The sequence below is a fragment of the Coccinella septempunctata genome, chromosome 6 (genome assembly GCF_907165205.1).
Source record: "Coccinella septempunctata chromosome 6, icCocSept1.1, whole genome shotgun sequence".
Lineage (NCBI taxonomy): Eukaryota > Metazoa > Arthropoda > Insecta > Coleoptera > Coccinellidae > Coccinella > Coccinella septempunctata.
Genome location: NC_058194.1, coordinates 9,804,246 through 9,944,556, shown reverse-complemented (window position 1 = coordinate 9,944,556; position 140,311 = coordinate 9,804,246). Strand labels below are relative to the sequence as shown.

The 140,311-nt window shown below is 37.5% G+C and overlaps 2 protein-coding genes and 2 long non-coding RNA genes across 5 annotated transcripts; 3 read left to right on the top strand and 1 right to left on the bottom strand.

The window, feature by feature from the left end:
* Nucleotides 1-17,226: 17,226 nt before the first annotated feature.
* LOC123315751 (V-type proton ATPase subunit e 2-like) lies at nucleotides 17,227-21,412 on the top strand. The gene is made up of 4 exons (XM_044901587.1): nucleotides 17,227-17,378; nucleotides 17,438-17,485; nucleotides 17,545-17,632; nucleotides 21,241-21,412. Exons 1-4 carry the CDS (start codon nucleotides 17,281-17,283, stop codon nucleotides 21,262-21,264), a joined length of 258 nt encoding a protein of 85 aa, XP_044757522.1. The 5' UTR covers nucleotides 17,227-17,280; the 3' UTR covers nucleotides 21,265-21,412.
* A 27,465-nt stretch (nucleotides 21,413-48,877) lies between these two features.
* On the top strand, nucleotides 48,878-50,053 carry LOC123315088. Its single transcript, XR_006537911.1, has 3 exons — nucleotides 48,878-49,084; nucleotides 49,147-49,470; nucleotides 49,569-50,053. It is a non-coding gene; the product is annotated as an uncharacterized LOC123315088 (long non-coding RNA).
* Nucleotides 50,054-53,108: 3,055 nt separating this feature from the next.
* On the bottom strand, nucleotides 53,109-140,044 carry LOC123315085 (ADAM 17-like protease). Of its 2 annotated transcripts, XM_044900650.1 has the most exons (11): nucleotides 139,966-140,044; nucleotides 139,609-139,848; nucleotides 139,420-139,547; nucleotides 139,010-139,321; nucleotides 138,763-138,957; nucleotides 103,079-103,217; nucleotides 97,211-97,446; nucleotides 86,306-86,508; nucleotides 86,011-86,249; nucleotides 53,885-54,000; nucleotides 53,109-53,823 (listed from the first exon to the last, which is right to left on the bottom strand). In XM_044900650.1, exons 1-11 carry the CDS (start codon nucleotides 140,030-140,032, stop codon nucleotides 53,545-53,547), a joined length of 2,154 nt encoding a protein of 717 aa, XP_044756585.1. In that variant the 5' UTR covers nucleotides 140,033-140,044; the 3' UTR covers nucleotides 53,109-53,544. The 2 variants fall into 2 exon arrangements, with proteins under 2 accessions (XP_044756585.1, XP_044756586.1); XM_044900651.1 differs by lacking the exons at nucleotides 97,211-97,446; nucleotides 103,079-103,217.
* On the top strand, nucleotides 55,560-56,527 carry LOC123315090. Its single transcript, XR_006537913.1, has 2 exons — nucleotides 55,560-55,669; nucleotides 56,080-56,527. It is a non-coding gene; the product is annotated as an uncharacterized LOC123315090 (long non-coding RNA).
* Nucleotides 140,045-140,311: the final 267 nt, after the last annotated feature.

The window sequence follows — 140,311 nt, the reverse complement described above, 5'->3', positions numbered from 1 at the left end:
CATTATTCGTTGAATAAAATTTATTCGAAGGTGAAAGTACCGGGCCTTAATCAACTACCAATTTTCTTTCAGTGAAAACAAAGAATATGCCCATTTCATTGAAATTTCGATAACAAATTGAGAAGTGGCCGACGTTATTCCCAGACAATAAGCAAGATTGAAGGTTTTGATCCACCTGCACCATTCAAGAAACAGATATAAATTACAGTCAGTCACGATGGAATATGGTGATATTGTGGTTTTTCTATTATAGTTTCTACAAACATCTTTCTCACTCAATCAGCAAATGAAAGCATTCAAGAATTTAGCAACCTACAAATACAAAAGCTTGCTCTTTATCTAGGTTACGCTATAAAATATTTAGAACAAAATGTTTGGGGAAAGTATTTCACCAAAGGGTCGGATGAATTGGTGCACATGTAGAAAACGGAATTATGACCAACCTGTCATAAAATGCTGCTATGAGGATTGTGAAATACTGAAATTCTTTGGATCCACATGAAATTTGTCGGGTAGACCATTGTTCCTGGCCTTTGCTCTGCAGCGTTTGTACAGGTGGTATATAGATGGAATGAATATTTTTTCAAAATGTTTACATAATAAGTAAAATATCGCAGGAATTTTGATCGTTTGAAAAACAATCACTTATGAATTCGCCAACGGAACTATTTTGGTCCTTTCTCAAGGCTAAAAAAAGACATTCATCAATCATAAACAAAACAAATTATACCTCATCATACATTTAATAAAAGTCGTTGGTTGTTCAAATCATTAAGCCAGCCCAGACACAGAGAGAAGACGGCGTGCAACAGGCAAAGGATGACAACCATCAACTTTCGCACTTATTGCCCACACACATAAGAGAAAAGAACGCGGAATAATGAGCAAAGAACACTTATAATAGTAATAGTGCGAGAATTCGTCAGTTCGAAAATGTCATTAGAGAGATATGGAAGAAGCGTATAACGCGAACGTACGTTAATAACGTCAGGCGGTAATGGAATAACGTCTTGCGCTATCTGGCTCAGATTTTAGTCGTATGGAAGATACGAATTCACGTTATTAGCGTAAGCAACAGATGATCGGTAAATGTCAAAAGGCGATTTCGAATGATATTGGTTCTTGGCTGGTTCATAGCTTGGTTCGTCATATTTGGACCAACCGCATTCGAATGACAAATTGATGACGTCATTAATCGTTTGGTTCGTAGTTGGTTAACCAAAACTTGAACCGTGCTCTCGAGCACGGTCCGCTGTCTGGTTATTAGTTCTGTCTCCTTCTATCCTCCGATTCTGCATTACTATATACTACATTACATATATTTTGTTTGGGTTTTGTTCACATTTTTAGGCGGTTTTAGTTTTTAAGTTAATATTTTTGAAAATGGCCGAATCTCTCAGTGCAGTGGGCTTTGAAGTGAATGGAAAAATCATTTATTTTATTGGCACTGGCACTCATTAAAAATATTTTTTCAATATTCGATGAATCAGAATCACCCAATTCATCCACTAATATGATGGCTGCAACTGCTTTGCGTTTAAGCATTTTATGAATAGCTATTTGATACAAAAACAAATACTTGTAAACAAGTGAAATAACATTTCAGCTGACAACCGTTTAACCAACCGTTTCGTTCACGAAGAATTCGAATGGGACGGAACCAACCGAGGGAACGACGTCATCGTCTATGAACCGACCGGTTAACCATTAACCAACCAAAAAAGCCATTCGAAATCGCCTTTTTGTCGATAGGTTATGCATTTTGGGTTGATTTTATGCTGTTTTTGTGAATAATGTGCGTTTATATGGATGCATATCTACAGGAATTTTTGTTTGTGGAGGTGGATTAAATACATTAAAGTGTATTGAAAAATACCTGTTCACAGTGATGCTTTCATGATTTTAAAATAGACATGGACCTTTAAGTGGCCACTATAGTTTAGTTACCAAGAAAAAATTGGAATATCATCTGGAGGATATGTAGAGATAACGTAGAATTATTTGTGTACTGCTTTACTGCCATTAACCTATAAGCCAATGTCCAATCTAGATGTTTCTTCTTTTATGAAGCTGCATTCACAATCAATTCGCGGGCCGAAGTGCACTTCGGCACGAAATTTACCATTCGCAATAATCTTGGAACCAAATACTCAAATGAATCAAAAATGTGACTGATCAAAATATAAGCATCAGCATCATCCACAGCCGGCACGAAATTCCTTGCCGAAGTGATAGTTTGCAACTTGCAAGAAATTTTGTCCTGAATTTCATTGTGAATGGTAACAGAGATCGCCATCTGTTAAGCTTCCGTGCCGAAGTGCAATTCGGCCCGTGAATTGATTGTGAATGTAGCTTGAGTCTTAATAAAAAAATCTCGAATTGAACCCTTTTATTTCCTATTGAAAACAAGTTACATAGTTCACAATCAACAATATGGGATTGAAATAGGTACTCAGAATTAAACACTAGGATGAAAATTTCTATTTTCATTCGACTCTTCCCATTAATTGAAGATATACACTTTTACCTTTGGTTATTAGATTATTCTTGAGGAACTCATTTAGTCTCTTCTGCTACTATTCTCTTGAAAAAAATTCAGCTCAATGTCAATTAAGAGGCCCCTGTTTCAAAACATAACCTATTTCTGTCAAAACAAACGGAAAAATAGTAATGCGCAAGGCAAGAAAACAACGTAAATTACGATAACGTTATCCACCCGTAAATAGAGAGTTGAAGTGTGCACAATACGCATAGACCTAATAATCTCTACTACTCTGTAATCTGTGCCTAATAATACATGGACAGGCCTTCACGTGGTTTTCCCGTTCACCGCATCGAGGAATACCCACGATAGAGAGGGGGGTGGTAGAAAAGAGAGATAACAGCAGTCCCTGGTAGTAAACGTCAAGCTGGTAGCTGGTCATAGACCTAATAACAAAGAGGAACCTCTTTGCTAATAATACATGGACAGGCCTTCACGTGGTTTTCCCGTTCACCGCATCGAGGAATACCAACGAGAGAGAGGGGGGTGGTAGAAAAGAGAGATAACAGTAGTCCCTGGTAGTAAACGTCAAGCTGGGAGCTGGTAGAGAATAAATCAACGTTGCCGCTTCAACCAAGTTATCGAGTAAACTCGGGAATTCTACCAGCCCGCTGAACCTCCATGTTGCATTTTTGGGTGGTTGTCGGTAGATTTATAGACTTTCTATTAATTTGAAGCAATTTTTGTACTGAAAGAGGAGACAACAACAGAGGTTGTCTCTGACTGAAATCAACTTCGAAAATGTTATCAAATCAACTATATTTTTCTCGTACTTGAAACTTCCAAGTGTTGATAAAATAATAGATTCCGTATAAAAAAATACTACCTGAAAATTTTTTTTCTGATTTTAATTAATGTAAAAAACTTGAGAGTTGTGTAAAACAACACTATTATCTCATTCGCCAGAGTCTGATTTTATATACACTGAAATTACTCGTGATTTGGGAAGATAAAAGGACCCCTGCTTTGCGTTCTGGCTGCACAGAGAAAAATAAATCGTTAAAGTGAATTTTTTAAACATTTCACCTTCCTTGAGCAAGAACATGTGTGGTATAGAGAAAAGGGCAATACTTTTGAGTATGTTTATTGATACTTTCACAAATAATATGAAATTTACTGCCGGGGAAATATTTATATGATGATTAATCATTCACAATTTTTTTTTCAATTATTTTGATAGGTTCTCCATCAGGTGGTTTAGTTGCTCTTCTCTGGCACTCCTGGCAATAATATTTTACTGCTCCTGTTTCTTTATCGTGTGGCTTTCCAGTGTTAGATTTCTGTGACACTGATCAACATAAAATATTGAGTTTTTAGTTTGCCAATGTCACAGGGCTTACTGAATGATTTACATCTTTTCTCTTCCTAATATTGAATCCAGATTAGAGTTAAGTATTTTCTTCGGACATACCTTGAAATAGAATGTGATGGTACATATGTAACTTCTTCGTTTAGAACAACATTCCTTATAATATTCAATAATATATCTACTATCTCGAAATTCAAGTCACCTCTACAAATTCTTGCTGTGGCCTTATGAAATATAGAAAGTAGACTAGGTATATTCCTTGTAAATCTTTGTAAATCATGTCCTATATGTACATACATGAAATAACAAAGAAACTCCTTTATTGGTCTATTATTTCCAAAAATAAATCACTTTCGCTTTATTAGCATGTAGCAGTCGATTCTAAAAACCTAGATTTCTGCTAAATTGTTTGTGACGAGAATGAAATATCGATTGAAAACACAGTAGCTGAACAGTAAACAATAAACATATGATTTTGACATTTTCTACCATATGTCCATCTCTTTCTAACGTACTACTCGTGACCTCTCTCTCTCAGGGCCTGTCCATATTTTATTAGGTCTATGGTCAGACCAGAGATATAGTATATCTATATCTCTGGGTCTGTTGAACTCTATGGGAACCCATAGAGTTCAATGGGTCAGACGCATTGAACTCTATGGGAACTGGAATGGCATCGCGATACAGGCAAAATGAGGAAGAGTGAAAGGGAAGAAGTAGAGCAACCTTTCTCTCTCGCACGCCGTTGCTATTAGCAACGTAAACATTTCAATGTGCGGGAATGAAAGAATATACTGAAAATATTTAAAGGTTTGATACTGATTGGAAAAATTCACTTCTTTCTCTATTCCCAAATTGTTCAAATCTTTCAACGAGTCGGTTCGTACTAAAAATAATTAATCATTAGTTTGTCATTCTAATCGAAATTTCTAAAAATTTTGCACTTTTTTTAGTGATTTATGATGTTAATCATAATTTCTTGAATTTCGGGAACGAAATTTTTAATAATCAACCTTGCAGCCTTGATGAATTAATAAAATAGAAGCTTTAGAGTAATTTGAATATAAATATTAATTATAATCTTGAGGCAAGAATATAAGAAATGATCTTCTGAAAAGCCTCGGATAAAGCTTTGGAATCATATGAAAAGCAGTGTCAGCAAAGACAGAGTTGTCTCTGGAGCAGAGACAGTCGTCTCTGGTGTCAGTGCGAGAGATTTTAAATATTCCAAATAGTTCAATATATAAAAGGAATCATATCAAAAAGTAAAGAACAAAATTGCTGAAATATTTTTATTTAACATAATTGGGACAAAAATGTTACATTTGCTTAACAATTATTAAATAAAATTAATTTAGTCATTTTCTGACGAATAGTAGAAGATCTCCATGAAGTTCATCATTCATTAATTTTGATTGATGGAACATTCTACACTAGCCCTAGTGCACTCTTCATGTTCGAAATAAATCCTAAAGCGAATGTCTTTCGATAGTGAAAAAGAATGTTGGTATCATCAATTTCCAATGATTCTAAATATTCTATAGTTTCACTGAAAATTTCCTGAACATACCTCAGGGAAAAAGATCTAATTGGAGCTTTAAACCCTCTCCGGAACAGATTTCTAGAATTAAGAATGTCAAACACTCTATCAATTTTTCTAATGAATTCAACGGTAGCGGCACTATCTTCGAATTGTAAGTTCTTACATTTGTTATCAAGAAATTCCATAGCATCTGCTACCCCATTACTCATTGTTTGAGTAGCTAATCTGACATTCATAATTCTATTTTTATAATTGATAATGATATGCTGAGATGAGAGGGAATTAGCCAACCTTAGACCTTCCTCCATTTGAACTTTTTCTAATTCCTTGACAGACTGCCAAGAAATGTTTCCTGTGGGGGACTGCAAATTTTTTTCTGCAAATGTATTTCTACGGATACCAATTTTTCCTTCCTGTAGCTTTGGTCCAAAGTTGTAAAGTAAAAGGTTTTCGGAGAGGGAACCTAAAAAAATGAAAAACATAAGGCATAATTCCTAATTATTTACTGCTTCTCTCCTTTTGTGGATTCTCACTTCTGTAAAACTGTTCAGGATGGATTGGTTTATGTGATACCAACACTTCACAGAAAAAATATTATATTATATTTATGTCCCCTGCATTATGGCATCTGTTTCCAACACAATACTGGACCATTGTTGTTATGAAATTCTTCTTATTCAAAATGTTTTTTGTTACTGCAAAAACCACTTTTGTCACTCTGGGACTGGGAAACACATAGACTTAAAAAACACTCATCAAAAAACTATATTTAAGCTTTGAAAAAGCACAAGAAATTCTGTTCAACAGCTAACTTGACTTGATATATAGACATTTTTCGAGTTTCTTAGGAATGTAAATCGGAAGTATATGGCTTCTAAACAATTTTTCACCATGATTTTTACTAAAATACTGACAAAAAGACATTAAACAATGTGATTTAAAATTTATCTACGAAAATGACATTTAAATTTAGGTTATAATAGTGTAAACAAAAACACGCTAGAGAGAGAAAGGTTGCTCTACTTCTTCCCTCTCTCTCGGTCACAATTTTCGACGAATTTTGCTACCTACGAAGCCATTCCAGTTCCCATAGAGTTCAATGGTCAGACGTTAAACATAACCTATCAATTTGATTTTGCTTTCGTTTCGCGTGAACTCTCTTTTATCTAATATTGAGCTTCGACAGCTAGAATAACATTTGGAATATTGATGTTCCAATGATTTATATGCCTAATAAAGAGAATTTTCAGCTTGGAAGTATTTTATTATCAATGAAATGTTCAAGTGTTAGAGACATGAGAATTGCAGTGTAGTTTCAGCCATTTCCTTATGTACTGAATGTAATCTGATAACACAGTAATTTAACTTAATCCTTTTGATAACTTTCAAATCACTGCCGATTTCCTATAATTTTCGTTCATTATGAGAAAATACACAGGAAATGTAAACAATGACAGTTTGAGGTTATCGAGAATTGCATTTAAAAATCAAAATTCGGCCATTCGCAAGTCATCGGTGCTACTCGTTTAACGTTCGGTTAACGTACGTCGATGTTTAAGGTATACGTGGGAGACCGCTAGTTTACGTAGGCCGTAAAGCTGACGCTAACGTTAACGTTAAAAACTGACGAATGAGCATGCGTAGATGTCAATTATAACGTTAACGTTTACGTTCATGGCCGCACTTCAACTCTCAATTACTGCCAATTCACAATGATGTTAATGGTTATGGTAATGTTAACGGTGAACTACATGTAAACGCTTAAATAATAATAAATAATAGAGCTTCTACGATACTGTTCACATCAATGTTAATGTCAAGCGTAATGTTAATGATAATGATAAATATTTCTTGAATTTATTATTATTTAAGCGTTAACATCGTAGCTCACTTTTAACATTACCATTACCATTAACATCATTGTGAATTGGCAGTTAGAGAGTTGACGTCGTAGATAGAGGAAGGAGAAGATACCGCATTGCGCAGCTACGAAGGAGAGCTCTCTGTGTCCAACATCAACTTGTTTTTGTTTACGTTTACCCCAATCCGAATCTATCGTTTTCGGCATATTTTCCACAAATTACACAATTTCCTGGCATATCAACACCGAAATTCTTGATATTCAAGTCTTAAAACGCACGAAACACTATTACATCGAACACAAATACGATAATAAACATTCAAATATTGGGGTAAACGTAAACAAACATGTAGTAGATGCACAGTAAATGTCAACAAAAACATAGAGATGTTGGACACACTTTTCTTGTTGTTTACGTTATCTTCCCCTTCCTCTATCTACGGTTGACGTAAACGTTAACGTTATAATTGACATCTACGCATGCTCATTCGTCAGTTTTTAACGTTAACGTTAGCGTCAGCTTTACGGCCTACGTAAACTAGAGGTCTCCCACGTATACCTTAAACATCGACGTACGTTAACCGAACGTTAAACGAGTAGCACCGATGACTTGCGAATGGCCGAATTTTGATTGTTAAATGATAACCTCAAACTGTCATTGTTTACATTTCCTGTGTATTTTCTCATAATGAAAGAAAATTATAGGAAATCGGCAGTGATTTGAAAGTTATCAAAAGGATTAAGTTAAATTACTGTGTTATCAGATTACATTCAGTACATAAGGAAATGGCTGAAACTACACTGCAATTCTCATGTCTCTAACACTTGAACATTTCATTGATAATAAAATACTTCCAAGCTGAAAATTCTCTTTATTAGGCATATAAATCATTGGAACATCAATATTCCAAATGTTATTCTAGCTGTCAAAGCTCAATATTAGATAAAAGAGAGTTCACGCGAAACGGAAGCAAAATCAAATTGATAGGTTATGTTTAACGTCTGACGTTTCATGATGGCAGCACTTCAACTCAAATTTCATCACAACACGTAAACGTTATATCTGACGCTATTTCTCACGTTAACGTTTACGTTCAGGCTAACGTTCTGTGCGCACTTCAACTCTCTAATTAGAGACTTGAAGTGCAGCCATGAACGTAAACGTTAACGTTATAATTGACATCTACGCATGCTCATTCGTCCGTTTTTAACGTTAACGTTAGCGTCAGCTTTACGGCCTACGTAAACTAGCGGTCTCCCACGTATACCTTAAACATCGACGTACGTTAACCGAACGTTAAACGAGTAGCACCGATGACTTGCGAATGGCCGAATTTTGATTGTTAAATGCAATTCTCGATAACCTCAAACTGTCATTGTTTACATTTCCTGTGTATTTTCTCATAATGAACGAAAATTATAGGAAATCAGCAGTGATTTGAAAGTTATCAAAAGGATTAAGTTAAATTACTGTGTTATCAGATTAAATTCAGTACATAAGGAAATAGCTGAAACTACACTGCAATTCTGATGTCTCTAACACTTGAACATTTCATTGATAATAAAATACTTTCAAGCTAAAAATTCTCTTTATTAGGCATATAAATCATTAGAACATCAATATTCCAAATGTTATTTCAGCTGTCGGAGCTCAATATTAGATAAAAGAGAGTTCACGCGAAACGAAAGCAAAATCAAATTGATAGGTTATGTTTAACGTCTGACGTTTCATGATGACAGCACTTCAACTCAAATTTCATTACAACACGTAAACGTTATATCTGACGTTATTTCTCACGTTAACGTTTACGTTGAGGCTAACGTTCTGTGCGCACTTCAACTCTCTATTAGAGAGTTGAAGTGCGCACAGAACGTTAGCCTGAACGTAAACGTTAACGGGACAAATAACGTGAAATATAACGTTTACGCGTTGTAATGAAATTTGAGTTGAAGTGCTGCCATCATGAAACGTCAGACGTAAAACATAACCTATCAATTTGATTTTGCTTTCGTTTCGCGTGAACTCTCTTTTATCTAATATTGAGCTCCGACAGCTGGAATAACATTTGGAATATTGATGTTCTAATGATTTATATGCCTAATAAAGAGAATTTTCAGCTTGGAAGTATTTTATTATCAATGAAATGCTCAAGTGTTAGACATCAGAATTGCAGTGTAGTTTCAGCCATTTCCTTATGTTCTGAATGTAATCTGATAACACAGTAATTTAACTTAATCCTTTTGATAACTTTCAAATCACTGCTGATTTCCTATAATTTTCGTTCATTATGAGAAAATACACAGGAAATGTAAACAATGACAGTTTGAGGTTATCGAGAATTGCATTTAACAATCAAAATTCGGCCATTCGCAAGACATCGGTGCTACTCGTTTAACGTTCGGTTAACGTACGTTGATGTTTAAGGTATACGTGGGAGACCGCTAGTTTACGTAGGCCGTAAAGCTGACGCTAACGTTAACGTTAAAATCTGACGAAGGAGCATGCGTAGATGTCAATTATAACGTTAACGTTTACGTTCATGGCGGCACTTCAACTCTCTAACACGGCATGCGGTAACGTTAATACCGCCCGCTATTCTGAAAATGGAAATACGCATGCGTCGTAACGTTATTAGCGCTTGACGTTATTACCGCATGACGTTAAGGATGCTTCCATATCTCTCTATTAATGGGAGATGAGGGATATTGTCTTCTGGCATTGGCGTATGGTCCGTGGTAACCGAAAGCAAAGATCAGTTTTTTCCTTTTCTAAATTCTAACGTTGACACTCCCCTTTGTCTTCAACAACAGCAATCAACCGTGTTTAAGTCCTGAAGTGCCTGCAAATGTACTCGCCGACTCTTTTGCCTCATCTTTCACCTCAGGAAGTCTCAACTCCCCTATGATGACAGGTCTATTCAGTTCCCCAGAAATTTCAAACATAAGTTTTACTCCTTTTATCGTTGAAGCTCATCTCTCTACTCTCAATATTAAATCTTCCCCAGAAATTGATGGTTTCTCTGCAAAATTGCCGAAAGAGTGTGCTAGGCCGCTTTCCTATCCACTTTCTCTTATATATGAGCGTTAATTCGAGACTTCTTGTCTACCGTCTACTTGGCATAGTGCAATGGTGACACCAATCTACAAGAAGGGAGACAAGCGTGATGCTGCCAACTATCGGCCTATCAGTTTGATTCCGATTGTGGCAAAGATATGAGAGAAAATTATTTTTGACAAAGTTCTCCATTTTGCACCTGCTAATTCTCTTATATCGGACTGTCAGCATGGTTTCCTGCCTGGGCGTTCTGTGATCACCAACCTTCTTGAAGCCCTCAATTCCTGGTCAAAGTCACTGGACAGGTCCCACCCAGTTGACGTGGTCTATCTGGACTTTTCACGCGCATTTGACCGTGTGTCTCCATAGACTTCTCCTTCGCAAGCTTAGACATTTTGGAATTCGTGGCAGTCTACTCTGTTGGATTGAGGCATTTCTCATCGATAGATCTTTTCGGGTTCGTGTTGGATGGGCCTTCTCATCGTCAAGACCTGTTTTGAGTAGAGTTCTCCAGGGTTCCGTATTGGGACCTCTTCTCTTCATCCTCTACATCTCCGATTTGCCGAAAATTCTCTAGTCCAACTGTTCTCAATTTACCGACGACACCAAATTGTTCGGAAATCCTAACGACTCAGCTCACGACTTTCAGCAGGAGCTAGAAAAATTGAGTCTTTGGTGTCGAGATTGGCTGTTGCCACTGAATCAGGAAAAATGTGCCGTGTTACACCTGGGCACCAACAACCCCCGTTGTCAGTACACTTTAAATAATGTTCCGATCGCTATCTGCAGTAGCCACTGTGACCTCGGTGTGGTTGTATCTGAGAATCTGAGCTGGTCTGATCATATTCTCACTGCAGTCAACAAGGCTAAGCGTTCTCTTTTTCTGATTCTGAAAGCTTTCGAAAGATGTGATCCATCTACATGCGCAGCCTTGTACAAGCTTCATATCCGCCCCATCTTTGAGTTTTCTGGCCCTGTGTGTGGTGTCCTGTACTAAAAAAGGTCATTCCTTCAAGCTGGCGAAGGAGAATTTCAAAACTGCGCAGAGACAGAACTTCCTGACAAATCGCGTGTTTGGTGTTTGGAATGGCTTGCCTTCATGTGTGGTGAAATCTCTGTCGGTGAAAACTTTCAAGAGCAGCTTCGATAGCTGGTGCTGTTCAATAGTGTAACTCGTGACTGTATTCATTTCAATTCAATTTTCAATTTCAAGCCAAGCATTATACATTGCTCATTAGAGCTACAATACAATGACCCTGAAGAGCAAGGCATTTTTTATTTTTTTTCTATATCTCTCTTGTGCACTTTTGACTACTTTATGCTTATATAATTTACTTTATTCTTTTGTAATGATTTTTTTATATTTGAGTTTTTTTATTTTTTTTCTATATCTCTCTTGTGCACTTTTGACTACTTTATGCTTATATAGTTTACCTTGTTCTTTTGTAATGATTTTTTTTATATTTGAGTTTATATAGGCCCTGCCTAAAACTCTTTATCAGGTTATAATAATAATAATAAGAAGAAAGAAGAAGAAACTTTCTACCGGACACTCACATCGTCTGATGGAGAAAATGGAAAGTTACCACCAAAGGAAGCCATTGCACAATTCTGGACCGAACAATTATTTATCAACGATGAAACCTCAGTTCAATGGAGATACCGGATGGATTAAAGATGAAAAGTCTGAAGCTATAAAATATGAGCCGATGCAACATGACATGATCACAATTGAAGAAGTAAAATCAGCTATCAGAGGACTACACAACTGGAAAACACCTGGGCCTGATGGATTACAGAACTTCTGGATCAAGAAACTATGGATCATGCATGACAAATTGACCTCCACAATAAATGATGTCAATGAAAATCCTGAAAGAATGCCAATATTCCTTACACATGGCACAACGTACATGTTACCTAAAGACCAAAGGAATACAAATGTACGATGTACAAATTAATCACATCGTGCATTTCAAACCGAATTCACAACCATTGCGAAAGGAAAACATCATCGCCATGCAACAGAAAGGATGCACCAAAGACAGCCGAGGGTGCAAATAACAGCTAATAATTGATTCAGTCATCTGCACTCAAGCGAAAGAATCTTTACGCTGCGTACATAAATTACAAGAAAGCATTCGATTCCATACCTCACGAATAGCTCTTGACTATCTTGAACATTTACAAGGTGGATCCCAATATTGTTAAGTTCCTGAAAAACGCCGTGTCAACCTGGCGTACTAGTCTTCAAATGAAAGCAGCAGATGGCTCCATTACAACAGGACCTATTCCAATCAAACGCGGAATTTTCCAAGGAGATTCGCTGAGCCCTCTGTGGTTCTGCATGGCCCTGAATCCCTTGTCTCATAGATTGAATTCTACGGTCTACGGATTTGCCATAAAAAGCGGCAGTAGAACTATGATGAAACTGAATCATCTCGCCGGTCGAAGTTCCTGATCGACTCTGACTACAGTAATTATAAGGACTCAGTGGAATCTTCAGTCATTTCCAATCCGAAAACCTTGTGGCAGTTCGCAAAAAATGAAGCTTATAACATAGTCCCCTTTATAATAGGTCCTTTCGTTTGCATAAAAAGTGTAGCACTTTTCTACACTCGATTTTAGTTTTCGTTTGCTGATTGCATTTAAACCAGTTTAGAGGAGGTGTAATTTATCTACATCTCCTTTTGACTATGTGTAGATAAACTACACTTCCCCTACACTGGTGTAAATCAAATCGAGTGTAGAAAAGTGCTACACTTTTATGCAAACGAAAGGACCTATAATGACTTGTATTTTATTGCATATAATTCAAAGAACTCATATTCAATATAATCAATATAGATTTGAAAAAAGGTATTTGAAAAATCATCAGAAAAACCACGATGACATAACCTAAAATAATAATAAATTAATAATAGTAATAAACGTCTTTTATTCACATTTTCAATATAACACAGGCGAAGTTAAGCCTACGGCTATTCTTACACTTAACCTGTGTCATACAAACATACTAAACTAATATTACAGCGCTCTACAATCTACATTCAAGAATCCTGATTATACATTTTCTGAGTGTACAGAATACCCAATAGGTTACGGAGGAAAACTCCACAAATATTCACACCATGAGAGGGAAAAAAGCATCAGGACAATAAAAAGTTATTCCGACATTAACACAATAAGTCGAAAAGTCTGACCTCCAGTACACGTTTCAACCGAAACTCAGAAACATGCAAGTAATCAATGAGAAATGAATTGTACACTTTGACGGCCTGAAAACTGAAAGATTTCTGAAACACAGCACTGGAGTGTCGATGAATGCTAAGATGATTTCTTCCCCTCACTACAACTGAATGAACAGCCTATCTAGGAACAAGTTTATTATAGAGTTCAACGGGAATTTTATATTTGACTATTTTATAAAAGAAAACACAAAAATTATATTTTCTTCGAACAAACATTGGAAGCCAACCCAGTTCTCTGATTTTATGAGAGACAGGATCATATATCCTCAGTGGAAACACGAAACCACAACAATTATGTACCTTCTGAATGCGGTTCTGCTCGAACTTCGTCATAAAGTCATAGATGTATAATACTATTGTTGGTATTATAGGTCCATGCATAAAGTAAGTCGAGTCTGTTGTGGGTCTGTTCTGTGAACTTCGTCAAATAATGTCCATAGACAACATCTCCATAATAGAATCTGGACAGAACTAAGGATTCACTGAGAATTTTAAGAATAGAACGGTCAAAACAATGTCTATGAGAATACATTACTTTCAAGATGCACTTGAAAGTAACTGCCAATTCACAATGATGTTAATGGTAATGGTAATGTTAAAAGTGAGCTACGATGTTAATGCTTAAATAATAATAAATTCAAGAAATATTTATCATTATCATTAACATTACGCTTGACATTAACATTGATGTGAACAGTATCGTAGAAGCTCTATTATTTATTATTATTTAAGCGTTTACATGTAGTTCACCGTTAACATTACCATAACCATTAACATCATTGTGAATTGGCAGTAATGTATGGTGTCTTGAGCAGGTTGTTTACGTGAAAAGTGAACTTGAGTTCAGAATCGAACGTTATCCCCAGGTTCCTGACGGTGTCAACAATGGGCAAGACTAAATCATTAATTCGCACCTGAAACATATCTAGGACAGACTCACCCTCAATCTCCTATTCCCGAACAACATTACCAAAGAGTAACCAACTGGTTACTCTTTGACATTACTTTATATTTACCCCCATTCAACTTCAGATTGTGTCTCCCAGCCAAATTACTCACCGTTTCAAGGTCACTGTTAACCCTTTCATGGGTAGTGGGAAGCAAAATTCCCACCATCAAATATCTGTATTGTGGGCAACGGAAATTATTTTTACCACTCGGAATTGATGCTGCCATATGGCCATAACATTAATGAATACCATATAATAGTTTCAATAAGTATGGAGGAAGAATTCTGCATAGTATTTTCGAAGTTTATCGTGCACTGTTGGATTTCTAGTCGTTTGAAAGTTGATTTTCCGCGTTTTTGTAATAAATCGACCATAATTCTCAGAACAAGCTGAGTAATAAGCTTTTTGTTTTGAATTTCTGATATTCTGGTTCATATCATACGGTTTCCTTCCATACACTGGGTTATATCTTCTCTTGGTCGAGCAGTAATTTGATTTGGATAAGTGGGAAATATCCTTCCCACCGCCTATATTCGAATATTTTTTTTCCAAGGAAATGTTTCTCTACGATTCATTGCCACTTATTTATTCGTTATTCTCGCGCCTCCAGATATGTGGTCCCTGAATAATAATCCGCGTCACATGCAGGCTGCAATGGAATATCTTTACAGTCTGCCAGAAAACGAATTCGGATCAATTTGGCGAGACAGCTGATAGGTGGTTTTTCGTCCAGAAAACGTAGAAATAAGCCGGTATTATTTCTAGCCAACAAACGAGTAGTCCCAGATAAAGTGCGACTATCGAATGTGGGAAATCATATGCCTCTTCAGCAGGCTACCTACAAAAAAGTCGACTTTGTAGTACTAAAGCTGCAGAAAAGAGAACACGTTTCATATGTTCCTCATGTACAATACTTCTGTGTTTTCAACCTTGTTTTAATAAATTTCATGGAAAATGAAGTTGATTTGGAATAATACTTGTGCCATAATAGCAAATAATTACATATAAGGTTATTTTGAATTCTATGTAGCTCACTCGATAGACATAAAGATTTTTTTAATACCATTAATTTGGGCAGTGGGAAGAATACTTCCCACATGCGCTACAAAGAAAAAGACATAAAAATTTGAAGAAATTATGTTATGCGTAATTGTTAGGAATGCTACTGAAATTGATGCTTTCAATTAAACATCTTTTTTGAAAGCATTTCGGTCGTGCCCATGAAAGGGTTAAAGTGTTGCCAATCGGCGGATTTTTATCCGAATTGCGGATTTTTTTAGCTCTCGAGGATTTTTTTCGGATTCAAAAATATTTCGGATTTTTTTTATGTTATACAGTTTCGAAGAATTTCTGAAGGAATTGAATTATTCAAATCAATTATCGAGGCTCTTGCCACTAGATGATTGAATAATTCAAATCAATATTAGAGGCTTCGTGAAATATTCCTATTGGGAACTGGAGAAACCACGTTAAAAAAAACTACTTAAGGAATGGAGCGAAAATGTGTGCATGTAATTTGAAATACGACTTTCTCACGAATAGAATATTTTTTTGCAAAGAATTGTACGATCTGCAAAGTTTCTTGAGGTTTACGAAAATGTGCGAGCTTTGACCTTAAATAATAGTAATAATACAAGCGAAAAAGTATTTGTTTATGTTTAGGTAAAGGAATAAATAAAGCATTCGGTATTCTAGACCTGGTACAAATTTCAGCTACCACTAGGAAGCATCATATTCGCAGCTCAAAAAAGCTAGTGAAGATTTTTCACATTGAAAAAATAATTGGAATATTAAGAATAGAAAATTGTGTTATCTGTTTTCTTAATTATTTAATTGTTCGATGAACTAGCGGATTTTTTTCGGATTAAGTTACGGAAGCATCGGATTTTTTCGGATTTTTTGTCAGATATTTCGGATTATTCCGTAAATTACCATTGGCAACATTGCTGTTAATATTATCTTGAACTTGAACAAAGTTGTCCGCATTCAAGTCACAATAAATCTGGGTATCATCAGCAAAGGCTTGATATCTACAATATTTAATAGAAGTAGGGATATCACTCGTATAAATAACAAAAAGCAGCGGTCCTAAAAAGCACCCCGGCGGCACTCCAGAAGCGACTTTACTTGAAGTATATAAAACCAAAGATTCCCTCTTTGATAAAACATTATCTATTAGAACCCTGTTGATGATGAAGGCATTGAACTGAAGAAAGAAGAAAGAAAGAAGTTCTTTAGTTCAATGGATGAAGGTTGTTAATTTAAAATTGAAGCTTAAATCCCCACCCCCTTATCGATAAACGTAGCGATCGCAGCGACTCCTAGCCTACGTACCCCGTTTTCGGGGACATATTTTCAGTACGGCGATCATTCTCCTTCTCTCACTCTCCATAGTGCAATCCGATCGATCCGAGGTGATTGCCGAACGCGGTAGCGGTCAACACAGAACATTGAACTTTCTTTAGTTCAATGACACAGAAGAATGATGAAGAGAACCTCTTTGACAGAACTGCCTTTGATTCGAATCAGAGACATCCCTTTCTCTATGATTCGAATCCGTAGATATCTACGTTCGATATGTAATTATATATGTATATGTATATGTATATTAGTGTTCTGTGGTTCGAATCATATCTATCTGTGGAAGTAGTAAGTAAGTCAAGGCTGTGTTCTGTGATCATATCATATGACTTGAAGGATTTTCTGTGATTGAACAGATTGGGATTGGCGTGAAGCCGTGAAATTCTGGAATTAACATTTCTATTAATAATGGGGGCTGCAGCGTTGCCTTTTATCGTATTTACCGTTTTATGGGGTGCCGTTGGAGGCGTTGCCCCATTTTTTGTTCCCAAGGGTCCTAATAAAGGGTAATTTTTTATGAGTAAGTACCACCCATCATCAAGATGTATAATATATTGCCTTTCAGAATCATACAAGTATTACTCGTTTTAACTGGAGTTTGCTGTTGGTTATTGTAAGTATCCTTATTAGAAGTTTTCTGGCAACACAATGCAGGTGTTCACTCATTTCCAGTTGGCTTTGCTGTTATGTCGTTCAAATGAATCCACTCATTGGACCTAGACTGGAGAGAGAAACAGTGCTCATTATTGCTAAGCAATGGGTGAGTTTTTTATAAATATTTGAAGTGAGTGTTTCATTGCTCAATTGCGATCAATTTATGGTGTGAAGGTATTGATAATTCAGAACACGTTTATTGTATTCCAACATTCAACCATTAGCAGAACTAGGGAAGCAATTCGATCTTTTTTATGTCATATATACTACTTCTTTTTGACTGTTCGAGCAGCTTCTGGGTTGCTCCAGTGCTTCTTGCTCGAGCACCAATGCATTCGTTTTGGTTAGAGCTTGTAGCACCTGAGCAGCTCACTTTGTTTGCTCCTTCCCCTCTTGCACCAACCCAAAGGCGAGTGCTTGAAATAACCATTTTATTTGGGAAGAGTAAAGGTGCGAGAACCCCAAAGCTGAATAGGTGCATGAAGCACCTGATAGATAGTGTGTGAGTCTTTGATTCTTACGAATATTTTAGCAATAACAAAATAATACTCGATTCAAGTTCAGCAATGAATTTAGTAATGTCCAACAAAATAAAAGAATTATGCTCTCTAGTTAGTCCATATTGTTAATAATGTTGCATATAAATGTTGAGCTACATAATAATTGTTATATGTTTTTATAGAGCCAGTATTAAGTTTTCAATCAATTAATAGAACATTTAAATTTTGAGGAAGATGAATTAACTATTTTGGGAATTGTCTAATACCGGCGGTCTCATTTAATTTTGTGACCTCCTTATTGACCTATTCATGTAATCCAATTGTAATGTTTCTCTCGATGGAGTTATTACATATTAAAATTTTTTCAATAGGAGTTCGTTCATTTCTTCTCTAGGAATATTTCTTATATTCCTGTTCGACTACAGGGTTGTGTTTGGAATCAACGTCGAATCATCGCCCAGTGTGCGTCCGACGTCTGAAACGGTTGTTCTATTGGTTGTCGGATCGTTAAGTCCCGTTAAAGAGCGCGTTGTGCAACGTTCGACGTTGATTCCGAACACAACCCAAAAGCAAAGTATAAAAAATAATTAATTTATTTTCAGATAAAATGTAGAAAACAAAAATTTAAGTCTATATTACGTAATATGTACAACTTAAGTATTAGCTTTAAACATAATTGGTTTTGTATTGAAAATTTTGAATACTCAACAATCTTGTATGAATATTTCGTTTTGACAGTCGGAAAATCTTCGTGCCTCAGATTGGTAACCCCAATTGATATCCCAGGGTTGAATAGAGGCGGTCTGCAATGAAAGAAATTTTTTTACGAAATATCACAACCATTTATGCGAAATAGTTATTTTCCTATCAAGTGCGGAAAGTGATACTTGCCCGCACGAAACTGCCGTTGCCCGAACGATGCGAAGCAGAGTTCGGGTAAGCAGTTGAGTGCGGGCAAGACACTTTACGCAAGAGTTAGGAACAATATTTTTTCTACAAGCGCTTGAAATATATAAATATATCCATTTCACGAAACAGATCATATCTCATTTGATTAATTCATATATAATGACAGACGTAATTCTGCATGTCATTACTATGGGTTTCAAATCGTTGACGTTCTATTCATAGAAACATGATAGAATTTAATTTACTCTATAATATTTGCGTGCGGGAAAAACCCCTGCTAATCCATTCCCGCACGCAAATGCGTGCGGGAAAGAAATAGCAGGCGTTTTTCCCGCACGTTTTGGGAAAGTGACTCTTTGCAACTTGGAATGCGTGCGGGAAAAAGGTTGAACGCGCACGCTAGTAGAAAAATTTCTTTTTGACAGTCGTAAAACTTCGGAGTTATATCGGAGAATATTCGTGCCTCAGGACATTTCAGTTCAATTTATCGAGAAATTATATCAAACAATTTTATTTTTCAAACGAATTGATGGAATTATCAAATTCATATATACCCATCATCAATATTCTTCACACCGCTTTGATCGAAGATATTACAAAAAATTATTTACAACTATGGTACTGGTTTCTGTTTAGTATTGACGCGTTTGTTTGTAAACATCCAGTGTTTATTATCAGGACACAACATTCTATGCATCCAGTAAAGGGATGCTCCATCTTTGCTAATATCTTTGGCCAAATCAAATATAAAACGGTCCAGTTGAATATTGAATAAGTCATCACTAGTAATAAAACTTTTCTCGCACTGGGTGATTGCATTTTTACAGTCCTCTCCTATCTCATGGTATTCCCTATGTTCGTCGTTCAATTTTCAGAATCTGTATATGAGTTGATAGGGCGTTTTAAAACAATTATTCTTTCTCGGAACAACATTCAAGTTTATTTTAAATGCCAAAATATTAAGGTTTAGGTTGTCCGCATCGCACTTTTCTATTACCCAAAAGAATAACACAGGAAAAAATTCTTCTGATTTTCATAACTAATGAACAATAAATTGCGCTTCAATATCCTTGCTGTATTTTGTAGAGAATTTAACGATATACAGAAAAGGTTTGATGTAATTTTCCGATAAATGAACTGAGTCGAAAATTATTCAAGGTCAAAGTTTAATTTACCCTCAATTCAGCCGTTTTTCTGAATAATTTGCTTTGATTTGATTATGTTTTAGAAAAAACGAGATCAAAACATTTCACAAAATATAAATTAGACCTCTGAAGACTATTAACCATTATATATCTTATAAAGTAAAAAGACGAGGTACTTAAAACGAATTATCAGGGACAATTAACTCTTTTGAAAAATTATGGATTTTGAAAATTGGCATCCATTGTTCAATTGGAATCATTGTTTTCAACTCTGAGAATTTAGAAATAAATTTTCAGTTTGTTTCAAAACCTGTAAACTTATAAATTTGAGAATATTATAAATAAAACGGCTAATTTGGGGGCAAATTGTACTTTGACCTTGAATAACTTTCGACTGACTCCATTTATCGAAAAATGTCATCAGATCTTTTTTGTAGAGCTTTCAATTCTCTACAAAATAAAGGAAGGATATTGCAATGCAATTTATCATTCAGTAGTTATAAGAATCAGAAGAAAAAAGTTTTTTTCTGTGTTATTCTTATGGGAAATCGAAAAGTGCGATGCACACAACGTAAACATTAATATAAAGGACTGATATTTTCAGAGGCATATTTTGGCATTTAAACGGATCTTTTGAGCGTGGTTTCGAGAAAGAATGTAGTATATATTTTTTTGAAACGACCCAATGAGTTAATCAAATCAAATTTGATCTGTTTCGAAAAATTGATATATTCATATATTTCAAGCGCTGGTAGAAATATTGTTTAACTCTCGCGGAAAGTGTCTTGCCCGAACGATGCGAAGCAGGCACGTACCACTTTCCGCATTTGTTAAGAAAAGAACTACTGTATTTTGTCGATTTTTTTCGTACATCTTAATACTTCAGGAATATGCCAAGATATGGCAAGAGTTTGGAAACTCCTCTGTATGAAATGTAAAATTTACAAAACTTCGAGAAGTATAACAATAGAGAATCAAATGAATAAAAATTTCCCAAAATCTACTAGTTGATACCGGTTGAATATCAAAAAGTTAACTGAAAAAACACAAATATGGATGGAATAACGATGTGAATCATGATCCCAATTTTCCATTGTGATTTACTCTCAGAAGTACATATAATGATATTTCACAAAATCAACATTTTGTCTTTTTTTCAGGGACAACCAATACTTGATGGGTAAAAAAAGCATTTTTTTTGTTTCATTGAAAAAATAACGAAAGTGGTATGTATGTAAATGTAGTAACAACCTAATAATGTATTAATATATGTATATTGTGTAAAGGTATTTTATTAAAATATATAACTCTTATTCTGATGTTATCTAGCAATCTGTACTTGTCATTGCCGAATCAAAGTATCCCTTCACAAACTGTAACTTCCTTTACATTCTCCAAATACCTTTTAGTCATGTGTGTGAAGTTGGCCCAGCACTTTTCGATTTTCGGAAAAAATAATTGTGCTAGGTTTGTGCTGCTTCATGCCGTTGAAATTTTTTTTCCACACGGTTCTCAAAATATTCAACTAAAATACTTATAAGTTTTTCGAAAAATTGAGGTGTTGGAAAAAGTCAGCCTAGCACTCTCGTGTTTTTGCAGTTTAATTTTTTTCATTTAGTTTTGCTACATTTGTGCTGATATGAGGCGTTGAAATTTTCAGAAAAAACTTTCAATTTTCCCTTCAATTGGTGGATATCAGAAAAATCAGTAGATTGTCAGAAAATCAGTGTACATAATATAGCAACAGGCCTAATATTCATACCGTTGAGGTTGGCAACACTACATGCACAACTAACTGATCAACTCATAAATCATAAGAAGTTTATCATGATAACAATGTTGGCAGAATTTAGTTTTCAGAAGAGAAATCCCGTATATTGATCTTCATGAACTCCAGCGTGGATAGCTAATGACTAAAGATTACTATACACTATTGTTATCGTGATACACTTCTGATGATTTATGACGCTATGCAAATCTTGATGAGTCGTAAGTTGTGCATGGAGAGTGTGCTGGGATGGGGGTTTCCGAATAATTGTTGTAGGATTCAGTCAAAATAGTTACTGACAGAAATCCTCAATTTATTGAGCGTTCAATGCGATTAATCGCTCCAGAACAAGCATGTTTGTTTTTGGTCGCGCTATCGAACGTTGGACAGGATGGACTTCGAGGAAAATCGCATTAATAAAGTGCTGCTTTCAGATAAATTATGAAGACGCAACTGCTATCGATGAGGATACCCTTTTCTTAAAATAGTTGGCTTCATATTTCAAGGGAATTGAAGCTGTCCAAAAATTGAGGTTGAGGAGCAAAATCGAAAACCTCATCGCAGATGGAATATCCCATTCTTCTTGTAGCACAGTAGTGATCCTTGAAACCTTTCATAAATATTGTTGTTATTATATTTGAATATACAAACAAGCTAAATATAATATATTCATTTTTGTCAAAATATTCCAATTTGTATAAGTAAGGCACCATCATCAGTATGATTTCTTTGCATGAAAAAGGTTCAATAAATTTCAAGAAATTTTTTACAGAAACTATGCTCATTGGATTGAAATTTTAGAAGTGAGTTGAAAAATTAATGCATACGTGTAACTGACGACGAACAAAATTTCATTTTGGTATTTTAAAATTAGTTACTTTATGACGGCACTGTAGCTCAATTTCCTTGCAAATGTAGTCACAGGTTGAAGTGGCATTCTCGTGTAATGAAAAAACAAATCTTTATGACTTCTCAGCTCGCGGTGAAGATGATGAAATTCATCTAAATTGGATCGGGTTCTAACTAATTTCATTAGTTGTTTTTTTTCCTCCTATTTGGAAGAGCCGATTCTGCGATTCGCCCGAATCATTCTACTCTGTAATCTGTGGCCCGAATAGGCGTTCCGAATTATAGGACACCCATTTTTCATCGCGCGATCAAGACGCGATGCGACCGACCAACGCCATCGCCTGCTTGCGAGATCATTTACCAATTAGGCATAGCCTTAGACTATACGTCGTCGTCGCTTTCGATTGCCTAATTTATAAATTGAGTTTAATTTTGTGCCTTCAGTCGCATCTCATTGATTTTTGCCCAAGTCGGCATCGTTCGCTTTGAACCTCAAAAACAATAAAAGTTTTAGAACATTGAAGTGCGGGTTAGCGCAAACTAAAGCCATAGCCTACTAGAAGTTCTAGTAGGCTATGGCTCAGCACATCCAGAATCCGTCGAAAGGACCGGCGTGAAGCTAGCAGTCAAAATTTAGCAGCCAGTTTCCGAATATACCCGAACGACCAGTGGCGTCGTAAAAATATATTCCCGTGTCGTTATTTTCGAGAAGAAATATTTTCTCTCAATAGTTTTGAACTGAGAGAACCAAGAGTCCTTCTGTTACACGATATATAGAAATTCTTGTAAACTAAGAAATGGATCACGCCTTCATATTAAGGCAGGTAATTAATTTGATTGAAATTCTTGTATATAGATACTTACTTAAGGAAGTGATTTGGTATTCGTTGGCATCTGGAAACGCATAAAGGATATAATCGTACTTCAATGAAATAAAATATATTTATATTAAATATAGAAGCCGGCATCAAAATTACCTGATGAATTACTCAAAAAACAAGGAATATATGGTGCCGTCGAAGAGGGTGAAACTATATACCCCCGAAAATACTAAAAGGGCCCTTTTCTCCAGGGACGGAAGACCCGCCGATACAGGAAGAAGATGATTTCTCCGTAAGATTAATTTCAAGTGATCTATTATTTTGAAATCTGACTTTCTACTAAAATTTACGCCAAGAACAGATACAGTCCATTCTCTCACCAAACATTCCATCGAAATCGATCAACAAAATTATCATCTCACCTGAAAACGTTGACCAAGCTCCTGCTTCTCAGACAACCCATCATACATGCACAGTACAGAGTGCTCTTGTACAAGGGTTGCCAACCTCAACTGATTTTTCTGATATTCACCATTTGAAAGAAAAGTTGAAAGCTTTTTCTGAAAATCTTTACGGCATAAATCAGCACAAATGTAGCACAACTATAAAAAAAATAAACTACAAGAACACGAAAGTGCTAGGCTGACTTTTTTCCAAAATCTCAATTTTTCGGAAAACGATTAGGATTTTTGTGAAAATTACAACGGCACAAGTTAGCACACAATTATTCGAACGACACAACACTGTACATGCATAACACAACCAGTTTCGCCAAAACTCATTTTTTCGATAAGTGCTGGGCTGGTCCATTCGATACATTTTGTGAAATATTTTGAGAACCGTGTGGAACGAAAAAAAAATTTCAACGGCACAAACCTAGCATAATTCAGCACAAATTTTTTTTTCGAAGGTCGAAAAGTGCTGGCCAACTTCACACACATCTTTTAGTCTGCATATGTTGGCTCCCTCCTGAAAGTGTTTACAGGTTTGAAGACAATTCGTACGTATTCGGTGCCGGAGTTGAGTCTTTTTTACAGGAAGCAACATTTCGTTTTTTTAGATACTTTTTTATCTAGTGGATTCAGGAGTGTAGATGGAAAGGGCTGAAAGTACCAGATGAATGATTTCAAAAAAATCTTATGAAGGACCGCTTCATATTTTATTTACAGGACTTTCACTTTCAGATAGGTAAATAGGAACGTTAGCGTTGATATTAGAGCTACGTCATATTTCTTTTTTAGGGTGGTAATGGGGAAATATGTTGCTAGTCAAATAATGTAGAAGAGCTAGATTTCTTATTTTCCAAATCATGGAAGGAAGGGTAGTGGTGATCAATTGTGAAAGAAAAATCATTCATTTTAATTCACAATAACATAACATAACCATCATATTTTGTTTGATTATAAGAGAGTAATTGGGTGATCTATGTAATTCTATGTGATCAGAATCGGGCGCTCAGAGTGGGATCGATATTATAAATTTATATGAGTTTTTTATTATATTTTTTCGTTATATTCCCATTGATATTGTCTGAAATTTTATCACAAAATATTTTATTTGATTTTATTTACTAACTACCCGTTCTTTAATGGTTGTTCGAAAAACCAAAAGTTGGTTTTCAATAGTAGGACAGACTGTCCCTGTGCAATGATGCAGCATAAAACTTTGCATCACGAAAAAAATACTTTCGGAATTGATATGTTTGGACTGAATGATTTGTATGGATAAGTGTAATCGATGAAAAGTATCGAGTTTTTATATTTGCATATTAAACGGTTCGTGAATTTTTTGCGTTTTTTAATTTTCAAATTAAAATTCAATTATTTTCGCCGTGTAGTTCCACCGGACGACCATAAATTAGTCATGAAATCTAAATATCGATGGCGTAGTTAGATACTTGAAAACAAGCTGAAATTTTCGACAATAAGATAAACCTAGTTACCATTTTGATTATACAAACCTCTCATTGTCAATGGGTAGAGTACTGTTTTAGAGTTTGGGTGTGGCTTTATTGTCTCTCTACCGGACAACTGCTGCAAATACGTGAGTACCTACTTAACATATTAGAATAACCCCGTAAGGGTTGAATAAAACCCAAAAAATCTTTAATATTTATTATACGGCTTAAAGTTTTTAATAATCCCTTGGACAATCGAAATGGTTATCCATAGGAAATTTTTGTTGTCCCTTCAATAAAAACTATGTAATAAGATTTTTACTTGGGAAATATGAACATACTAATTCTTGACACCCTAATTCCAACCACTGAACCAGGGTTGCCAGTTCAATTTTTACTTCATCAGTATATTTCTTGTCAAAAATTCAGTAGATTTCAGTAGATTTATTCTACGCTCTACAAATTTCAGGAAAGGGTAATGAAATAAACCTATGACGTCAGAAAATATATATTTATATTAAACAAAATATACGTAACCTATCCAGAAAAATAGTAACAAGCAAAATATTTTTATTTATTTATTTATTTATTTAAATGGAGTACATGACAGGACAAACCCAAAAATATGTACTCACTAATAGTTACAGTGGTGCTAAAAGACTAAAAATACAAATAGGGTGAAGAAATCTAACAATGCATCTCAATATACATCGAAACATAACAGAAAACAATACCACTATATAAGACAAATTTTATCAATAAAGAAACGCCTCAAAGTGAGGGAAAAACTCCCAAATGAGTGTGAAAAAGGATCCACATTTACATGACTGGATATCGAATTGAATGACCTGAGGCATCTAATCAGAGGCAATTCAGGTGATAAAATTGGTGGAACTTTGACCTATATGAAATAAATATTTATTTCGCGTGTTATATGATGGGACGTTGAAGGTGAACATATTAACAATTTCGCTGCAGTTAGAGACATTTAAAATTTTGTATTGGGAATTCAAATGTAGATTGCAGCGACATAGTGGTGACAGTTCGAAGTAAAAAGTTAATGCCTTTACGTCATTGTTCTACGTTCCTCGATGTAAACCATAGACCTAATAATACATTTTATTTTATTAGGTCTATGATGTAAACAAATAAATGACAAAAGTGCCTTAACTTTTTATTTACAAAAACAGCCACCAGAGGGCGTATCGCTTGTTTTGAATTCCCAATATAAACTTCACATCATTCGCAGATCAGCAAGTCTTAACAATTTCAAATTTTTCATGATTCGTCACCTGTGAATGCTATTTAGATGAAATTTCTTATTCACATACCCAATGAGCTTATTCTGAACATTCTCCAACCGATTGATATAAACATTATAGCATGGATTCCAAATAACAGATCCAAAGGTTTTAGAATACTCTGCACATATGCTATATATAGAGCTCGGATAGACTGGTATTGACGGAAATTTTTACTTACTCTTATTTTGCATGAAGCCTAGCTTCTTATGAGCCTTTTTGGAAATATAATTAATGTGGCGATCGAAAATAAGCTTAGAGTCATATAAAATGCCCAAATCTTTCATTACAAAGACTCTATTCAACATATTGTAGTTTATTTGATATTGGGCACTGATAATATTTTTACTGCGTGAAAATGTCATGAAATGGCACTTACTGAAATTGAGAAAAAGAAAGATTTCTTGGCAATATTTGAAGAGTCTGTTCAAGTCTTCCTGAAGCTTGGCCGAATCTAATAAACTAGATATGGCACAAAAAATCTTCAGGTCATCAGCATACATTAGAAACCTAGCAAATCTGAAGGACCGCGCAATGTTGTTGACATATATATTGAAGAGCAAAGGTCCCAAATGAGACCCTTGTGGTACTCAAGAAGTAAGATTCTTGTAAGAGGAACAACAATCACGGATAACTACTGATTGACGTCTGTTATTGACATAAGAAGTGATCCATTTCAGCAAACTACCATGAACACCAACCTCAGCAAGCCTCCGAATTAAGATACTATGATCAATTTTGTCAAAAGCCCTGCTGAAATCAGCATAGATAGTATCCACCTGAAAACCGGCGTTCATCTGCTCGAGAAGAAAATTTGAATAAAAAAATAAGTTGGTTTCTACAGAACGTCCCCTCATAAACCCATAAGTAAGATTCTTGTAAGAGGAACAACAATCACGGATAACTACTGATTGACGTCTGTTATTGACATAAGAAGTGATCCATTTCAGCAAACTACCATGAACACCAACCTCAGCAAGCCTCCGAATTAAGATACTATGATCAATTTTGTCAAAAGCCCTGCTGAAATCAGCATAGATAGTATCCACCTGAAAACCGGCGTTCATCTGCTCGAGAAGAAAATTTGAATAAAAAAATAAGTTGGTTTCTACAGAACGTCCCCTCATAAACCCATATGCTGCTCAACGTTAATGATGTTCTTAACTTAGCTATATAAATGGTCGTATATAAGTAATTCAAAAACTTTAGCTATGATGCACAATTTAGATATTGGCCTATAATTCTCTAAAAGTTGTTTATTTCCCGATTTATGAATTGGCACAATTAAGGCTGTCTTCCAGATTGTCGGAAAGCAACCTTCACTCAGAGACTTATTGAACAGCCTGTGAAGAGGAGTAACGAAAGCAGTAGCGCAATTCTTCAGTAAGCATGTTGGCAGATTATCCGGTCCTGCAGGTTTATTTGGTAAATCTCAATTTTTTTTTTAAATAGCTTCAGGCGGTATGCTACAGGATTCTACATTTTGACATTTCTGAGCGCATTTGGGAGGATTAATTACATTAGATGGATTAAAAACGGAATCAAAATGATCAGAAAACTCCTCTGCGATGTTCTGATGATCAGTAATTACTTTTCCCGTGTTCTTTTCTCTTATTGCGGTAATCTGAACTGAAGCTCCTCTTTTATTTTTTGCGAATTGCCACAAAGATTTTGGATTGGAACTGACCGAGGCCTCAACAGAGTTCAAGTATTCTCTGTAGTCAGAATCTATCAGATATTTTGAACGACTCCTCAAAATTTTGAATTCTTGATAGTCGAGAACATTTTTAAATCGTTTCCACTTTCTATGAGCTCTCTTTTTCTCTTTCACCACTTGAATAGTTGAGAAACTGAACCAACTTGAAAAACTTGAAGAGTAAAATGACGTTTTCGGCACGTGAAGTTAAGATGTCTAAAACACTGGTGTGTGCACTTGTCACTTTTTGCAAGCATCAACATTTCAGAAAATCGGGGATATGGGATCAGTTTCGTGGCGGCGCCACCATGTCATTTGCTTCGTTTTATCCTTGTTCTATCAAAGGAAGTCCAAGATACTCTCTCATTTTATTTTGTTTTGCGTTAATATCGAATATCGATCAACGAGTGCAAAATATGAACTGGCCCATTTTGTCAGCTGTTAAGGAATATTTTTGATTTATAGTTCAATTTTCGTTGTGAAAACAAATTTGTCAACATTTCAACACTACCGAATAAGGGCTCAAAGGAGTATTTACTGTTCTTCTTCAACTTCAAGATAATTTCCGTTTGACAACTTGAATTCGTGAGGGGAGTAATTCAATATGATTTTAATAAAACACAATTGATTGGTCAAATATCCAATATATTCAGTTGATAGAAAGGTAATTTTCACTATATCTATTCAGGAAGAATATTTGAAGAACAAACTCGAATAGATTTATCAATTTCTGATTCTCAATACATGCTCACAATTCACATTACGTATTTCCAATACAGTTTCTTTGAAATATTGCTGAAGTTGCCATAAAACTTAGCTGAATGTTCGTTCATCTGAATTTTTCTGCCTCGAATTCCAACAACACCGAATTATTAGCTGTAGTTCTTGATTGTCCATACAGAAAACTGAACTTACTGAACGACATGTTGAATAAATGAATGTTCTACACCCCTTTCTCGAAACTAATACATTTTCACACACCAATAATCGCTTATAAATACAACATATTCATTAGTCGTAGGAAAGTATTCAAATTATTTTCAAATATCAATTGACAATGCTCTGTCAAATTCTAAACAGCGCTACCTTCAGTGGGAAAAACGAAACTGATCCGATATCCCCACGAAATTAAAAACAAAATCGAATCAGTGAATACACCAGAGTTTTAGACATCTTACGTGAAGTTCAATTAATTTATTAATCTCACCATAGAACAAATCAACACACCGCTCAGTATCCAGATTCCCAAATTTTTCATCCCATTCAATTTCGTTCAAACCGTTGGAAATTTGCATATAATTTGCCCTTGAATAATTCAAACCAGTCCTGAGTAGCCTTTTCCCACTAGAAGCGATCCCTCTTCCACCAACATATTCAAACCGCAAAGTACTGTGAAATTTATCCTCATTCACCAAAGGTTCATTAGAAATCTTAACCTCTCGAATAGAATAATCATTGTTCAAGATCAAATCTAACGTATTGCGTGATCTCAAAATAGCACATAACTTTTTGTTGACTGCTATCAAAACATCGCCAGAGGAGAAATGAACATATATATACCTAATCATTAATTTACTCACAAATATCACAAAATGACGTTACATAGGTACTTAATTGTACTTATCAGATTAGACTGAATGAAAAACAGGAATGAATAAACAACAAAAAAAAAATATATATATATATATTTTTTTGCCAATCACCTTTACAGGGGAGTACGAGAAACCACCATATATATATATATATATATATATATATATATATATATATATATATATATATATATATATATATATATATATATATATATATATATATATATATATATATATATATATATATATATATATATATATATATATATATATATATTTGTCCAATAGACGTTTCCAGTCCCGATACGTTTCTAAGGCGACCTGAGACCCACATGATCCGAATGTTTTCTTTGAGTATATATGATGAAATAACGTTAATGAGAATTATAACTCCTTAGGCACACTTAGAGGGGAAAAGAATTCCCTCATTTAAAAAAGTAGCATAATCGATAATATTTTACAAACCCGAGACATTGCACCAACTTTACAATCCCACATATACTCCAGCGGTCAATATGACCAACGTTCACGATCCCGGCGCTGTTGCCAGTTTGACGGGACTGGAGCCGACAATTTCGATGTATACAATGACGCGAAAAAGTAGGTGTGACGGTAGAAATTCATATATGTGTGAGTTTGTTGAGAAAGAAGTATTGTCCCCATATTCTCATGAAGCAAGTTCCTATTTAACAGATTCTCCCCAAATTTTGATCCATTAATAACATAACTTCAAGAGGTCAAATGATTGTAATAAAATATGAAAAATTAATCTAAAGGGCGAAATATGAATTATTTTAATATTCCAGAGCTAGACTCATCACACCTCATTCATCATGTTCAGGTTCATCATATTATCTTGTATGTATGTCGAATTGAAAATGATTGTTTCACTTCCCAAGAAGTTCGTGTCAAGCCCAGAATTCCTCCTCTAATGTATTTTCCAAATTGAAATAAAAAACAGAAAAATCTAATTCATTCCTATAAATATCACGTCAGTGAATAGGTATGAGATGTGAAATATTTCATAAGAAACTTTAAAACGACCAGAATAATCGTAATAGCATTCTTCGATAGATACAATCATTCATTAATGCGAAACACTGAAATGAAATAACACAAACAAAAATGAAAACATTGATTACTGACGTTCAAATTCCGTCAATATTATTTTGAAAGTTTTACGAAATGAGAACCGTTTGTGGGATATAGCCTTCCGAACCATTGTGCCATTGTTTCCTAATAGATCACAAAAATTCATCAACCAATTGAATGCATTCAATTGGTTCCTCGTCGCCTGGATATCCTCCTCATAAACCTCCTTCAATTTCACCCACAAGGAATTGTATAGTAGGTTCAGATCTGGTGATCTATAAGGTCATGGTGTTCCCAGTTGGGCCTCCTCGACCAATTCATTTAATTGGATAGGTATTGTCCAGGCGATTCCTTACTTTGAAAATGTGTTTCTCTGATTTTTTTGCCCTGTGGCAAGTTGACCTCGACCAATTCATTTAATTGGATAGGTATTGTCCAGGCGATTCCTTACTTTGAAAATGTGTTTCTCTGATTTTTTTGCCCTGTGGCAAGTTGAAATTATACAGGGTGCCTGTAAACAAATGCGAAGGACTGAGGGATATGGTTCCTCGATGACAATAAGCAGGGGTAGTTCCTATGAAGTTTTTTCGAAATGGACCTCCCATCCAAGATACAGCCTTTGGAAGGCGATGATGAGCTTATAGTTTTTGATTTTTTTACGAGTTCTACAAAACACTGAGTCATAAAACTATACATAATATGAAGCACTAAGTATATATTACTCACACAATTTTTTTAGATCGCATTACTTCATTATTGAGGGTTGAAGATAACATTTTCCGTCAAAAATTGTTTTCGTGGGATAAATAAAAACTTACAGCGGTTCTGATCACTGTTCATTCCATTTCGTCGTAAAAGTGTTTCATAGAATGAATATTCTGAGATATTGTATGTCTCTGACAGGAGATATGAATCTTTCTGTAGGATCACTAATTTCCGGAAGAAAATTATATCCGTAATATTTCAATTTCATGAATCGAAATTTCTTTCGACTAGTAAGCATAATTGACAACAGTACTTTTCATTTTATTCCAGATACAATAACGCAAAACTATGATGAATGTTCAAAATGACTACCTCCCGCTAAAATACATGCATCAACTCTGCCTCGTATTTTTTCGAATATCCCGGTAGTATTTCTAATGGATTCACATGATGATACTATTCCATCTCTGGAGTATTAAACACATGATCTTTAGTGAACTGAGCATCATCATCACTGCAGATTCTCATATACAAAGAAAGTATGTGATTGGCCATACAAATTGAAAAATTCAAAATTAAATATTATCTCCAAGTTCTAAACTGCATGTGGAAAAGAAACTCTTGTATATTACGCTTTACAATTGAATGCCGTTGAAAAATTAGTTTAGGTTGAAAACATCATTTTTTATGTAGAATTGTGTACGATTGTTTTTTCGTAACAAACAAGTAGATAATAACCATTTTTTTGGAATATGTGGTAATTCATGAGCGGAGGAACATAAGAAGGGGATGAGTATCACGATTCTGAAGTGAACAATATCAATCCTATTATGGTTTTATCGATGAAAATTTATTAATTACGGATATGCTTTCTCTTCAGCAAAAAAATACCTCATTTAGTGTGCTTTCGAATGACATACCAACTATTTTTCTTGCTGAATTTCTACTGCCATATTATCATGGCTAACAAGATAACAACGAGAAATTCCAAACATTAATTTGATCTATTTTGAAGCTCTTCATGATTGAATATTATAGTTATTCTCATGGAAATCGTGAATTCATCTGCGGAATCAAATAATCGAAATAACTCAAATGAATAAACTAAATTCTAATGATATAGATTTTAGGAAAACATGTGAAGAAAATAATACTACTACTTAAAATAATTGCTCGAAATGTCCACCGCCTTGTTCTATACATTTTACATATCGTTATCGTAGATCGTACGTACACGTTTTATGTTATGAAAATAAAATTTTTCAAGAATATAAGGACATAATGAAAAAAACTTTTGAAGACTGTGGTGGGGGTAAAAAATCTCCATTGCTCTTGTATATTGATCTTCTGAAAAATTTCTGGAAAAGAGCTCCTGTCAAGTCAACCAAATATAACTACAATGATGTTCTGGAAATTCTAAAATTCGTAAACACGGCAGAGGATCAAATAGGGGGTGGTGAAAATACAATTTTTGTGCCTAGGATCCTTAACGTGCCAGTGCTCCAGAAATTAGGTCGCCTCACTTAATCGGGCTTGTATAAGTTTCCATACGTGTGCTATTATAGTTTGTATACGAAAAGAATCCAATAACACCACTTCAATTCAATTCAAAATATTGTCATGGAATATTTCTCATGACGACTGTTCTTCATACCGGGATCGTATAAGTTTTCAAATAGTACACTTGAGGTGTATAAATCGAAAAGATGACAAAATAAATTCTCAAGCTGTTCCACTGCAGCGTTGCCAAATTTTCGGACTAGATGCGTCGGTCAACTATGCGGATTATATACATCAAGTTCATGTCGCTCGAAGCGCCCTCGCACTGGCCAAACCATGAAGTTTTCTGTATATAATAACGAGTATAACCGACTTTTCAGACCCACCTGAAAATTCACCCCCAGCATCCCCTGACTCCCCTTATAACGATTCTATGGTCGAACGTTACCAGACCCGGAGCCGGGTCTGACAACGTCACTTTTGGACTGAAAAGTCGGTCGAGTATACCGTTTTGGGTCTGTATATGCGGTCGAACAAATCTATATATATATATATATATATATATATATATATATATATATATATATATATGTTATATATCGGGTTAAAACGTTCTTCGCCGTCTTCCGATTTCTAATCGCCACTCGGTCCGGTTTCTCCATAGTTCTTCTCCGATCCCTGTATCTCTCATTTCCTTATCGACTCCTTCCCTCCAACTTCTCCTAGGTCTTCCCCTTCTTCTTCGTCCTTGTGGGGTCCATTTGAAGATTTTCTTCGGAATTCTACTGTCGGGCATCCTCTGTACATGCCCGAACCATATCAGTTGTTTTGTTCGGATGTCATTTACGATGTTACCTTTGACACCCATTATTTCTCTTATTCTGTCGTTCCGTACTCTCTCCATTCTTGATTTTCCAGCTGATCTCCGCCGGAAGTCCATCTCTGTTGCCATGAGCATTTTTTCAGTATTTGCTTTTATCGACCATACTTCTGTTATGTGCTGTATGTTATCACGCTCACTATTGTGTTGTATATCCTTGTTTTGTTCTCCTTGGATATATTTTTATCCCATAAAACACTATTGAGCATCGAAATCGCCCTACTTCCAAGAGTATTTCTCTCCCGTATTGCCCCATCGAGAGATCCATCTTTCGATATCCTCAGTCCCAGGTACTGGGACTCTCTGATTAATTTGTTTTGCTGCCTCTACATAAAATTCAAGGCATCTTTTTCTGAAAGTTAATTTGTCAGTATCACAATGACTCTATTGAGACTGCGACCTTCGCTCCTAAATACAATTCTTCTAAAGGAAGAAAATTATGAGGATCTTTGAAATCTATTTGATAGAGTGGAGAATTCAGGAGTAATTCCCTTTTTATAAAACATTCCAGAAAAGATTTATACACACAACTTACAGATTTGTATAAATCTTGGATAGCCGGTTTTTCACATTGCATCTGTCTTTTGAGAGTGTTGAAGTAGGATAAAGAGAATTCCTAAAATTGAAAATATAACTTCTCCTCATTCCTCTTTCCGATGACTTTCTTGGCGATACAAGAGCATTTAGTTCTACTGGATTTAATTTTCTTCGCAATTTCTGAGTCAGGTACCAGTTTGGTTAATAATGCAGGTAAATGCTCCATCACATATTATATGACAAATAATGCTCAGTAACAAAAGCTGCAATATGTAAGTCTGCAGTTTTCAATGCGGTTTGCTGATTTGGGACCCCTTTGAAAACCGCCATGTCTGTCAAAGTACCTTGCCTTTTTTGAGACTTGCGTAGCCTAATGTGCGTCGCACTATCATGATGCCGAACTTATGCTAATCTGCCCGTATTTTTTATTGAAATATCTTATTGGTCAAAGAGAAAAAAAATGAATACTTTGCTATGTGCCGAGTTTGTAATTATAATTACAAACTCTTTGTAACGGGTTTGGTTCGAAAAAAGGGTTTAATCTCGAGCGCCAGCTATTCTTTCAATAGGGAGAAATAGCAAACCCACCCAGGTACCAACTAGTCGGAGACAGAGTTCGGGTTTATCTAAGGTGGTAGCGATAACAAGTACTTTAAAACCGAATTTATTACAACAATCTAAATTACAGTGAACCATACAGTTATTTCCAAGTCAAGAAATATATACAGCTGATGACCAAGTTCAAAAATGAGGAAAACAGAAATGCAATAATTAACTTGTCACGGTAATCAGAAATTCAAACTCAACACAGTGAAATTAATGAATCAAAAAATATTCAAATAAATTATGTTCAGTCAAACTATCAGGTATTAAAGAAAGAAAATAATCAATAGCGGTCACTGTGATTCCTTCTGAGACAATAAAGAATGTACGGGGTTTATACAAAATTTACAGTAACCGGGTGCCTCAGAAAGATCCAAGTATCTGCAATCGGTTAATTTAGCAATGGGTTTGATCCCGAGCACTTTCAGTGATTTTCAGTGTACAGTGTACAGGCCAATCAGAATTGAAACTATTCAATAAACGGGACGGGGTTGATGCAGGTGACATACAGTGCAACAATTTACAGGATAACGGGGTAGTTTATCGTGGTCTCTCCGTGGCAACCTTGGGTGTACACGCCAAGCATTACCATCAGAAAAAACTTCGAGACTTCTGCCGATTGGTTTCTGTCACCAGATAGCCAGGCGACACAAGTCTGCGGTAAACGGGAAGTCTAAACAGAACACCAATGGGGTAGGACGGGATAGGTTACTGTTGTCTTTCTGTGACAACCTTGGGTGTCACACGCCAAGCATTACCAGTAGAAAAACTTCGAGATTTCCGTCGACTGGTCTTGGGTAACCAGAGAACAAGGGACAGAATTCTGCGTTAAACAGGGGGATTAACAACAAGGATAAACACAATTAAACAAATAAAAGAATGCAATTTCGAATCACGAAGTATGCGGTATCAAGAAAAGACTTACGGTTTTTTTTCCGGTACGGTCACACCACCACTTAGAGAAATGAAAAGGAAAAGCAAAAAAAACTCTAATAGGAAGAATATCAAAATTGAAGCAGAAATGAATTAATCGCCGAACAATGAATAGAATGAAGCAATAAAGAACAAAGAATCACGAATGAATGAAGGATCAAGAATTAATACAGAATGAATAATGAATACAGAATGAATGCTGAATCCAGAATGACTAAAAAACGAATGACATTCGTCTGGTGGTGCGGCCCTATTTATCAACTTTTCAGCATGTGGACGGTCATGTGATCAAAATTGCACTCAAAATTCGGAATTCTCGAATATTCTCCCCAGAAGAAATATTCTCGGTGGCGGTTATCTCTTTATCGGTAAAAGAAACTGTCGTTATCTGCAATCCACGTTGTTTTATGCTGAATTCGAAAGACACTTTTTCTTTGTTTTGGATTCTTACGGCGGATTAATGATGGAAATTTCAATTTTGCGGAATTTGAATTCATTCATCAGGATTCTGAAAAATATTTCCAAAATGAAACGAAGTGTTACCCACATGTCTCGCATCGAATAGACGTATAATTTTTCACTCCTGAATTAATTATTCCTGAGGTAAAATAAAAGCACCATATCGACTAGTAAAATATACCATTCGATTCGTCGTTAAATTGTCTACAGATAAGTGTGAAGATTCAGTTGAAGCAACATTAATAAAGCTGAAAATATGCCGATTACAAAAAATCAGAAAGAGGAAATCAAGCAATGCATAATGGAATGTTTATCCAATAAGGAGTTTATATCTTTGTTGTCTATTAGAATGGCAGATGTCGTTGGAGATATGATTAATAAGCGGCTGGATGAAACAGATAAGAAATTAACATCTTTACACGAACAATGTGACGAACAAATAACGCAGATGAATATTGAATAATATCGAATTGAGAAATTGGAACTGGAGAATAAATTGAAGCAATTGAGACTTTATGGAATGGAAGAGATTGATGGCGAAAATTTGAAAAATAAAGTGAAAGAACTCTTTCAGCAAAAGTTTGGATTACAAGAAATTCAAATAGAAGAATGCTACAGGGTGGGCCCAAAAAGTAAAAATAATAAAAAGAGACCCATTTTGATTCGGTTCAATTCTTTGAACTCCAGAAATGATCTTTATTATAACAAAAAACAATTGAAGGGAACTCATCTTGTGTTGGCAGAAGAATTAACAAAGGATAACTATAAGTTGTTACTCGAAGCAAAGAAGAAGATGGGTATGAAGAAAGTTTGGTCGAATATGGGGAAAGTATTTATTGAAGTGTCCGGGAAAAGACACATGATTAGTTCAACTTCAGATATTGATAAATTTTTAAATAAAACTTAGGGGGTGAAAATGTTTGTATTTGCGGATTTTTCTTCAGTATTGTCATATTTTTTTTTTGTTAATTGTTTATTTTCATACCTACTTGCGTCAGTGGCTGTTGAGTGGGATGTAACTTGATTCAGACAGGATGTTTTTTTTTTGTAAGGAATGTGCACACATAAGTGAGGATGGGTAAGTTCTCCTTTTCATTTTTCAATATAAAATCGTTGATTCCGCACTTGGCGGATTTCAAGCATGTGTTACAGCAAAATAATTTCGATATTGTTGGTATCTCGGAGACGTGGTTGGGTGGTCACATCCCCACTTTGTTAATTGATATTGATGGCTATAATTGCGTCAGGGTGGATCGCGGATCTATTGGTGGCGGTGTCCTGTTTTATGTATCGGATAGGTTACGCTTTGAGATTATACTGGGTGATACGTCTGCGCATTTAGAACAGATTTGGATAAAATTTAAATTCGTGAAAGGTGTATATTATTGGAGCTTTTTATAGACCTCCGAGTGGGAGTTTTCCGGAATTTTTGGATTCATTTGAGGAGGCCTTGGCATCTTTTATTGGGGAATGCGATGAGCTCATTTGTGGTGGTGATGTAAATATTGATTTCCTAAGTCCAGACGATTATAAGACGCGGCGATTTCGGGAGGCCTTTTCACTTTTTGAGTTGGAGCAAATTGTAGATCGTCCAACTCGTGTGACGAGAACATCTTCCACCCTTTTGGATGTCATCTTGATTCCGAAGGACAGTGACAGTAAATATCGGTCCAATTCATTAAACATGGATTTCATATCGGATCACTTTCTCGTCTATGCCGAAGCTGCGGATGTGAGGGGTAGTGTGGGTGTTAAAGTGTTCAAATCAAGATGTTTACGTACTTTAGAATATGAAACTCTCACGGAATATTTGTCACTTACTCTTTTTGATGATGTGTTATACATTTCTGATGTTGAGGACAAGGTTGCATGTTTTACGCGGTTGATAATTGGTCTGTACGATGAGTTGGCTCCGGTGAGGTTTATACGGTGTAGGAAAAATTACAAGCCCTGGTTCACTTCTACCATCAAGAAATTGATTTCGCTGAAGAATGCTGCTCTCAATAAGTTTAAACAGAACAGAACCTCTTCGAACTGGGATTATTATAAAAATATTCGTAATGCGACCACTGCTGCTGTGAATAGGGAAAAAAAGCTTATGTTCAGTTTGCCTTTGATGGGAGGGGGGTTGATAGCAGGATCTTATGGACAAGACTAGGAGAACTGGGTGTACATGTTAAAACTGCCGCGAAGACAATCCCGCCTACTTTGGATAAACCACAGGATTTGAACAATTTTTTTCTCAAATTTTCACAAACCTTGAGTGCTAATCAGGTCAACTATGCAATTAGTTATTATTCATCATCTAGTTTCGCTCCGTTTGAGGAAAGATTGCACTTCACCTTAACAGATGAAGATGAAATTTATGACATTATTAAGTCCATTAAATCTGGGGCTATTGGGCCTGACGGTTTGAACGTTGAAATGCTTTTGCGTTGCTGCCCACATATACTCAGACATCTAGTTAACATTTGCAATAGTTGCATAATAGATGCCAAATTTCCCGACTCCTGGAAGGTTTCCAAGGTGGTTCCGATACCCAAGGTTAGCAATCCCACAAGTTTTAATGACATCCGCCCCATTTCCATTTTGTCTCCTTGCGCGAAGGTACTGGAAAAAATCTTAGCAGTTAGAATAAGATCTCACTTGGATAAATTCAATATCTTGCCGCCGCGCCAGTCAGGATTCAGGAAGGGTTATGGTTGCTGTACAGCTCTGCTGGATATTGTGGATACCATTATTCGGAACGTTGACACTGGTAAAAGCTGTGTTTTGCTGCTTTTGGATTACTCCAAGGCTTTCGATAGAGTTAATCATCAACTTATGACTGCAATACTGAGGCATATAGGATTATCCGATGTAGCCGTCGAACTTATAAGGAGTTATCTGCAAAATAGGTATCAGTATGTGGAGACATCGACAGGTAGTTCGGAATTGGGACCGGTCGGGTGTGGTGTTCCGCAGGGCTCAGTTATTGCTCCAATTTTGTTTTGCATTTATACATTTTTCATCACTGATGGACTGCAGTACTGTGTGGACTTTGAGTACGCTGATGACACACAGCTACTCTTCACTTTTGAGTCGTCATCGTTGCATCAGGCAACCAGTGTGATCAATGCGGATGTTGCTCGGTTGTTGAGGGTTTCGAGTGATCATCAGCTTTCCTTGAATCCGAATAAAACAAAGATTCTCGTATTTGGAAAAGACAGCAAAAATTTGGAGTCTCAATTGGATGTCAGAGTTGATGGTGTTAGGATTCCTGTGGTTAAATCTGCACGAAATTTGGGGGTTATTCTGGATACTGAGCTCCGATTTACCGAACACGTAACATCTTGTATTCAGCGAGCGTATTCAGGACTGAAAAAGTTATACGGTAGTAGACGTCTTCTCCCTCAAAAGACTAAAATTTTACTGACCGACTCTCTGGTTTTGAGCCATTTCAACTATTGTGACGTTGTTTACGGTCCATGCTTGCGGGTTGTTGATAAGACAAGGATACAGAGAGTGCAGCGTTCTTGCCTAAGGTTTATTTATGGCATAAGAAAATTTGAACCAGTTATCCATAAGTTGGAGTGCTGTCGGTGGTTGAGCATGGATAAGTGAAGGGAGCTGCATGCCGTGGTTTTGTTCCACTCCATCATTTGGTTCCGAACGCCTCCCTATCTGTACAATAAGATTAGGTTTAGGTCGGACGTTCACAATGTAAATGTTAGATTTAGAGGATTAATTTCACCACCTGCTCATAGAACATCTTTATTCCGCAGATCTTTCTCATTTTCGATTTATTTTCTATACAATCGCATTTCTGCCCCTATGAGGTTGAGTAATCCATCGCGGTTTAAGAGTAAGTATCGAAGAGTGTTGCTGAACACAACGAACTGAGAAGTTTGTGCTGTATTCTTATATTTTTTTTTTATTCCTCTGGGTGTGCGCATTCTTGGAGCTTATGGTGTGAAGTGTGGGAATGAACGACTGGTTTTTTGGTTGGCATCTCAGGGCTTATAATAATAGAGAGTTGAAGTGGGCACAGAACGTTAGCCTGAACGTAAACGTTAACGTGACAAATAACGTCAAATATAACGTTTACGTGTTGTAATGAAATTTGAGTTGAAGTGCTGCCATCATGAAACGTCAGACGTTAAACATAACCTATCAATTTGGATTTTGATTTGCTGGAACTCTCTTTTATCTAATATCTAATATTGAGCCTCGACAGCTGGAATAATATTTGAAATATTGATGTTCTAATGATTATATGCATAATAAAGAGAATTTTCAACTTAAAAGTATTTTCTTATCAATGAAATGTTTAAGTGTTAGATAAGAGAGAATCGCAGTTGAGTTTCAGCCATTTCCTTACTGAATGTAATCTGATAACGAAGTTTCATAACTAAATCCTTTTGATAACTTTAAAATCAATGCTGATTTCCTATAACTTTCATTCATTATGAGAAAATACATGGGAAATATAAACAATGACTGTTTGAGGTTATTGAGAATTGCATTCAACAGTCAAAATTCGGCCATTCGCAAGTCATCGGTGCTACTCGTTTAACGTTCGGTTAACGTACGTCGATGTTTAAGGTATACTTGGGAGACCGCTAGTTTACGTAGGCCGTAAAGCTGACGCTAACGTTAACGTTAAAAACTGACGAATGAGCATGCGTAGATGTCAATTACAACGTTAACGTTTACGTTCATGGCAGCACTTCAACTCTCTAATAACAGTATCACTGACGTAAGTCCTTTTGCAGTTATTTTTCTCTGTTTAATGTATTCTATATAATTGTTTGGTTACTCTGCAATAAATCTATTATTATTATTATTATTATTATTATTATAACTATATTGAAACTGAAATCTCCATCAGACGGTGTTGCATTGTTTCAACTGGAAAATTCAGGGAAACGGATATTTAAAACGAGGCTCGATTTTTATTCAAAACAATCAAGTATCGTTACATCTTATAATTACAAACTCTTTGACCCAGTTTTTAAATGGCTCGTCTTCGATCCAACTCTTCTTGAATGCTTGATCATATTTAATTTTTCTCTTCTTTGAGGGACCCGCACCCTCATTTTGAGAATTAGTTTTCACTTTCACTAAAAAATGTGATGCCATACCTAGAATAAAAGCATCAGGAAAGATCAAGAGAATGATTTATGGAACCAATTTAATTACCCCCAGTACCCCCCCCCCCCCCGTAAATACTCCCCTGCTCTAAATATGCTGAGTCTTCTATAGAAAGGGTTCCCTCATTGGAAAAAAATAAAAAACCTATTGAATTATTGTTATATATATATATATACCTGAAAGAAACACTGAGTGATGTTGGCCGCCTGTTCTCCCGATCCTTCAGGGAAAAAGTCTCTCTAAGGGGGATGGGGAGACCTTGCAGCCCCCAATGTTGGCAAAGCAGTTGGCGAAGTTTCGATCGCATATGGCAAAATTTCTATGTTTCTATGACAGTTGGCAAAATTTTAAAGCAGTTGGAGTTGGACAAGAGTTTCCAAGTGTTTATTTAATACTTCGTAATCGGCTTTCTTAAAGTTGTACGAGGTTTTACACACATCTGGAGAATGTACAATGTACATCGACGGTGGGCTGAATTGAAAGATAGCGATTCTCAGAGAACACAAACCGTCATACAAGTTTCTTACTGAATTAAGCATATCCATAATCCCTTTTATTTATGCTATGAGCGTTTGTAGAAACTTTCTACGCTTCGGTACATAGCTACATTACTAAGTCAGATACCAATTATACCAATGACTCGAAATTGATTGTATTCATTGTATGAAGTGAATATGTCCTACTTACATAATCAGATAAAAATTTGATATACGAGTAAATAACTCCCCTAGATCTAACTCTTTTATTTTTATTTTCCAAAATAAATTTTCCAACCTTACTTCCCTTCCCCTTTTTGATTAAAAAGATAAATTACCTTTTACCTCGTCGCCACTTGTAAAGTACCTTTGTATGTACAATATCACTGGCTCACCACTACACCAGTAAGTACGCCCGTCCAATCTCGATAAGCGTTATCAACCGACTGAGTAATCAACAGCCGGCGTATTCACTGGTGTACACGAGACAATGTGGCCATCCACTAAATAGACACAAACACTACACTTGAAATTATTAGCCAAAAACAATGGCTTTAATTCTGATATAATAGATAAACTTATATTCAAAAAACAACAGAATAGATTGTTAACTTTCCACCTCAAATTAATGGTCAAAAGAAGTTTGTATGCATACATCAATTATATTCCATCCGTCAGTGATAAACTTTGTAAAAGAATAAAACAGGACATTCATCACAGAACAGCTTATGAACACCACTCAACTGTGAATCATTCAGCCGGTCTTTACCACTAGGAAACATTGATTTAAATTTTTTTTTTCTTGTTTGTACATAGAACAACAATATCATTCGAATGATATTGTTGTAATATCAGACTGATCGATCTTTCGGAATTAGAATTGAAGAACATAAAAGATCGATTTTTCAAAATAAGTCAACATTTGGCTTATCCAGTCACTGTATTACTTCAAACCATTTTATAGATTTTAACAAAGCAAAAATTTTACACAAAGGTGAGAAGGATAAACGCTTAGATCTGCTAGAGATTTGAAAAATATCCTCAGCCATAAACTTCCAAGAGTTAACGATCAATAAGATTTCCGCCTGTCACCTGTTTTAACTATTGTCACTTGATAATATACTTATTGTCCGACCTTATGTATTTTATTCAGTTTTGATAATGGGATGAAACTCGAAACATGCATGTCAACCAAATTTTAATTAAAACCTGTGGAACTAGTCAAGTGTTTAATTTCCTTCGTTAGTATGCAAGGAAATTTATTGAGTCCATATTGGACAGGGCCGCAAATATGTGCAGATCTGCTGAGGTGAGTAGATCACAGGTGAAAGAGATGAATCCGACAGTAGAAGTAAATGCTGCAAAGTATACAAAGGGGGAAAAGAAGTTTGATGACAAGCAGAACAGACAGAAGTTTGAAAAGAACAAGAAATTTGAGTGTAGAAGATGCCAGAAGGTGCATGGATTCAGACCATGTCCTGCGCCTGGTAAGAGTTGCTTTTAATGTGGAATTTTAAATCATTTTGCAGTGTGCTGTAAAGTCAAGAATGAGGAGGGGGCTAAATGCGACAGTTCCAGTGAGATATTCTGCGGAGAGCCGAAATCTACTGATGTTGAAATAACAGAATGGACAAATTTTATCAAGATTGAAGACAAGGACATAAAATGTAAATTAGACAAAGGAGCTGATGTTAGTAAAATGCCTAGAAAATTTTTTGAAAAGTATAAGTAAGAATTTGAATGTTGAAATGTATGACACAGATTTTAAAGTTCAGTCATTCAGTGGCGAAATGGTTAGGGCTATAGGAATTGTAAATTTGAAATGTCAGTTTAAAGAGAAAATATGTTATAAAAATTTTGTTGTCACAGATTTCTCCAAATTAGTTTATGGAGATAACGAGGAACTAGTGAAGAGTACAGGTCCTCATAGCCCATCCAAAAAGTTGCTATTAGGAAATATCAAAGAGGAAGCTCAAGATTGAAAACATATATTACAAAAATTTGAAGGAACCAAATATGTCTGTAAAAATAAATGTAATCAAAAGGAATCATTAAACTATGTTGTTACTATGCTCTTAGGTTTTAGTACATGTAGTTAATTATCGAAAAGAGGAATTTATGAAGAACAATAGTTAAGTTTTTGAGGGAATAGGTAGGCTGTTAGAGAAAGTAGAAATATCAACAAGAAATGTTGGGGATCAAATTTGTCATCCTTCTCGGCTACCATTCTGTTTACTCGAACCATTAAAGGCAGAATTGAATAGATTGGAAGATAGGAAATGTATGGTTGAAGTTAATAATATTCATGGGAATGCGTGCGTTAACAGAATAGTCATTGTTGAAAACCCAAATGTAAATAGATAGATAGATGCTTTATTGATTCCATACAATCACAATGAAAGTGAAACAGGTTAAAAAAAACAATAACAAAAATACAATTAAGTCATTACAGGTCTGTTTTTACAGTAATCTCTGAACTCAGTAAGATTGTATGATTCACATTTCATTATAAAATCCTTTAGTGATTTCTTAAATTTTCTAAAACAAGAAATGTTTCTGAACGAGGTAGTAAGGACATTCAAAAGATTAATAGCCATACATTCAACAGATCTTTCTCTCAATGTGGTGACATGAGTAGATACGTCGGAAGCTTCAATTCTCCTGGTATTAGTTAGATTTCTAAATTTGACAAAATAATGAAAATGCTTGAAGAAAAATACAAGTAGTTTAAATATGTACAAACCATAAGCTGTATTGGATCTAAATATGCCTCTACAAGATTCTTTGTAACTTAAGAATAACATTGTTTTCGAAGTTTTCTTCTACCCCATAAGATCACACCATAGGAGAGATGAGAATGGAAATTAGCGTAATATGCCAATTTCAGATACCTAAAATCGAGCGAGTATAGCATGCAGTGAATCTGTCTGTATGAGCTTCCCATTTCAAATGCCGGTCGAGAATGATTCCAAGGAATCGAACATCATCTTGAACCACAATTTGACCTTCTAAAATATCTATTGACTTAGGATAGATAAGTCAATCTAGATTTGTTACTTTGAAAAAATAAAAATTGTGTCTTATTGATGTTCAGAACCAGATTATGACCACACAACCATTCCCTCACAATACCAAGCAAATTAGCTGCTGCATTCGTGGATACTCTGAGATATTCGGCGACTTGATCAGGTGGTTGATGTCATCAGCGAACTTTCTTAATAATATCTGGGAGTTTTTTGAATGCTGTACACAGGTCCAGAACAAGTACGATGGGCACCCGGCAAGAAGTTGATATGGACCAAAAAGAGTAGTGGTCCCGTAATACTCCCCTGGAGCACGTCAAGTGTAATAAGTAATAAGTCTCATGTCGGAAGTAAAAGTCTCCAAAGCAACTCTTCGGGTTCGAGAGGATAGGAAACTTGCCATAAGTTTAAGTTGGTTGTCTCGAATTCCACAATCTTCAAGAATTTCCAGTAACCTCTGATCACTAACACAGTCGAAGGCCTTGGAAAAGTCAAGAAACAGGCCTAATGGAATATATTATCCTGTTCAAAGGAAATAGTGATTTCATTTCGAATAGAGCGGTTTCAATATTTCCATTTTTTAAGAAACCGTGTTGACAAGGTGAAAGTGCATTCAATTTCGAGAAAAATTTGACTAGTTTATTACACAAAATTTTTTCGAAGACCTTAGAGAAGGAAGTCAAGATGCTAATGGGTAGATAGTTACCAAAATCATCACTACCTTTTTTTTTAATTGGTTAGAAAATACGCCCTCTTTGAAGGACTTGTTGATGGTGAAACAAAGTGGCTCAACAATTAAATCAAAAGAAAGCTTGATGATTTTTATTCATCATATCCATAGGAAGTCTTGTTCTTAAAAGAGATCTGACAACTGACAGTTTTTGAGAAACCCAAGGTTTCACCTACACTTGGCGTATGGTCCGTATATACACATTTGGTAACCGAAAGTTACCAGAGCGGTTACTCTGGTGACTGATATTGAACCAAATTGTCAGGAATTCGACATATACGGACCGCCCACTTACTAACCAGAAGTAACCAAAGTGTATATACGGACCACAGCCTTGATGATTTCAGTTTTAAATTGAAGGGTAAAAGTTTTTCTCAGTATTAGATTTGACTGAAGGATTTCATCATTTAATTTCAACAGATGAATCATCATGAAAATGTTGTTTTGCAACTTCTTTCGCAGTATATATAGATTTTTAGTGTTGCCATATGGGTTGATGAATCCCTCTTAATTATTTCAAGAAGTTTTAGAAAATCATTTTGCTGATTTCGATAATGTTATTGTTTGGGCTGATGATCTTTTAATTATGGGAGATCCAGAAGATGCACATCATGAAGCGTTGCGAAAGGTTATAGAAAAAGAAAAAGAACTTGGTATTGTCTTAAATAAAAATAAATTTCAATTTAAGCAAACAGAAGTTAAATTTGTGGAAAATATGTTGTGCGCCATCTTTAACGCCATTTAATAATAATAATAACAATAAACTCCTTTATTTCAGATTTTACATATAATTTCTTATATATAAGAAAATGAAATGACGTCAAATTAGTGACCAAGAAACTAAACAATATTATCCGATAGAAAATAATCCGATAAATTATATGGTTCCAAGTGAACCAGCAACCTCTTAATGGATTTCTTAAATTTACCCACATTATAACATCCCTTGAGACTATTTGGTAGTCTATTAAACATTTTCACACATGCATAATATGGACCCTTTTCTATCATAGTTAATCTATGATGTGGAAAAATGAGATCCAAACTTCTTGTGTTATAATTATGATCACCACATGCGATGAACATATTCCTATTCTTAAAAACAAACATCAAACTCTCATATATGTACAAACCAAATACAGTCAATATTCCCATGCTCCTGAATTTGCCTCTACACGATTCTCTATAATTCATTTTTGAAATGTTCCTAATGATCCTCTTCTGGACTATAAATATTGACGTAATTTTGCAGTTCCCTCCCCAAAAAATAATTCCGTATCTCAAAATTGACTCGACATTAGCAAAATAAATTATCTTTAATGTATTTTCATTTATGTAGTGGGCTAAAGTCTTAATTCCGTATCCCACACTGGATAACTTCAAACAAGTCTTCTCTATGTGTTCTTCCCAATTAAGAAACTCATCAACATGTACGCCCAGGAATTTTGTGTCCGATACAATTTTAACTTCCTGATTTACTAGGTTAATATAAGCTGGAACAGAATATTGTGACTGCCTCGTCCGAAACAACATTAGACTTTGGATTCATTTATCATCATTCCATTCATAGAAAACCAATCGTTCAATATGCAAAACTTATCTTTAGTTTTCTCTATAATTTGTTCCATATTATTTCCTCCAATTAAAACGTTAGTATCATCTACAAAGTTTGTAATTGAGCTATCATGAACTGTCAAAGGAAGATCATTTATGTATATGATAAACAAAACTGGACCGGCAATACTGCCTTGTCCAACACCAAAATCTATAGAACAAATGTCTGATTTTACCCTATCCTTTCTATTGCTGACAACAACTTGTTGATTTCTATTTGATAAAAATGATCATACCCAATCATTCGCTTTACCTCGTATGCCATATTTCTCCAGTTTTTTCAACAGAATTTCGTGATTAACACAGTCAAAAGCTTTACTTAGATCAATGAAAAGTCCCAAGACTAAATCTTTGTTTTCTAAATGATTCAATATTGCATTAACAAACTGATAAATAGCTGTGTTAGTTTATCTACCCTTTAAATATCCATGTTGAAACTGAGCAAATAATTTATTTTCATTCATGAAACAGAGCAACCTTGAAGTCAACACTAATTCAAAAATTTTTGAGAAAGCTGGTAATAAGCTAATCGGTCTAAAGTTGTTCAAATCATTTGGGTCTCCTTTCTTGAATATAGGTTTTATCAAAGCAAATTTTAGCTGGTCAGGAAATATTGAGTATTTCATAGTTATTTATGATGTAGCCTTCACAATATTTACAGGTATTTCATCATAACCACTACAATATTTATTTTTTAAATGCAGAGATAATTCTACCAGTTCAACTGCGCTAACAGGCCTAAGGAACATAGACCTGTCCTGTTCTGGAATTTGACATTTGAAAGTTTCACCACATTGAATATTAGTTAATTTCTTTATAACTTCTACAAGGAAGGAATTGAATTCATTAGCAAATTTTGGTGGATCCTCACATATTAAATTCTCTTGATATTTATTTTTACCCGTTATTTCCCTACAAATGGCCCACATTGACTTCATCTTACAATCCGATTTTTGTATCCTATACTCAAATTGCCTACTTTTCTCTTTTTGCAACAAACTATCATATTCTTTTTTCAACTGACTATTGGGACTTATAAACTGAGTTAAAACTAGATAAAACTAACATAATGTTCAATCTTTCTTTGATTTTATCTATTTCAGCATTTTTTGTTACTTTAGGCTTTTTATTTCTGTGAACCACCGTTATTGGAAAAGATTCATTAAAAATATTTATAAACTGATTAATGAAAACCTCCCACTTGTGCTGGGACGAGGGTTTACGAATAATTGATGTAGGATTCAGAGAAAATATTGACTGACAGAAATCCTCAATTTATTGAATCTAAAAAACGTTGATCACATTATTCACAAATTTGACAATCTACAAAATTATCTATCTTACCTAAAAAACGTTGACCAAGCTCAAGAGTGGTATCTCACCGTTATGACAGTAAGTTTATACTCAAATGAACTCAATAGAAGGCTCAATGTAATAAAAATTCAATAATTAAGATTCGCTCTTCAAGAAGATGTCGACTTGTGAAAATGATTAAACTAATTCAGCGAACAAAAGAAAGAACCGCCACACATGGACAAGTGATAAGATTTCCACAACATTAAGATTTTGATGAAATGGAGCGCCTGGCTTTCAGACAACCCATCATACACATATTATACAGGATGTCTCTGTACAACTTTCCCCCCTTCCATCCTGTGCAAGGATAAATTAGGAAAAACTAATTTTCAGCAGCATAGGTCGGAACAGCATACGTTTTTAAGTGGGACGAGTGAAAAATTCCGCGTTCTTCACCAGTTTTCGGAGATACCAAAACATAAGTATGATCATGAATTTTCTTTTTTATTTTGAATGATTTGCATAGTAAAATTCTGATATTATTAAAAGAGATAGCATTAACATTTATTCCGTTTTCCAGAAACTGAAGAAATTCTGGAGCCTGCACATGACTCTCCCCATCAAAATCAGGTACAAGTTTACTTAGATCTCCCAAACCAAATAAATTATCGTTCATAGTTAAATTTGAAATTTGTTGTTGTCCTGAATGATGAGCAGTCTGTACATTCAACCCAGGAAGACACTGAGGTAAGTTAAAATTGGAACTTAAATTTGATTTGACGTTTATATTTCTTTCAGAGACACCCTGTATACGTGAACCAGATTGAACGCGTGCATGTCCACGTATGTTATTCGCTAGATTTTCAGTATCAAGATTATCAGTATTAATCAAATCAACCCCAGGAACATCCTGCATAAAATAATCATTTTCTTGATCTCCACTTCTAGCTTGATCAACTTGTACATTATTAAGGGTCATTCTCACTGTATCATTAACAATTTCTGAAATAAACATATCAAACATTCTAGACTTATCCTTTTCATGTTGATTTTCAAGGTTGAACATTCGTCTCTTCGAGTGGTGTGAATACTTAACTTGTTTGGGTGTTCTTGAATCACTTTCCTTCACCTTTGGGACAGCTCCATGTTCCTGATTTTCCTGTTTCCCGTTTTCTTTCCTTTCAGTACGTACCGCCGGAGACAGGGCTCGTGCATTTTCAGTACGTACCGGAGACAGGGCTCGTGCATTTTCAGTGATGTCGTCCTGTAGCTGGTCTTTCTCCATATTTTTTCTGACACTTCGTAGGTGGTAATTTTCTCTCCTACTATCCATTTATTCGCCCCACGTTGGGCGCCAAGATGTGCTGGGACGAGGGTTTACGAATAATTGATGTAGGATTCAGAGAAAATATTGACTGACAGAAATCCTCAATTTATTGAATCTAAAAAACGTTGATCACATTATTCACAAATTTGACAATCTACAAAATTATCTATCTTACCTAAAAAACGTTGACCAAGCTCAAGAGTGGTATCTCACCGTTATGACAGTAAGTTTATACTCAAATGAACTCAATAGAAGGCTCAATGTAATAAAAATTCAATAATTAAGATTCGCTCTTCAAGAAGATGTCGACTTGTGAAAATGATTAAACTAATTCAGCGAACAAAAGAAAGAACCGCCACACATGGACAAGTGATAAGATTTCCACAACATTAAGATTTTGATGAAATGGAGCGCCTGGCTTTCAGACAACCCATCATACACATATTATACAGGATGTCTCTGTACACACTGAACATTAACATTAGATTTTACAACCTTAAAGACATTTTCCCAATTTTGTTGTTCTAGCTTATGAATGAAACATTTCTTATTAACGGTAGTGAAGAATCTTTTCCTCACAAGTTCATTTTTATCACTGTGTCCCACGTAGAAACAGACCTTTTGAGCTCTGTGGTCCGAAATATGATACTCTAGGACCTCAGATGATGAGATGCTGTTATGATTGGTGATCATATTATCTAAACAACTTTTTGAGTGGACAGTTATTCTCGTATATTCGTTATTTCTTTTAAGGAGAAATGATTCAGTAATGTAAATAACCTTGTTTTGAGACTGTTATCATCCTTCATCTCAATATTGATATCACCTGCCAAAAATAAGTCCCTATTGCGATTAACTTTTTCGGATATGATAAATTCAAGTTTTTCAAAGAACAATTCGATATGTCCACTAGGTGGCCTGTAGATTGTGACAACAACAATCTTCGACTTTTGCACTACGCATTCCAATGCACAACATTCAAATTCACCTGCCACTGACAAAACACTAATGTGTTTGAGTTCTTTAGCCACAACACTTCCGCGAACATAAATTGCCGAACCCCCATATCCAGATTCTCGACAAAAGCTGGCTCCAAGTTTGAAGTTATGCAATCCCAGTTGTCTTAATTCATCTTCAGATTTCCAATGTTCAGTTATGCATAATATAGCACATTCAGGATGGTCTGCTAGTAATTTCTCCACTTTATTGACACTATTTTCCATAGATTGGACATTTTGATGAATTACACTTATTGTATGTTTCGAATATTCTTTGTTAATTGTGTTGCTGCCTGTTCTTCCGAAAAAATTGATTGTCGAAAGAAAACTCTCTCCAAATAATACCTTTTGGCCAAAATGAATCATTGAAAACTTTTTTGTATGTATCATCTGGAAGTCCAATACTGAATGCCGAATTTTCACCCACAGTATTGAGTTTTTTTTACCATAATTTGTTCACTCTTGTCGACGTTTTTCAAAAACAATTTAATATCCTGCTCTGTAACATCTTTACCTGCTATTTTTCCAACATAAATCCAACTCCTTCTGATGGCGCCTTTTATTGGATTATCTTCATTTATATCCTTCGTCCCATAACAAACTTTGTTTGTAATTCTTCCATTATTTGACTTTCTTCCTCTTCTGACAGTAGTCCATTTTTCTTCGTTATAAGGTTCCTTTTCTTTGGCGATAGCGTTCTCCGATAAATTATTCTCTAAATTCACCTTTGCTTTGTTTATGTTGACAACGTCCATCTTAGATAATGTCGTTGCCGATGACATTTGCGACTGCGGGGTACACGTAGTCTGAGAGTTCTTCTTTACTGCAGAAGAGAATGAAACTACACCGTCAGATGCAACGTCAATGTTCTGCTTCTTATCTTGATTTGTTGAATTCCCATGTTTCTTATCTTCTTGTTTACCACTTTTTATGCGATGTTCTAGATTGAGTACCTTTTCATTCAAGAGTTTATTATTCTCCATTAAAATCAAATTCTTGCTTCTTACTTCTTCCAGCAGTGACTTCAAATATGCAACTTCAATTTTAAGAATCTGATTTTCAGTTTTTGGCGTAACTTCTTCATCAGTTTCACTCTGTTCCGTTGCTTCATGTTGACAATTGGTATTTTTTCTATTTGCAGCTTTAATTAAGCATGAAGGGTGAAAAATTTCTTCACACTTTATACATTTCACAAACTTTGTAACTTTACTAATGCAATAATTGCATACTTTCTCTGAATTTTCACAAAACTTGCTCGAATTCGTAGAGCGATCGTCAGACACGTCCTCACACATCGATATCATGTTGCATTTGATTCTAACAAGAAAGTTGTTTTACACTGTGAGGCTAGTAAGGAAGGACTTTGTTGTTGTTTGTTTCAACAACATGATCAAGATGTATTGAAACTTGTTGCGTGTGCTTCAAGAACTATGAATGATGCAGAATTGAATCATTGCCAAACAGAAAAACGGTTCTTATCAATTTGTTTTGCAGTCAAAAAGCATATTTATGGCTTAAATGTTTGATGAACAGACTGATCACAAACCAATTGTATCCATCATGATGAAGCCAATAAGTAAAATTGGTTCGCCTAGATTCAAATGGTTAAGACTTAAATTATTCATGTATAATCTCAATGTATATTATGTGCTTGGTAAATTTTTGAATTTTGCAGACATGTTATCGCGAAATAGTTTGAAATATATAGAACATGATGGAGTTGATGTCCCAAATTGTAGATTCAGTAACCAATGTCTGAAGAGAGAAAGAAAGAGTTTCGAACTAAAACTAAGAATGACAAAATTCTTCGTTTATTAGAGAAACATTATGTTAACGGTTGGCCGGAGAACAATGTCAGTATCGATTCCAGAGACTATTATAAGTTAAGAAACGAAATTTACTTTGAGTCGGGACTTTCCTTTCATGAAAATAAGTAAATAAGATTATACCACTTGATTCCGCAGGAACTTATATTTTAAATTTAGTTCATGACAGTCATGTCGATATTTCAAAATGCCACACGTTGTCATGAAATAAATGTACTTCGACCCAGTCCGGCCGTTTCTCCAAGGATAGCAGCAGCAGATGTTAGCTTAGATTTTGAAGGTGCGAGAGCTCCGAACACTTCTGAAATATTCTAAACAATAGAAGAAAGATTCTGTCTTATTTCTTCCTTATATAATATAACAAAGTTTTATTACTATTCGAATTGAGTCACCCACAATACAGTGTTATTTCCTCAAAGTCAAATGAATAATTCTCTCCACTTCATTGGGGTGAAGGAAGTCTTCGCTTGTTCGCCACTCCCATCGTTCTACTCTTTCTCTTTTTTTTCTCCTATCAAAAAAATTAATAATGCATCCAGCTGGAATCCATAAAATTGCAGATATCAGAACCGTCGTGCCTATAATATTGTCTCTGAGAAAAAGAAGCACTTTATTTATATTGATATCTTCAATGATGTCCCAGAACCTCTCTACTACATCTTGAATCGTTTTTTCGCAGTGACCCTGAAATTATTCATTTTTATATCATAAAAATCTAGGTAGGACGAATAGGAAAGGCATTTACATTATTACAAAATCCTTGGATACACGGTGAACCATCTGCCAAAATATCTGCGCCATCAATTGGAGTGCATGTTTCGTTAATATTGGAGCGGCAACACCTCTTACAGGCATTTTCAACTAGAAAAATTAATATTATTACTTTTTGAGTAGACATTTTTAGAAATTTTTCAGGTTTCTTTCCTTCAAATAGAATATATGCAAAATAATCACAACTGTTGACAATCAAAATTGACTTAATTATTTCATTTAGTGCTACCGTGTTGTTATATAATAATTTCAGATTATGTGTGAAGGTTGAAAAAAAACCTTGTACATTGTATTTTCAAAACTTCGTTATCTGTTTCAGATTCTAGCATATTGAGTCAATATTCAAATAAAAAAATATCAAGGATAACAGAGGAACAAAGGTGTACGTAATACTCGGAAAGCAACAAGACCCTGATGAAACTTATGTAGGTAAATATGGTATAGATCGCTTATAACTAGAGACCGGATTATATGCAATATAAAAAGCTTATTATATGCATGCAAATATGCATAAAAAATGCTCGAAATATGCATGAAAATTGTCAAAATATGCAAAATTGAATAATGAATTTTAGAAACCCAGAAAAAAGAAAAGAAACTTATCAGTTTTTTTTATTTCAAAATCACCATATCATTAACTATTAAATAGTATCAAAATTTTTTATGTTTTTATGAACGTTAACAATCAAGTATTGTTCCAAATGTTCAATGGTGAGATTGTGTCTGCGATCATTCAGAATATGTTTATAAGTGGAGGAAGTTCGCTCCACATCCCCGGGCGTAACTGGGCAAAATTTGAATTTGGGTGCTTTGTTTTTACTTATCGTTGCTGGCAAAACTTCTGCCGTTCCATTGATGAAACTATCGATTTGACACAAATCTTGAAAGCCTAGATTATTATACTCAATATGCTCTCAAACTTTTCTTTATGTTTATGTGCGCGAAGATCTTCCGGCTTTTTCGTTTTATTGCGTGACAATCAAAACAGAAGAACTATTACACAATAGACCTCATATTTTGTGACTATTAAATTTGGTCGGATTCACCATATCATCACTTTTGTCGCATTTTGGACCCAGGGAAGAAAATGAGTACCGATAATATGCATCATAACTGGATCTTGCTGAAATATGCATATACCGCCGCAGATGTCTTAGATATGCAAATATGCAAATGCATATAATCCGGTCTCTACTTATAACAAACCTTATTCTTCCTAGGATGGTTCAACGTTCAAATCCTCGCAAAAATTAACGGCCTGACAATACGAACTATTGTAAATCCCTAATAGCACACAACGTCCATGGGACGTACAATTCATGTCCATTTAACGTCGGAACGTCCATGGACTTGATTTGTATGTCCTTTGGACGTCCGTTTCCGGACAGTTTTAGGACATCCAAGATGGATATCCATTGTTAGTCCAATTTATGTACAATGTCCGTATCGGATATCCATTGGATGACCGTGATGGACATTGTAGCGTTCTACACTGTATATACATAGTTGTTTATTGTAGCTGGCTTTTTAATTCTTGAAAAGACCATCACATGAAAGATTTTTAAATGTGGTTGTACGTCATATGTACGTTCATATGTGTAGGTAGGTGAAGAACGTTGATCTCCCTTCCTTTTTCGTTCCCGTTCGACCGACTGAAGGTGTTACAGATTGTTACGATCATTGATTTCCCGAATATTATATTACTCTCTTATTATATTATATTACTCTCTTATAGTGTTTGAAAACCCTTATTCAAGGGGTAAGTATCTTTCAATTTTCAAGTAACTTTGATTTCTTACAATGTCTCTTTTTTATTGCTTGATTGAAAATATAATTTCCGTTTTTACTTGGAATGCCTCCGCCATTTTATGTTATGCATGGAATGCTTTCAATATTAAAAATTTTCCTGCGTATAGGAATTATTTCATCCTGCTTGATGCACGCTTTCATATATTGTGTGATCATTTTATTTTTGTTGCACCTCCGTCCTGAAACAATTCGAATATGATTGCCTCGAGATATTTGTATGTTTTTCCTGTTAGAAAAAGTAAGCGAAATAATTACACGAGTGTTTTTTATATTTAGAAAATATTTTCTTTGTTGCTTTGAGACGGAGGTGTCAAGGAATTTATGCTGGCATTTTGCTTATGCGTGAACTGTGCATTTGAGTTTTTTTTTTGGAGTTTATCTTCCCTGGTAGGAGCTAAGCCAATTTTTCCAAGTTCGGGACTGCTTCAAAACGTTTGACGTTCCTGACTTCACGGAGCTGACGATACGACTTCGTCCAATTTGCAGATCCTGCAGCCTGCAAAAGAACTTCGTACAATTTGCAGATCCTGCAGTCTGCAACAGAACTTCGTCCTGATTGGCAGTACATCAGTCTTCCCGTTACTCCATTTCAACAGGGAAGTAAATATTATGAAAATCTGGTATTTTCATCTATATGTGTGTACATATGATCTGAGACTTTTTTTAACTATAATTTGTAATTCTAGTATTTAGTATTTAGCTGTAAATATTTTTCTTGAATTCATTCTGGTACCAGGCTATTGATTGTATATTTTTATTTGTGAAGATAACACTTTTGTAAATAGACGAGTGATTTGTTCGACTGGGAGTTGTGTCATTTTCATTAGAGGAATTGTGTGATCAGGCTCACGACCCAATTACAACCGACTAAGCTCGGGCATTTTAAATGTTCTAATAGTCACAAGACTGTTACACAATTTTGGCGCCCAACGTGGGGCCCTTAAAGTCCTTGTATTATATACTTCTAAAAACCTGGTCTCACTTTTCTCCTGGTGGAGGTGACTTGAGGATTCATGGTCGACCAACATTCTCGTTTCGGGTAGTTCAAGATTTTTCGGGTCATTCTCCTGGCAACCATATCGAATTTTCATTCGGGTGGCACTTTGGTTTTCTTTTCTATTATTATCTCGGTTATCTCTATTGTTCGAAATGTCTATCAGTCCATATTATCTAAGACAAAATGAACTCTCCTATGAAATTGCGATTAGAGGAATTGAAGTTCCGTCATCAGTAGATGACAAACGTAAAATTTTAAGGGGATTGCTATCCCAAGAGTCTTCAGATCGCAGTTTCATTGTCTTATCGGATCCCTTTTTTTTCAAAGAGAACGTTGAAGGAATCAGAGAAAGTTTGATTAGTCTAAAAGAAGCTTGTTCTAAATTTCAATCTGATTCCTCACCAGTAGATTATAAGCGTGTAATATCTCGTTTAACTCATGTAACTGGTAGAATTCAGCGTTTATTAACTGCAGATGATGATGAATCCGCTGTTAGGCAGAGTCTTTATAAAGAAGTTCTCATGTTAGAGTCTGATATTGCGGAGAAGGTTTCTACTGAACCTCTCAACCCTTCTACCTCCACACCTGTAAAAACCTCGGGTTTGCACGACCCCTTATCTCATCTCAATGTAGGAACTAATCCTAAATGTATTCCTGTATACAAGTGGGGTCTAAAGAAGTACTCGGGAAGGGAACCATTGATTCCATTCCTGGAGTTAGTTGAGTCCCTTAAAGTTTCTAGGGGTTGTACGGATTCTGATCTGTTCGATTCTGCTGGAGATCTGTTCGAAAACGAAGCTTGGACTTGGTGGCATAACAACCACATAAAAAAACGTTTTTCCAACTGGAACGAACTCGTGAAGTCACTAAAATCAACTTTTTTGTTGAAATAGCAATTACGATTCTGTGTTGCTGAGTGAGATAAAATCTCGTAAGCAAAAACCCCGAGAGTCGGTAGCCCTCTTTATAACTTTTATGGAAGCTCAATTTAATAGGTTGAATAAATGTTCACCAGAGGTTGAGATGGTCAATGTTATTAGAGATAACTTGCTTCCAGATTATGTTAAGGCTCTTGTCTTACAGGATATTGGATCGATATCCCAGTTAACGACTCTTTGTAGGAGAGTAGAGGACGCACTGTGTTTGAGTGTTTCGAATCAGTTAGGAGAGATGCAGGTATCTCAGGTTCCTTCTAGTGTCAGATGTTGGAACTGTGGTGAAGAGAATCATCGTTACAATGAGTGCCGTAAGCAAAGGAAACGCTTTTGTTATGGTTGTGGTCAGAAGAACGTGATCAAGTCTAACTGCCCCCTCTGCTCAAAAAACGTGAGGAGGATCCACAGTCCCGCAGGTGTTGGAGGTCCTTCCGGTCTAAACCCTGCTCAAAAGCAAAAACCCAGGTCGAACCAGAAGAAGAATTAGTTTCTTCGGCTCCTGCAACGGCCAAGATCCCAGATTCGTCTGATAATCTCCCCAAATTACCTTCTCTCAGTTCTCTCACAAATGACCGAATCCATTCGAAGGAAGTCAACCCCTTAATGGAGCTGCGTCAGAAAGACAATCGTCCCTATTTAACAGTTCATGTTGGAGGAGAGCCTATTTCCTCCTTACTCGATAGTGGGAGCAACGTCACAATTTTAGGTACCTCTTCAATGCATCTTTTGCGGACATTAAACTTATCCCTTCACTATGACGTATCGGTTAATCTTACTACGGCTGATGGAAAGCCTCAGACTACTCTTGGTTATGTAAACCTTCCCATTAGCTTGAACAATGTCGAAAAGGTTCTAAGGGGACCTGTTGTTCCTTCAATAACTCATGACTTGATTTTGGGTATGGATTTTATTCATGCATTCAATTTGGCTCTTGATTTCAAAGATTTCACCTATAGTTCTTCTTACTTATCTTTAGATAATTCAGTAGCTGTAGTTAGAGCATTGCTTGGACCTGATTCGTTGACTGATTCAGAGAAATACGAATTAGACTTTGTTGTTGACTTGTTCAAACAAATTGCACCCTCTGACAAGTTGGGTACGACGCATTTATATAAGCATCACATCGATACAGGAGATGCCAAGCCTGTTAGACAGAGACAGTATCCACTTTCTCCGGCCATGCAGAAAATTTTGAACGAGGAAATCGATAAAATGTTGAAACTCAACATCATTAAACCTGTGTCCGGGTGTAGCCCATGGTTATCTCCACTTGGCTGGTTCCCAAAAAGGATGGAACATACAGAGTTGTGTTCGATGCTAGAAAGTTGAATTCCATCACTCTACCTGACAGTTACCCAATGCCCCTCATTGATTCAATTTTAAGTAAAGTACGTGATGCATCATATCTTAGCTCAATAGATTTGAAGCAAGCTTTTTTTCAGATTCCTTTGGATGAAGAATCCAAAATAAAAACTACTTTTGCCGTTCCAGGCAGAGGCCTGTTCTGTTTCAATGTATTACCATTTGGTTTAAATTGCGCTTGTCAGGCAATGGTGAGACTTATGGATATGGCCATTGGTCCATCATTAGAGCCCTATGTATTCTATTATGTGGATGACATAATCGTTTGCACCCCTACTTTTGAGATGCACCTCGCTGTACTTAGAAAGCTATTTCACTGTCTTAAAGAAGCTAATCTTACGGTTAACTTGGATAAATGTCAGTTTTGTAGACCTTCTTTGAATTTTTTGGGATTCGTTGTGGATGCAAATGGTCTAAGAACTGATCCCTCCAAGGTTCAGGATATCTTGGATTATCCCGCTCCGAAGAATACCACCCAGATCAGGCGTTTGATCGGTTTGATCGGTTATTACCGTCGGTTTTTGAGAGACTTTGCTTCAGTATGTAGTCCAATTACTGATTTGTTGAAGGGTAGGAAGAAAGGACAACCAATTGTATGGACTGATGAGGCAGATGAAGCCTTCCATAAAATAAAGTCTTTATTGACCTCAGCTCCCATACTGGCAAGTCCAGACTTTTCGAAGCCATTTGGCTTTTGTGTTGCTTGCGATGCTAGCGACAATGGTGTTGGAGCAGTATTGTTTCAGGAGGAGGATGGATTAGAACATCCAGTTGCTTACTTCAGTAAGGTTTTGAATAAGAGCTAACGCAACTATTCAACCACTGAGAAAGAGCTCCTAGCTATCGTTTTATCGATTGAGAAATTCAGGCCGTACATTGAGGGTACCGAATTCACAGTAATCACTGATCATTCTTCGTTGGTATGGCTAAATTCGATGAAGAACCCCAATCAACGTATCTCAAGGTGGATTATGAGATTATCTTCATACCGTTTCAAGATTGTTCATCGAAGTGGTTCCCTTAACACTGTGGCTGATTCACTCTCTCGTTTGTCAAGTGATACTGTACAGGTTTCTATCTTGAACCTATCTCAGATGAATATAGATAAATGGTACGGTAATATTCTGACGAAAGTTAGCGATCGTCCAGATCTGTTTCCTGATTTTAAAGTTAGCAATGGCGTCTTATACAAGCATATTTTGCCTAGGTACCGCTTTCTGAATGATTCTCCCGAGTGGAAGATTGTTGTGCCAACTTCTCACAGGCTGGAAGTTATGAAGGAATTTCATGATGAGCCAACATCAGGACATTTCGGAATTTACAAGACATTACACCGAATATTTTCCCTATATTACTGGCCGAGGATGAAGAACTCTGTGGTCAAGTATGTCAGAGGCTGTAAGGTATGTGCTTCTTGTAAACCAGGAAACCTACCTCAGGCTGGATTAATGGGCAAGTATCGAAATATCAACTTTCCATTCCAATTTTTGAGTGCTGATTTGCTGGGACCCTATACACGTTCTAAATCTGGGAACCAATATCTCCCAGTCGTTACCGACTGGTTCACCAAGTTTGTTTTTGTACAACCGCTTTCCAAAGCTACTGCCAAAGCGATTGTGAAATTTATCGAAAATCCTCAAATTTTTGCGGTGGATAATGGATCTCAGTTTGTTTCTGCTGAATTCAAGAACCTGATGAAAAAGTATAAGGTCCAGAAAATCTTCTACAATGCACGTTTTCATCCTCAAATTAACCCAACTGAACGTGTGAATAAGACAATAGTCACCGCCATAAGATCATACATTGATGGTGATCACAAACTTTGGGATACAAACATCTTACAAATCGCACAAGCTATCAGACTTGCTAGGAGTGAAAGTTTGAAATATAGTCCTTCATTTTTGGTTTTTCTTAGGAATGTTGCCACTGATGGATCATTTTATGGTCTCATTTCAGAAAATGCTGACAACACCGTCACTGTGGGAGATAAGGTCTTGGATTCTGATTTGGTGCGACAACTACCAGATCTTTATGAAGACGTTCGAAAACGTCTGAAGCATTCCTATGAGATCAATGCTCGTAGATACAACCTCAGAAGACGGGATGTTCGCCTGAGCGTTGGTGATAGAGTTTGGAAGAGAAACTTTGTTCTCTCTGATGCTTCCAAAAATTTCACCTCAAAACTCGCTCCCAAATTTATCCCTTGCATAGTTAATAGGGTACTATCTTCTCTTGTGTACAATCTAGTTGACCTGTCCGGTAAGGACTTAGGAAATTTCCATATTAAGGACATTAAGCCTGATCTAACCCGAGATGACCCGGATGATTCTTTAGATGTGGAGTCCGAATGACACAAACAAACCCCCTATTTTGTATCCGTTTTGATAGTGAAATGTATAATATCTCCTAGTGCTGTCCTTATTCCTTCTCTCTCAATGGTTTCAAAATGGACACAATAACTATTTGAAGTTCAAGGGTAATTATCTTTCCTCTTTATCTCCCTTTTGAACGTAGTGCATTACCTTCCTGTAATGGAGGGACCTATCTTCTATATCTCCGATATATATCTTTCCATTACATTACCTTTATCTTCTGCCCTTGTTCTAATTTTCTCTTTTACCCCTTGGCAAAAACTTCTTATTCTTTTCGGAGCAACGTATAGTTACATTGGTTTATGCGCATATGCGAATTTTTGTGTACCTATTTAGTTGTTCTGGAATAACTAAATATTTTTTGTCTTTAGATGCAGTATGGTGTCCATTGGAAGCCTAACTTTGTAATCTACCTTGTGATTCTGAATCACTGGCGCCCAACAATTAACGTCTATTGTCTCTTACAAGAGAGGAAAAAGGAGATGAAAGCTCTTTGATGAGCAAAGACCTTTTTTTTTTTTTGTTTTTTTTTTTGTGGGATGAGGGATAGTGTAGCGTTCTACACTGTATATACATAGTTGTTTATTGTAGCTGGCTTTTTAATTCTTGAAAAGACCATCACATGAAAGATTTTTAAATGTGGTTGTACGTCATATGTACGTTCCTATGTGTAGGTAGGTGAAGAACGTTGATCTCCCTTCCTTTTTCGTTCCCGTTCGATCGACTGAAGGTGTTACAGATTGTTACGATCATTGATTTCCCGAATATTATATTACTCTCTTATTATATTATATTACTCTCTTATAGTGTTTGAAAACCCTTATTCAAGGGGTAAGTATCTTTCAATTTTCAAGCAACTTTGATTTCTTACAATGTCTCTTTTTTATTGCTTGATTGAAAATATAATTTCCGTTTTTACTTGGAATGCCTCCGCCATTTTATGTTATGCATGGAATGCTTTCAATATTAAAAATTTTCCTGCATATAGGAATTATTTCATCCTGCTTGATGCACGCTTTTATATATTGTGTGATCATTTTATTTTTGTTGCACCTCCGTCCTGAAACAATTCGAATATGATTGCCTCGAGATATTTGTATGTTTTTCCTGTTAGAAAAAGTAAGCGAAATAATTACACGAGTGTTTTTTATATTTAGAAAATATTTTCTTTGTTGCTTTGAGACGGAGGTGTCAAGGAATTTATGCTGGCATTTTGCTTATGCGTGAACTGTGCGTTTCAGTTTTTTTTTTTGGAGTTTATCTTCCCTGGTAGGAGCTAAGCCAATTTTTCCAAGTTCGGGACTGCTTCAAAACGTTTGACGTTCCTGACTTCACGGAGCTGACGATACGAATTCGTCCAATTTGCAGATCCTGCAGCCTGCAAAAGAACTTCGTACAATTTGCAGATCCTGCAGTCTGCAACAGAACTTCGTCCTGATTGGCAGTACATCAGTCTTCCCGTTACTCCATTTCAACAGGGAAGTAAATATTATGAAAATCTGGTATTTTCATCTATATGTGTGTACATATGATCTGAGACTTTTTTTAACTATAATTTGTAATTCTAGTATTTAGTATTTAGCTGTAAATATTTTTCTTGAATTCATTCTGGTACCAGGCTATTGATTGTATATTTTTATTTGTGAAGATAACACTTTTGTAAATAGACGAGTGATTTGTTCGACTGGGAGTTGTGTCATTTTCATTAGAGGAATTGTGTGATCAGGCTCACGACCCAATTACAACCGACTAAGCTCGGGCATTTTAAATGTTCTAATAGTCACAAGACTGTTACAACATAATACGGACTATATGACATATGTCCGTATCATATGGTTCCAAAATAGTCCCTGACCGACTTAATACAGGCAATGTCAAAAATATGTCCTTACTGGATATCCATTAGGTGTCCGTGATGAACATAGTACGGACCATATAACTTATACATATATATTACATGGTCCGTATAACGTCCATCACGGAAACCTAGTAGGGACATCTTTTGAATGTCCATACCGGATATTCACTAGGAGTCCGTTATGGACGTAATATGGACCAAATTACATATACACATTACATGGTCCGTATAACGTCCATCACGGATACCTAGTGGATATCCGGTAGGGACATCTTTTGAATGTCCATACCGGATATTCACTAGGAGTCCGTAATATGGACTCCTACTATGTATGTATCCATGGATACATACATGTATATCAATGAACACCAAAATTTAATATTATTTTTCACTAAACTCCATTTTTTCGCTTTGAAGTATATGAATATCTTATGAATATTATATTATGTATAACGTTATGATGAACGAAAACTGAATACTTGAGTAATTACTATTATAAAATAATCTATGTTTGAGTTTTAAGACTTTAGTTTTTATTATATGGTATTTCTGTATTAATCGACTGCTATTCCATAAATCAGTTATCAATATAATTAATATGTTCCTACAAGTAGGTATATTGTATAATCTCGGTAGCTAGGACGGTTGCAGCGAAGACTCAGTAATGCGTTGTCCCCACGTACTCGCAAGTTCGAATTCGGGCCAAGTGTAAAAACTTTCTAGTAAGTATGGATGAAAATGAGAAGAACACAGAAAAAATAACATCTGCGTCTGAGTGTAAGACATTGGGTTCTAGGACATTAGAATTCTAATAGATAGGATAGCCAACGTCGTGGTAAATTTTTGTACCGTTGAGATAGCTAATGATGGTCCCAACGGGATATCCATTGGACGTCCGCGATGGACGTCCGAATTCGGTTCAAAGTTGTGACATTTGTACGTCCCTCGGATGTCCATAGAACGTCCATTGTACCAGAAATGGACGTCCCATGGATGTCCGTAATGTCCGAAGAGGACGTCCTATGGATGTCCATAGGACTACTTTGTGCTATTAGGGATAGTGTCTCGTTTAACTCCTCAATCATCAATCCACCTTTTTCGAAAACAGGAAATTTGATCCGTGAACGATAATTGTGAAAACAATGATTTATTCAGCTCATGACTCGGCGAAGTCTAGAGTACTTTGAAAACTCCTACTCGAGGAAATAATACAAGTCACTGGGGGTCATTGCTTGTGGAAAGACGTCACCACAGTCTTTAATACTAGTAAATTTTTTCAGGGATTCTGAATTAATATTAGCAGGAGGCCAGGATATTCCGAGATCACTCAATAGGGAAGAATCACGTAACCACGACTGCAAGTCCAAGAAATATTCAGAACAGCAACCTCGGGAAGCCAGATCAGTGAGATTTTCGACAACAGGAATATGAGACCACATAAAACATTCGCGTGTTCTCAACAATTTGAGTGACCTGATTGGCGACAAATGTTTTCGATAAATGAAGAGGTGTGCCAATTCACGATAATATAATCTGCGAGTCGGAAAATAATCTGACTGAGGTGATCGGAACCGCAATATTCAATGATACCTGTTTCATGAGCTTGGACAACTTTAAAGCTCCATTGAGTTCGAGCCTAGGAATACTTGGTACCTTAAGAGGAACCACCTTTAATTTCGCTTGCCACAAATGGGAACACCGCGAGGTCCCTCATTCAAAACATAAGTAAGCCACTGCGGAATAACCACTTTCGAAAGCGTCACAAAATCCAGTCCAAGAAACCGATTCATATTTTCAGGAACAACAAATCTATTAATTTTGAGGCTCTTGTTCAAGTGGGTAATGAAATGAACAGAATTCTTTCAAGTAATTTCCAGTGAAGGAGAAACTGGATGATCCCAATTCAATTTCAGAAGCTAAAGCTTCAGAGAAAAAGTTATGGAAGTTAAGTCACTTTATGGATCGAGCGATAAAGGACAAAACATCACGTTTAGTACAATGATAATTAAAAAGTTGTGCATGAAAAGTGAAAGTATTATAGCAAGGATCCCACGACAAACCCAAGGTCTTCAAAGATTCGTGTCCATGTGAGAAGCATATTAAGTTCGCAAGGCGAAATCTCCGGAAAACTGTTCATCTTTCAGATGATAAAAGGTGGACTGCTAGGTGCCGAAAGGAAAATAATTGGCCAGAGATGTTACACTTACTTTGCCCCACGCATTCACAACGACATTCCAAGGGAGATCCGGAGTGTAAAGAAAAGAAAATATAAAATCAAAGCCTGGATTCATGAAATGAAGAGACAATATTTCAATTTGTCCATCAATCCTGAGTAAACGATAGATGGGAGTATGCAAGTGTTGTTGGGCTTCTCTTTTTGTTTTGTATATTTGTGTGGAAATACGGAGGTTCTAGTTTGTATCATGAAAATTTGTCCATATTGGCTACTGTGATTTTTTGTACTATAATTAATAAGTGGACACATGACAATCTGTTGTCTGTCATTTTATACATGTAATGATGTCATCAACATAAATTTGGTTGGCGGTTGCATGTGCAGCAAGAGGAAAACGCTTAGCCTCATCTTGAACCAATTGCTTGAGCACTCTCTGAACTCAAAAAGCGGAGGGAGTTAAACCATCCGTCACAGTATTCAACTCGAATTCTTATATTGGAGAATCATCAGGAGAACGCCAATATATGTGCTGATATTTTCTATGCTTTGGAAGTATATAATGAGATAGTTAAAAATATAGCCACTGCATAGACCACTCATCATACCTGTTCTTGAAAGCGTTAACCGAACAAGCACCAATCACAGTAGGAGGTGAGCGATTCCAAACATCGAACACTATGTTTCTCAGAAAATGATGTCTTTGAGTAGTCTTGAAATTTTCCTTCCGCAACTTGAAAGGATGGCCACGCAATCGAGCATCAGTATTGACCGTAAAAGGCGATTCTAGGTTCGAACTGAAGGGACCATTAAGTGCTCTGTATACGACAATAAGATCACCACGACGACGCCTCTCAGAGAATCTGGGGAGATCCATGAGCTCGAGTCTCTGTTCATAGCTAGGTCTCCGTACACCATAAGAAATTCTTGTCGCACTACGCTGTACACTACCACATCACGAACCAGCGTCGGTGTCCAAACCGGTTCCGCATACTCCAAAATAGGTCGTACATAGGTAACATATAAAAGTCGACAGGTGGCAGGGTCACAACGGTAAAACGACCTACGAAAAAGAGTATAAGCTAAGCCTTGTTCACAACATGCAGAATGTGTCCTGACTATGACAAATCCCTAAAAAAATTACTACCAGTTCAGAATGGGAGCTTTTGGTTGGAATAACTCGACCATTCAAATAATAAACCACTCCCGGATTGGTCCTATCCATGTGAACCACTATACACTTCGAGAAGTTAAAAGGCAAACACTTTGCCACCATCGATTTACCGACCATCGATATATAACATCAAGATCATCCTGGATGGCGCATTAGCTGTAGGGTCACCAAAGATTTTAGCGTCGCCAGCAAAAAGCGAAAATATGGACCGCACGATGTTAGGTAAATCTGAGGTGTAGAGTAGAAACAGAATGGGACCCAACACGGATCCCTGCAGAACACCACTTTTCACCATCCTAGAAGATAATAGGGCATCTCCAACTCGTACACGAAAGCCCAGATCGAAAAGAAATGACTGAATCCACGAGGGGAAGCCCAAATTCCTCCATTCTAGGAGAAGACGATTATGTGGGACACGATCAAACGCACGTGAAAAATCAAGGTAGACTAAAGGCCTTGTCCCACCAAAGCAACGCAACAGCGACGCGACAACGATCCGATATCCCCAGCGTGTATCTTTCGTGTTCATCCCATGTTTTCCCACCAAAGCTACACAACAGCGACACAATTTGAACACGTTTGAATCGATGTCGCTGTGGCGTCGCTGTTGCGTAGCTTTGGTGGACAACGCCCTACATCCACAGATGAACCAGAGTCGATCATTTGGACCATATAACAACACAAGTAAGGAGGATGACATCGCTGCAATATATACACACACCAATAGTAGTAGCAACAAAAGATGGAATAGCCAGGAATTGAAACAGCAATATCGGAAATTACAGGATGCAGCCAAAATTCAGTTTTAGGTATGGGACTGCGGCCGTAGCTCGTCACGGAAGATTGAAGTTCAAGCAGTTTAGGGTTCAGAGATTGCTTGTTGGTGACCGCAATCGTCCATTCGGTGAGTTTGACGTTTAGTTTTTTGATGTGTTAGAAGTCTTAGCGATAGGCACTATTGTGGAAATACCCTCACAAACTTTATATCAAGTTCTGATATCAACTGATTCAATTCAGATGCATACCATCCGCTGAAATAAATATTATCAAGTCTTACGATCTGAAGTGAAATGGCCAATTTGCCATCGTCAGGTCAGGGCCCTAAATGGAGTACGCTCCACCGAAGAATCAGCAGGTGATATGCATCTGAATTAAATAAGTTTATTAATGTATCTATTGCCTTTAGGCGTGATCTTTTCGATCATGATAATAATGTTTTACGAACATTAGACTTAGGACTTAGGAAGTGTAACAATCTTACTAACATTTTCATCAGGAGAATGAGTATCAACGAAATGCTTTTCTGCCAGGAGGTCAAGTGAATCATCAGCAGGAATTTGAGGAATTTCCTTAGACTCCCAAAACTTCAACAATGATCATCACATCACGTGCAAAGACACAATAGAGTCTTCAGAAGGCGGTGATGACGTAGGACCAAAGACGGTATTTATTGCAGTATGATTACCTGGGATTGATTGTGTCCTATTTTTGACCAGTATTTGGGGAAGTGGATCAGCTTCAATCGAAAAATCTACAGGAGCAGAAATGTCAAACTCATCGTCTGCAAGTTGTAAATGACGAAATTCCGATCTGATTTCCGCTGCTACTTCAGAAGGAGGAAGAGGATGAGAAATATCGGACAAGACTATGGCACGAGCCCTCACCGCCTCCTAAGATAATCTAGAAAATAAAGAAACGTCTACAGAGCCAAATATTTTCAAGTGGAATTGTGCTAAACCGGGAACTGAACATAAAAGTTGAGTTAATTTTCAAACCCAGGAAGAAAGCACTGGATCTGGTAGTGGCGGAATTGTGAGATCCAAGATCATAAATAGCACGAAGTTTATAGAGAGTGCCGAATACATCACGAATAGAGAGAACTATTGTTCCCAACAGTACTGGAGAAGTTACAGAAAAAGCCATGCAAGATACAGACTCAGTGGATTCCGTTGAACAGGATAACCGCCTTTGAGCACAAGAAGACGGGTCAGAAAAGGGTTGAAGAGAAGTATGGTGTATATTGGTTTTACAAAGACGACAACAGGTTAAGAATTACAATTGTCCCTTCTGTGTCGACCTAGACAACTGAAATAAGGCGATATTTATACTTGTCACTTAGGCGCGGTTCTCACTGGAGCGAATCGATAAACGATGCGACAGGTGATTCGATAAGCAACCCGACCCTGATTCGACACCGATCTCTTATAACCGTGCAAACGTAATGGAAGCAACTAATTCAGTGCACACTGAAGCGATCGCGATACTACACCGATAAATATCGTAATCGCGTCGGTTCGGGCGACACAGCTGCCGGGTCGCTTCAGCGACAGAAAGGTGATTTTGAATCAAATCGGAAAAAGTAGCATAGAATTTCGTAATTGAGTGACGATTAAGCGCTTGATTTGGCTATCGTATCGCTTCAGTGTGCACTGGAGTGTTGCGAAGATAAAAGTTGCATCGGGCGATAAAAAATTGCTCATGTTGCATCGCTTATCGTATCGTTCCAGTGAGAACGCCTCAAACTCATATTCCGATATTTCGAACATTGATGAATAAAGCGCGAATCTTTGCGATGAGAGCAAACAAAAGGGACAAATTTTGTTCTGAATTCACCAATAATGAATTTTAACTAGAAACTTTCATCATTTGTTTTCAGAAGCTTCAGAAATTTCTTGTATGCGAATATGCTGCGTTAACTGTTTATAAGTCGGTATATCATTTTGTTAGAAGTAAGCTCCGTCTGAATACCAATGGACGGCAACCAACATTACAACCTTCATGTTTAGATGTCATGAAACTTTGATTTCCTATTGTTTGGAAGTAAAACTCCCGATCGATGGCTGATCGATTCTATGGATTAAATCAACCAGTTGATGGAGGTAATGAAGCTCGGTCTATTCTGCTGAAGTATTAGCTAGAATTACAATTTAGAAGTTCTAGGAAATTTAGAAGTGCTAGTTCAGAGTTAATAAAGAAGTTTAAGAGTTTATTGTGTCATTACTAAATCCCTTGTGTGTTGAAAGAATTTCCAAAATAACACCATAACACCAACAGGTTATAGTGGCCGAGTGCACGCTTCACAGCGCATAAAATAAACAATATAAAACAGTGTTTATTTTGCTTTGATTAAACCACACGGCGAGTTACAACTTTCACTTTATGTAGAAGTACTTGAGATGTTAGATGTTTTGCGAAAGAAATAATAGATGATTTCTTTTCGATATATATTTCGTGAAGTTGAATCTTCACAACTAAGATGTTAGATGCTTTGCGAAAGAAATAATAGATGATTTGTTTTCGCTATATATTTCGTGAGGTTGAATCTTCACAACTAAGATGTTAGATGCTTTGCGAAAGAAATAATAGACGATTTCTTTTCGCTACACATTTCGTGAAGTTGAATTCTTCACAATGAATATGTTAGATGAATTTAAATGCTTAAAAAATTTATTGAAGGTTAAGTTGAATATTTCATCAAATTAAGGCGCGGTTACTGGAGCGATACGATAAGCGATGCAACATAAGCAATCTTTTATCGCCCGATGCAACTTTTATCTTCGCAACACTCCAGTGCACACTGAAGCGGTACGATAGCCAAATCAAGCGCTAAATTTTCAATCAATTAGGAAATTCTATGCTACTTTTTCCGATCTGATTCTCAATCACCTTTCTGTCGCTGAAGCGACCTGGCAGCTGTGTCCCCCAAACCAAAGCGATTTCGATATTTATCGGCGTAGTATCGCGATCGCTTCAGTGTGCACTGAATTAGTTGCTTCCATTGCGTTTGCACGGTTATAAGAGATCGGTGTCGAATCAGGGTCGGGTTGCTTATCCAATCACCTGTCGCATCGTTTATCGTATCACTCCAGTGAGAACCGCGCCTAAGATGACTGTTGAATATTTCATCAAATTAAGATGGACTTGTTTGAATATATTCACAATTAAGATGATAAGATGAGATATTTCACAAATTTAGATGTTTAGACGAAAATCTCCACAAACTAAGAGGTTAAGATGAAAATTTTCACAAATTTTGAGGCTTAGATGAGAATAGAAATGAACTTAGATGATCACAATGGTGAATTAATTAGATGTTTTAGATGAATACATATATTACTATTTCTACATGAACCTAGTGTCCAGGGAAGTACAACTATTTCGGGACTTCCAACATACAATGCATGCTGTGCTGTGATGTGTGTTAGAATGCTAAGGACTTCATAGAACTTGAGTCTGCATCCCACACGTGTGCTTGGCCAACCTATTTCAACAGGCATTCATTGCCGTGCGTGGTACCACACGTTGAAGACAGGTGTGCAGGTGCTTCTTGAGAACTTGAAATCCTGTTTCGGATGTGCGTCTAATGTGATTCAGAAGTACGAAACAAATATTTATATTCATAAACCTGGTTTTAGATGATTTTAGAGACTTATTGAGTGCGAATAATGGATGTTAAATGCAAATTGAATGATATAAATATTTCTGTTTCAAAAAACCCAAATAGATGGCAGAAACAAGAGGATTAGTGGATTACAGGAGTGAGTCTGAAGATTCGATGGAAGACAGGGCCGCCGTCAGGACCGGCAAACCGGGCACCCTGCCGGGGCGGCATCTTCAGGGGGCGGCAAATCAGTTGATAAAACGATACCAATTTTTTCACACCAAATTTTTTCCAAAAGTGAAAAGACGAAAATTATTAATTATTGGCGTGAAATCCAGAGGCGGCTTTTTGCGCTTGGTCGCCAAACAATTCAGATATGTTCTTCTCAATGTACAGAATAAAAATGCACTTTAACCAGAAACAAGGGGAATACCGCCAGATGGAAAACGATCAAAGATGCCGAATTCTACTCATAAATACATAACTATCAAAGTCAGCCTGTGAATATCTCCACCGCAGCGGCCACTCACTGTTCCTTTTTTTGCTCTTTAGCCGGTAGGTCTCTTTGATAAACGTCACAGACTGCATAGTTTTTGGGACGGCTTCCAGGATAATTCAGAAATAATTTTTATATTCTGTTTGCCAATCTGAATTTGAAATGTTAATTTCTGGGTGGAATTTAAAATACTTGAGAAGCAAGAGCACCTATCAACCCTTTGCAATAGTATATCGTGTTTATACGAATTGCGACTGTTGTAGATTTTCATATATCTCTTTATCTGTGTAGTTTAGAATTTCAAATTGAATCATATTGAAGGTCAGTTCCATATCTGAATTTTTCAAACGTTTCACTGTATATATTTCAATGTATGATGCCGGCGCCGGCGTAGTTAGTAGATATATAACACACTCTTTTGTATTTTTTTTATATTCAACATTTACTAAGGTATATAAATTTATAAAAAAGACTTATCTCTTAATATCTATTTTTTGAACATGCTGTACGTTATTCCATGAAGAATGATGTAGTTATACTCAATATAGTCCTAGAAAGGTGGCGAAATTTTATTCTGCCGGGGCGGCAAAATGTCTGGCGGCGGCCCTGATGGAAGATGTGTTGTTAAACACAGAGGATGAGTATGTGAGTGAGGAATACTCATCAGAAAATAATGTGAACATGTCCCATGGTAAGAAGTTTCTTTTACTTAGGACTAAAAAAAGGTTTATTATGAAAGAATAGGGTAAGAATTAGGCTAAATACTCATCATTCGATAAAAGGTTTATTATTACGCCTGATATTTCCCCCTCATGCCGATTGAACTAGTGTGATGCATAATCGCTCTAGGACCTTAAGATGTTAGAGGAGGATGATTTTAAGATGTTAGCGATTAGACGATGAAACTTTAGAGGCTCGAGAATGAATTCTTCAGAAATTAGATTTTAGATGATGTACAAATTAAGAGAGAAAGCCATTATAAATTAGAGTTAGACGAAATCCATGTATAAAATTTCTATTTTACAGTGGAACCTAAGATGGGACCAAGAAAATCCTTAATATAATTGAGGATTGGATTGGGTTTAACTGTTTCTCGCAAAAACAGACCTGTGATCCTCTTAACCACTTAAATACTATATAATTGAGGATATCATAATGCAAGCTACCCAGAGTCTGAATAGCTTCCACTCTGATAATGGGCAAGAAATACAACAAGTACGTGAAGTTGCTAATCAATTGAGCGAGGCAGCCAATGCCCTCAAAACTGTACTTGATGGTGCCAAGGCGATGGTGCAGACACTCGCACAAATCTCCAAGAACAATCTTGAGACAGAGAGGTGTGACGAGGCAGATTTTGCCCCGCCACGAAAACGAAATTTCTTCACCTATACTTGTATAATACGACCTATCTACCGAAATATTTTTGAAGAAAACCGTTATATCGTCAGAGGGTCGGCGGAAACCGTATATGTCTTTTGTTTTCAGAATTCCTATATTTTATAATTACTTCCCGTTCAACCGTACATTTTCGGAGTTGAGAGCGGTCTTTCAACTTGTTCAGTTTTTCCTTCTCTTCAGTTGTTTCTGTTTCTTTCCGAGCCGGCTGATTGACCGAACAATAGTGGGGCAAATTTCCCGAGGAGAGGGGAGGTACTTCTTCAGCGCAGGGCGCTGAAGCGGCTGAAGGTCAGGGGAAAATTAATTGAGATCGAGCTGCCGAGAAAAGTGCCGAAGGTTTTATTGCGTTAATTGGAAAGTACGTCAGGAAGACAAAAGGTTTAAGGCAAGTCACTTGAAGTATTATTGTTTCTTACGTAGTGCATACCTGAGGGCTATTTTCCGCTTTCTTTAGTCTGTTGGACTGGCTGAGAATACTTACCTACCGTTGAAACTTGACCTAGTGATCGTGGACTGTGTAGAGTGCCGGCCATCTGTGTCCGTGCGACCGCTGTGGGGTGCCCGTAGGACTTGGAGTTCCTACCGTATTTTTGGTGCTTATTTTGTTAATATATTGCCGACTTCCGACCGATCAAGTTACAGATTGACAGTTCCTTCCGAACTGCTGTCTGGCAGCCATTTTGAGGAGCACAGAGAGAGAGGGAGAGAGAGAGAGAGAGAGAGGGAGAGAGAGAGAGAGAGGGAGAGAGAGAGAGAGAGGGAGAGAGAGAGAGAGAGAGAGAGCACTGCAATTGGACCGAGACCAGCCACGGTATCGATTTCCGCCGACAGAGGGTAACAGAGAGGGAGGGAGGGAGAGAGAGAGAGAGAGAGAGAGAGAGAGAGAGAGAGACAAAGAGACAGGGTGCACTACCATTCGACTGAAACCAGCCACTGTACCGATTTCCGCCGACAGAAGGAGTGACTTGCCAGGATCTCAACAGACCGTAACTATCGTCTATTTCCACAGTACTCCTCTGGAGTGACCGTACAAAATTTAACCGTATTTACCGTCTATTTCAACCGTATTCTCCTGGAGAGACCGTGTTTCATCAGCCGCCCCCACACCGACCAGGGCGCCGGTTGACATCAATAGTTGTTGAGACTTGTACATTTCGGTGTATAATTTGATCCAGTAGGAATAAAGGACTAAACATTTATTTCGTTGCCAGTTATTTTTGCCAGTGAGAGACAGTTCCCTAAATCAGTAAGAACTAGATTTTCGTCAGAAGAGGTAGGTACTCCTTTTGAACGATTAAAAACCGTCAGAAAGCAGAGACCAAGAAGACGCTACCACCCTAGTTTTCACGGCTACCCTTCTCCACTGATCATTCAAGTCTACCCGGGCTCTCTAATTTTTGGAGATTCTGTTAGAGACGTGGGGTTCCACTGATTGCCCCACTGGCGCCTGAGCAAAGGTAAGGAGCGTCCAGGGTGAGAGAAAAAGCACATCACATCTTGCGCCCGAGCAGGGACTTCTGCTGTTCTGTGAGTAGTTCCTGTTACCGTAACCGTCCGTACCGTTTCCGTTTTTTTTCTTTCTTTTCGAACCAAAACACTCTACACTGGCAAATTGGTAACTGTTCTTCATCTCTTGTATATATCCATATAGTGATAAAAATGAATGTCAACCGACTGAAGAGCCACGAACTAACGTGGGAGTTAGAGGCAAGAGGCTGCACCGTAGGACATACCGTTCAGGATAAGAGAGCTGAGAAGGGCTATCCATTCCGAAATTCCGTTAATACCAAGAGATGACATTGACCAGGCACAGGAAATTGGTGTTTGTGGTGCCAAGTTGTTCGACTTGATGGGAGAAATATGTGAGTTTGACTTTGCTAATACAGACAATGAGTTACAGCGCATAAGGAGCCGGCTATTGCACGTTCAAGGCCGACTGAGAAGTCTATCTCCGGAAGCTGCCAGTCTGCTTCACAAGAAAACCGAGCTGGAGCACTCCCTGAAGGTTGCTACGAGATTGCTGGAGCATACTCACTGGTTAGGTGGTATTCCAGGGAACCTGTCAGCCGGCACACCGTCGCTGATTGACCAGGAATTACCGGAGTTCGCATCTAGACTTGGTCCAGGTTTGATTCCGTGTTCAACAACCTTTGGAGAAGCAGACTTGTTGAACTTGGGAGAAGAAGGTGACATATCCCGACCGACCACTCAGGATAACAGGCTGCAGCAAGACCGCCAAGAAGTTTGTAGGGTAATAAGCCAACAAATCGAACGTACGTTTTTGCAGAGTCGACCTTCATACAACCGACCGCCCGCCGATAACCTCCCATTTACCGTTGAACAATCTCTTCCAACCGCCCAAACCGATGATGACCACAGACCGTTGATAACATCCCCGAAGTCCAGGCGATTGGCGAGGGATTTTGCCGAATCAACAAGGAGAGTTTCCTTTGCGTCATCCCCTACCGTAACCGCTGGAGTGAGAGAAGTAGGTAGCGAAGTCTCAACGGCCAAGGAAACCGAGCTGACGACCGAACATTCGTCGACGAAACCGCCGAAAACTACCGATTGTTCCGTTCCTACCGTTCCGGTATGGAAATGGAGCCTGACCTTTGATGGGTCGACCAGTGTGACCTCGTTCCTGGAAGAGGCTGAGTATCTTGCCGAGGCTAGAAAGGTGAGCCATGAACAATTGTTTGAGTCCATCTACGAGTTGTTACGTAAGGATGCAAGAGACTGGTACATTCCTCGACGAGGCACATTCTGCGACTGGACAGATTTCAAGGACCAATTCCGAGAGGCCTTTCTTCCTCCTGATTACGAGGAGATTCTACTAGAGGAGATCAAGAAACGCACTCAAGGAACCGATGAACGACTCTTGTTGTATGTAACTCGAATGCAAAATCTGTTTCAGAAACTGACCGTAAAGCGACCGACCGAGGAAGAGCAGGTGAATATCATCCGACGACGTTTACTGCCAGAATTGCAAACCGCCCTGGCCTTCCAACCGACTGCAACCATAGATGAACTGCTCCGAAAAGGAAAAGTTTTTGAATTGGTCAAATGGCAAACCGCTAACTATGCTTCGCCACCGATCCAAAAGAGTCTCATCAAAGAACCGCATCTTACCTTCCGAAATTCCCCACCGAACGTCAAACCGATCGGAATGCACCTGAACACTCCGAACCGCACCGAACCGTCCGAAAAACCGAAAGAAGCTCAGAGCTCTGCAACACCCCAACGAAAGGATGAACCGAAAAAGTCGGACCGACCGCCAACCGAACCCCAGTGCTGGAGATGTGGTGGCAAGGGTCATCTCCGAGCACAATGCACCTCGAAACCGCTGCTGTTCTGCTCTCGATGTGGTAAGAGGGGTGTCATGTCTAGGGATTGTAAGTGTCCGTTAAACTACTAAGGAACTGTCCGAAACCGGGGATCCGCCAGTTCCAAGCAACCCCATCCTCGGTCCATGAGATTACCGTCCGATAATTAATGTTTTTGTAGGAGACAAGGAGTTCCCAGCACTGTTGGACACCGGAGCCACCAGGTCCTTTATCAGCAGTGAAGTGGCCGCTTACTGTAGGGTAGTGGGCATACAACCGCATTAGGTTAGGGACGTTACCACCACCGTCGCTAACGGAAGTTCAATACCGATTAAAGAAATATATACCGCATCGGTCCGAATTGGGTCTGAAATTATGGAAGCTAAATTGTTATTAGTTTCAGATTTACCTATCAATGTAGTACTGGGAATGGATATACTGAGGACACACAACTTTTCAAGCAATCTTCAAACCGCCGAATGTTTCCTGAATGGAAGGTCCATCCAAGCCCGGCTCAGTGAGCCAGAGAACCGAGGATAGTTACATGCGATAGGACCGCTTTTAACGACCCTGAGTGGAGAAGAGAAAGTCCGACTGGAAGAGTTCTTGCGAACCGAATTGAAGGCATTAGGTATTAAACTCAAACCAGGCACCGAACCCATCAAGCAGCGTTACCGTCCCCAAAATCCGAAGATGCAAGAGATAATAAACCAGGAAGTTGACCGAATGTTGGCCGAAGGCATCATTGAACCGTCCTCATTTCCGTGGAGCTCACCGATAGTAATTATCCAGAAAAAGGATGGTAAACCCCGATTTTGTATAGATTTCCGAATGGTTAACAATGTCTCTGTTGAAGATGCCTATCCGTTGCCATATATTTCAGGAATTTTAGACAAACTGAGAAAAGCCAAGTATATCTCCACTATTGACCTGAAACAGGGTAATTGGCAGGTACCGTTAGCCCCCGAGAGCCGACCGATCACCGCACTTACCGTCCCTGGCCGTGGGCTGTTCCAGTTCAAAGTAATGGCTTTTGGTCTGCATTCCGCACCGGCATCCTTTCAACGCCTTTTAGACCGAGTTATTGGCCCTGAGATGGAACCGGATGCATTTGCGTACTTGGATGACATAGTGGTTCTTGGAGAGACATTGGACGAACATCTTGACAACCTAAGGAAAGTTTTCCACCACCTCAGGGAGGCCAACCTGCAGTTAAATCCGGAAGAATGTGAGTTTGTAAGAAAATCATTGAAATATCTGGGACATGTAGTAACCGAGGACGGCATTTGTACCGATCCTGAAAAGATTTCAGCCATAAATGAGATGCCTGCACCGAAATCCGTACGAGAGCTGAGAAGTTTTCTTGGTGTTGCTTCATGGTACCGCAGATTCATCGAGGATTTCTCCAGGGTTGTGGTTCCGTTAACCGCATTACTCAAAAAGAAGCAAACCTGGAAATGGGAAACCGCCCAACAGAATGCTTTTGAGACTCTGAAGCAGAAATTGACACAATCACCGGTATTGGCCTGCCCGGACTTTTCGAAACCGTTTGTCCTTCAAACCGATGCTTCAGATGCAGGACTGAGTTATAGCTTAAGCTAGCAGGACCTTGTCAGGTCCAGAGAAAAATTACTCTGTTACAGAAAAAGAATGTCTGGCAATAGTGTGGAGCATTGACAAGCTGCGACCGTATCTGAAAGGCTACCGTTTCACCGTTATAACCGACCACATGAGTCTGCGATGGCTACAATCTATCAAGTCCCCCACTGGAAGAATTGCGAGATGGAGCATATTCCTACAGCAATACGACTTCGATATAAAGTACCGGAAAGGAACCCTTAACCGTGCAGCAGATAGACAGCCTGTCCAGAAATCCGTTACCGTTATCGACCGAGACCATCTGTCTGACCGAGGATACTGTAAGTTGTACATGGTACAGGAAGAAATTGGCCGGGGTAAGAGCGAACCCCGCAGCGTTTCGCGATTACACTATTGTTTCCGGAAAATTATACCGCCATTTTTGGGATTCAGATGACTTTACCGAGCCGGAATTCGACAATCCGTGGAAGTTATGCGTTCCAGGGGAAGACCGAATAGATATTTTACAGGAAAACCACGACCGACCGACCGCTGGACACCTGGGGATAGCGAAAACCATATCTAGAATAGCCGGGAACTACTTTTGGCCAGGAATGTTCAGAGAAATAGCCCGTTATCTCCGTAGATGTGGTACGTGTCAGAGATACATGGTGTCTGGTGGCAGATTTATGTTTTGAAGTGCGAATATTTCAAAAAGTAATAAACGGTACGGGGGGAGGGTGGTGTCACTGGAATCAGTGATCGTGCGGATTTCTCAGTCATAATGTCGCAGTGGTCGAGTGAGCACCGCTCGTTCGCCATCGAGGCATTTTTCAAGAGTAACGATTCGTACGTAACTGCTCGTCGACAATTTTGTTCACACTTCAATATTCGACGGATAAGCGATGCATCGAGTGTGAATTTAATTCGTTCCTGGGTGCAGAGATTCCGCACAACAGCTTCGGCTATGAACACCCCAAAGCCAGGTCCCAGTCGATCTTCTAGGACTCCCAGAAACATTGAACAGGTTGAAGAGAGTTTACGTCAAAATCCACTACTCTCGATACGAAAAAGGGCAGCCTCACTGGGACTTCCAAGAGCGGTTATTCATGAAATTTCAAAGAAGGATCTAAAGTTCCATCTATTCAAAATTCAAATCGTGCTGAAACTCAAAGAAAGTGACTTCGTCTTACACAAAACATTTTGTGAAACGATGCTGGAGCGTTTTCAAACTGAAAATCGCATTTTTTGGAGCGACGAGGCTCACTTCCATTTAAACGGGCACGTCAATAAGCAAAATTGCCGTTACTGGTCTCCAAGAACCCATAACCCGCGACTGAAACACCAAAAACCATTGCATTGAAACCAGCAGAATCGAACCGAGTTGCAGCGTGTGGCGCAGAACACGAGGCTCCGATTTGAACAGTGTATTCAACTCAATGGAAAACATTTGGATGGCATAATCTTTAAAAACTAAAATCCGCATTATTATTCTGTCTTTCAATATTTCAATTAAAACGATATGTCAATTAGTATTTTTTCTTATTTAACTTTGAAAATATAAATCTGCCGCCAGACACCCTGTACAAGGTTCCACAACAGAAGCCACCGGGGAAAATGCATCCGTATGTGGTAAGAGAACCTTGGGATACCTTTAGTACCGATATTGTGGGGCCTCTTCCTCGTTCGAGGAAGGGAAATTGTTATTTAGTTGTGATGCAGGACAGATTTTCGAAATGGGTGGAAGCCAGACTCTTGAGAAGAGCAACCGCAAAGGGTGTGTACCAGTCTTTGTACGAGGATGTAATCCTGAAGATTGGATGCCCGAAAACCGTCATTAGTGATAATGGATCCCAGTATGATAGCCGGTTGTTCAAGGGAAGTCTACGAGATCTTGGGATACGACACCGCTTTGCACCAGTGTATTCTCCCCAATGAAATCCCGTAGAAAGAGCCAACCGTACCCTTAAAACCATGATAGCTCAGTGCTGTGGAAAGGATCAGCGTACCTGGGATGAGCATCTGAAGGAGTTAACCTTCGCAATAAACTCTGCAAGGCAGGAGTCGACCGGATACACCCCAGCGTTCCTGAATTTTGGTAGGGAGATGCGTTCACCGAACGCCACGTACGTAGCTGAGATGGCCAACCGGGATGAAAAGGATCACACCGAACCAGACACCGAACCGCAAGTTGTTCTGCATGCAAATAACCTAAGCCGTTTCACCGAAACTTATGAGTTTGTCCGAACTAAATTAGCCCAAGCTTTCTCCCAGCAGAGCCACTACTACAATCTACGCCGGAGGGACTGGCGATGCAGAATAGGAGACCAGGTGTACCGAAGGGAGCATCCCTTATCTTCTGCAGTAGAGGGAATTGCCGCCAAATTGGCCCCGAAATATTCCGGTCCATATACCGTTGTCAAAGTAATCTTTTCGGTAGTGTATAACATCAAGGATGGCGGTGGTAAGGTTTTCCGACATGTTCATATTAAAGATCTGAAGCCCTCTCTTGAAGAGGGGGTGTCTGAAATATAAATACCGTTACTAACCGTATAGTAGTACCGTTCAAAGCGAACAGAGTACTAATGAACCGTAAATTAATTAGGGAGGGAGGGAGAGGGAGAAAGAGAGAGAGAGAGAGAGAGAGAGAGGGAGAGAGAGAGAGAGACAAAGAGAAAGAGACAGGGTGCACTGCCATTCGACTGAGACCAGCTGCTGTACCGATTTCCGCCGACAGAAGGAGTGACTTGCCAGGATCTCAACAGACCGTAACTACCGTCTATTTCCACCGTACTCCTCTGGAGTGACCGTACAAAATTTAACCGTATTTACAGTCTATTTCAACCGTATTCTCCTGGAGAGACCGTGTTTCATCAGCCGCCCCCACACCGACCAGGGCGCCAGTTGACATCAATATTTGTTGAGACTTGTACATTTCTGTATATAATTTAATCCAGTAGGAATTAAGGACTAAACATTTATTTTGTTGCCAGTTATTTTTGCCAGTGGGAGACAGTTCCCTAAATCAGTTAGAACTAGATTTTCGTCAGAAGAGGTAGGTACTCTTTTTGAACGATTAAAAACAGTCAGAAAGCAGAGACCAAGAAGACGCTTCCACCCTAGTTTTCACGGCTACCCTTCTCCACTGATCATTCAAGTCTACCCGGGCTCTCTAATTTTTGGAGATTCTGTGAGAGACGTGGGGTTCCACTGATTGCCCCACTGGCACCCGAGCAAAGGTAAGGAGCGTCCAGGGTGAGAGAAAAAGCAAATCACAGAGGACAAGGCTGAGGCTGTTCACCTAACAGGCAAACGGAAGGTAGGCACTGAAGATGATTCTGTTACCTCGCCAGTAGAAAACCGGCTAAGACCAACGAAGATGGAGTTAAGAAGGTGGTAGAGCAGGAAATGCTCTCTAGCAATATCCACATTAAGAGGGAGGAAGCGTTAAGGTGTTCGCGAAAGAGCGAGAGAGAGAGTGTAATGTTACTCATACCTCTCTCCGAGCACGCTTAAACGCGACTAAGATGAGAAGAGGTGAGCCCGTTAACGACTTCTGCGACAGGTTTGATGCTATTGTGAGAGAGTATGAAACCTGTGAAGATGTCATTTAACTGACGGCTCTAGAAGTCAGGTCTGCCTTTTATCAATCACTGGAGAGTGATTCCTGAGCTGAGAAATGCTGTCCTAATAAAACGGCAAACCACGACTCAGGAGATTACTTTGGAGGAGATTAAATCCTTCATCTCCCAGTTAGAGGCGGAGAAGAACTCCAGAAATAATGAGGAAGCCCCTAAAATTCACTGGATCCAAGCTTCCTCTGCACCTAAAATTAGATGCTTTAGGTGCAATAAAGAGGGGCACAGATCTAGTGAATGCTCGTTGAGGTTGCACGATAAATGGCTCTGCTACAACTATCGGGCTATCAGTCATAAGGGAATGACTGTCCTAATCTGACAGTTCTAAGCGGAAACAGTGCACCTCCAAAAAATTCAAGTAGGTCGAAATTCAAAGTTGGAATGAAAGGTTGATCCAAAATCTTAAGAGGTAAAGAGGTTAAGTGACTTAGAAAAATACAAATTAAAGAGGAAAAAAATAACTCAAAAGAACCAGGTGAGTGTAATTTCAAAAATTATATTAGTTTTGTTGCCGATTCTGGAGCCACTGATGATAGAGTAAATGATCGATGGATCCTAAGTAACTGAGAGGTGTGAAAACAAAACAATTAAAAGTACAAAAAAAATCAGATTGCTGATATTTAGATAGATGTTAAAGGAGATCTATTTATTATATAGAGATCCACTAAAGAATAAGAGCATAAAACTATTAAATGTCTATGCCGCTGAAGATGTGTCTGAGAATCTGTTATCATTGAGACGGTCAACACATTCAGGACTTAAAATTTATTTAGATGATGATGTTTTGAGTGTTTATGATAACGATACTAATAAGATTGTTTTAGAGGGACAGTATGAGAAGCCAAATTGGATCATAAACTTTAAAATTAAGAAGCCAAACCAAAGTAAGCCCAACAATGAAATAGAGTATGAAGAATATTATTGTAGAGCTGAAATATTTGAAGATAATGAGATGACTGAACAATCGCAGATACCCAATAAAGAGGAAGAGTTGTTAGAGAGGGGGGGGGGGGGAGAACCTAAAAAGGGAAGAATCCAGCCTGCGATTGGGAGGGAGGAAGAGAGAAATCTCATTATTCCTCCTGATGACCTGGTTCTCAGCACATTAGATGAAAATTTGAAAGAACCAAATCAGGAAATGAAGAGTTGGGATTATAGCCTGCTAACTAGAGATGCAGTCAAATTAGACGACTTAGAGACAATTCAAAATTTAGCTGCTCATAAGTTATCCGTTGGGAGATATCCCTTGTGTTAGAGTCTTATCCTGTAATTATTAGGTTTATATCTGGTCGAAGGTCGATTTCTTCTTTAAAATATGATAAATTCATAGCATTTTCCAATTTGAAGAAGCGGTACGATAATAAAAGTTTACTCGCAACTAGATTTTTAAATCAAATCATGAAAGTTGAGAAAGAAAACTTAGTTCTGCTACGAATGCTAGTCAATTCATTCTCAGAAAATTTGTCGGCATTAATCTTGGTTTCCCGGTAGAAAATTGGTGCTTTCCATTATTTAACTTAATGTTAGAGAAGTTAGACGAAAATACACGCATGACATTTGAAATACCAACATTCAGTGAAGTACAGAGATCTCGAGGAACAAGCCAGGATACAGTGGAAGCTGAAAGATATCAAGACCATCTCCATTGTCAGATCATCTACAGGCCTGATACCGAAGAAACTACTAGAGATGCTCTACGAAACCTTAGAAGTTTTTAAAGTTTCGAAGTGCTAGCTTAGAGCTAATAATGAAGTTTAAGAGTTTTTTGTGTTTTTACTATATCCCGCGATGAAAACAGCTCTGTTAGGGGCCACATTGGACCTTAAGGTCGCAGTGAACTGCAACCTCTTCTCACTATAACTATATAATAATAATAATAATAATAATAATAAATGTCTTTATTTCACCAGAAATCTCAAGGGGAAGTTCACCCAAAGGTGCTCTACCACTTAACCCTTGTAGTTTACGAAAAAAATACATTTGAATATACCTAAATCATGAAAAAAAGGAAAAATGAGCAAACAATGCATATAAATCAAAGATAGAAGAGAAAAAAAAAGACAAAAATATGAGAATGTTAGTAAACATAATTCACGGAGAAAATCAAGAAATCATGTCGAAGAGGGATCGAGGAGATAAGCCTTAATTCTCTTCCTGAACCCAGCTCGATTTAAAAGCTTGAATTCACTAGGAATACTGTTGTACAGCCTGTAAATATTATAACTGAAACTTCTTTCAAAAGTAGATGTTCTGTGATGAGGGCATGATAATATATTTCTACGACGAACGTTGATATTATGAACATCAGTTCTGTACACCAGTTTATTGTAGAGATAAGGTGGGCTTCTCGTCAAAATGATATTATGAAATGTACAGAGAGCGTGAAGTTCAAAACAAATCTTCATTGGAAGCCAACTCAACTCCACCAACTTATGTGACACATGATCATACTTCCTAATTCCGTAGATGAACCGGATGCAACAGTTTTGTACACGCTGGATCCTGCCCAGCGTTTCCTGATCAAGACAGAAACTAAACACAGGAGAACAATAATTAAACTGTGACAAGACTAAAGTCTCACACAGAACGTTTTTTGTATGAATGGGCAGGTACGATCTATGTGGATACAGCAGTCTCAATGCTCCATACGCTTTACGAACTACGCCCACCACATGTTCACGAAATCTTAAAGAATCGTCCAAAACCAAACCCAAGTCCCTTGCGCTATTAGCAAATTGAATAGCTTCATTATTTATTGTTGGCTTGAACTTATCCCTAACAATTGCTTTGTTTTTATTGGAACCGAATACTAGAGCAAACGACTTTTTTGGGTTCAGATTCAGTGAATGTTTTACTGCTATGTCCGCTAGTTGTTTAAGATCATCATTCATTCTCAATGCAGCATTATTTAGGTCACTCACTGTAAAATCGTAGTAAAGCTGGAAGTCATCTGCATACATATGGACGTTACAATATCGAATGAACTTTACGAACTGACTGGTGTAAACTAAAAAGAGGAGTGGACCAAGAACCGAGCCTTGCGGGACACCATCTACAACATTTTTTGCACGAGAGACTTTTTCACCCAACTTTACACTTTGCGAACGTCCCGTGAGATATGACCGAAAGAGCTGTAGCGCATCCTCGCAGACTCCACAAGATTTTAAAATAGCTAGGAGAATATCATGCTTAACCGTATCGAAAGCTCTGCTGAAGTCAAGCAGAAACAAGGCTACACATTTGGAATCATCAAGTGAGCGCAAAATATCATCAGTTACCTTCAGCAGTGCACTAGTAGAATTGTATCCGGAACGAAAGCCTGACTGAATTCCAGGTAAAATCAAGTTATTCTCCAGATATTCGGAAAGTTGGTCAGCCATTATTTTTTCCAAAAGTTTGGATAAACCTGATAGAATGCTGATAGGTCTCAGATCCGAGAACTCTTGAGGATTTTTGTTTTTAGGAATAGGCGTAATTTCAGCGTGCTTCCAGGAAGTAGGGAACTTAGAACTGTGCAGAATGGAATTGAAGATGTTAACAATATCCTTTGTGTGTTGGAAGAATTTCCAAAATAACACGATAACTCCAACACATTTACTGAAACCTTATGAAATGCAGTGTTAGAATCTAAATTGTTCAAAGCCATTGAAAACAACAAAAAAACGGAAAAGTCCGGTAATTTTAAGGATTTTATTGAATTCACTGCCGTTTCAAGACCGTGCAATAATCATTGAGAGATACAAACGACGGGTGTAGTTAAGTTTTAAATTGCAATAATTTGGAAAAATATGCGAATGCTTTACGTCTTTGTCTAAGGTTTTTACCTTATCTTTTATGCTTTATTGAGCAATTTCATTATTTTCTGGTATAAGTTGCAAATAACTTATTGGGGCAAGGGCTTCAGCCTTTAAAAAACTTTTCAAAGACTTTCAATTCCACAAGGTGAACTGGTGAACTTTTCTCACGCTAAATTTGTCTAAACGATATATCAGCTGTTAACTATGCGATCAGTTATTTATTTAAAAATCTCACCCCTGGCCACACTAATGAAAATATTAATTTTTTTGAACTAATTCATTTATATTATTAAAATACACTACTACTAAATTATTTCCACCATACCATAACTCGATCCATTTCTACAATCATTTACTTTCACTTCATCGCCGCACTCCTCTATCTTGTACTGTACTGACTGATCCTGTTTCGGTGCGTGCGTAGCGTAGTTATATTCGTAGAGGCCTATTCTAGATCGTGTATTGGAGCCTTTTTCTAGAGTTATCTCTAATTTGGTCGTATATTTTATCCATGTTAACAATAAATTGAAACCTAATCTCTAATGCAGTTCACGAGCTACAGTTCCGGCTTAGGTTCATTACTATATTTTATGGAAGATATTTTTCATTCATAGGTCCTAGTGCTTTCCCTTGTTTTTTCTTTGTCAATCATTGATTATCATTGTTGAAAGAGTTAAATGGATATTTTATAAAAACAAAAAAATATAATTATGTCTCATGAACGACCTTTTTGAGCTTATATTCATAAAAAGAGATCCCATCCAATTATTATAATACATAAATGTTATGATGAATGATGATGAACTTACTGATATCGCACATACAACTTTGCAACCCTTGGGTTTCACAATAAGGAATGCATTTACCATCTTTGCATTTTCCTCTTTCTTGACAATCGGTATTATCTGCCATAGGGGGGCTTTTTGGACACTCTGCTTGGTGTCCTGTACAAAGAGACTCTTGTTCACAAGTCGCATATTGGGCTTCCCTACATTTCGCACCAGCTCTCATAAACTGGCAATGCTGACAGCATGGCGAATTTTTATCACTAAAAGGGTCTTTGGAGTAGAATTGCTTGAATACATATTACAAAAAATTTCTTACCTACACACAGCTCGTGGTCTGAGTTTACAGTCCTTATCACAACATTGGTCATTATCCTCTGTTCCTAATAATCCAGCATCACATTCTTCATCTCCTTCCACTCTCAAATTGCCACAAAAGCTTTCTTCGGGTTCCGAGAAACACTTTCCTGATTTTGCCTGCAGCACTTTCCTAATAGATCTCAAGCTGCATGGGGAAAATTTCTGAAAATGTTGCATTTTAGATGTCGTTTCTATTTACGTATTTTCAATCAGAACACTGAGGAAATCGTACCATGATCTCTACACAGTAGATTATTTTACCTCAAATTCCCCACCTAGCTTTCCCTTAAGGATTGAATAGGAAATCTATGTATGATCACTAATTTGAATAGGGAATGTTATTTGAAAGATTTCTTCAATAGGAATATTTTTTTGCACTGAAGAGGAAAATAATACCAAATGACTTTTCATTTTCAGAGGCGGTTGAGGAGAACTAAAGTCTTTTCAAGATTTGCTTTACACAATACAGGACCGAAAATAACTCAACTAGTTAATGTTGCCAGAACTTGAAAATTTTCACTGAATGAAGAAAAAAATCAAGAGGTATACTACAGACAATACACAAAAAGAGAATAGAGAATTTCAATTTCGATGATTCGTTCTGCTGGTTTTACTGTTAATTTTGATTGAAAAATGCTTGAAATGGGTGAGGGAAAGGTGCAAAACCTAAGTTTTTTTTGTGCCGGAAAAATGTGAAAAATACATTTTTTATTCGTTTCCGGATATAATATTGTTGTCTTTGCTCAAATAACTACATTTTTCATGAACTTTTCTAGAAAACCACATATCAATAAGAGATCGGTAGTTGGAGAAATATGTCTTTTTGGGATGTAGTTTCCCCTTGAGTTTGGAACAGTAATACTAGCAATATAATTCGGACTGGCAGAAATCTACACCCTCAATATACCATGGAGAACGTGCCGACATCGAAGGTGAGTAGCGACAGACCGATTTCGCTCTTGTTTGAGCTCTTCTCAGTATCGCATAACTAAACAAAATGATGCCGACTAAATGAAGAAGAGGACCTTCTGTTGAAATCCAGTGGCGGCATCGAAGTAGTAAATATATCGATGCGACATCTGCCGGTAATCACCTTTGATATCGGCGTTCTCCACGGTTTAATGAAGGTGTACATTTCTGCCTGTCCGATTTATATTGTTATCTTTTTGAGCCTTTCGGCGTTAAACTATCTTCAGCAATATTAACTGTTCATTTTAATAAGAATACTGTGTTTTCAAGATAAGGATGGAGGTACGATCTAGGAAACGGTAAGTAATACGGGGCGTTTGAAATACATAAAAGTGCTTTCAAGGATGCCTTTCGAAAAGTATTCATTTATATTCCCACTTTTTCCGCTCTATACATTGACTTCAATATTTTTGTAATCCGACGTCTCGTCTGAGAAGCCTGTTAGTACTAATTTGAGTTATATCTAAATAACAATTTTTTCCACCTCTCTCTTTGCATGCATTGTGCCATATGTTATAATCAGATGGTTGAAAAACTGAATGAAGTTCGGTATATTGCGGATAGCCAACGAGTTTCATTAGGTTATGGGCCACTCGAATTTATCAGTTACTAGCTGACCCGGCGAATTTTATTTCGCCTTATAGATACATAAAAATATTCTAACCATAGGTATTTTTTTAAACAAGAGTATATTAGGTAAAGTTAAAGTACAAAATATACAAAAAATTTTAATACATCGAAATAGGTATGTGCATTGTTATTTATTTTCTTTATTTAAGATGTAGGTACCGAATTGTTGTACATATTATGACTTTTGTTACGAATATTTTACAATTCCTTCATTGTAGTACCTTGTGATGAACGACATTCTTAGATTTTTTCCCGGGTGCGAGAATAAATAGGGCAGAAAGTTTGCGTACTCGTCAACATGCAACATACAACTGGCCATGAGAAAAACTATTTTCTAGATTTAAGCCACACACACCCAAGGACTGGCCTTGCGATTTGTTGATTGTCATAGCAAACGCAAAACGAATGGGAAATTGAATTCTCTTAAACTTAAATGTCATATCTGTTGGCAGCATCGGAATTGTGGTAATAAGAACTTTGTCACCTTTACACTTTCCTTTGAGTATTGCGCAATGAATCACGTTACTTTTGAGGTGTTTCACCACCAAACCTGCAGAATTTTGGCTGGTTAAGATTTCTCGACTTAATGACAACTGATGCAACCTTCAGGTGTAATTTTTGTGGTGGCAAACCAGGTAAATCCAACGAGTTCAAAAAATCAGTAGGACAATTTGTAGTTTCATTCTCGTTTGTTGCACTATCTATAGATTTATAACAAGTGGACCAATAATTTCACTTTGAATGATCAAATTCAACTGATCAATATCTTTGTTCGTTACCGCAAGAATGGCTCCTTCACTCAACCAATTCAGGTTATGTGGTTGGCAATTATATTTGGAAATACTTTGGCTATGAGCTCATCCTTGGTTGATAAAAAAGTGCAGAAATTTGATGGAAATGAAATCAAACCTATCGATTGATCGACCGGACCACGGCCATTAACTATATCTAGCAATTGTTCTGAGAAAATTCCGGCAGATGGATCACTCAACAATGCAACTCGCATGTTTGAGTTAAACGTAGTTTTTGCACAGAGCACCATAAAGTTGATGATTTTAGGCAATCATTTATTTCATCGGCGGCCGTCGATTTTGCAATGACCGGTAATTTTTATCGGAAGCCACCAGACAATAGAATCAATGCGCCCCCAAAGCATCTTGAATCATTGCTCAAGTCTTTTATGGTCCGATCGAGTGCTTCCAATGCTCGTTTGTGGGCCATTGAGCATTCAAAATAATATAATTATTTTACTTGCAGTCAGAACCTTTGCCATTGCTGAGTGCTTTGCATTATTGCATGTTGGATACTCAACTGTCTGCAGGTTTAACGGTAACCTAAACGCAGAATGAGCTGTTCTGCATCCCTCTAGCAACGTGGCTGCTATCCCCGAAGAAGCGACTGCTACTGCAATTACTGATTTTGCACGAATAGCAGCTAAAATTATTGCATTATTGCGATTAGTAGTAAAGTTTTACCAGTTCCACCCACAGCATCAAGGAAAAATAAGCCCCCATTCCCTTCTTCAATTGTCTTCATTATCCTATCATAAATTCCCTTTTGTTGTGAATTCAATAGTGGTTTAAGGCATCTCGATCATACTCTCGTTCGCATTCCAATTCTCTATTGAAAACTTCGTTAGTTCCACGATGAGGCGATGGCATTCCTAACTTAACCAACAAACTGCCAGACATGAGATGAGACAGGTTTTCGATCAAATAAATCTATTAGAAAAATAAAATTAGAACTTCTGTACAAACAGGTACTCGGTCGAAGACGACCAACAAAAAAAATCTTCAATTTCTTAAACATATGCAAAGGAGCATAAAACAATAAACCATATTTTTCATAACAAAATCTTGGATTAAAATTCAACTTCCCAACTTATCGTGCAATAATAATTATAATCAATACTTAATCAATGAACTATAGAGGAGCTTTCAGGAATCTGGACAAACAAAAATTGGAACTTTCTACCTTTTTCTCCGACTGCTATTTGTCTAATGCTGCTAATGAAGAACATTTCGATACCAGACTTTACCCGCACAAAACGGCGAATCCGTTACACTCAACCGAACTTTCCGCACTTTTGCGTCGCAAGCGCTTAACGCTTTAAATTTCGACCCTATCCAAAATTCCAACACAATTCTATATCTGGTCTTACTGCAAATCAAAAATAAACGATCACTCCTCGAATACTACTTTACTGATTCCGGATAAAACTGACTTTAGCTGCAAATTATTTCCGTTCTCTTCAACTACCTATTTCCCGATATTCCGTTTCTACTTAAACAAAACCAACAAAAAAAAAGACTGGACTTTTCTTTATACGCAACTTTTCCAAATATTTATGAGCCGACCGAGTCTCCGATTCTATTCCGTGATCCACCCATATTATTCTCTTACTTCGTGCAAACCTAATTATTTTAAGTCCCTATACTCTTTCTTTACTGACTGACTCTACTCTCTACTATTTCCCTGTAATTTTTTCAATATTTTACAGATCACGTCCCCGAACCGACTTTTTCTAGGTACTTTTTTCCCCGGTCTTTCTCTCCCTCGCTATGGGTGGTACCAAAACGTCCCGAAATCGAAATCATTGGACGATCATTCTTGCTGAGTTGAAAAATAAGCGTTCCCAAGCTCGGCGGTTATAAGAAAATTTCGGCTATTTCGGATTCTGCGAACTGATTTCCTCTCAGGGTCTCCAGACTAATAAATCTTCCCTATTTACATTGCTGATCGTTTTCGCTTGTTCCGAAGTCCCTATCACCGGATATTGAAATCAATTACAGATCTCCTTACTGAGTGTCATGAAAAACATTTTCGACTCTTATCGGTTAGGTTATTATTTAAATTCCCGCGACTTGATACCGTCTGATCTCAAGCGCCGCATAATAAACGCCTTTGCAGCTCTGCTGCAACAATGTATGAAGGTTCTAGCTATACACCGTTAAAATTATCTCAAATTAATTCGGAATCTTGTATTTCGAATCATTACAATAATCAGCCTTTATAAGTAGCACTACCCAATCTTATTTAACCGGACTATTTGGCTTTTAAGCTTTACGATGACTGCACTTGAATCCTCCGGGATGATTCATCAAGGGTGGCGACACGCCGTATTTCAGAATCCGTATGTTCAATGACAATGAAGAAATTTTCAACAAAATCAGCTAGAAAAAATGTTTCCAACTATTTTCATGTTCCAAGTGTTTTTTTCTTTTTTGCAAAAGTATTAAGGTTAGAACCAAATTGTAACGTTAGAAACTATCGTTTCTATTTCGAAGAAAATTTTTCCACAAACAATTATTGAACGGTAGGGGAAAAATACTTTTGTGAAAAAATACTCTAATGTCTAGTACTTCATTTCCTTGTGAGATCATATTCTATTTTTTCACGGGACAATTGAGGGTCCACGTTCCTAATGTTCTGTGGAAAACTGTATATCTAATTTCTGTATGTGAATTGATTTTAAAAAACTAATCTTCTAAACAGATGAGAGTAACTCATTAAATGTTAAATTGAAAACCAATGGAAGTTATGTAATAAAGGCAAATGCAATTAATAGCATTCGATGCTATTTTGCATATTTCATTTTTAAAAATTGAAACAAAAACGTGGCCGCGTGAGTTTAGCGGGCTAATCTTAAGTTTTTGCTCACACCTATATTTAATCGTAACATATACACTACATACCCTCCTTCTTGGATGATTTATTTATTTATTCATTATGCTTCGCATAATTTATGAAAGGTACAACCCATTTGATACATAGTATAAAGAAAAATAAAACAAACTGCATACAATAAGATTTAAACTCTACAACAAACACAAAACTAACACTTTAAACAACGATAATGATAAACCAAAAAACTGAAGAGTAGGTGACATACTGTTACAGCGCGTTAAACATCTATTAATATAAAAATGCTTGCGGAAAAACCATCCCCTCTATGGAATAACTCCAAAACAAATTTCCCATTGGATTTACTCGAACTGTTTGTGTTGGCGAAAATGATAGCTCTTAAGTTGTTGAGATAAAATGGACTGTATTAAAAAAGCGGCGGTATCAGAAACCTCACCTGGATGTTGTAGTTCCAATTTTGCCAGTGCCAACGGTCGATTGAGCTCTTCTTCAAGTCAGCAATACAGCACTGTTGAATTACTATTGTGCACAGCAACACAGCACTTTCACTATAGTCACAGTGAAATAAGTAGTTTTGGAAAATAGCGAAGAAATACCAAAAAACGTAGCGATAAGCGGTTAAGCAGCAGTATGTCGATTGTAGCGAATGTCATTCATTACTGACTAATTGTCTTTTTGATGAGGGGGGAGTAACAAATTAGATTCCTGATACCACATGGAATAACGCGTATTTTGAAATCTAAGTGTTTTCTCCAACATCCTGCCCCGGGAAAATGAAGAATGAATTTTAAACATACGTACTGGAAAAATTATTTAAACTTGAGTGAGACAAAAAAAAAACAATATGATCGTTGATCGCAGATGCGTAGAGAGCGGATCATTTTATAAAAAAAAACAAAATAATTCACGCAGAAATAAATTATAAAATAAAATACCAAATTTGATGCAATTATTTTTTTTTATTAGGATTGCTCACTGGGAAGTGGGCAAAGTTTCACAAGTGGGCGTTTTAGTAAACCTGTAGAGGTTTTAATGGTGGCGACGCGAGCAACCTTATCGTCACCAGGGTGTAAATCAAGGATTCTACCTAAATTCCATTTGCCTGGCGGAACATTATTATCTTTTATCAACACCACCGTGCCAATTTTAGGTGATAGTGGATCTAGCCACTTGGTACGCTGCTACAGCGTATGTAAATACTCTTGGCGCCAACGACGCCAAAAATCATGATGAATGCGTTGTAGAAGTTGCCATCTAGATAAACGGTTCAAGGGTAAATCAGAAAACTCTGGAGTGGGAACTGCAGATGGCGGTTCCATTATGAGAAAGTGTCCAGGCCTCAAAATATCAACACTTTCAATGTCTGAGGACAGTGGTGTCAGTGGACGCGATTTCAAACTGGATTCGACCAACGTCAAAATGGTGTTGAACTCTTCGTACGAAAGAATTTGGTCACCAATTACTTTCGTTAGATGGAGTTTCACGGATTTGAAAAATAGCTAGTCCGTTGAAATGGGTACCAGAGGGTAGTGAAAACTTAAAATTGATAGATTCTTGTTGAGCTGCAGTTTGCATCAGCTTTAGTTGTTTACTTGCTCCAACGAAGTTTGTGGCGTTATCACAAAAAATTTTTTGAATTCTTTCTTTTCTTGCAATGAAACGCTGCAAGGCAGAAAGAAACGTTTCAGATGATAAATCGCTAGCTAACTCTAAATGCACAGCTTTCGTAACAAGGCATACAAAAACACATATGTAAGCTTTGCAAGCTTTGACATCACGATGACGGGTCAAAGTTATGTAATAAGGACCTCCGAAGTCAACAGCAGAATTAAGGGAAGCTTTAGCTTGCGTAACTCGACTTTTCGGTAGTGAAGCCATAGGGGGCTGATACGGTTTAGGAGCGATTTTCCAGCAACGAAAGCATTTTGAAATTACTGAATTAATGGCGCGTTTGCTAGCTAGAATCCAGAATTTTTGAGAAATTAAGTATTGGGTGGTGCGGCACCCCGCATGCAAATAGGTTGTATGGTAATGATCTATGATCAAAGAAGTTAAGCGGCTCTGTCGCGGCAAGAGCATCGGAAACTTCGCATCATGTGGCAGGTGAGCGTGTTTGATGCGTTCTCCTACTCGTAAAACACCCTCGGAATCAATGAATGCGTGCAACTTTCGAAGAGGAAACGAACACCTTCTGCTTTTATATTCCTGCGCAAAATATTTATGTTGGGTGAACTTGACAAGCAACAAAAGAGCGGAGTACATCTCACTGGAAGACAGACGATCAGTAAATTTGTTGGACCGATTCCTTACATTATTTATAAATCGCAGAACATACGCTGTAACATGTAACAAGGTATTGAATGACGAGAATCTGTCCAGTAAATTGGCAACTAAATTTTTATCATTGGGGACATTTAACAGAAATAATTTACGTTGTTCCTCCGTAGGATATGAAAATGAAGAGGTTGGAATGAAACTTGATATCTCACGTTCTTGCAACAGGGGTGGACCGGTGAACCACCAACTTACCGAGAGAAGATGAGAATGTAGTACGCCTCGAGAAGCGATGTCTGCGGGATTATTTTCTGTATTAATATAATACCATGAATTTTGAGGTGAATTAGTTTGTATGAAAGAGACACGATTGGCCACAAACGGTTTCCAACGAGTAGATTCGCCGTCCAGCCAGTGAAGTAGGATTTGCGATTCTGACCAAGAGACTATTCGCTTTATGTGTATGGTCGATTCCAAAATTTTGACAGTATATTTCATCAATTTGCTGAGTAAGACTGCAGCGCACAGTTCGAGGCGAGGAATAGTTATCCTCTTCAAAGGCGTAAGTTTGGATTTTGCACATAAAAAATTAGTAGAAATCGAAAAATTATTCAGCGCTCTTAAATAAATGACACATGCGTATCCCCTCTCACTGGCGTCACAGAACCCATGGATCTCGTAACTGGAGACCTCAGGTGGAATAATAAGGCGTGGAATTTTCAACTCCGAGAGTAACGGTAGTTCTGACGTATATTGTTGCCGGGTAATGTCAGGAGGCGGCGTTTCATCCCAATCAGTTTTCGATATCCAAAGTTGTTGGATTAAGTTTTTAGCGAGAAAAATCGTAGGTGCAACAAATCCGAGGGGATCATACACTTTTGCTAATTCAGAGAGCATAATCCTTTTCGTACATAATGAATTATCAATTGCTTTACAGAAGAAACTAAAGTAATCATTGCTGGGATTCCAATTCAGTCCTAAAACTTTTAATGAGAACAGTTGTAACCCATCGTCAAATGATAGTGAGTCAACAGATACATGCGATGCTGGCAAATCACTCAGAAGTGATGGCTCATTACTGCAAACTTGCGCAATTGAAAACCAGCCTTCTCTAACAAGGAAATTAAATCATCGCGGAGTGTGCGAGCGTCTTCAATGGTGGGTGCACTAAAAATAAAATCGTCGATATAGGAATTATTTGAAATAATTTCGGCTGCATGTGGATGATTTGATTTTTCATCTTCTGCGAGTTTACGCAGGACGCAAAGCGCTAAGTATGGGCTCGATCGTAGTCCATAAGTGACGGTTTTCAAGCGAAAGTCTTGAACTTTATCGTTCGGTGAAAAGCGAAAAAGAATTCTTTGAAAATCACAATGACTAGAGTCCACCCAAATCATCCGATACATTTGGCGTGTATCACAGCATATAACAAATGGAAAAAGGCGAAAATTAGTTATGATTTTGGAAATATCGGGTTGCAATTTTGGACCTGTCATTAAATGATCGTTAAGGGTTTTTTGAGAGTTGAATTTATATGATCCGTTAAAAACAACTCGCAATTTGGTTGAGATGCTTTCAGGTTTTAGTACGCAATGATGAACTAAATAATATGAATTCGACTGTATTTCATAGGAAGGTATAACTTTCATATGATTTGATTTGAGGTAATCCATCATAAATTCTTTGTACTGTGTATAAAACTGAGGATTCTTTAATAGACGGCGTTCAGACGGCGGAGTAAAATCGAGATAAGGCGAAGTTACGCATATTCATGAACTGTGGCGTTGAATTATCAACAAAAGGTAGGGAGACGACAAATTTTCCGTCATCGGCGCGAGATACCGTTTCAAGAAAATGCTTTTCACAATCAACTTCTTCCTGACTGAAATGTTCGACCTTGGGGACAGTTTCCGCTTCCCAAAATTTTCGTATGTCACAATCGAGCACATTTTCGCTTGAGTTTATGAAAAACGAAGAAACATGATGCGGAAAACTGTTATTGGTCTTACCAAGTAAAATATAACCGAATACAGTATTTATAGCCACGGGTTGATTATCGTTACCGGTGATGCAATCAGATAAAATAATCCGAGAAAAAAATCTCTGCTCCCAGAAGCAAATCTATGGCACCGGGACGATGAAATGATCGATCAGCTAGGGGTAAATTACGAATATGATTCCATGAATCAGTACAAACTGGATGTACAGGTAAATTTTCACAAATTCTATCAATTACTATAGCATTAGTAAATAAAATCGGATTATTCGACATTACTGGTTTCAATGATAGCGATACTGATCCACTACTCAATTTAGCATTCATGGATCCTAATCCTCTGACTTCAACAGAATTAGGAACTTTATGCAAGTTCAGAAGTTTTACTGCCTTTTCCGTGATAAAGCAAGTCATACTACCCGAATCTATTAAACATCTAAGAGATTGATGAGCACCGTGGCCATCACACACATCAACATAAGCAGTAGCCAAAAGAACATGACTGGGATGTGCCATGACCCCAGCACCAACGAAAGTCGAATCATTATCAGGGCGATTTGAGTTATTTTGCGGTCGAAATGATTCTTGACCATTTGACATAGGGAATATTGCGGATGGTGAAAAACTTGACGCATTAGCGGAGCGCATTTTAGTGTTGTCATGGAGAAGTGTGTGATGAAATTTTGACTTACATACTTTACATGTATGCGAGGATCTGCAAGATCGTAAATCATGAGAGGAACTTAGACAATTGAAACATAGTTTGTTGTCTTTACAGAAGTGATAGCGATCAGAAACAGACTTATTAGCAAATGCAGAACAGGTATAAGCGAATGAGTTGCTTGGCAAAAAATACAAGTAGCGGCGGGCGATTTGTTGACAAACAATGCAGTAGTACGAGATGAAATGGGACGTATAAAAGAAGCAGATTTTCGCATTGCATTTTGTTTATCATTAATTGTTTGCGAAGTTGACGATCCCAGCGTTTCTAAAACAAGACAATGTCTATTAATGAAATCAATTACTTCACTGAATGTTGGAACTTCGGTGGATTGATGTTCCATTTCAAAGCGTGTAAGCGTATTATTGTCAAGACGTTTTATAATCATCATGACTAAAATAAAATCCCAATGATCGGTGGGAAATTTGAGGGTTTTTTGGGCACGTGAAATGCTCATTAAAACATGTCCTTTTCCAAATAGAATTAACAAAGCCAAATGATTTTGGAAAATTAATGGTATACAAGTTATACAAGTTATAAATATATTTTAGGATTAATTTGGCTGGGATAAGAGTTGTTTAGGAAAGTGTTACACTTAACCATAAGTATCTACCACTTTATGATTTTACCTTATTATTCACATCATAGCCACTGACTGAATAAGTGTACATCAGATAGGAACCACCTTGGCTGGCACTCGGAGAACATTCTGGTATGTCTGGATCATGTTCAGAACCCCAGTTATGACCAAACTCATGTGCTGTTACTAGATCTGCTTCTCTTGTAATAACTCTTTGACCATAGTGATTTCTACTCGAGCTGAGTCCAGAATTCAAATAGAGCGTGTAGCCGTTTTTGAAATATTCTGAAATATGAGTTTCATTCCAATATCAATGCAAAAAAAACATAAACATGCAAGATTGCAAAACCTGTTGTGTTGTATACAGAGTGAGTGAAAAGCAATGCACAAAAAATTAAATCTTCGATTCACTATTTTGTAGAAAAATATCTACTGGAACAGTTGAATTTTTATTTCAAATTACGCATCTTCTTAGGTATAATTCAGGAGTTTGCCCCAATAAGGGGTATAGTGTAGTACAGCTACAATAACGGTTTGGAGGGAGTGTCGGTCGGATTCATCAGATTTGTCCCCGGTGCCAATACGGTCTCTTGTGGCCTACAAACAAGCTCAGAGAACTAGACTTTTCTCTCCAGTCCTATCTAGATCTGGATCCCCGTACTAGCGAGAAGACCATGGCGCGAAAACGTTTCAATCAAAGATTATAGAGTTAACCTAACCTAACTCTATAATCTTTTAATCTTGTAGCTGGATTAAATAGTGCTCTCTTTTGTATGGAAACACCGGACTGTTTCATTTTACCCACTATAGTTCAGTTAACCCCGTTTGAATAGTCATGTTCTTTGAAGGTAGTTACTTTTATTAGTGTAGGAAATTTAACCATTTCCTCATAAAAAATTCACAAGTCGAATTCCTAGAGCAAATTCGACGAGAAAATGAGAACTGTGAAACCACGTCTCTTTCTTCGTGTCATTTCATTGGTACATGTAAAATGTTCCGAAAATGGTATATAAAGAACTCATACGTTAAACAAAAATCATACCAAGGGAACTTGGATTAGTACATGGTTGTGTGAGAACTCGACAAGAGCGGACGTGTTGTAAAAGAGAAAGTGGAAGAGAAAGTCGAAGTGAAAGTGTACACTAGCGGAGCTACGGAGTGTTTGATTCCGACTGTGAAGTTTGTGTAGGAAACGTTACGAAGTGTTACCATCATAAAGTTCCATTTTTCGTTCATTGTCAGGCAACAATTTTTCCGATCTGATCTGCTCCTGACAAATTAGAATTTACGCAGGAGCGAATAGATTATTTCAATTTTTAATTGATTTTGCTTCAGAGACTGGGTGTGAAAACCCTAAAGAATCTCCTGTTCTGTAAATAGTGAAATTTCTTCGGTATAACATACTAGTGCTGTTTTTTGCTTAGAATTCTGATTTTTCGAGTTTGATGCGGTATCTCCTAACGTAATCTATGGTTGATTAGTGCTACAGATACTTTTTTGCAAGATGTCCGATATTTTTACTGAGAAACACGTTAGTACATCTTTAGCGAAATATATCTGATGAATTGTATTGTCAAAATTTATCTGTGCGCTTTCTGGTGGTTTCGAGATCTTTGGACGCTACATAGACATGTTAACGAAAACTGAATATTCCATTCCTCATTTTGTATTTTAATGGTTTTGTGTTCCTCTGTCAACATCGCAGCGATTTCTTTAGTAGACAGAGAAACACATAATCGGTATTCGATATTCTGGAAAAAAATTGAATAGCTGTTGGAACGTAAATTTCCAATTTCATATTCCTTGAACACAAATGAAGTACAGCTTTTGTAATTACAGGAATATTTGTTTTAATTTCTTCACATGCTTCAGCTATTCTGCTCTTCAAATGTTCACGGGTAGTTATTGTTTCCTTATACACTATAACCTTAAGAAGATGATCCCATAGGAAATAATCCAAAGGAGTTAAATCGGGTGAACTAGCAAGCCAATTCCTGGAACCTCTCCGACCAATCCACCTCTCAGGAAACTCCCTTTTCAAAACATTCCTCACTGCATTTGCAAAATGAGGAGGTGCCCAATCATGCTGAAAAATCATACCTCTCTGATAAATATTTTCTAAAAGACAAGGCAAAATATTATGCAAGAAATTCAAATAAACAGCCCCAGATATTATTCCTCAAAGAAATGTGGACCGATCAAATGTCCATTATAACTTCCACACCAAACGTGGACACTGAAATCTCTTTAATGGTTTCTTTCTCTTTTGAGATGAGGATTATTTTGAGACCAAATGTGATTGTTCCTTGAATTATTTATTCCATCTCGGGTGAACTGAGCTTCATCTGCGAAGAGGATATGCTGAAGATCCTCTTCTATGGCTCACTACCCATCTACAAAAAACAAGTCGATATTCTTCATCTCCAGGTGCTAAGTGCTGCACTAATTGCGAATGGAAAGGATGGTATTTTTCCTTCTTCAACGTATTCCAGACAGACCATTGAGATAAGCCTAATCCATGTTCCACTCGCCGAGTACTCGTATTAGGATATTCATTTATTGTACAGGATAGGGCAAAAGTCGCGAAGGGATTGGAAAAATTAATAACTTCTTCCTATTTATTTTTTTTTTCAGGACTGTGTAGAATAAATTCGGGGGATTAATTATGGAGCGTTACAATCTCAACCAACGAAGCAAACTCATAGAATTTTATTTTGAATATCATTCAATCGTTCAAACTCAACGAGCATATCGTCGTCATTTCAATTTGCGGAATTCGCCCTCTGAATCGATGATTCGGCGTTTAGTGACACGATTTCAGCAACAGTGCACAGTTATGGATCTTCCACGAAGCGGAAGGCCACAGTCCGCAAGAAATGAACAGAACATTCAACGCGTTCAGGCTAGCATTGAGGAAAATTCGGAAACCTCAACCCGAAGACGTTCTGCTGAGCTTCAGATGTCTCGGAGGTCTTTACGCAGAATATTAAGAGGATTACATCTTTTTCTATATAAAGTGCAGCTAGTGCAAAAACTGAAACCAGCAGATTTCCAACAACGACTAGTTTATGCAGTTCGCTTGCAAAGAATGGCTAGAGAAGATAATGAATTTATTTATTCTCTGATCATGGGCGATGAAGCCCATTTTCATTTAAATGGCTTCGTGAATAGACAGAACTGCAGAATATGGGGTAGTGAGAAGCCAAGGGTGGTTCATCAAAGGCAATTACATCCGCTTAAATATACCGTATGGTGCGCAGTTACGTCTCAACGAATTCTTCGAAGACCCCGATGGCAATGCTCTATCTGTAGATGGCGAGCGATATCGGGATAAGATTCAAAATTTTTTAAGACCAGCTCTTGCTGACAATCAAGGGATGTGGTTCCAACAAGATGGGGCAACTGCGCACACTGCTCGAGCCACTATGCACCTTCTAAGGCAGATTTTTGGCGAACGTTTAATTTCGAGGAATTCAGGATTCAATTGGCCCGTCCGCTCGCCGGGCTTAACAGCTCCTGATCCTGAGGTTTATGTTAATAAACCCAGAACCCTGCAGCAACTAAAGGAAAATATTCGAGCAGAAGTAAGGGCTTTGGGGCCAGATATTCTGACTCGGGTCATGGAAAATGCTCTTTCAAGAGCTGCACTTTGCGAAGCCGAAAATGGCGGTCATTTGAGTGATGTAATCTTTCACTTCTTGAATTGTAAAAAAACCCCAACTATTTTATTTCAGTTTTGTGTAGAGAAAAAAAAATAAAACTTGAATTTAAAAAAGTTATCAATTTTTCAAATCCCTTCGTGACTTTTGCCCCACCCTGTACTAACAATATTTTCGACTCCTCGTCTTGTGATTTGCTGTTGCCTCTCAGGAACTGTTATAATCAGGAAATTTTCCATTTCTTCGGGCATACAAGATAAGGTTATGAAAAATCTTAAGATTTGGCACACGACGATTCGGAAAACTCCTGCGATACTCTCTTTCGGCGGCTCTTCCATTCATCTTGCAGAATCCGTATACAAGCATCATATCCACATATTCATCATTTGTGAATACTGAAGGCATTTTTCAATAGACACAACTTCAACACAGTTGCTAACAATAAGCAAACATTTAATGTATGAATATAAAAGTCATGTTTTGATACATGCCTGCTCTATGTAGTTGGATGCATTTTCTTTATAATGAATAATGACTCCCTTATTATTCAAAATTATTATTTTCTTCAATATCCTGTTGTTTGCATTAAAGAAAGTCAAATGTTGAATGAAACTGTTGGAAGAAAATGTGTGCTTATAAAGTTTACATTATCTTATTTTGTTGGAAACGTACCAGGTGGATTATTGCTCCACATTTTTCAGTTCAGTAGAATGAACAGGAGTTCTGGGAGTAATTAGAGTAAGTCAAAATTATCTTAAGCCGGCCACAGACACAGAGAGAAGACGGAGAGCAACATGCAACATGCAAAGAATGACAACCATCAACTTTCGCACTTATTGCCCACACACATGAGAGAAAAGAATGCGGAATAATGCTCAAAGAACACTTATAAAAGTATAAAGTGTATATAAGTGTATAAAAGTGTACTAGTAGTGCGAGAATTCGTCAGTTCGATAATATCATCAGTGGGAGATGAGGAATATTGTCTGATGGCAGTGGCGTACGCTTGTTTGGTTAAAAAGAAGTAATTGAAGTCGCTTCAAGAGAGAAAACCAAGGAGTAAATGGGTTAAAGAATGGCTTTTGAAGAGAGACCAATTTTCCCATATCAATCTTCTACAAGCATTACGTTTGGAAGTTGAGGACTAATGAAAAGAAGAAGGTCGTAATGCCATAAAGTCGGCACATAAACTTCATCCTCTCCTGCACTCGATCGTTTAGATTCCAATACCTACTTTTTTGAATTCCCGTCGGAAACCGCCACGAAGAGTGTTAATTTTCGATTTTACAGATTCAATTGTTGCGGATTTTTCAACATCTTTCAACTTAGCAAGTAAGACATTATATGCGTATTTCTACTTAGATCGGTCCATATACTTTTTCGATTTTGTTTTCCACAAAGATGGGAAGGACCTATAAATTTCTATGAACTGCGTAAGGAATTCGCCGGAGAGATTTCTCAGGTCCTACATCGTCCTTGATGCATTTCGAGCCGAAAGAGTACTGAAGCTGCAGCTGCTCGATTCGATTTTCTGTAGGTATATTGCCTACTGCACTGGTGTAGTACCGTTCGTGCATAAAATCGGCCACACACGGACGTTCATGCTACGCGCAACATGCAATTTTTCAGGATGGTTCGGAGGAGATGAACATGCAACATTCATGACCACACACGAGCGTTGATGGTTGTCATTCTTTGCATGTTGCACGTCGTCTTCTCTGTGTCTGTGGCCGGCTTTAGGCTCTGTTAGGAGGCTGCCGTGAGATGTAGCCCCTTCATAACTATCAACTATCTTTGACTCGAATTTATCGATCTGAAAATGCAATAAAATGGAGGATGTTCCATGAAAAAAAAACACCTGTTTATCTCAAACAATTTAAGGATCTATCTCTATTGGACACTAATGTGTTGTAAACAAATTTAAAAATTTCACCACTCAACCGTAATGGATCGTCGAGTCAGCGGTGGAACATTCTGTATAAAGGAATTCATCACACAAGAATTCATATCTACAGTTGTAGCACTATAAATGCCGTCTTTGAATCTGATGTACGTCAATAATTCTTCCAATCACTTATAGCCGCATAATGAAACTTCGATGTTTGCCGCCCTTAGGAGGCAAACCGGACTAGAAGAAATATGTATCTCTAATTTCGAACCATGCAAAAAAAAATCATAAAACGTTCAAACTAAACTACGTAAACAATTATTTTCGATCTGAAACTAAGTTCTCAAGCTTAATAATCGTAACTAAGTACCTGGGGTGCAAATACCACCCACGGAATTCCTTCGTGGTGAACCAACATAAGCCAAACCCAGAATTCCACCTTCGAATTTCAAATCAGTAAAAAGATGTGCCAGACAAAAATCCTTATGGGTGAATTCTCTACTGAAGACCTAGAATATTCAATATTTGCTATAACATATTAAATATAATACCGTAAGGGCTATACTATGGTTTAAAACGGTAAACGATTATACCTAGAGTTTCTAGTATATTATGTTAAAATACCTGATTGCTGACCAATTACCTATCCGACCATAGAGAATCATATGGGGAATCAAAAATACGCACTCAAATAGCTCCCCTGCATACTAGTTCCTGAGTCACTGCTTACTCCGAGAATAGAGTATGAGTACTAGTAGACCCAGCAATCTACCTTCTCGGTGGATCCATATTGGACCACCAAATCAATTAATAAAATCACAATCAAAGAAGCTTGCCGGCTACGGTCGGCAAGCAAGAATAATTAGCTTTAAATATGCAAACATTAATAGACTGAGTGTATAATATGTTTTTTGTTCTATCCAGAATATTTCAAATGAATTGATGGATACCGTAAATGAAGGGATGAAAAAATATCATGAATAAATAATTTATAAATATACATGGCCATTCATTAAGCCACACCCTGTATATCATAAATGTTAAGTCGTCTCACAGTAAATAAAATTCCGATGTATCTCAAACTTGTCTTTTTTTAGTCACTTCACATTGACATCAAAGTTACAACTATTGTCATCAAGGGACCTATACTTCATTCAAATTTATTTTAGCAGTCGGTTGGCCATGAAATAATTTTCTCAAGTTTTTGTAACTAGAACGAAGTTAGGTTGGCACTCATGAAATGTCGTTAATGTCATAACACCGTTGCCACAACTAATATCAATTTTTCTTACGAAAATTCGAAAATGCCGAAAGTGATTGAAAAAAGAGACAGGGTTTCAGGAAGTGCTATTTAGAATTCAGGTCCGCTCATTCAAATAGTTATACCCTGATATTCTGGAATCCATAATACGTCAGACGGTAGCGAACATATTAAATGTAAGAGAATTTATATAATGTTTCATCTGAATCTAAACGACTTATATTTCAGCTGAATATTTCCATAATCAGAAAGATTGTGAATGAAGAAGATGACGAAGAATTTCCTTCTATTCGGAGACCCAAAAAAGTGGTGGCATTTGAGAATTTCATGTTTGAGTGAATTAATGCGAAAAGTTTACTACAGGATTTTCGATAAATGTCATCGGAGAAAAAGTTCCCTAAAATGGTTTTTTCTATTTTCATTTGACTTGTCCTATACAATGTAAATGTCTTAAGGTACTAATAAATACCCAATTATTATTATAACATCAATGTATTAAGATGTATAGCCACAAATACGCGCAAGTTGCCTTGTTACTTGTTTATTCATGTGAAATTTTTGTTCAACGGTGAAGTTGCATCTTAACTTGAAACTTCCTTCAATGCCTTTTACTTATATTGGCGCAAGATGATTTTTATTGAAGAATTTAACATTCTTGTAATTATCTGTTAATTCCTTCGGGAGATACCCATTCCCAACCACTGCATCATATGAATTTCATCTTCGGGTTAATATTTTTGAAATCTACAAATGATGTAAGCCAAAGAAGATAACAAACATTAACTCTCCTCAAGCTAGTGCATTTATGATATTATACTGATCTCTTGTATTTTCCATGCAAATAACTGGATTTGGTATGCCTTCAATCAGTTTGTATGAACTTCAATTATGTTCGTCACATATTTTCCGAAGAGATTCGACATTGTGATAAAATACGTAATAACAGAAACTTTTACGTAGAACGGGCAACATAGTGTTGATTCAAAACCCAAAAATGTTTTGACAAGCGTCATAACCCCACATTTTCGTACTATACAGAGTAAAATGTGTCAAATTTCCATGGCCAACCGACTGCTAAAATAAAATTGAATGAAGTATACTATTATTTTTCAAATAAATTTCTAAGGGTGTGAAAAATATATAAATTCAACAAAACATAACAATAAATAACATAATTTTTTTCATACTGAAAGCTCTAGAGCCCCAGCACCGAGGATCAAAATGAATCACCACTTTTCTGTCTACGATGGAGCGCATGTTTCTCATTTACAAAACAAAAATTCGGCAAAAACTTCTTTGTTAAAAACTTTTGGCTTCTTAGCACTGTAGCCGTCCTATTGCCTTTTAATATACGCTATCAAATTTGTGTATTAATGTCAATATTCTTGTTTAGATTCAGTACGGATCTTATCATTGGGTAAAGTGTCCATAATCTGGATACTTTCAGATCTTTCTTACCATCAAAATATGCAAGTAAGACTTTCTCATCAATATTATATGTTTTAACTTCTTCGCATCACACCACATAAATTTTTCGTAAGCCTTTTACTTTTTGGGAATTGCTGCATCATCACTTTTTAGCTCTTCAGAACTTGAAGCACTCATTTTGTGAAAGTAAATAAATACAGGAAGTAATTCGGCTTGCTTATTGCAGTAAAGAATTGGCAAATTGGCTAGTTCAATTCAGATCGTAACACTTGTTGATATTTACATCGGCGAGTGGTATGCATCTGAATTAATTTTTATTATGGCACTCATTGCCTCCGCAGTACTGAATTAGAGGAAATATGGGACATATGCCATTGCCTTCGTCTGGGTTCCGATCTGGAAGGAATTGAATCGGATCTCCTTGCATATTAGGTGGCGTTTGAGTACTACTCGATAATACTCAGTAGCGTCTGCCAGTATTCAATGAGAGTTCTTCAATTCCAAACGTTTTTTCATCGGAGAAGAAGCTGTGTTGCTCTAACGAGGTCAAATGAGACCGGAACCATGGTCAGCATCTGCTTTTCTTCGGTGGAACGTTCTCCATTTAGTGCCCCTGACGATGTCAAATTGGCTGGTTCAATTCAGACCGTAACAATTGTTAATATTCATATTGGCGGGTGGTATGCATCTGAATTAATTCTTATTATTGTATTCATTGCCTACCAGTTTAGGCGTGATCATCATTCAGTAAATAAAAACCGTGCGTGCTGACTCATTTATTTACACAATGTCAAACTGACATGAAGTGATTGCACAGAGGAGATATCGATTGAAATTTGGTCTGGGAGGACTCTGCATCTTCTGAAATTCTTTAGGGTTTTCACTCCCAGTCTTTGAAACCAAATCAATTAAAAAATTTAAATGATCGATTTGCGCCTGCGTAAATTCTTGCACTAATTTGTTGCCTGACAATGTACGAGAAATGGAACTTTAAAATGATAACTTTGTTATAAATCAATGATAACTTCGTTACGTTTCGACCTTCGTCTTGACCTCTTTGAATAAGAAAACGCAAACATAAAAACAACTCAAAAAATAGAGAAATTAATATATCACAGATTGCAGATCATGTGTGTTCAAATAGAGGAGACCACATGATGTTTTAGAATAACACTAAAATTTTTATGACAGAACCGGATCATTATAAACGAAAAATTAAATAGTCCACGTGTATTTTGTTGGATCCAGATAATAATTTGGCCAATTGTTTAGTAGGAATAAATCGTATTTGGATTAATTCAATTGATTTCCTTTCTGGTTGTGAAAACCCTAAAAACTTTCAGAAGAAGCAGTCATGAGACTTGTTTGTTTCCACAATTTTTATTAATAATATTCCATAGTCCATTCAAGAATGATTGACATCCCAGTAGGCCTTGAAAGTCCAGACACAACTTAATATATGGCCACAAAAAATTTTCAATCACATAACTGGGATATACAAATATAACCTAGAAAAGATTCGAGCTCCGGCTTCCGTACTGAGTGCTACACTCTAGTGATTCCGGTGTTTTTTTTTTTCAAAAATTCATATCATCCTTTTGTGTTGGTGTCTCCCATCCTAGGTGAGTGTCTGTTATATCCTGGCTGACAGATATTTTTGAATAGTTTAATGAGTCACTTGAATTTAGTCAGTACAGCCTATAACGCTCTATAACCTCACTCTATCATGTCTACTGTGAGCCCCGGGGACCATCCCCGGTTGTCTCGGCTCTTTTTATGAGATATTGATAAAAGCAATATAGGAGATATAGAGCTAATGCAGAGATAAAGAATATTTCTTGTAAAGGTCCAAAAAGAGTCGGTGTTTCTTTCTTGACATATGAGAAAGCCAATTGGTTTATTGAAAAACATACGTTTCCGAAAGACCAATATAATGTATACATACCATCGCGTATGGGTATTGTTAGGGACATAGGGTCAGATTTTACAGAGGATGACCTGTAATGGGATGGCAAGGGATTGATGCCCAACGCTCCACTGGTCAGAGTACGCAGATTCAGAATTCAGATTAAGTAATGCAGACAACACTAGTACCCAGGTGCCTGCGGGAACCTGTCTTGTTACATTCCAAGGCACAACCCTCCTCAAATATCTAGAATTGTATAGCATCAGATCGGAAGTGCAATTGTACATCCTCTGTCATTCAATGCTACAGATGCCTTAAATACGGTCATGTCAAAACACAATGTGAAGGCAATTTTAGATGCGGAAGCCCTAGAAATAGAAAATCCCTGCAAAGAACAACCGAAATGCGTACATTGCCTAGGCCCTCATCCTTCCAATGATCGTAATTGTAAAGAATATAATAGAGAGCTCAGAATGCGTACATAATCTATCACTATATGAAGCCAATATGTAGATATTGTAACGTTTTCTTCGCTTGATTAAAACGTCCAACTTATTAAAATTATTTATTTACACTTAATACACACTTATAACTCACAAACTAACTATCACACTACTATTTATTTCCACTCTTGTTTATTTGCACTAGTCGCTTGCACTGTTACTAAACTTGTACTTGTACTTTTCTACCTGCTCCTCCGCTGGGCTTATATAGGCGCCGGAAACATTCAGGTAGATTCGCGGTTATTCTGGAATTTCTCGACCGCTCTGTTTCTCGAAAGGTCCGACCGCAAGGGCCGGACTGGTTACACTGTCCCCTCCTTAAGCCTGTTCTGTCCCAGAACAGATTTAGTGAATTCCTCCGAGGACCGTGGCGAAACTTGCACTCATCATCATTCCTACAGTAGCCATTCTGATGGAAGTAGCACTCCACAGTTTTTCCAGGCTCCCTGGCCTGCTTTGGGTTGAAGCTGCACACCAGGATCCTTATACCAGTCCCCTGAAATACCACCTCCAGCATGCTTCGCACAACTCGCCAATTTAGCTGGTCCAATCCACAACCGAGCTTGGGAACAGCTAATTTCCTAACCCCAAAGCGTTGAAGGTCTTCTTTCAAGCTATGCAGTGCCGTCCATAGATTCTGATAGGTTGGCTTCTGATAGGAATGTTGCTTCGTGACTAGGTGATAAATGAACCGACCTTCAGCCTTCAATTTCAAAACTTTTCCGATTCTTGGCTGCTGTCGCAATAGTTGTTCCTGACGTCCAAATTTATTTCTGAATACTCTTGCTATTCCTTTGCTCATACGAAGGTCCTCCGCTACGCAATGAGCGAGAGAGTATTCCTTAGACACAGTAAAGAGATCTTGATGTACTTCCTGTGTAACGCCGAACCGTGCAACGCGTGTCTCACCATAACAATCCATAAACTTCTGGTAATCGCTGCTAACTTGCATCGGGGCTTCCACAAGACGTACTTCTTCTTCGTCCTGCGCGTACGGGGCTAATCGGTTGAAATGGACAACCTTTGGTTTTCCTCTGGGGAGCTTCCTTATCCGGTAAACTACATCATTTATCCTCTTGATTATTTCATACGGTCCCTCCCACTGTCTCTGCAGCTTTGGTGAAAAACCTTTCTTCCTTTGTGGATTATGTAGCCACACCAGATCCCCAGTGGTGAATCCACCTTCAATAGCCTTGATGTCGTAGCGCATTTTCATTCGGTCACTTGCTTGCTGCATTTGATTGCGCACCTTGCCATGAATGTAATCCAGCTTGTTCCTTAATTTACTAACGTAGTCCTCCCCAGCTACGTCTTCTCCAGGCTTACATCCAAACTCTAAGTCGCAAGGCAGTCTTATTTCTCGGCCGAACATTATACTGGTTGGAGTTTCCTTGGTAGATTCTTGAACCGAAGATCTATATGCCATGGTGAATAGATGTAAATATTCATCCCAATCCCGCTGGTGATCAGAAACTACTTTGGCTAGATGTTTTCCCATGGTCCGATTCATTCGTTCGACCATGCCGTCTGATTGTGGATGAAGAGGTGTAGTCCTTGTTTTGTGAATTCCCAATTTGCTGCATACTTCTTGGAATAACTTCGATTCAAAATTTCGGCCTTGATCACAATGCAGCTCCAGAGGTATTCCAAATCTGCAGAAGAATTCTCTGACCAATTTATCAGCTACCGTACTTGCCTCTTGATTAGGAATACCGTAGGCTTCCACCCATTTCGTGAAATAGTCCATCGCTACCAAAATGTACTTGTTTCCATGGTCTGTTTCGGGAAAGGGGCCAGCGATGTCGATAGCTACTCGTTCCATGGGGGATCCGACGTTATATTGCCTCATTGGTGCTTTCCCTTTACCATAAGGTCCGTTAGCAGCAGCACAAACCTTGCATCTTCTACACCAATCTTTAACGTCTCTCTTACAATTTAGCCAATAAAATCGCTGCCTGACTTTTTCCAACGTCTTGGTTATACCGAAATGTCCACCTGAAGTTCCATTATGTAGTCTGGTCAGAATGTCTGTCACACGGCTCTTTGGCACAATCAACTGAAGTCTCTGCTCAGTTCCATCTTCATTTTCCCAACAACGTTTCAGAAGACCTCCATCAATCTTCAATGTTTCCCATTGTGCCCAATACGACTTTACATTCTGGCTCAGTCTGGATACTTCTTCCCAAGTAGGTCGTCTACCGCTCTTCTTCCAACCCAGGATTACTTTCAAGTCGTTATCTTCCTCTTGTGCTCTTTGAATTTCTTCAGGTAGCCAGTCGTCTTCGATTACGGTGGTCCGCCTTAAATCGATCTTTTCTTCCAGGCGCGAACAATGGCTGCAATTCTCGGGACAAGGTCTTCTAGATAACGCGTCTGCATTGCGATGGCTAGTCCCCGCTCTGTGTTCAGTGTCAAAGTCATACTCTTGCAGCCTCTCAATCCATCTAGCCACTTGTCCTTCCGGGTTCTTGAAACTCAGGAGCCATTTCAAAGCAGCATGGTCCGTTCTTAGTAAGAATTTCCTTCCGTACAAATATTTGTAGAAATGTTCTACGGACTTGATGACTGCTAAAAGTTCCCTCCTGGTCACGCAATAATTCCGTTCTGGTTTGGACAACACCTTGCTGAAGTACCCGATGACTCTTTCCTGTCCATCCTGGACTTGCGATAGAACGCCGCCAATGGCTGTATTACTGGCGTCGGTGTCGAGCACAAATTTACCTTCAGCCCTTGCGTAACTCAGAACTGGAGCTGTGACCAGAGCCTTTTTCAATCGTTCGAAGGCTTCAGCGCAATCATCGGACCATATGTACTCCTGTCCATCTTCCGTCAATTTCGTCAGTGGCTTGGCAACGTTGGCAAAACCAGATACAAATCTTCTATAATAAGTGCAAAGGCCTAAGAAACTCCGCAACTCACTCTTGTCTTTCGGTATAGGCCATTCCTGCACTGCCTTGATCTTATCCGGATCAACTTTCACACCTCCCCGTGAAACTACGTGTCCCAAATATTTCACTTCTGTTCGAAACAGATTACACTTTTTAGGACTAAGCTTTAGGTTGGCATCGCGAAGTCGCTGGAAAACCTCGGATAGGTTGTGTAAGTGATCTTGGAATGATTTTCCCACTACTATCACATCATCCAGATACACCAGACAAGTTTTCCAGGAGAGCCCTCTCAATATTGTCTCCATCAGGCGTTCAAATGTGGCAGGAGCATTGCATAGACCGAAAGGCATAACTTTAAACTGCCACAGACCCGTTCCAATACTGAAGGCAGTCTTTTCTTTGTCTTTTGGATCCAAGCCAACCTGCCAATATCCACTCTTCAGATCCAAGGTGGAAAACCAACGTGATCCCGAGAGTGTATCCAGGGTATCATCAATTCTCGGTAAGGGATAGCTGTCCTTTTTCGTGGCCTGATTGAGCTGCCTATAGTCTACGCAGAATCTAGTAGTTCCATCCTTCTTCTTCACTAATACTACGGGCGATGTCCAGGGGCTATCTGACGGTTCGATTACACCTTCTCTCGCCATGTCTTCAATAATCCTTTCAGCTTCTTCCCTTTTTGCCAGAGGAAGACGTCTAGGATGCTGTCGGATAGGTTGTGCATCACCAGTATTGATTTTATGCTGCACAACATCAGTCTTCCCTGCTTTTCCGTCCGTAGCAAAAACGTCGGAGAACGTTTGAACCAATTTTCTCACTTCGAGTAGTTGGTATCGGTCGAGCTCTTGACATTTTGAAGTGAGGAGGGACACCAGTTCTTCAGAATTGCTTTGCGATTTTGAGACTTCTGCAGTACTTATCCCACCCGAAATATGGTACACAGGTACACCACGTCCAATCAAGGTATCCTTCTTCAGGGTGACTGGAAACATGTTGACATTTAGCAATCGGATGGGAATGCTGTCTCTTACCCTTACCAAGGTCTTTCCAAGTAGTAGTCCTTTAGCTAAGGTTGTATCGTCAGAGGGCTCAATTACTCTCACGCAGCCACTCCTCGTTACGTCGTCACATCTACCAGTCACTATGCCTTCAGTTCGCCCTGGCAACGTGATGTCCTCGGTCAGTCGAATCCGATATATCTTGTCCTCCACATCATTGAATGGAATCTCTTCACTTCCTAGCCGAAGTACGTCACTCTTCAAATCCAATTGGCATCCAAGCTTCTTAACAAGGTCCAATCCCAGAATAACTTCTTCCGTGATTCCAGCTACCAGAACTTCGTGGTTAACTGATGTGTTTCCTAATTCAATAGTGGAGACGATCGATCCATAAGTCGGTATTTCTTGTCCAGACGCAGTTCGAAGTTTGATCCTAACTGGGCGAATCTCCAATCCTTCAGCAATTTCTGGACGCACAATGGTTTTGGTCGAGCCAGTGTCTACCAGTATTTTCACATTTCGATCATTTATCTTTCCAGGGATAACTATGCTTGATAAATCCTTAGACATTATTCCTCGGATTATCACTTCGGGGGCATTTTTGGCTTGGGTCGATTTATGCCCCTTATCACCGACCCCTTTTAGTTTCCCTGCTGCCACTCTTTTTCCAATTCTGGACAGTTTCGCTTGAAATGCCCACTTTTGTTGCAGTTCCAGCACACAGTATCCTTTTTCCTAGTTTGTGATATTCTGCGGATTTGTTCTCTGACAATGTCCTCAATAGATCGGTCTGTTTCTTGGACTTGTCTTACACGAAGGTGTCCTCTATGCGACGCTTGCTTCGCTGCCTCTATTTCCAAAGCCTGGGCTAAGGCATCATCTATGGTTCTAGGGCGTGCTAGTCTCAGGGCTTGTTGTATTTCGCTATCCCTTATCCCATCCACGAATGTCTGGATTGATAGCTGTTCCAGGAAGCTATCTGGAGCAGATGGATAAGCCAGCCTGACTAATCTCGCCACATCAGCTTCAAACTCTTGGAGATTTTCCCCTGTTTTCCGCACTCGATTCTTTATTTGTGCATGGTATACTTGTTGTAGATGAGCATCACCATATCTCATCTGAAGTTTCGATGTAAGAACTTCGTAACAGGCTTGTTGGCTCTCCGGAATCGTTTGCAGAATGTTGAGCGCCTCTCCTCGTAGAGCTATTATTAATGCCGTGGCTTTTTCGTTATCGTTCCAATTGTTTGCCAGCGCAGCAGCTTCAAACTGTTTTTGGTAAGTTGACCAGGGTATTTTTCCATCAAAAGTTGGAGGCTTGATCTTCATTCTACTACCTTCGCCGTCATTTTCCGCTTTCGCTGTGCTGTAGGGTGTTGAAGCCAGAATATCTGTTCTGTTTGACATTCTTTTCAAGGAATCTATCAATTTGGAATGATGTTCAATTATTCCTGCCATTTCCTCCAATTTTCCATTAACGTCGTCATAAACTTTGTCAAACTTTTCGTCAACTCTTTCATAAACTTTGTCAAACTTTCCATGAACACTTTCATAAACTTCGTAAAATTTCTCGTTCACTATATCAAACTTCTCGTCTACTTTTTCAAATTTTTCATTTATGGTTTCCAGTTTCTTATCCAATTTATCTGTAAGTTGACTCACCACATCATTACAATTTTCCTTAATCTGGTCCATTTTCTCATTCAATTTTCGAGAATTTTCTTCCAACTTACAAGAATTCTCGTCCATTTTCTCATTTAATTTTCTCAAAAAGTCCATTACCGCTTGAGTCTCCATCGCGTTCTGCAGTCTTGTGGTCACTGGCATGAACTCCAAATATCCAAAATTATTTATTTAATTCGAGCGATGTTGAACCGCACACTTGACACCAATGTAACGTTTTCTTCGCTTGATTAAAACGTCCAACTTATTAAAATTATTTATTTACACTTAATACACACTTATAACTCACAAACTAACTATCACACTACTATTTATTTCCACTCTTGTTTATTTGCACTAGTCGCTTGCACTGTTACTAAACTTGTACTTGTACTTTTCTACCTGCTCCTCCGCTGGGCTTATATAGGCGCCGGAAACATTCAGGTAGATTCGCGGTTATTCTGGAATTTCTCGACCGCTCTGTTTCTCGAAAGGTCCGACCGCAAGGGCCGGACTGGTTACAATATTTTTCTTGAAAAGCTGAGAGCTATATTAGAGATATGTATTAAGGAAAATTGTAAATTTTTGATTGGAGGAGATACACTCGTTAATTCCAAAGAATCTCAATGAGATAAAAGAGCCAACAAGGTCAAATTCTTGCTTGGATAACTTTCTTACGAATATTAATGGCACCTCTTGTACGACTGAAAATCACATATCTGACCATAAGGCACTTATATTCAATTTTGAAACCATAATTGAAAATACAAAGCCTCTTAAGATCTGGATAAGAGATATGGATGAAAAATTCATAGATGATTTTCTGCTCAATCTATCACAGCAAAATTCGACGAAATTAACAGTTTTGATAAGAAAGACATTAATGGTATGTGGGATCATTTCTCAGACTGTTTTACGAAGACCTTTAAGGATAGTATCCCTAGAAAATCTGTAGTTGACGAGATTCTGTAAACTCATTCAGAAACGTCCCTCAAATTAGATAATAGAAAAATACTTTAGATAAACTTTACACTCTATCTCAAGTAATACATGAATTCAAAAATGCTTATAAGACTTATAATGTTATTCCTATATTGCAACATGGAAAACAAGAATTACAGCGAAACCATAAGAAATGCACAGAATACATCAAAGGCAACTTGGCAGGTAGTAAATAAACTCACTAATAGAAGTCCTAAATCTAGTTTTGATAACATCAACCAAGAAGATTTGCACAAAATGGTAAATGATTTTAATAACTTCTTCATCAATATGGCTCCTTCAAGGTGTAATAATTCGTCAACCGGAGTTGGATACAGGCATAATTCTGCACCTCTTCCGAATTCCATTTATATGTTTGATATTGAGGAATCTGAGGTGATGGCAGCAGCAAAATCAATGACTGGTTATGATGAAATTCCCATGAGTATTGTTAAAAAATCTATTCATATTATAGCTCCCACCCTTGCTCATATTATGAATTCATCTTTTAAAGAGGGTATTTTTCCAGATGCTCTTAAAACATCAATTATCAGGACTATACATAAGAAAGGGGACCAAGCTGACTTGGGAAACTACAGACCAATCAGTCTTCTGACCGCATTTTCCGAAATTTTTGAAAAAGTTTTAGCAACTAGAATCCTGAAATTTTTAAAAAATTTTAATGTTGTGCACAACATCCAACATGGGTTTATCAACAATAAAAATACTGAACCTGCATTTTTTTGAACTAACACACACAATCGTCTTGGCATTGGAAGGTGGTGAAATTCCAGCTGCTCTCTTCCTTGATTTATCCGAAGCGTTTGACTGCGTGATCCACGAAATACACTGCTCCACAAGAGAGAGGGATATCGTATTCAATCGTTTTTAAAAGTATGTAATCTTCGACAAAATCGCTGTATACTCAATAACAACTTGAATCGATCCAATAAAAATCAGTATGAGACATTTCGTCAATCTGGTCGCCTTTTTTCTGAAGTTTGGTTCCTTGCATATGCTTCATGAATGTTCTTATTTTGAAACGAAGTCAGTTTATCAACGGCTTCGATTTGAAACGAGTTTTCTGAAAATGCCAAGACGTAAGGTAACAAACGCTGAGGCTAATAGGGCTATCGGAATGCTACAGAGTGGCCTAACTCAAGTTGTTGTAGCGGAAAGGATCCAAGTCAGCCAAAGTGTGATAACTCGACTTTGGAATAGGTTCAGGGAGACAGGTTCCGTGTTGGAAAGACCAAGGCTTGGTGGGCGACGAAAAACAACACCTGCTCAGGATCGTTTCATCACCGTTTCGTCGAGAAGAAACCCTACATCTACGTGTAGAATGCTACGGAATACTCTTCAAAATGCAGATGGGGTCCAAGTTTCCATCGAAACCATCAGACGACGTTTGAGAGAGGTGAATCTAGGTTCTAGACGTATGTTTCAACGGGCCCACAGATCTACACATTTGTCCTGGGAATATGACCGCCTTACACTATAGGGAGCATGTCATTGACGATGTTGGGCCAAATTTTCACGCTGCTATTGGTGAAACCTTCCAATTTCTAGACGATAACGCTAGACCGTGCACCATGCAGCCATAGTTGAGAATGCGCGCGAGGAGCTTGGTATTCCACATTTACCAATACCTCCGCACTCACCAGATTTCAATTGCATAGAACATGCATGGGATATGCTCCAAAGAAGATTAGATAATCGTCAACCTACCCCAGAATCCTTAGATGATCTGAGAGAGCTTTTGACCCGTTTATGGAACCAAATTCCTCAAGAAATGTTCAACAACCTCGTGTGAAGTATGCAAAGAAGATGTCAAGCTGTTATTAATAATAATAATAATAATAATAATGTCTGGCCTGCCTGGCAGCTATCTAGTAGATGGCCTGCCGGGTAGCCATCGTAACGACGTAGACGGTGCAGCCAGCTACGCCTGCTGTCCGCAGTCCCATTCCTCCATCCTCTCTCTTTCACATCCTTTATGGGGGTGCTCTTTCTACTCCCGTTTCTCTACCCCTCACACAAACCGAGAAAGGGGAGCACAAACCCATGGAAATAGTGATAACGAGAAGCCTCGGAAACAAGTCGCTGCCTGGGGATCGTCAGGGCATGTCTGGAGCCGGCGCTGGACATGACAGCATGCGGGACGTCGGTGGCAGGATGTTGAGAAAGCGGGCTCCTGCTGCAAAAGAAGCTACAGCTCCAAAGCAACAACAGCAACCATCGAGTCCAATTCAATTGCCGACTCGAACCGCTGAAGGTGCTGCGCAGGATATTCAGCCAGTGCTCACCCAAGCGGGGTTAGTTAGAAATCGCATGAAGTGGACAACGTCCATGAATGAAACTATTGTGCGCATATACTCCATCACGGGACTAGGGCAGAACACGAACAACTATAGGAAAAGGCTCCATGAGGAATTCTGCAACGCCTACCCAAATCTCAATGTCACTGAACAACGAGTGGCAGACCAGTACCGCGTAATTCTGAGAAATGAACTAATACCAACGGCCCGAATCGACGCGATTAAACGAGAACTTCAGCATCCGCTAGCAATAGAGAATAACACCAACACCTCTGATGAAATTCACATGCCTGGGCAACAACAGGCAGAAGAAACTGATACTGAAAGTCCATCTTGCAAAGCAAATGAGCCTGAACACCAGGACGATAGAGATGAGCTCCACCGACAAGTTGACTCTGAGATGAGGAGATACTTTGCCGAACTGGAAGGAACAGATCCTCTTCATCGAATAGCACCTCCTCGACTCTATACATCCAAGAAACTGTCACTCATAATCGACATCTTGAATAAGGACGTTTTACCTGAGTACCTACAGAATGGAAGTTCATTGGAATATTTTCATCTAGTTTTTTACTGTGCAGCGCTAACGACGACTAAAACCATAGGGGCAAAAATTCACCGAACGAACAACGATGGTCCAAAATTACACAAATTACATGCGCCACCATGGCAGAAACGTCTTCAACACAAAACAGAGAGACTAAGAAGAGACATTGGACGACTGACGGAGAACTTGAACGGGAATCGCGGAAGAAAGGTTGTGAAAGCTGCCAAAGAAATCATGGATAGAAACAGAACACACACAGAACGAGAGACGGAGAATGCTACAGCTCACCACTGCCTCGACACTCTGAAGCAAAAGTTAAGTCTGTATGCAGAACGCCTGAGGAGATATAAAAGCAATTATAGCCGAAAAAGAGACAATAATTCATTCGAAAAGTCGGAAGAAACTTTCTACCGGTCACTCACATCGTCTGATGTAGAAAATGGAAAGTTACCACCAAAGGAAGCCATAGAACAATTCTGGACCGAACAATTATCAACGAAACCTCAGTTCAATGGAGATACCGGATGGATTGAAGATGAAAAATCTGAAGCTATAAAATATGACCCGATGCAGCATGACAAGATCACAATTGAAGAAGTGAAATCAGCTATCAGAGGACTACACAACTGGAAAGCACCTGGGCCTGATGGATTACAGAACTTCTGGATCAAGAAACTTTGGATCATGCATGACAAATTGACCTCCGCAATAAATGATGTCATTGAAAATCCTGAAAGAATGCCAATATTCCTTACACATGGCACAACGTACCTGTTACCTAAAGACCAAAGGAATACAGAAGACCCATCCAAATACCGACCAATCACATGTCTTCCAACGATGTACAAATTAATCACATCGTGCATTTCAAATCGAATTCACAACCATTGCGAAAGGAATAACATCATCGCCATGCAACAAAAAGGATGCACCAAAGACAGCCGAGGGTGCAAAGAACAGCTGATAATTGATTCAGTTATCTGCAATCAAGCGTTCTCCAAGCGGAGGAATCTTTACGCTGCGTACATAGACTACAAAAAAGCATTCGATTCTATACCCCACGAATGGCTCTTGACGATCTTGAAGATTTACAAGGTGGATCCCAATATTGTTAAGTTCCTGAAAAACGCCATGCCAACCTGGCGTACTAGTCTTCAAATGAAAGCAGCAGATTGCTCCATTACAACAGGACCTATTCCAATAAGACGCGGAATTTTCCAAGGAGACTCGCTGAGCCCTCTGTGGTTCTGCATGGCCCTGAATCCCTTGTCTCATAGATTGAATTCTACGGACTACGGATTTTCCATCAAGAGCGGCAGTAGAACTATGATGAAACTGAATCATCTACTTTACATGGACGATTTGAAACTCTTCGCATCTACCAAAAAACAAATGCAACAGATGCTGAAAATGGTGGAAGGTTTTTCGGAAGACATCAAAATGAAGTTTGGATTAGAAAAATGTCGAAGGCTGAACATACCGAGAGGGGAAACAGAAGATGGTACGTTCAAACTCCAGGAAGGTGCAGAAATTAAAGCATTGAAGGAAGGAGACACATACAAGTATCTAGGCATAAAACAGGCAAGAAAAATCAATCACACCCAGATGAAGAAAGAATTAACGGAGGAGTTCAACCGAAGATTGAGAAGGATAATGAGAACTGGTCGTAACAGCAAGAATCTCATAAAAGCGATTAACCCCTACGCTTGTTCGGCGCTGAGCTATTCATTCGGTATCATCTCTTGGACGACCACCGATTTAGCAGCTTTACAGAGAAAAACAAGGACGATGCTGACTAAACACAATAAACATCACCCCAAAAGCTCAATAGAACGGACAGAGCTGCCACGACATCTTGGGGGTAGAGGAATTGTTGATTTGTCCAACCGTATGTCCCAGGAAATTGAAGGACTTCGAAAATATTTCCTGAGCAAGGCTGCTTCTTCAGAACTCCATCGGGTAGTTTGTGTAGCTGATAGTTCTACACCGTTAAAGCTACAACAGGATCACTTGGAAACCGTCGAACACTCTGCAGAAAGTAAAATGCAAAAACTGATTAGCAAACCTTTGCATGGAAGGCACCAGAACGAGGTCAACCATGATTACGTCGACATATCTGCGTCGAACTACTGGTTGAACTCCGGAAGGTTGTTTCCTGAGACAGAGGGCTTCATGCTCGCCATCCAGGATCAGGTGATTCCAACAAGAAATTACATGAAATATATCGCCAAGGATGCCTCAGTGACGGACGATAGCTGTCGTCATGGCTGTGCGACACATGAAACTATCCAACACATCACTGGGGGATGTCAGAAGTTCGCGGGCACGGAGTACAAAAATAGACATGATGCTGTTGCCAAGATTCTTCACCAAGAATTGGCACTAAAACACCAACTTCTAAGTTCGAAAAAGGTTCCTTATTACAATTACCATCCGGATGCTGTGTTGGAAAATGAACATCACAAGCTCTACTGGGATCGCACGGATCTCACAGACCGGAAAATAACCCACAATAGACCAGACCTCATATTGCCCAAAAAGAATGAGGACAGATCACTATTCATCGACGTGGCAATTCCAAATAATAACAATCTTCTAGATAGTCACACTGAAAAAATTTCAAAATACAGAGATCTCGAGGAACAAACCAGAAGACAGTGGAAGCTGAAAGATATCAAGACCATCCCTATTGTCATTTCATCTACAGGTCTGATACCGAAGAAACTACTAGAGAACTTGAGGAAACTTCAGTTGGACGAAAATATCTATAGAGTCATCAGAGACAACAACGAGTCGGTCAACTCCTTCACTAAATTTGTCCGATTCAGGCTATGTCAATCATCTTTGTCTATTTCACTGAAAATAACATAAATCTATCTTTGTCTACATCAACGGCCCTGAATGTAGAGGCGCTGCATACGGTTTTGCTGGCGTTGCCAAATGTATAAATATAAACTGCCATTGCGAGATAATTAACAAAATCAATGTTCCATTTCCAATGGCGAAAGCGCTATTCTATGTTCATCAGTCCACGTGCAAATACTTGTGGCAACACGGAATACAGCTACACATGCGTCAACTGAGTGACAGTGGTTTGAAATTTAAATTTTGTGAGACTTTGTTTGTGACAAATTATTCTTTTAAAATGGTTAAATGTTTTATTTGTGGAGCTGGAGAAGATGAAGTACCAAAAATGCATCGATTTCCAACTAATATTAACAAGTAAGTTGAAGATATTTATACCAGTGATAACTGTGAATACAATGTTGTTTTTTATATTTTCAGATCCAGAATCTGGTAAGAAAAATCAGGAATGAGATTCATGGGAGAGAATCTCCGAAATTACAGAATATGCTCTAAACATTTCACTCTAGAATCATACACAGATTCTATAAAACATAGACTGCTCAGAGATGCAGTTCCAATGCAGTTCTTCAATAAATCACTTGCTTCGACTTCTGCAACGCCAGAAAAATGTGAAGAAAGCAGATTTATTGTATCTGAAAGTAGCAATGATATGCCAATCGAATCTGATATCCCCAATATTATTAAATCAGGTATGTTTTAAATCAGGACCGGATCTCTAGTGTATACAACGCCACGATTCAAAATAAACTTTGGCGCCCTTTTTCCTTTGTTTGTATGCTGTTATCAAGAATATTTCAATGTGAGAGGAATTGAAAATTCTCAAAAACTGTAGGTATATAAAAATTGAAGTTCACATTGTTTTTAGATGCAGAGGGGTCCTCTAATAGTATGCAGTTGGATCAGCCACAAACACCCAAACGAAGAGGCAGAATTTTCAGAGATATAGAAAATTTCTCCATAATACACTCTTCACCCAGGAAAAAGAAATTGGTGAAAATCATCCAACAAAAAGAAGACCACTTACGGAAACTCAAAAAAGAGTGTAGACAAAAGTCTAAAACTTTAAGGAGCGTTTTAGAGTTGTCTGATGCCCCAGAGGTTCGAAATTTATATGAAAACATGCCTAAAACATCCTGGAACTTCATGATGTCTCAATTGAGATGTTCGAAAGTGAAGGGTTAAAGAGGCAGAAGATGGACTTTGGACGATAAAATTATGTCTCTATTATTATTGAAGAAAAGTCCCAGATGCTACAAATTGCTGAGCTCCTTTGTTGCGCTTCCTTCACGTAACACTGTATTGAACTTGCTCAAAAAGGTGCCATTGAATGCTGGAATAAATAAAAACATTTTTGAGCATATTAATGAAAATATAAAAGAGGACCTTGATCGCTGTTGCGTGTTGCTCTTTGATGAAATGGACATCAAAGAAAACTTGTACTACGATAAGGGCCAGAAGAAAATCATTGGCTTTGAGGACTTTGGAGGAGAAAGAAGTGGAAAACAGGCTGCCAGAAAAGTTCTAGCCTTTATGCCTGTGGGACTAAACCGTAAATGGAAGCAACCTATAGCGTATTACTTTACCCACAAGAGTTGCAGTTCAGAAATTCTTAGAAATTGTCTATTTGATGTCATCAAAGCTGTTACAAACGTAGCAAAATTAGACATTGTTGCAACTATTTGTGATATGGGTGTTAACAATGTCAAGTGCCTGAAAGAATTGGGTGTGACAACTCAAAAACCATATTTTATATATGGAGCCAAAAAAATGTTTATTATGTACGATGTCCCTCATTTATTAAAGCGTACTTATGCTTTATTCAGGAAATACAATGTATTTCTGAACGTTCAAATGGAAGAAAGCGTTACAACTATGGAGGCCAAATTCTCGCATGTTCGTTGGGCTTATGAGCATGACAAGGCATCTCCTTATGTCTTCAGGTCCCTTCATAAGCTGAAAGATAATTTTTTTGACCCAATCATGAAGTATGCCATGAAGGTTAACATAGCTGCACAAGTAATGAGTAGAACTGTGTCAGCATATTTGTACTCGATGATAAGAAATGGTAAAATTAATTTCAAATTTATCTTTATATTTTTTCATCGAATATCAATTTTTAGGAGCAATGCAACAGGAGTGTATTGCTACAGCCTCATTCCTGATGGAAGTGGATACGCTGTTCGATAGTTTTAATGGGAACACCAACCAGTCGGGAAAGGAGTTGAAATGTAATATTACTGAAAACTCTCCTCATATTGAATATTGGCCAAAAGCTTTGCAAATGGTGAAGAGTTGGAAATTTAAAAGGCTTTCAAAAAGCGGGCAGGTCAAGCAAAGTACACCACCATCTCAAATGGGTTGGATTAGATCTATGAATGCTATCAGGGGAATCTGGGCATATGTGCATTCTAAAGGATTTACAGTATTGCGTCCAAGGTCTCTAAATCAAGATCCTTTAGAGAACCTATTTGGATGCATCAGAAATGGATCAGGATGTAATGATAATCCCTCTGCTTTTCAATTTGTGGGTAGTTTGAAAGCCCAAATTTTAAACAATCTAATTCATTGTTCCACTCATTCAAATTGTGAGAAGGACAATAATGATCTTCTCAGCAATTTAAAATCATTTCTGGAGAAAGATGAGAAAGAAGGAGTATATCAACCTAATGAAGTTGAAGTCATATGTATACCAGAAATATCAACAGAGGAGACGGTATCCATAATTGAAGCAGATGTGAATGGGGGCCGTGCAGAAACTTTTTCAGTAGCTTATGTTGCTGGTTTCATTTTGAAAGGCATCTATAAGAAAATAACGTGCACGGGTTGTTCTGCTCTATTGTCATCAGATGTGTTGGAGGCACACAACATGTTCATCTGGAACAAGGAATGGTCAGATGATAAGAGGAGTTTGTATTATCCAAGTGTTGTATTCACAATATCCATTGCACAAGGTATAACTTCTTTGGAGAATTTTATGGTGGATAACTCTGATATTTCTGACCTTCCATATCATGCCTCTAAATTTGTTCATAATCACATTGATTTTTCATGGTTAACATGTGAACAACATTGCGAACAGATAGAAACTATAACAGTGCAAAGTATTGTAAATATTGGAATAGTCTGGTGGGTTAAAAGGGAAAACCAGAAATTTAAAAACCAAAAAAATGCTATAATCAAATCGAAAAAATTGATGAAAATGAAGAATATGTGAAGGTCATTTGACCTATTTTGTTGTTTATACGTCACTTGCTTTATATTTTACTTGTTTTGTTTTATATTTCCCTTTTTTAATACTTCAATTGTTCTCCTATATGTTTGTTATTAGTTTCATTCAAATTCAAATAAATCGTAAAACCACCATTCGAAAAGTTGTATTTCCGTCCAAAAATTTTTATTGATTATAATAATCAACATGGCAAAAATTTCAGCATCAATTTCATGGTTGCGCGAAATCGCTCCCATACTTCAAAACAAGAAAACAGTAATACACAAAAGAATAATTCATAATTCCCGCGCTAAACGCTACACCAGTGCCTTTGGCGCCATCTACAAACAGGGTCGATGCTGTGAGACAAGGATGCAAAACATCGGACGAAATATAGTGGGGAGTTGGGCGTCTCGTTTTTGTCTCTGGAGTCATGCAGAAGGCGGTAATGCTCGGAACGGCGAGAACTGTAGGCAAGTACATGGGGAATGCAGAGGAACACCGTCTGTTTCGACAGGAAGTGCGGGTGGAGCAGGAATCCAAACTACAGCAGGGGGCCGAGGAGCGACCCGGACCCGACCACCACTACGAGCCCGAAAACCTGGAAAGGGCTCCAACAAAGCTTGATCCTTTTGATCTGATATCTGAGATATCTGGGATAAGTGAATTTTCCTCTGGAGAGGAGAGTGAAAGCCGCAAGGCTAAAGTCATAATAATGTTTATTCTGTTAATCAACATACAGTTGTTCTCACAGAAATATTGACAAAATATAAATGCATTAGCTAATAAATTTCTAATTACAAGTTTGAATTTGTTAGTATTCAATGAAATCACACAACTAAATGTTTTCGTACAAGGGCTCGAAATGTTCCCAGCGATTTGGAAGATCTGATGGCAAGGGGCAATTTGTTATAAAATTCTACAGCGGCATAGCTAGGTCTTCTCCAACCATAGTTTGTTTTAGTGTTTTTATCCAGCTTGAATCTGTCCCTATTTCTTGTATTATATTGATGAATGATGTTGTTTTCCACTGTTAGGTCGTTCTTCAAGAGATTATTGGTGATCTTGTAGACAAAACAAACATGTACGATAATGTTAAACAGAGCTTGTGTATAGGCAAACTGGGATATCTTCTATACAGTAATGTATAGATATACAATAGGTGTATCAAATGGCAACTTGAATAGGAATTTCACTATTTTGTTTTGTGATCGTTGCAACCTATTTATGTTGAATTTGGTGGTATTGCCCCATATGACTAATAAGTAAATTAGTACACTGTTTATATGAGCATTGTAGAACATCAGTTTTTCTTTATCTCTAAGGTAATTTCGTATATGGGAAATAGGAACAATCATACTGCTGATTTTATTGATTACAGTGTCAACGTGATTGCTCCATCCAAGTTCATCATCAACAACCAACCCCAAATATTTGTAAGAGTTCACACACTTGATTACACATTCGTTTATCTTCAGTGAAATATCGTGTTTGTTTTTTCTTTTTTTATGGAGCTAAACAACATGTAGACTGTCTAATCTTCATTGATTACGTGTTTGTTGCGACACAAACATTTGAAAAAAGTTAGTAGAGCACTATTCGCAATTCATTCAAGTTCCTTCAGATCATTGTGGTAAAATAATCAGATCATTGTGGTACAATAATCAGATCTTTGTGGTACAATAATAATACTGTGTCGTCCGCAAACATATAGTATTTTTCTGGTAGATTCACCTTTGACAAGCTCTCAACATACAGCAGGTATAATAGAGGTCCTAGGACTGATCCTTGAGGTATACCGGTTTTGACTTTTCTTCTTCCACTTTTTTTTTCCATTTATTGCAACATATTGGGATCTGTCTAGTAAAAATGATTTTATAAGTTTCAAGGCTGGTCCTCGTATTCCATGTAGCTCCAGTTTTTCAATACGCCTCTGATGATCTATTGTATCGAATGCTTTCTTGAGATCTATGAATATTGTTGCAACATAATAACCTACGTCTGTTTTTTTTATTAACAAACAAACAAACAATACTGTGCTTTATTTTCACAAATGGCCATCGACCGAAGTCCTTCAGCCCGTATTGACAATTTGTAAATATTTTATATCTACAATACTTAGTAAATCATTTTCTATCAAGTCTGCCACTGATCCCAGCGTTGAACTATTTGCTTGAAAACCATACTGTTCTTGAGACAATCTGAAAAATCCAACCATTCTTTTTTTAATTATTTTCTCAATAATCTTTGAAATTGTAGAATTTTATGCAATTGGCCGATAGTTCTCCACTTCTTCTTTACTTCCCTTCTTGAAAACAGGGAAAATTTTGGATACTTTACATTTTTTGGGAAGAACGCCAGTTCTGAGTGAAGAGTTTATAGTGTTCAATAGTGTATCCTTCACAATATTGTAGACTGATGAGATGTCTCTTGCTGTCAAGTCGTCATCTCCACTAGCAGATGAAGTACTGAGAGAGTTCACTACATTTTTCAATTCTTCTTTAGTAGATTTTTGTGAATAGATGGATCTGTCACTTATTATTTCTTCAAATGTATCATGAAAAACTTTGAGTTTGCTATGCAACGTTGAAGGATTCTCCGTGAAATATTCATTTAGTTGTTCAGCAATTTCTCCATCCTCGGATATAGTTATATTATCCTTTTTGATTTTATTAATTTTATTATTCTGCTTTTTATTTTCAACATTAAGTGTTTGATAATGGACCATAACTTTTTGCTATTAGTACCAATTTTGTTTATTCTATTTCTTATATATTCTTTCTTGGTTCTTCTTATCAAGTAGTAAGTTTCCTTTTTGATGGCTTTAAAATCATCCTTATATTTGTTTATATGTGGGTATTTTTTAATTTTCCGTTAAGCATTGTCCCTTATTGTTATTTGTTTTTTAATTTTATTGTTGAACCAAAAATTGTTATTTACCGCTTTTCTATGATAATTCATAGTTACGTTTTTTTTGCGGAGGTTAGAGCATCAATCAAATCATCTGTTGTTTGAATATTTTGTCTACATTTCTCTATCATGCATTCCTTGAAATTGTTGTAATTAGTTCGTGAGAATATTTTTGTTATTTTATTTTTTGGTCCATAATAGGGTAAACTGATTTTTGCTTTGATCATTTTGTGGTCTGATATAGGGGTGTCATAAAACTTCGAGCTACATGTAAATTTTCTGTGCGTGATAATGTGGTCGAACAGGAACCCTGATTTGAGTTCAACTCTTGATGTGGTGAGGAATTTGAAATAATTGCTGTGAACAAGATCCATGTAGTCTTTAACGAAGTTCAATTTTTTCTTTTTTAAATCCAGATTAAACATGACCTATTGAAATAACATTTGGATATACAGTAAGAGTATGAATAAGTTTAGCAATGAAATTATGTAATTTGTTTTTAGGTGCTCTATAAATATTTTGAATATGAGTTTCGTAATCCTCTATATAAATGTGGGAAATCTCTCGGATTCAAATACAACATAAAATATACAACATAATCCTGACCTATATGTTACCAATGCAGACAAGGGTAACGTAACTGTTTTGATCGATAGGGTTGATTATGAACAAAAACTCAAAAATTTACTTTCTGATACTGAGACGTATAAGATATTAAAGTCTGATCCAACTATCAAAATCCAGGTGGAATCGAACGAGCTGGTTAAGCAGTTACAGGAATGTTCAGTGGTTTCTGACAGTAAGGCAAAACAATTGAAGAAATATAATTCAGTACCACCTAAGATTTACGGTTTGGTCAAGGTACATAAAGAGGGAAACCCACTCAGACCTGTAGTTTCTTGTTGTGGTTCACCCACGTATAACGTATAATGTATCGAAGTTCCTATGTACCGCTTTGGGTAAGATTAGACACCTATTCTCGTACTCCGTAAAAAATTCAGTTGATCTCATTTCTAAGATCTCCCTCCCGACTGATATTCCAGAAGAGTATGTTCTTATTAGTGTGGATGTCAAATCCTTGTTCACTAATATTCCGAAAGATTTAGTTATTCGATTATTACAGGAGAACTGGGTAACATACCGCGATTTTATTGATATTTCTCTGGACAATATTAGGTTTGGGTTTATTTTCAATATGATAAACAATTTTATGCACAGGTTGAAGGCTCTGCCATGGGAAACCCAGCATCACCTGTGATTGCTGAATTGATTATGAACCACTTGATTGAGTTTGTTTTATCGAAATTAAATTTCCATATACCCTTCATTTTTCTCTATGTTGATGATATTGTTATGTCGGTTCCACGCGATATGATTAAACATGTATTGGCTACATTTAACAACTTTCATTCCTATTTACAGTTTACACATGAAATTAAACAAGACGGTGAAATTCCTTTTCTTGACCTCCTCCTAATTAGAAAAAACGGTCGTATAATAACTGACTTATACTCGAAACCTATGGCATCTCAAAAACTAGCGATCATCAAGTCGATTAAGCACAAAATTCTAACCTTGTCGCATGTGTCATTTCATGAAAAAAATTGCATTGAACAGGCGAATGTTCTATTTCAGAACGGGTATCCGAAGACCGTTGTTAATAGGATTTTTCATGTTGCTGATCGCCGAGCTCCTCAGCCAAGTGTTAGTGTTGGCGCAGATAATGGAGATAAAAAATATTTTGAACTGATTTATATCCCACAATTAAACCAAAGAATGGTTAATGTCATGCGCACAACATCTTCTACCATTGTCAGTTATTATAAAAAGACCGTAAAATGCCTATTTTCCCGACTGAAAGATGATGATCCTGATTTCAGGAAGTCGGGTGTTGTATATAAGGTGGACTGTGGGGATTGTGATGGATCATATATCGGACAGACAGGTCGGCAAGAGACTAAAACAACACCAGTCGGACTGTAGAAAACAATCAGAGTCGACCGCTCTTGCTATGCATGTCAAAAATGAGGGACATAAATTTGATTTTGAGGGCGCGAAAATTTTGACCAGGGAGGATAATTGGTTCAAGAGAAATTTCAAGGAAATGCTGTTCATTAAGAAGCATCCTTTTTCTGCTAACGCGCGAACCGATATTGGTTCATTAAACATCGCATATTCGAAACTTATCAATGAAATCCAAATCTAGTCTAGTTTTTCTATACATATGCTAATTCCGTCTGGCTCCCTTGTATTCTGATTTCCATTTATGAAACCGATATTGATATACGTCAAAAAGATTGTTATCCCCATAGATTAAATAGATGGAGCATAAGCTATTTTCCAGACTGTTCATTTTTCCAATAATTCCCACTCCATGCAACCACCAATGAAATGAATTTTCGCTTGTATTCCCCTCCTGATCGCTTCAAAATTTCTAAGACGGCGTGTGTATTTGTAATTGTCAAAATATTATTTCAATCATTCACGTCGTAATATTTTGGAAAATATGCAACGATGTGCCGTAAAAAAGTGTGTTTGAAATAAAAGTGCATTTATACATCGAAGAGGAAAGCGATTCACTTATTCCGGTAAGTTTTTGATATTTTATTCTTGTTTGAGTACACGACTTTATGAAATCAGGGGAGGGAGTTAGGGGACGCCAGGGTCGAATTCTGTTTGAATACGATCTAATGATTTATGCTTACATTGAAATGTTGAGTTTGTACATTAAAATAATTGATTTAAATTTTAGTTTTCCAAGAAATAAAACCAGACGACCAGACCGTCATGAAAACAATTTACACTTCTCTTGTAATTTACACTCCAGACTTCAGTATAATGAGAGAAATCGACTTTTACTATTAATTTGAAAAATATGCCATCCCGAGTGAGGTAAGATAGGTACATTACCACTTTTTTAACTCGCTTTCTTGTCTGAATATCACTTTGTTTGGAATTTTGCAAGTGATTTCTGACAACTTCTAGTTTTGAGGTGAACTTGAAATTTGGTGGATTCTCTTTCTCCTATAATATATCATGCTTTTTATGCTCTTTTATATAAACATCCTTCCTGGTTTCAAGACGAACAGTAGAACGAGATTTTAATTGCTTTAACAATGCTTTAATTATAGCCAACACTGTGCCTGTCATCAGTACTGGAGTTTTTGAAGAAAATGGAAGGAAAATGGGATCAAAATCATCAAACATGAATGCCAGTTCAGGATTTGCAGAAATGAAAGTGTCTTGTAGTTCAAGAATGAAACAAGTAAGATACATACCCACCCAGGGTGGTACAAAAAATTCTCTAAACTACTATGGTTAATAGAACTCGTCTTAGGAATGAAAATCCATAAAAATGAGTAAAGGTCATGTTTTGAGGCACACGGCGTTGAACCTTTTTTGATAATCAAAAAAGTTTTCTTCATTTGTAACATGTATTTCAATGGCAATGTAAAAATTATGCTACTACTATAATTATGAACACAATATTATGACCATTCAAATGGAGCACGGATATTCCCATTATTTTTATGAGTTATTGAATGAAAATGTCCGTTATCAGGATATTTCGAAATGAAATTTCAGTTGAAAAATTTTTGCAGGAATGAACACGCGGAGAACAGAAATTGAAAAACAGCTAATTGAAGTCGAGACCGATTTAAGACGACGAGTGTGTCGTCAGTACTTCAAGAAATAATTTGCTACCCTACAAGCCGTTGTCTATTCATTGGGAGGAAAAATTGAAGATGAAAGCTTGAAAAGCCGAGGCAAATACCTTATGAAAAATTTCTTTGAAGACAGCTGCATGCATAAAAAACATAAATATGGCAATGACCTCAAACAATTTGCAACATTATTATTCAGTTAAAGCTTACAGTTTCGTTAAAATTGCTCTTAATTCTTCAACACCCAGAAGCACTTTTGAGGTGGTATGAAAATTTGAATGGGGAAGCAGGTTGTTGAAGTATTTGAGTTGCTAAAAATGAAAGTTTAAAACACTGCTTATTAGTTGATATGCAATATAACTTAATTGAATTTATAACTGCCCATAAAAAAATGATGCTTTATCACGAATTTAGGGATTTTTTCATGGCTAAAGAAATCATTTCTTTTTGATTTCACAATCATTGGTAGATGTTTATAGTATAACATTACTTTTTCATTCCGCCTAATCTGTTCAAAAGACTTGAGAATTTCTTCAATGAACAAACTCTTTCAGATTCTCATTATACAAATTCCATAAACTGCAGCTGCTTCCACTTCTATTGATCTGAGAATTAACCATTTTGAAGGGAATTAATTTGATGAAAGTAATTTTTAGTTTTTAGTATATACTTATACTAAACATATACTTATACATATACTGTATGTAGGTTAAGGTCATATTGACCATTAATGTATGGTAACATTGTATTCAAAATAAATTCTTTTCACACGAGGTGTTTTTTGATATCACTAGTTCTATATCCCTTTGAATAGTTGTCATAAAAAAATACTCGAAATCTTTGCATTAAAACATACTTATTTTCCATTCGATATAAAATTATTGCCGACTATCTGAAATATTCAGTGCAAACAGTTCTGAATCAGCCCCTGTCCAGTTCCCCCACCCAAAGAATCCAAATTCATATTTATGGCAGTATTTTGTGAATGCGTTTTTGTCGAAATGCTCTATCTCCTGTTTTATTAATCTATGGTTATCCCCGAGATGTTTATTATATTATTTATTAACAACCACGATTTTGAACGATGTTTCAAAGGAAAAATCTATTTATCTAATATTCATAGGTGAGCTGGTTTAACTTATTTTTGAAATGTCTGAATGCTTGTTGGTGATGAATTGTTAGTTTTAATTGTACTGTTTAAGTATAAAGTAAATAAGAGTGAAATATACAAATGTAAATGTTGTACAGTATATGTTGATTACTTTCTATCTAGAGGATTTTTATCGTGTTGTAACTGTCATAGTTTTCAGTCTGAGGAAAAGACTAAAAGTCTCGAAACGTAGCTAATTGAATAAATTGTATAAAAATTGAGGTTCCTAGTAACTGATATACCCTTTCAAAAAAATGAAGATGACAAGTTCCCATAATTTTTTGATGACGCCACTAGATATCCATTCATTGTGATGTGATAAGAAACAAATTTTATCGGATTCAATACCATGAACTGGAACTTGTTTGTTCTTTGAATAACTTTCGTATCACACTTTTTTGCAGACAAAAAAACTAGAATTCGTGTGATTTCAAATAGAAATTAGAAAATTACTTACTTCTTTCATTTTTTTTTTTTCGAAAACGGTTTATTTTATCGACACTGAACAAGAGTACCTCTTCTTCACCTTAATGTTCAAGGTATCTGTACGAAACGTACAATAAATATCCAAAATTAGCCTATATCAAAAATTCATAAACTAAATGCAACCAAATATTTCCATTCGAAATTATTTAGATCATTCTCTCTTTCATAATTGTTATTTCATGTGTAAGTAGGCCAGGTGAGACAAAGGATTCCAATAGTTTGTTTTAATATCTAACATTCCTTAATCCAACTGCAGCAATTTTGCAAGTAAAGAAAAATGTACTGAAATTGCAAAATGTAAGTCGATTTCGATTATGTGGTTTTGACGTCATTGCACAATTTGACTATATATAGTTTGTTAGATTAGGAAATAAACGTTCATTAACAAGTGATCCGCATTATCAATCTCAATCCTCGAGTCCCTAAGTTTTCACCAACCCAGAACTCTTAGAAATTGAGGTACAATTGAGATACCACCCCAACATTGGTCCTCCGAGTCGGATCATTGATCCTTCGAGTCTACAATCAACCACCAGGGACTTTGGAATACATCCACTGAACCCACATCAAGAAGCAGTCAACGGACTCATCCACCAGGGACTTTGGAATACATCCACTGAACCTACATCAAGAAGCAGTCAACGGACTCAACCACCAGGGACTTTGGAATACATCCACTGAACCCACATCAAGGAGCAGTCAAGGGACGTACAACCCTTTGACTCAACCACCAGGGACAACACCCACTGTATCCACGATCCACAAGAAATAAACCACCCACATAATATCCAGCCACTGAATCCATCAGCCAGCAACACAAAGATCAAAAAAAAAAGATGGAAAACCTCATCGCCGAGCAACTCAAAACGGCCGAAACCATAAAAAGGGCTCACACCAACATCAAAAAAGATTCACCTTCGAGGAAAAACGAAGAAAACTGCGGCAGGAAGTTGGCACAATGGGATGAAGAATGGGACAACTTGGAACGAGAGTTTGACGAAATTCATCAAAAACTGCTAAATATTATGGAGTACTGCAGGAGACTCCTGAAACCAGAAAATCGCAGATCCAGCGCATCTCTGGAAGCAGAGAAACTACAGGAGAGTGAAAAAGCCCTTCTCAAGCTTACACAGCAGCCATATTTTCAAAATGACATTGAGCTGATCATCAAAACAGGAAAGGTGAAGAAGTCCAGCCACCTGAAAAGTCTTAACCCATATATAGATCACGAAGGCTTACTCGGAGTAGATGGGAGAATACATAGCGCAACCCTGAAATATAGCCAAAGACGTCCAATTATACTACCCACAAGGAGCTACATTACTAACCTCATAATAAGAAACACTCACTTCGGATGGATTATTAGCGGAACCATATCATCGAGTCCACAACTTCGTGTAGCAAGCTCACTTCTATTAATCATATCAAATTTTCAAAATTATATCAAGTAGTTTGAAATTTATTCCACAATGAATTTCCAGTGGCGTCATTAAGGAGTTCGTATCTTCGTAGAGAAGACCGCTAGGAAAAAAAATTATGGGAACTTATCATCTTATTTTTTTATGTTCTATCTGAATCCGAGAGATTTCCCACATTTTCCGGGGCACCCTGTAGATCAGTATTCACACTTATCCAGGAGTTCAAATTTCTTATCAACCACGACTTCAAATTTTAAATATTTTTAAACATACAGGATCACACCACCACCACCTCTGGTTCTAGAGTTTCTACATTTATGTACAGCCACATAGTTATCAATGCTGTAGTATTTTATCTCAGATTGACGGAGCCAGGACTCAGTAATAGCAATTATATCTGGGTAATTGTAAATTCTAATATAACATTTCAAATTTTCAAATTTTTGACTCTTCCTTATAGATCTTATATTGAGATACAAGATTGTTTAGTTTTTTTTTTTCTAAATCCTGTTCATTGAGAATTTTAATAGATTTACTTGTATCAGTTTCCTGTACAAAGACATGTCCATCCTTAAACCATGCTAATTTTATTGAATTCTGCTTCTTCATTTCACGAGCTCTCTTGAATAGGAAACTGATTCACATTGTCATATCTTCATTAATAAAGTCCATTTTACTTTCCTGGAATCCAAGGTCCTTAGTGTTCACTGATATATCCTTCTTTGCCTGCATCAACTTCTTCTTCTTTTCAATGTCGATAAACTTCACCTTGATTTGTTTTTTGTTCTCTGCCTATCACAGAACAACTGAATTCATCCTTCGACACATCAAGTTCCAATTTCTTGGCGAGATTAAGAACTACCATATCTAAATCCTTTTTTTCAGTTTTCCTTGTTTTTGGAGGTAACTCATCTTCCCTACTCTCTGTAGAATCTCCAAGCTCAGAAGAAGTCCCATCACCTCCATCTTCGAGTTCCTCACAGTTATCACAAAGCCACGGTAATTTCTTGTCTATCACCGCTTTTAGATCCTTGTCATTCAATGAACAGCAAGTAGCAGTTCCATGGTACCAGCTTTGAAGTTACCAGAGCATTGGATCCGCGCCACTGACTTCCCCAATGTTTGTTTACATCCATTACACTTACATTACATAATATTTTTGTTTCTGGACATTGTTTCTTCTCCAAGTACCACGAAGATTTTATGTACTTGCAGCCAGATGTTCACTATCTGCAGATGAAAAATATTTTATCGGCCGGCGGCAACACGAAATCGAGAACCGAGTTTCAATTCGAAAATCAATTTATTCGACCGTATCGGCACTTATTTCGGAAAATTTCCACAACTGAACCACAACTAGGAACTTTAATTCAAATTTAGTTGGATAAAGATCCAAATATCTAAACTCCTGCTCAAATTATTTGACAATTTTATGACATCTAAGAATCGTGCGTCCACTCTTCTCAACTTCACATGTGATTGATGCCCGTGGAAGCCATACATTGTATTGATAGTCTTAAAATGCTCGAATTCTCTGGGAATATAATTTCGTTATTTTACTCGATTTTTCTTAACCACCCTGTATACGCTGCAGACCTACAGGCTAAAATTAATTTGCAACTTGAAATCATATATGAATTTTCATCAAGAAATCTTATTTTAACTATATTTTTTTGCAATTTAAGTCAATATCCCTAACTCATGTGGAGCAGTTTATTGTTGAAAAAAATTGAACTATGTGGAATAAGAGATAAACAACTGGATCTTGTGACGAGGCAGATTTTGCCCCGCCACGAAAACGAAATTTCTTCACCTATACTTGTATAATACGACCTATTAACCGAAATATTTTTGAAGAAAACCGTTATATCATCATAGGGGGTCTTTACCGATTGATATTTTAACATTGTTTTCCACCGACTAGTTCCATATTTGTAGCAGAAACCGTAAATGTCTTTTGCTTTCAGAATTCCTGTATTTTATAATTATTTCCGTTCAACCGTACATTTTCTGAGTCCAGAGCGGTCTTTCAACTTGTTCAGTTTTTCCGTCTCTTCAGTTGTTTCTGTTTCTTTCCGAGCCGGCTGATTGACCGAACAATAGTGGGGCAAGTTTCCCAAGGAGAGGGGAGGTACTTCTTCAGCAATTGGAAAGTACGTCAGGAAGACAAAAAGTTTAAGGCAAGTCACTTGTAGTATTATTATTTCTTACGTAGTGCATCTGAGGGCTATTTTCCGCTTTCTTTAGTCTGTTGGGCTGGCTGAGAATACTTACTAACCGTTTAAACTTGACCTAGTGATCGTAGACTGTGTAGAGTGCCGGCCATCTGTGTCCGTGCGACCGCCGTGGGGTCCCCGTAGGACTTGGAGTTCCTACCGTATTTTTGGTGCTTATTTTGTTAATATATTGCCGACTTCCGACCGATCAAGTTACAGGTTGACAGTTCCTTCCGACCTGCTGTCTGACTGGCAGCCATTTTGAGGACCACAGAGAGAGAGAGATAGAGAGGGAGAGAGAGAGACAGCACTGCAATTGGACTGAGACCAGCCACGGTACCGATTTCCGCCGACAGAGGGTAACAGAGAGAGAGGGAGACAAAGAGAGAGAGACAGGGTGCACTGCCATTCGACTGAGACCAGCCACTGTACCGATTTCCGCCGACAGAAGGAGTGACTTGCCAGGATCTCAACAGACCGTAACTACCGTCTATTTTTACCGTACTCCTCTGGAGTGACCGTACAAAGTTTAGCCGTATTTACCGTCTATTTCAACCTTATTTTCCTGGAGAGACCGTGTTTCATCAGCCGCCCCCACACCGACCAGGACGCCGGTTGACATCAATATTTGTTGAGACTTGTACATTTCTGTATATAATTTAATCCAGCAGGAATAAAGTACTGAACATTTATTTTGTTGCCAGTTATTTTTGCCAGTGAGAGACAGTTCCCTAAATCAGTTAGAACTAGGTTTTCGTCAGAAGAGGTAGGTACTCTTTTTGAACGATTAAAAACCGTCAGAAAGCAGAGACAAAGAAGACGCTACCACCCTAGTTTTCACTGCTACCCTTCTCCACTGATCATTCAAGTCTACCCGGGCTCTCTAATTTTTGGAGATTCTGTGAGAGACGTGGGGTTCCACTGATTGCCCCACTGGCGCCCGAGCAAAGGTAAGGAGCGTCCAGGGTGAGAGAAAAAGCCCATCACAATCTCATAAAAAGTTACCTCACCAACCGGAAGCAGAAAGTGTCTTTTACGGTGAATGGAATCACATACACTTCAGATGAACTTGTGTCAACTATGGGAGTACCCCAAGGTAGCATTTTAAGACCGCTACTATTTATCTACATAAATGATATAAGGAAAACCAACGGAAAACTGTCAACCCGTAATATATGCTGATGATACAAACATCCTGGTCCGAGCCACAAACATACCTTCCTTGACTCTTATTTTGGAGTCTGTTATGGCTAGATTGGAGGAGTGGTGCATTGATAATAAGCTTGTAATGAACATGCAAAAAGCGGAATGTATATTTTTCACTACTGAAAGAACCCACTCGATTCCACCTGATATATTACATTACAAAGACAAATAATTAAAGTTAGCAAAAAAGTAAAGTTTCTTGATTTTCAAATGGACAATGCTCTGAAATGGTTTCCCCATATTGCACAACTGAAGAGTAAACTTTGCTCCATAATATATACAATGAATGTAGTGAAAAAGCAGGTCGACTAAGATGTACTAAAAGTTATTAATTATGCTAATTTTCAATCTTTAGCATCGTACTGCATCATTTTTTGGGATGGTACTTCTTCTGCAGAGAAAATTTTCGTTGTAAGAAAGTGGGCAATTTTGGGAATGGGTTATAGAGACTCATGTAGGGGCCTTTTCAAGAGTAATAACATCTTAACTATATATGGTCTTTAAACAAAACCATTATTTCTACCCTAGGAATTCCCAAGTCCGCGGCCCACACAACAAATCTTTGAACCCTCAACCCCTCAAAATAATAATGCTAGGTCCTTCGCCTCAATCGCCACATGAAAGAGCATTATTCAACCACTCACCATCATACCTTAAATGACCTACACCTCTAGATACTCGATCCCTACCCTCAACAAAGAAAGTCATAACCGTAGAGACAACTTCTTCCTTTCAAATCGGCCCAAACACATCTCCTATGAAAGATAAAAGTATTGACGAAGATTATCTCAATGTCACTTTACAACTCACAGGATTTTAACATGGATTTACAGGAAAATCTACCTATCTAGACTGGCGATATGCTGTGTGGTCTGTGGGATAGTTGTCGTCGTCACTTCTAAAATTCTCCTTCAAGTTTCTCCATTGGAACATTCGTTTTTTTCTGGACAATCAGATTGATCTCAAAATTATAATTCAGGACCACCAGCCTGATGTCATTCTACTGAACGAGACATTTCTCAATCCCACACTTAATGCCCATCTGACAGGTTACAACCTTCTTAGAAAGGTTACACATTACAGCCATGAGTCCAAAGTATATTTGTTAAAGTGCTTGATGTGTGCATAGGCGTAGTATATGTTCCACCCGACATCAGACTATCACAATCTCATGTAAAAAATATCCTCTCAGATTTGACTATATGATTATATGATATAATATGAATATATAGAGTGCCGCTATTTGAGATGGAGATTGCTTGAGAAGGAAGAAGAAGATAACCTAGAAAAGTGTTTGGAAAAAACAGTACAAAAATCAAATTGTCGTCGGTCAGTGAATAGATTCCCATATAGTAGGTCTATAGATCGCTGTTTATTCATAACACCAACTTGAATTCCACAAAACCAAATCTTATGGACTACTACCATAATTCGATTTTCCAGAGCCACCCTGTTGTGTCCGCAACCCACAATACAGTTTTTCGCAAAGTTGCTGAACTATAAATGTCTCATTTTGGAAAAACACGCATCCATATGTAATGAAACCCTTTTTTGTGGTGTTAAACTGTGAAAAGAACAGTTGTCTTAAGAAACTGCATCAGTGCATTTCGATAGTTATTACCTCTTCCGCATTTTTTGATAAATCAAACAGTGATTTCGCTTATTCCATATTTTTCGTTTCACTTGTGTGAAAACCGCATTCATCTGAACAAATTGTTAGTAACTGATAGAGACAGTGCCTTAGAGTTAGTTAGCTTCAATTGAAGCATTCAGAATTCGTCCAGTGTCCAGTGTATGGAAAGTGACTGGTCATCTTTGAGGGATCCCTCCCGGCCTGCAAGTTCAAGGAAGCCCCCAACACCATTGGCTGTCGGTAAGACATTTTATGTTCAGTCTCTCACTGATTTGAAATCTGTACTTGTGTCTGCTTTCGCAACATCTCTTAAAATACAGTCCACACTAGCTCTACGTATATTAAATACGGTAAAATGAACACACCCGAAATGTTAATAATTCTTGAGTGGACTATATCACTTTATTCAAAATTAGAAAAATCTTGTATGTAATACACTGAGAAATGCTTTTGTGGAACAAACACAGTTAGACAAAACTGGGCATTTCTTAAGTGATTACATAAATAGCTATTGCGACATGTAAAATCAACTGAGCCTTTGAATTGTTCAATTCCTACCTATCTCAAAAATTGGTTACTGTATGAAAAAGGTCTCAAGGAAATTTTGTCGCAAATTTCATGTTCTAGAACTCAAATAACTCAAACTCAAGGTCTCACAATCACAACAAGAAAATAATTATCACTATTTTACCTAGTAATCATATTGAACTACGCCATTCTTCAAACTCATAATCATATAATGATGTATTTTACTTCCTTATTATGTTTTATTTTTGAATTAATGATTCTTCATAAATACTAACCTCTAGCAAATTTCTCACATCCCATTTATCTCGAACCATATTGTAGTGAGCCTCACCTGCCTTAGTTCTGGTAGGCTCACTGTGAACTACTATCTTCTTGATAACAAATCCCATGCCCTTAAATCCATCAACTTCCTGGCGATCTTGCCAAATCGTATCATTATAAATTTTATGGACACGATCAATAAGACTTATCTGAAAATTATGCTTGAGCCTGAAGCCTACCAGAAGAGCTGAGGAGTATTACCAAATAATTTATTGTTGTTTTAGTGTTACTACCACCCATTTCCTGAAAAAATCTATAGTCTGCAACCAATAAGAGGGGACATCTAGTTTTTCTAGGAGTGTACTCATAACCATCAATTTGACGCTTTTGGCGAAGTTTATATTCTTGCAACTCCTCTCCTCTATCCGTTATTGAACCTTCCTTAACATAACCGCACATTCTTGGACCTTTAGGAAATTCAATTGAAGGATGATTCCAACTATAGTTCACATCAGATTGTTTATAAGCAATCATTGATCTGTTGTCAGAATCTTGTTCATGGCGCCACAAAGGCTAGAAATAATAGCAACAATTTACCTTGCTCATCTAAAAAAATTTGCTACATATCGCACAGCAGGCTTATCACCCAACTGAAGATAAATAATAATCACCTCTATGTGATAAACTTCCTCTTCGTCTGGTAAATGTATAGTGCCTGTTAGAATTCCATCATCAATATGCATTTTAACATGCGATTGTCTTTCTCCAAACACTCTTCCCTCATAAAATGATTGAGTATCTGTAATAGTTACATGGATTTATAGCAAAATGCCAACTCACTTCACCAACGCTCATATTACCTATACGGACAGTCTTTTCCTTTCCACTTCCATCTACTTCATAAGCTTTGAATTTAGAGTGCAATATCTCTTGTTTTGGACTTAAGATCAAGCGAAATTTTTTTCCATGAGTATTAACATGAACTTCGCGAATTTTATTGAATGGATGGTTAGTTTCTTTCAAACCTTTTTTCACAACATTATGTATCAGGTCATTAGCATGTATTTTTTCAAAATATTTCAAATTTTTCTGGAGATTGGCTGGAATTACATCAATAAAAAAAAAGTTATTGATTGAAATTAAGGGGCTTTGCTTTTATTAAAGTAATTTGGATAGATGATGTTTTAGGATTAAAAACATTTATTTATTATTATTACCTTGTGTTTCATTATCTAGAGAAAAAAATATTACTGCTAATAACAAAATATTATCAAATATCAACATATTTGCCAGAGACCAGAGACATCCATAGACTTAATAATATTTTATTATGTCTATGGAGACCATAGACATAGAGAGAGACACAGAGACAAGAGAAAAGAGAGACTGCCGAATAGATAGGCAACACGGGGGACACGTTTTTAGGTTAAGAATTTTTGGAATCCCGTCGGAAATGGAGCGGTGTGAAGTTGGCTGACAATTTCTAGCTGACAGAATCCCGAAGATACCCGAAGCGGCGACGGCCGCCAGTGGCGTACCCCTACTATTATTTTCGCCGAAAAA

Excerpts from the sequence above, each read along its gene's own strand:
- LOC123315085 (XM_044900650.1), bottom strand. The coding sequence starts at position 140,032 with ATGTTGATATTTGATAATATTTTGTTATTAGCAGTAATATTTTTTTCT. Across the intron at positions 138,958-139,009 it reads AAACAACAATAAATTATTTG|ATAAGTCTTATTGATCGTGT; the intron begins GTAATACTCCTC and ends CATAATTTTCAG. Across the intron at positions 54,001-86,010 it reads AAGTTGTATGTGCGATATCA|TTGAAAATGCCTGTAAGAGG; the intron begins GTAAGTTCATCA and ends TAATTTTTCTAG.
- LOC123315751 (XM_044901587.1), top strand. The coding sequence starts at position 17,281 with ATGGGGGCTGCAGCGTTGCCTTTTATCGTATTTACCGTTTTATGGGGT. Across the intron at positions 17,486-17,544 it reads GGAGTTTGCTGTTGGTTATT|TTGGCTTTGCTGTTATGTCG; the intron begins GTAAGTATCCTT and ends ACTCATTTCCAG. Across the intron at positions 17,633-21,240 it reads TCATTATTGCTAAGCAATGG|GGACAACCAATACTTGATGG; the intron begins GTGAGTTTTTTA and ends TCTTTTTTTCAG.